General features: G+C 41.1%; 3 protein-coding genes and 2 non-coding genes across 13 annotated transcripts; 1 reads left to right on the top strand and 4 right to left on the bottom strand.

Annotated features, from left to right (window-relative positions):
• Positions 1-29,133: 29,133 nt before the first annotated feature.
• Positions 29,134-39,615, bottom strand: TM2D3 (TM2 domain containing 3). 4 transcript variants are annotated; one of them, XM_050796228.1, is made up of 6 exons: positions 39,490-39,602; positions 38,936-39,013; positions 37,243-37,400; positions 33,640-33,814; positions 31,974-32,049; positions 29,134-29,879 (listed from the first exon to the last, which is right to left on the bottom strand). In XM_050796228.1, exons 1-6 carry the CDS (start codon positions 39,578-39,580, stop codon positions 29,714-29,716), a joined length of 744 nt encoding a protein of 247 aa, XP_050652185.1. In that variant the 5' UTR covers positions 39,581-39,602; the 3' UTR covers positions 29,134-29,713. The 4 variants fall into 4 exon arrangements, with proteins under 4 accessions (XP_050652185.1, XP_050652187.1, XP_050652188.1 ...); XM_050796231.1 differs by lacking the exon at positions 29,134-29,879 and adding an exon at positions 29,910-29,994 and having other exon boundaries at positions 39,490-39,595; XM_050796229.1 differs by lacking the exon at positions 29,134-29,879 and adding an exon at positions 30,014-31,872 and having other exon boundaries at positions 39,490-39,595.
• On the bottom strand, positions 35,118-35,224 carry LOC126960211 (U6 spliceosomal RNA). The gene has a single exon (XR_007727790.1). It is a non-coding gene; the product is annotated as a U6 spliceosomal RNA (small nuclear RNA).
• A 1,532-nt stretch (positions 39,616-41,147) lies between the features above and the next one.
• On the bottom strand, positions 41,148-119,419 carry TARS3 (threonyl-tRNA synthetase 3). 4 transcript variants are annotated; one of them, XM_050800060.1, is made up of 19 exons: positions 118,999-119,419; positions 117,990-118,064; positions 115,803-115,996; positions 109,830-109,953; positions 106,865-106,986; positions 103,770-103,887; positions 100,373-100,437; positions 98,547-98,625; positions 96,945-97,091; positions 95,793-95,891; positions 82,810-82,976; positions 80,981-81,143; positions 67,733-67,870; positions 63,780-63,857; positions 63,596-63,696; positions 47,877-47,981; positions 44,125-44,197; positions 43,261-43,375; positions 41,148-41,957 (listed from the first exon to the last, which is right to left on the bottom strand). In XM_050800060.1, the coding sequence occupies exons 1-19, from the start codon at positions 119,293-119,295 to the stop codon at positions 41,809-41,811; spliced, it is 2,409 nt and encodes an 802-aa protein (XP_050656017.1). In that variant the 5' UTR covers positions 119,296-119,419; the 3' UTR covers positions 41,148-41,808. The 4 variants fall into 4 exon arrangements, with proteins under 4 accessions (XP_050656017.1, XP_050656016.1, XP_050656018.1 ...); XM_050800059.1 differs by having other exon boundaries at positions 82,810-83,006; positions 117,993-118,064; XM_050800061.1 differs by having other exon boundaries at positions 117,993-118,064.
• Positions 80,405-80,504, top strand: LOC126960474 (small nucleolar RNA U13). The gene has a single exon (XR_007728017.1). It is a non-coding gene; the product is annotated as a small nucleolar RNA U13 (small nucleolar RNA).
• A 126-nt stretch (positions 119,420-119,545) lies between the features above and the next one.
• Positions 119,546-141,449, bottom strand: LOC126960101 (uncharacterized). 3 transcript variants are annotated; one of them, XR_007727720.1, is made up of 5 exons: positions 140,954-141,449; positions 139,854-140,007; positions 134,152-134,268; positions 132,451-132,551; positions 119,546-119,803 (listed from the first exon to the last, which is right to left on the bottom strand). XR_007727720.1 is itself a non-coding variant. In XM_050800070.1 (4 exons), the coding sequence occupies exons 1-3, from the start codon at positions 141,299-141,301 to the stop codon at positions 134,168-134,170; spliced, it is 603 nt and encodes a 200-aa protein (XP_050656027.1). In that variant the 5' UTR covers positions 141,302-141,449; the 3' UTR covers positions 125,250-132,551; positions 134,152-134,167. The 3 variants fall into 3 exon arrangements, 1 of the variants encoding a protein (XP_050656027.1); XR_007727721.1 differs by lacking the exon at positions 119,546-119,803 and adding an exon at positions 124,671-125,238; XM_050800070.1 differs by lacking the exon at positions 119,546-119,803 and having other exon boundaries at positions 125,250-132,551.
• Between the last annotated feature and the right edge of the window lie 2,730 nt (positions 141,450-144,179).

The following is a 144,179-nucleotide window of genomic DNA, read 5'->3' as shown; positions in this document are numbered from 1 at the left end:
CCCCCCATGCAACTTCAGCACCCAGAAGGCCTTCTGCCCTGGGGGCACTTGGATTCCCACTGCAGTCCATGCCTTTGGTTACTAATCACCTCCTCCCTGCCTGCCCTCCAGAGGGCAGCCTATTGTGTGTCCGCCAACTCCAAACCAGCTGCAGCTGTGCTCTGGCTAAACTTCATTGTTATCCAGTGGCTGAACCACACCCTCTCCAGCTAAGTCTGAACCCCTAACAACTTCATTTTTACTTTGGTAGCTCCCTCAGCCCTAGGATACTGCATAGAGCTTCTTTTTATCTTACTCTTCTCTTTTTTTTTTTTTTTTTTTTGAGATGGAGTCTTGTTCTGTTGCCCAAGCTGGAGTGTGGGAGTGTGATCTTGGCTCACTGCAACCTCTACCTCCTGGGTTCAAATGATTCTCCTGCCTCACCCTCCCAAGTAGCTGGGATTACAGGCACCTGCCACCACGCCTGGCTAATTTTTGTATTTTTGGTCGGGATAGGGTTTCACCATGTTGGTCAGCCTGGTCTCGAACTCCTGACCTCATGATTCTCCCACCTTGGCCTCCCAAAGTGCTGGATTACAGGCGTGAGCCACTGCACCCGGCCTATCTTACTCTTTTATAACAGTTAATAATTTTAACTTAAATTTCCCCTGTTTAACCTACTGTGTGATTTCTGTCTCCCGATTAGACCCAGACTGCTACCAATGGCCCCAGACACAACCCACTTGTAAGGTGAATCTGTATTATTAACAATTTTTTATTACTTTCTTAAGTCTAGAAAATCAACAAAACAATAACACCAGCTCTGATTTGCAGTGTTTGCCAATTTCCATGGTGTAAATACTCCTATCATGGCCAATCCCAAGCTTTGAATGTGACATAACAGATTGTGGGCTTGGGAAGAGATGCCCAGTAGCCACCATTTTATACTCTTCCCACTGTATTGATATAATAGATGCAAGTAACCCTCAAAGCACAGAAAATAGCAAAAGTAGTACAACTCATTAGGAATAGATGTTTGTTAACACATTTGATTATAAGTTCATGTGATTAATTGTGAATAATGCCTTTATTTACAACTGGCTCACAAAATCGGAGAATATTTAACACTTGGTTCTATTGAATGTTACAAGCCAGCTCCAGCACAGCACTGGGATTAAGGGCCCCCAGCAACAAACCAGGGGGAGCTCCGCATTCTTTGGGCAATTGCTGGCTCCCTCTGGCATCAAGACAGGTCTTCGGTTCGGCCTGCGGCATTGGGACAGGATGGTGGAGGAGGGACAGAGGAGAGGGTGCAGACAAGAGTTTCTCTGTTGCAGGCTTCACTCAGCACCTCCCATTGCTCCTGTTTTCTGCCCTGCCATTGATGCCCTTTCATTTCCTGGCCTGAGCATGGAGGCAGCAGCCTTCCCCTGGACCCTTTCCAGGATGGTCAGACCTGCCATTTGCCATGCATCTGAGAGTCCTTGTGGTCATGGCTGCTGCTCTTTTGCCCCCAGTTGAGGTCACTGAAGGAGACAGTGAGGGAGTGGCTGTAGGTATGGTGGTTAGGAGTCTAGTCCCGACATTACTCCTGGCTGGTGGAAACACTGTGGGCCAGTCGGTCACATTCCCAGACCTGAGGCCCCACCTGTGCGGTGAGGGTGGGCCTGATGCGACCCTGAGGACTGATGACCCTGAGGCTTCTTCCAGCTCCAGGATGAAGTCTTGCCTCAGGTCCACCTTGATGGCAGGCACAGCGATGCCACCTCCCAGGATCTGGCAGCTGCAGGGGCATCAGCAGGTGCCGCGGTCCTGCTGGGGAAGCCTATCCCTGGGAACTGGCCCCAAACCCTGATCTCAGGACCTGCCATCAGATAGCTCAGCCTTCGCCAAGAGAAAACAAAACGCAGGCAGGTCATCTGATCTTCCTCTTCCACTTTCCCAGGGACCAACCAGCCTCTATAATAAAACCCAGAGGAGACAGTCCCTTCCAGAGATAAACCCTTCCCAAGCCCTCCCCGCTACTAGGGAAACGCTGGGCGCTGGGCGGCTGGCAGGGAGCCCCAAGAGCTCTCCGCCAAGGGGACTGGGCTGGTGGGGCCAAGGTCCCAGCAGCTGCCTGCCCAGAGCCTGTGCTAATTAGGGAAGAGAGCTACACTCTGCTTTGGCGCACATCACGACAGAGGGGACACCTTGGGGTCGGGGGTCAGCATGAGGGATGTCTTCAAGGTTCAGTGTGCAGACAGGACCAACATCTCCCACAAGCAAAATGCTAAGGGAAGACCCCAGAAACAGCAAGTCCAGGACATGTGAGTATGGGGGTGATGCAGAGAGCCTCAAAGTACCCAAGGACAGGGTCGGAAAGACCTGAGGTGAGCGGACCCCCCTGGCCTGGGATGCAGCCTGTAGATTGTGGGACCAGTGGCAGTCCCCTCCTCACAGGTGCAGTCCTTCCCTTCCTGTGTCACCCTCTGCACACCCCTCTCCATTCCTGCTGTCATGCTGGGGCCAATGTCCCGGGTCTAACTAGTGAAGCCTTTGCAAGCTCCACGCTACGTTCTTAGAGAGATCCTGCTCAAAAGCAGTGCTCAGAGCGGACTTTCTTAGAAGAGACTCTCTTTTCTCTGACGCCCTTCAACAGTGCCCTGCCCCCACCCCACCCCCTACTTGCTCATTTTATCACCTGCCCCTCCTCCCCACTGTTCCTCTAGGCCTCAACCAAAGGCCCTCCTTCGGTTCATCCTTTCTTCCTTGAAACAGCGTCTGATGTCTGACCTAGTTCAAGAAAGCAGTTGCTCAGTGACGGAGGAGTCTAGTCTGTGGTCTGCCCTGGCCACCCCTAGCTGCGTCTCCCTGTGCTTAAAGAAAGTGTCACTAAGTCATGAATTCAAGGGCCTGTTAGTGGCTTGGCTTCCATATTCCCCCTTTCATGGTCTCACTAGGGAAAGGTAGATGAAAGAGCCGGGCACGGTGGCTCATGCCTGTAATCCCAGCGCTTTGGGAGGCCGAGGTGGGTGGATCACGAGGTCAGGAGATCAAGACCATCCTGGCCAACATGGTGAAACCCCGTCTCTACTAATATACAAAAAATTAGCTGGGCGTGGTGGTGCGCACCTGTACTCGGGAAGCTGAGGAAGGGGAATCGCTTGAACCTGGGAGGCGGAGGTTGCAGTGAGCAGAGATTGCACCACTGCACTCCAGCCTGGCGACAGAGCAAGACTCCCTCTCAAAAAAAAAAAAAAAAATGAAAGAAGAATAAAGCATAAAGCTAAAATCTAACTCGCTAGGTTATTCAGGAGGGAGAGAGGACAGAAATTACAAATAAATATTGATATGTATACATATACCCGTACTGTACATAGGCATGTGTGTATACACGTGCATATGACTGTATATTATGCATATACATGTGTGTGTACATGTGTGTGCACATGTGTGCAAATGTGTGTATATGTATATATGTATTTATACACACACATATCAACTCCTGTAAATGCACAAGGCTCAACCTGACCTGTCATTAACCAAACACCAGGCAGTGCCTTCCCAGAACATTCTACCCTCCAGGCAGAGTGCCTCCGTGACAGGCAAGGCAGGTGGCCAGCTGCAGGCGCCAGGCCAATAGGATGAATGTCTCAGGTTTTCACGACCCTGGTGGCAGGGCAGGCCACTGTGGGCCCTGCTCTCTTCTCACCTTGCTGTCACTTTAGTCACCATAGGTGCTGAGGACTCTCAGTTTGCACTTCCAGCCCAATGGCTCCTGGGCTCTAGACCCAGAGACTCAGAACTGCTCGACATCTGCTCCGGGCCCAAAAGTCCCCTCTACCGTCCTCCTCCCACTGTGCATCCAGAAGCCTGGGTGCTCCCGGACACTCCTACTCCCCACTTGCCCATCTCCCACCATCTGCTTGTTTTTCACTCCTAAACAGTCCTTGCATCCAGCCACTTGTCGGCATCACCACTACGCTGGGTCATACCCACTCTCACTCTCCAATTAGTGCAGCCAGGCTGCTCTTTGCAGAACTTAACTCTCATCCCACCGGCTGTGGCTGCCCAGCTCCTAAGGTGGCACTAGGGCCCTGGATGGGCCCTGCAAAGGCTGTGAACCCCAGAGAGCTCCCCCTCTTCTATCCCCAAGCTCAGGGCTGGTCCCTCCTCTGTCCTCCAATGCCCCAGCCTCCTCTCTGGGTGACTGCTATATTACCACCCGACCCCTGTTCCCCAGGGTAGGGACTTTCTTAGAAGAGACTCTCCAGACAGCCAAGCACAATTGGAAACATCGCCTCCTCAGATCTTCCAAACTGAGGCTTGGTGAGCACTTCATTGACAAATGTTTGAAATTCCAAAGATGACCTCTATGGGTGCTAGGGAGGGGACCTGGGGCTTGACTGAGGCCCTGGCCCTGGTGAGTGAGGCCTTCTAGCCGGACACCTCCGGATATTGGCTGGGAGAAGACCCAAGGCCGGTTGAGGCCCCAGCTTGCTTTCTGACCTCTCCTGTGTGTCCAGATCCCATAAAAACCATGGGTGACCCCTGTGCAGGGGCTGGGGCTGCTGGGACTGTGCATGGTCCCCCCAAGCCCGATGAAGTGCATTTCCCAGGCATGGCGGCACCTTCCTGGGGCTGTCCCTTGTGCATGCACTCGTACTCCAGCAGTCTCTGGTTCCTCTACCTTTCTCTAGTGGCCCTCGGGCTGAGAAACCATGAGAGTGTGTCCAAAGCAGGCAGCAGCCTTAAAGAAATGCCAGCCCACCTCCTCCCCACCAGGTGTCCAAAAGAGCTGCATGTTGGATGCAGGGGTCTGTGCAGCCCTCCCCTCTCTCCTGGCACATCCCAGATGGGGAGCAGATTTGCCTGGGCAGGTCTGCATGGGGGGTGTGCTCCCTGGACCAACAGTCACTGGTGCAGACACCCAGGCCTGGCATCCCCTGTTCCTAATTCACATGAAGGTGCCTTTAGTGTAATGATGGCTCCACCTACTTGCATAAGGACTGAGGCATCGGCCAGGAAAAGAGGAAAAGACGTCAGGCTTGGCCAGCTCCATCTAGCAAGACATTCCAGGTCACTGGGGAAAGGGCTTTTCACTAAAGCCTCCAGGGAGCCTTTGAAACATGAGCAGCACAGCTTGGAGACAAGCCAACAGAGCATGTGACAGTGAGGAGGCAGCCATGCACATTGTCACCCAAGCCCCAGGCCACAGTGTCTCACGGGAGAGAGACTTTCCTGCAGCACTGGGTGTTGGGGGTAGGGAAGAGAACAAACTTAATCCTGGGCTCTTATAGGAAGCCCTGACAAGCCCCAGAAGTAGCGCACTGGGGACTGCAGGAAGGGTCCCAGTGGCACTGGGGAACCCGAATTTCCACAAATGCTTGCTTCCCACCACCCGGCCTCCGGGTCCCACACGCCTCGCCTGTTGTTCCAGTCTCTGCGCCTGCTCGCATCTCTGGGGAGTCACCTGGTGGGGCTCCCCAGTCCCCGCAGCAGCATTTCCCTCTGACTCCCAGGGCCCTGCTCTCCCTTCTGTGGTCAGCAGTTGTTTCGGATTGGGAGTCAGGAGGCCATTCCCACACTTGAAACAAGGCTGCAAGAGGAGCCTGAGCAGAAACAGCACATCCCCAGGGCAAGGTGACATGTTCATTGCCCTTGCGCCCTTCCTCCTTCCCCAGGAGCAGGTCTCCTGGCCACTCTGACTGCAGGGGGACTGCTGCCATTTATCAGTCTTCAAATTTGTGCCTGAATCACCTGCTTCCAACTCCTCAAATACAGACTGGCTTAGCTCAACCCGACTAAGACCAAATTAGGAAGGGTCACTATATTCCACGGGACTCCACCAGAGCCCAGGGAGCCAGGCAGAGGGCAGGAGGATCAGGTCACCAAAGGTCACCTACACACAAGCCCGTACTGGTGACATCATCATGGATGGAGGAGATGGGCTGGCAGTTTTTAAGGCTGGCCCCCTGCTTGGGACACATTCTGCTGGTTTCTAAGCCTATGGGCCACTGGGGAGATCTGGAAGGAGCCAGGGACAGCCACAGGGAGGTGCCACCACACCTGGGAAACACCTTGTGGGTCTGGGCTGCAAGTGATCACCCACAGTCCCAGCCCCTACACAGGGGTTGCTCCTGTTCCTTATGCGGTCCCGACACCCAGGCACCAGGACACGCTCTTCCACGGATGCAGGTAAGATAAGAAACCACCCTCAGGACTCTCTTACATGTCTCTTCACACCTGTGCACAAAGAAATAGGCAAAAGATCTCCTCCCAACCTGCAGTGACCTCAAAATTCCATACCCAAGACCAGGGTTACTTAAATAATTTGAGCTCTGCAATAGAAACCTCCAAAGCCACCAAAAGAAGCAGAGCATGCTGGTGAGCAGCTGTGAGTAGTAGCTGAGATTCATGACAGTTCCATAGTAGGACTCGGGAAAATGCTTGTGTGTGTGTAGCAGGCTGTGATGGGGCCTGTGGTCCCAGCTGAGGCCCCCACACTGAGAGCAATAAGAGCTGAGTGTCTCACATCTTAAGGATGCCGGTCCATGCACGAGAGCAGATGGTCTATGAGACCTTAACAGGGGCTATCCCATCCAGGCAGACTTGCCAAGAGGTCCCTAAGCCACTTTGAGCCCTTCTAGAAGGGTGAGTTTGATCAGGGAGCTGGTGAGGGAGGAGTCCTTGTAGAGGAAATTCGGGGACAGTTTGACAGGAGCTTTGGGGATGTCAACCTTGCTCCTACTATGGGGAGTGCAGAAGGGGGCTTCCCGCCCACCTCTCCTCACATCTGCCCCACCTCAGCCCAGAGCAGAGGCAGGGAGGAGAGCCTTGAGGAGCCTGGCCCTGGAGCTGGGTGCACTGACTGGCTCTTGCCCTGAGTGGAAGAGGGAGGCTGGCCTAGAGGGGCCGCAGGGGAACAGCAGAGTTGCTCAGCAGGACAAAGGAGACACTGCGGAAGGGGTCTGAGTTCAGGTCATCTTGACTGGCGTCCTCAGCATGGCCCATCATGAGGCAAAACTCTAAACACTGCATCAAAGTCTGGGAAGGGAATGGGTTGTTTGGTCCTTGGCTAGAGTCCTGCCAGCTGTCCTGTGCCCTCTAAGTATTGCATACACTGTGGACGTAGTGTCCCCTCTGCCTGGTCCTCCTATGTGAAATCCCCTTCCCAGCCAGCCAGCCCCCCAATCTGCCCTCCTGGCCCCACCCTTGAGACCCTATCTGGGGTGGCTTAGCTCTTCTGCAAGACCTGTGTCTGGGCTTCCCTCCACCCCAGCTCAGATCCTCCCAGGGGCCCATGCCCATGTCAGTAGAATGCATGAAGGACGCCCAAGCCCATTCGGTCCCAGGTGCCTCCTTCGAGACAGAGCCATGCAAGCAGGCAAAGCCACTCCCTGAGCCCTGGAAGCCTCCAAAAGGGATGTGGTCACAGCCTTCCGCGCCTTCAGGGGCAGGAACCAGAGGAAGAGCAGGCCACATGCAGACTCCGCAGGAATGAATGGACAGAGTTGGGAGGAGAGGGGAGTTTCTTGGAAGTAAACTCTCCCTGACATTGAGATAACTGGTTGAGTGTCCCATCCACAGAGTACGTGCCTGTTAGCAGGGCAGGAGGCCAGAGGGTGCGGACTCGGAAACCTGCCCAAGCTCACGAGGGACTCCACTGCTCACAGAGCAAGCAGCCTGACTTGTTCAGCTTGGAATCTTGGCTGGGACCACTGGGGTCAGCAAAGTAGATCTAGGAGAAGTCCCATATAATATCAGACTATCAGGATCCAATAGAATATATGTGATATTGAGCTCATTGCATAAAAGCTACAAGTAAACATTGGGTTTAGGCCACTCAGGGAAAAACGACAGAGCCTCATTTCCATAAGGAACTGGCCTCATTTGAAGGCTTTCCACCCTGCCTCTCTCCTCACCTCCCCCGCGCTCCTTTCCTGCTTCATAAACTTTCACCACTGCCATCGACCAAAAAACAAACAGAGACTTGGAAACCCCATGTACAACATGTACACTGCAATCTGATTGATTGCAGTTGGGTAAACTAAAATGTAGCTTACCAGCCAGGGGAGGCGTGATGTGTGAGTGTGCGTATGCACGTGTGAGTGTGACTGCGAGTGAGTGTGTGTGTGTGATGGTGATGACAGAGGATAAGGCATAGTCCCTTATCCTGTATCTGAGAAGATTCATGGTTTGAATCTGACAAATCTGTTAATTGCAGGATGAATGGCTCTGGCTGCTGTGAGCCCATTACCCTCAGATCATACATCATAAAGGAGACCTTGTGGAAAGAGTGAGTTTACTGACTGACATCTCATTAATTCAGCTCTGGCAGGAAACAATGAAATCTAACTTTTCTAGATATCATGAGATACCCCTGTAATCACTCAAGCTTACAAATGCGTGTTTTGTTGGAAACATTTTTATCCTTAACTAAAGTATTCAAAGCACAATTTAATTTTCCTTCAGACTCTGGGTCCTTGCTGTGGAAGATGCGTCATTCCTTGGGGCTGCAATCAGGATGACTCCGACAGGGTGCCCACTTGGCCCCTACAGAAAAATGACTCTAGGTCAACCGCTTCTTGCAGCCTCGCATCTTACTCGTAATGGTCAGTTGTAACCGTGTGGATGAAGCGATTCACAGTGGCACACGGGGATCAATTACAGCAAAATGGCCAAGGTGAACATCATACTAATCAATTGAACTGCTCTGGCTCAGCTGACACATAATCGATTGTGTCGTAATCCATCTAGTTAAAAGTTTGCAGAAGCAAGGAGAGGGGGCTGGAGCCAGATCCAGGGAAGCAGGAGTTTGCACCCGTCTCTTAACCCTGGGCAGCCACAGGTCTATGTTGTGGGGCCAATGTTATTATATCTGCAAGCTCTGACCGAATTTACACACCACAGCCCTCTTGGAGTTACTGGTTGGCTCTGACCCCACCATATTCCGTGCGAGATTTGATGTGGCAGCCACTTGTTGCCGTGTGCCTGGAGTCCTTACCCGCCAGGCAGCCCTCTGAGCTCCACTGGCTGCACTGGGAAACCAGATATTAAACAGATGGCTGCATGTCAGGGGTATTTGCAGCTGGCGGGCCATGCTTATCTGCGGAAATGCTGGCATTTGCACTGTTCTGTTTCTGCGGTTGCCTCCAGGACCTGGAGGACCAGTACTCCCCGGCTGCTGATGCTCGTTTAGGGATCCAGACTGAACCAAGAGCCAGGAGCTGCAAAGCTGAGGCCCAAACCCTGGCTCTTGGTGACTGTCACCCTGGAGGGCCTGGTAAGCTGTGGAAATAAAGATAGGTCATTGCTGCTAATAACAGTAAAAGCACAAAAGGTGGCAAACGTTTTGTGTTTGTAAATTAGAGTGGATTATAAATATCATATGAAGAGATCTCAAATTGTGTTTTTACATAGATTGTGTCATTTGCAATCCCATGAGGTAGCTACTGATAATCCCTCCATTTTACAGATGAAGAAACTGAGGCCTTGGTTAGCTACAGACCACACTGATTTATCTGAGAGCTCTGGGGCCTTGGCTTCCCACCAATTTGCCAGTCGCCTCCTTGTGAGCCGCCTCTCCCCACCTCCTTCCACCTCCCACCCCGAGTCTGTTACTTGCTCGCTTGCCTCCTGGTGCAGGAGAGAGAGGGCTGGAGTTACACTGCCCCGCCAGCCAGGACCGTACCCTGCAACTTCTCTCATCAGGGTTACCGACCAGAAAAGATTTTTAGTGTCTGATTTGATTATCTACTTACAAATGCTTTCATGATGATTACATCAAAAATTAGCTGACTTATCTTTTCTCTAAGAATTTCCTTTCCTACATGACCAACATTAGCCGTCCCCATATCCACGACACACTGTGGCTGACCCAAAAGGGCCAGGCCAGTTAGGAGTGGCGTTTGGCTGCCGGTGGCCAACTGTGGCTTAAACAAGAAAGAATTTTTCTCTCTGGTGGGAAAGAAGGCAGAGCTGGGGTAGAAGCTCCCTGTATCCTTGGGGACAGTATATCTTTCTTGTCTGCCTTTCTGTGACAAACACATCCCTACTTCAGCCCAAAGGAAGGAGAGAAGAAATGGACAGAAAGGACACACTGCTTCCAAAGGAGTGGTGTGTGTCCGGTCCCGTACAGAAAAACAAAACAAAATAAAACAAAACCAGAAGCCACACAAGGCCTCTTTTGGTGATGGATGTTCCGGTGGCCTTGGGTTGGTGGGCTTCAAGAAGTGGGAGTCCAGCCCGATTCAGCCAAGATCTCCAGTCCCAGGCATAGCAAGTAAAAGGAGGTGAAGATGAGTAGTTGGGAGGCTGAGAGGAAAAGGAGCAAATGTGGCTGCTGTGGTGACCCTGATATTGGTGACTGCAGGAGGCAGCTGTGACCCTTGGAGCCGAGGGAGCTCGGAGGAGGGGCTGGTGCTACACCTCTGAACCCAGTATGCTGAGGCCGGCAGGCAGAGGCCTTGCCGTGGCCAGGGCCCTGGCGGTGGCCATGGCCATCCTCTGCTGCCAGAGCAGTGGGGCTCTCCAGGGCACCTGTTTGTGTACCCACAGCCAACAGCTCTGAGCAGTTAGTGGGAAATTACAGCAACCAGTAAAGTCAGAAGCACGGAGGCTTTAGACACATACAAGGGCAGTATCTCCCCAGCTGCTAGCTAAAGACACTGACCTTTTTTGGTGATGGATATTCTGGTGGTCTTGGGTTGGTGGGCTTCAACAAGTGGGGGTTTTAGCATGATTCAGCCAAGATCTCCAATCCTGCAGCCTGGGACCCTGACTTGGTAAACACGAACACATCTGACACCCCTTGAGTCACCATCTATAGGAGGTAAGTGTGAGTCTGAGTTCCAAATATTTTATCAAGCCCATCAGTGAAGCAAGCGCTATCTGTCTGCAGGAAGATGTCTGTGGGGAAAGGGCAGACCTAAATCCAGAGTCTCTCCTGGAGCCAGCCTCCAGGTCCACCCTCCCCCAGCAGATGTCCTCTTGCAAATGAAAAACACTCAAGACTTGGAAAGCAGACAGATGATGAGTCTGGTCCTTAGCCTGGACTGATGACAGCTGGCTCTGGGCCAGGTTCTGGACACAGGATTGTGGGCACACGGTTCTGACCCACCCCTGCGGTTCTTGTGGGATGGTCTTGGTCCAAACGCGAGCCCCTCTCAGGCCAAAGACCTGTCTACTCCATATTTTCATGTAATAATTTTAATTCATGTAAATGATGTTATTTCATCAAGGACAATCGAAGTTACGGTTGGCCACTTTGGGTAATTTTTAATTAATTAATTTATTTTTTTGAAATGGAGACTCACTCTGTCCCCCAGGCTGGAGTGCAATGGTGTGATCTCGGGATCTCGGCTCACTGCAACCTCCGCCTCCCAGGTTCAAGCAATTCTCCTGCCTCAGCCTCCCGAGTAGCTGCTATTACAGGTACCCATCACCACGCCTGGCTAATTTTTGTATTTTTAGTAGAGACGGGGTTTCACCATGTTGGCCAGGCTGGTCTCAAACTCCTGACCTCAGGTAATCTGCCTGCTTCAGCCTCCCAAAGTGTTGAGATTACAGGTGTGAGCCACCATGTCCAGTCACTGGGTAACTTTTAACATAGACAAAGTAGTTATTTTGAGAGGCATCCTAAAACAAATAGGAAAAAAAAAAAAAAATCCTGACTATCCAATGGCCTATATTCTTTAGTTGACATAAGGAGACTTCTAAACTCAATTCAGATTCTAAAATTATCTACCTAAGTTATTCTACTCAGGTCAGAAAAAAATTTCAGTGATAAACTGAGACTTGTGCAGGGCATTTATATTCTAGGCTTTTCTGACTTCCTCTGACCGATCCATTTCCCGGGAGATACAAAGCCTTGCTGGATAAAAGCTAAGTGGCGTGACCCTGAAAAGGACACAGGGTTAACACATCCTCGAAAACACAAACACACAAACAACAAAATAGAAACTCTTTTGACAGGAACACTTGGCAATATTGCGAACAAAAGAATAACTGGAAAGTAATATCCCATCCTAATTATAGAAAAAAAGAACTCGTGAGTTCTGAGGGGCTCTGAAGGGGGCTCCAAGGAAGACTGCAGCTAGCCCCCTCTCACCTTCTTTTCCCCTTCTCTTCCTCTAGCTCTGGAAAGACTCTGGAGGTTAATTATAGCAACTGGTATTTTCTAAAAATGGCCTCTGTGTGGTTTCTAGTTTCATTGCTTTTCCGGAATCTCCCTGCCCTCCTGCCCCCCAATCAGAGCAGGAGTTCACATCTACTCCCCTTGGCTTCGGGTGGATCTTTGTAGCTCACTCAATTAATGGACTGTGGTAGAAGTGCTGCAGCATGGCTTCTGGAGCTGGGTTAGAACAGGCAACACAGCTTCCACGTGGCCAGCCAGCATGCTGGAGGGGACCCCAAACCAGACCGGTGCGGAGAGACCACATGGAGAAGCCCGTATGGAGAGGATCCCCAGGCAGATGACTAATGAGCCTTTGGTTGATTCCAGCTCCCATCCTCTGAGTCTCCCAGCTGCGGCCCTAGGCATCACAGAACAGAGACAAACCATTCTGCTGTGCCTGTCCAAATGTCTGATGCACAATATCTGTGAAAATATGTGACTGTTTTACACCACTAAGCTTTGAGGTAATCTGCTACACCGCCATAAAACTCAGAACATTAAGTAATGACACAAATGTTCCATCATGATGTGCATACTCTAGAACTAACTAGCACAGATAAACAGATCTCCCACAAAAGAAAAATAATACGTATTACAAGGTCTATTAAAATCCATGGGAGATGCTGTCCTAATTGGTTACAGAGAGCTTATATAAAATTAAAATAAGATAATGCAAGAGTTTCCAGAGGATAGAGAAAAATATTAACCTTCTCATTACGTGTTGATTCATTTTTTTTTTTCAAAGAAAAAAGTTTAACTATGACTTTCATTAATGACTTTGGTTACTAGGTTACAAAAGAAGCAGACTATTCACAGCTTTTAAACCTGGCTGGAAATGCTTTAAAATCATTCTATAAATATAGAAGAATATATTTAAAAGTTCATATAATGTTCTTGATAGATGGCTTTGTAGACAAACTAGAGTGAGATGGTGATTTTGAAACATCTCATTTTAAAACATCTCATTTCTGCTTCCATGTGGGATGTAGAAAGCTGCAAAGAATAATAAAAAAATCTGGCTAGTGTACCAAAGTTATAATTTTTCTTGAGTCTATCAAAGATCTAAGATTGCAAGGCAACCAAATAAGCAGAATTCCAAAGAGGGAGTAGGCACTCCAGGGAGACATGAGACACATGACATTTCTCACCTTTGGCTCACACAGGAAAAACATGTGGCCCCCATTAGGTACGAAGCTATCAGATAAAATGTTAGTAAATCAGTAAAGTCCAAATGTGGCCTAAGATGTAAGTCTGGAATAACTGGGAAACCCAGGGAGTCACACTCACTCACAAAATCACTGAGGGCCCTCAAGAGACATATTAGGAGTGGGCAGGAAACGGGGGCTGCTCCTTCAGAGGCACAGGTATGTGGGTGTGCAGGACAAGATCAGCTGCTGTTGGAGGACAGGAACAAAGCCCCACCCACTTCCCCTGGATCTTTCCTTTCTATGCAGTAAATGCCTTAAGACATTGAGGGAAGGGGACCACATCCTCCCACACACAGGGCACAGGCAAAAATCCATTGCTCTTATAGAAAGAGTAGAAGCAAAACCTGTATGTCTCTGGAAGAAGGGAGGAAAACTAACCCCAAGGACACAGTAGAAAATCCTTTGCTACTGTGGGAAGGGTAGATGCAAAAACTTCCTAGTTCTGGGATAAAATTAAGAAGCTATTCCAGGCCCAGGATCCTATACCAATACCAACCAGAAGTCTGCTACTACTGAGGGAGGGGAGAGCAGGACACTCCTGTCCAAGACCATCACAGTTACAAGGCAGAATTTAATTGCCATAGGAAGGAAGAGCAAAATTGCTGAGACAGCCCCACCCTAAGGTTTATATCTGTCTAAGAATGAGGTTGCAGCAAGACGACAAAGAAACCCCTATCTCACCATAAGCCTAGCACAGAGTAACAAAGAGAGTCTATCCCTGAAGAGGTGAGAGTATAGATAGAGTCCCTCTGTGGCAAAGGCATGCAGGAACAGCTAAAAGGTAAAGGGAGTATCAGGAACACAGAAGAAAACCACCCAACACCCCAGTCCCCAATCTAAGTACAGGATATTATAGAAACATTTCATATTTACAGAAACTTGAAGTCTTAGCAGCACTGAAGATAGCAATAGCAACAAAGTAAACCCAAACCCAGCTCCGCTCCTAACTAGATCAACTTAACCTTGTTCACTAAAAGTCAGACATAATAGGCATAATAATTTGGAGATGTAAATATTATTTACCTCAGTCTGTACTGTTAACACACAATGTCTGGCATTCAATCAAAAATTACAATTTTCTTAAAAAAGCAAGGTAAAACAATCTAGAGATAAAACAATCTAGAGATAAAGCAATCAACAGAAATAGATTTAATGACCCAGATAGTTGGAACCATTAGAGATTTTAAAATTACTATAATAAATATGTTAATGCATCTAATGTAAAAGGGACAACAAACACAAACAGGGAATTTCACCAGCAAGAGGAACACTACAAGAAAAAGTAAAATAGAAATGCTAGAAATTAAATATATGACATCACAGATAAAGAATTCTTTTGACAGGCACATGAGTAGAATGAATACAACTTTGGAAAAATCAACAAATTTGAAAATAGGTCAATAAAAATTATCCAAAGAGAAACACAAAGGAAAAATAATGGCAAAAGCAAAGCAGAGTCCTCAAGAGCTGTAGAACATCATCAGATGGGCTAACGTATATGTTATTAGAGTCACAGGAGAAGAGGGAATGAAGAGGAAGAAATATTAGAAGAGAAAATAGTCAAGGATTTTCCAAAAGTAGTATCAGACATTAAACCACAGACCCAAGACTCTCAGAGAACCCTATGCAGAAGAAATACCAAAAATAAAAGAAAGGAAAAAGAAAACACCAACACTACCACTAGCAAAAAATCCCACTTAACTGTACACATCAAAAAAGTGGAAGATGAAGAGAAAAGCTTGAATATAGCAGAGAAAAAAGGGAACATTACAAGCAGAAGAGTAAAGATCAGAATTACAGGACACTTCTGATCAGAAACTACGCAAGCCAAAAGATAATGGAGTGACATTTTTAAAATGCTGAAAGAAAGGGAAAAAAATCTCTCAACCCAGAATTCTATATTAAGTAAAAATATTTTTAAAATTAAGGTAAAATAAAGACATTCTCAAACAAACAAAGGCTGAGACAATTCATTCTTGACTCATTTAAAGAAATTTCTTCAGATAGAAGGAGTGTTTTATGATCACCTTGAGGAGGATGGGATGGGCCCCCCCTCAATGGAATAGTTTAAATGTCAAGAATGATAAGGCCATATGCACCAAGAAGATATGGAAATGTTTCTTGCTCATGCCACGGGACTTTCTGAAGAGAAAGGGTCAGGTGCAAGTCAGTACAAATGGTGGGAGTGAAGCAGAGTTAATGGATTTGACTTGTATTGTGAATGGGTGGTGGGACTGAGGAAAAGGTTCAAGCACAAAGGGTGGGGCTTGTGTGGTTCGAACTTCCTGCTGACACCAAGAGAAGAAATGTGCAGGTCCCTGTAATTGGAGAAGGAATGAGGTTTGAAAGCTATCAAAGGTCAAACATAGAAAATGGAGTCTTACTCTTTATTGCATGCAATATGAGAGCAGACAGAAATTCGGATCTACACCAGGGGTGTCCAATCTTTTGGCTTCCCTGGGCCACACTGGAGATAGAATTGTCTTAGGCCACACATAAAATATGCTAACCCTAAGGATAGCTAATGAACTTTAAAAAAAATCACAAAAAAATCTCGTAATGTTTTAGGAAAGTTTATGAATTTGTGTTGGGCCACATTCAAAGCCATCCTGGCCCTCATGTGGCCCATGGGACATGGTTGGACAAGCTTGTTTTACACAAAGAAATGAAGAGCATCAGAAATGGTAAAAAAAGGAAGTAAGTATAAAAGATTCCTCTCATTTTTATTGGAGTAACCACATTCCATCTTATATGTCCCACTATTTACAACCAAACTGTGGATGAAATTTGTAAGGCAACCATCAGAAGACTGAGAGGCAGAGAACAGAAGGTGAATTGGCCAGGGATTTTGTGACATGAGGAACAGCCAGGTGGTGAGTTCCTTGTTATTATTTCCCTCCCATATATCTTCATTTGAGCACCAGAGAGGCCCACACTCAGAAATACCAACAGGCACAGAAAACAAAGGCTCCAAGGAAAGCTTACTTTCTCTAGGCAAAAGTATTGATAAAGGGCAACCCTGAGAGATAGAACAGATTCAACTCCAGATGAACAGATGGTATCAAAAAAAGCAATACCATCCTCCATCCCCACGCAACACTGCAGCTTCAGGGACTGAGGACAGAGCCCTATCAACCATCCCGGCCCCTCCCCTAATGATCAGGCACCCTTTTTTCTCCCCACTTGGAGTATACAGTCAGGGAGAGTGTATTAGCTCTGTTCTCATGGGAATTAGTCATTCCCATGCTGCTAATAAAGACATACCTGAGCCTGGGTAGTTTATAAAGGAAAGAGGTATAACCGACTCACAGCTTAGCATGGCTGAGGAGGCCTCAGGAAATTTACAGTCATGGAAAAAGGGGAAGCACACATGTCCTTCTTCACATGGTGGCATCCAGGAGAAGTGCCAAGCAAAAGGGGGAAAACCCCTTATAAAACCATCAGATCTCATGAGAACTCACTCACTATCAGGAAAACAGCAGCATGGGGTAACCGCCCTTATGATTCAATTATCTCCCACTGGGTCCCTCCCATGATATGTGGGGATTATGGGAGCTACAATTCAAGGTGAGATTTGGGTAGGGACACAGCCAAACCATATCAGAGACTGTAGGTGGAGATCTGTTTGGCCATTTCTGTCTTGCTTTAAGGAGAAAGAACTCTTCCTCCTCTATACCAGGACTTTGAGCAAACTTCAGGGTGAAGCCCTTTCAACTGTTCTAATCCTACACTATCATGGGTAGAAGTGGCACCCCTCCCTCCGTGTCTATCACTGTGGAGACTGTAGAGTGAATCCTTTCTACTATCCCTCTGCTGCACTAAGCAAGTGTCAGCAAAGAGGTGATGCTCCTCTCCCCCTCCACTGGTGCATAGTCTGTGACCATCCCCACCATGCACGAAGCAAACAGCAGCAAAGAGGCAGCACCTCCTCCCCTCCTAATTAGAGCAGGGGTGGGTAGGATTACAGAGAGGAGATAATCTGTGTATTAATTCCTGGGAAGACCCCCAAACAGCCTATGCATGCCTAATAAGAATCAACACATTAAAAGATTGGAGAACTGAGCTGCAGTGTCAAATACTGCTATCATTTCACATTGGCCTCTGGGCAACACATAAGCTGGGAAGACCAGGGTAGCAAACTAAATTGACATTTCAATCACAGCCTACAAAAGTGTACCAGAACATGCATTCTGAACCTAAACAGGTTGACTGCCTGCTGAAAGAAGATTTAAATAGAAACCAGAACTTCATCACACAACACTCAGAATGTCCTAGTTACAATCCACAATTACTCATCATACTATGACCAAGGACATCTCAATTTGAATGCAAAAAGGCAACCAACAGACAGTAACACCAAAATAATACAGATACTATAATTGTCTGACAAGGGTTTTAAGGAACCAGCAGAAAAATGCTCCAAAAAGTAAATAGTAACACTGTGGGAGAAAAAAAAAAAAAAAAAAAAAAAGAAAAAATAGAAACTTTAAACAAAGGAAAAGAAAACTTACCACAAAATTCAGAAATGAAAAATAAAATATGTGAAGAAAAAGAAACTGTCACTGAATGGGTTGAATAGCAGATTGAGATGACATTAGAATCAATGAATCTGAAGCTAGATCAATACAAATTATCCAGTCTAAATAAGGAGAAAATAAGACTTTAAAATGAATAGAATCTCACAAACACGTGGGACAATAACAACAACAAAAAAATCTAAAATTAATGTGATCAGAGACTCAATGGGAAAAGAGAGTGTGGTGCCCAAAAATATTTGAAGAAAAAATGATTGAAAATTTCCCAAATTGGGCAAAAGACATAAGTTGACAAATTCAAGAGATTAAGCAAACTCCAAGCAGGATAAATCCAAAGAAATCCATGCCCAAATACATAATAATCAAATATCTGAAAACTAAAGATAAATTTAAAACTTTTGGAAACAGCCAGAAAGCAATGATTATTACCTACAGCATTAAAACTATTCAAATGACAGCATATTTCTCAGCAGAAATCATGAAGGCCAGAAGGATGTGTCATAACACTTTTCAAGTGCTGATAGAAAAAGAAAACTGTCACCCAGAATTCTATGTTCGGCAAAACTAACTTTCAAGTATGAGGATGAAAGAAAGGTATTCTCAGATGAAGAAAATCTAAGAAAATATGTTACCAGCAGAACTGCCTTAAAAATTTTTTTGCAAAAGGAAGTTCTTCAGACAGAAAAGAAATGATAACAGAAGGAAATGTGGAATGTTTGGAATGAAGATGAGCCACAGAAAGGATATATTACTTTCCTATTGCTTTATAACAAATTACCAGAAACATGGAAGCTTGAAACAACACAGTGGATGAGTATTTTGGGCATGGCTTAGCTGGGTTCTCTGTTTCAGGGTCTCACCAGGTTACAACACAGGTGTTGGTGGGACTGTGTTCCTTTCTGGATCTTGGAGTGTTCTTCCAACTTCATCTTGTTGTTAGAAGAATTCAATTCCTTGCAGTTGTAGGAGTGAGGCCCTCAGATCCCACAGGACACCCACAGATTTTGCAATGTGTTCCTAGATAAGCAGTTCCTATCAGATCATCTTTCTTCTTCAAGGACTGCTGTGGTTAGGTGACACCCATCTGCAACAACACAGTGTAATTCAGCACTCCACTTTTTTCAGGGTGATGTCAAGGAAGTCCAACAGTGAGCTGAACATGAACCCCCACCTGGACCTGCAGACTATACCCAAAAAGAAGAAGAACTTAAAAGAAAAACAATTAGTTCTTACAAAATAATATCCAAAATGTCCAGGATACAATAAAAAATCCATATACCAAGAACCAGGACATTCACAACTTGATTGAGAAAAGATGATCAAAAGGTGCCAACATTGAGATGAGTCAGATGTTGGGATTATCTGACAAGATTTTTAAAGCAGCTATCATGAAAATGTTTCACCGAGCAATTACTAACAATGTAATACAAACAGAAAGTAGAAAATAAATGGAAGATATGAAAAGGTACCAAGGGAAATTATGTAACAAAAATATAATAATTGAAATTAAAAACTCACTGGATGGGCTGCCTCAGTAGTGGACAGGAGATGATAGAGGAAAGAAAATCGATGAACTCAAAAACATATCCGTAGAAATGTCCAGTCTGCCAGGCATGGTAGCTCATGCCTGTAATCCCAGCACTTTTGGAGGCCAAGGTGGGTGGATCTCCTGAGGTCAGGAGTTCAAGACCAACCTGGTCAACATGATGAAACCCCATCTCTACTGAAAATACAAAAATTGGCCAGGCATCGTGGCACTAGCCTTTTGCCTCAGCTGGGAGGCTGAGGCATGAGAATTGCTTGAACCTGGGAAGCAGAGGTTGCAGTATGCTGAGACTGCACCACAGCACTCCAGCCTGAATGACAGAGCGAGACCCAGTTTCAAAAAAAGAAATTTCTAGTCTAAACAATAAACAGAAAATTGACAAAAACAAATGAACTAAATAAACAGTGCTTCGAGAACCTGTGGGACAATAACAACAACAACAAAAAATCTAATGTTTGTATCATCGGAGTCTCAGAAGAAGAGGAAAAGGTGTAGAGTTGAAAAACATATTCAAAAATTGGCTGGAAATCATTTTTTAAAATTTCAATTAGTCCAAAAATAGGCCAAGAAAAGAGAAAAATGAGGACAAGAAACAGATGAAACAAATAAAAAACAATCAACAAAATGGTAGATTTAAATTCAATCATATTACTAGTGACATTAAACATAAATGGCCTAAAATCTTCAATTAAAAGTCAGAGATATCAGGGTGTGGTGGCTCACACCTGTAATCTCAGTACTTTGGGAGGCCAAGGCAGGCAGATTGCTTGAGCCCAGGAGTTCGAGACCAGCCTGGGTGACATGAAAAAAACCCCATTTCTACAAAAAATAGAAAAATTCGCCAGGCATGGTAGTGCATGACTATGATTCCAGCTACTCAGGAGGCTGAGGTGGGAGAATCACTTAAGCCCAGGAAGTCGAGGCTGCAGTGAGCCATGATCATGCCACTGCCCTCCAACCTGGACTACAGAGTGAGACCCTGTCAAAAAAAAAAAAAAAAAAGCCAGAGATTGTCAGATTAGTTGAAAAACCAAGACCCAATACATATGATCTAAAATTAATTTTGTTTAAATATAAAGACATAGATAGATTACAAAAGTAAAAGAATGGAAAAAGATATATCAAGCAAAAACTAATAAAAGTGCAAGTGGTTATGCTAATATCAGAAAAAAATAGATTTCAAAACATAGAATAATAGTAGGGATAAAGAGGGACATTACCTGATAATAAAGGGATAAATTAATCAAGAAGACATCACAGGTTCTTCAAAAAATTAAACATAATTACCATATAAGCCAGCAATTCTACTTCTGGGTATATTCCCAAAATAATCGAAAACTTGAAAGCAGGGACTCAAGCAGATATTTGTATATCAGCATTCATAGGAACATTATTCACAATAGTCAAAAAGTAGAAGCAACTCAAGTATCCATCAATAGATGAAGAGAAAAGCAAAATGTGGTATATATGTACGAAAGAATATTATTCAGCCTTAAAAAGGAGCGAAATTCTGACATATGCTACAATGTAGATGAACCTTGAAGACATTATGCTAAGTGACACAAAAGGACAAATATTGTATGATTCCACTTATATGAGGTACCTAGAGGAGTCGCATTCATAGAGAAAGAAAATAGGGCATCGGTTGCTAAGGGTAGGAGGTGAGTATTGGGAGTTATTATTTAATGGGGACAGAGTTTCATGCTGGGAAAATGAAAAAGTTCCGGAGATGAATTATGGTGAGAGTTGAACAATAATGCAAATGTGCTTACTGCCACTGAAATGTATACCAAAAAAATGGCTAAAACAGTACACTTTATGTTATGTAAATTTTGTCACAATTAAAAAGGAAGACATCACAATCCTAATTGTGTATGTCTAAAATAGTTTCAAAATACATAAGCAAAAATTAATAGAACTGAAAAGAGAGGTCAGGCACAGTGGCTCATACCTGTAATCCCAGCACTTTGGGAGGCTGAAGCAGGTGGATTACTTGAGGCCAGGAGTTCAAGACCAGTCTGGCTAACATGGCACAATCCTGTTTCTATTAAAAATACAAAAATTAGCCAGGTGTGGTGGTGCATGCCTGTAATCCCAGCAACTTGGAAGGCTGAGGCAGGAGAATTGCTTAAGCCTGGGAGGTAGAGGTTGCAGTGAGCTGGGATCGCAGCACTGCACTCCAGCCTGGGCGACAGAGCAAGACTCCATCTCAAACAAACAAACAAACAAACAACTGAAAAGAGAAATACAGAAAGCCACCATTAGAGTTGGAGACCGCAACATTTCTCTGTCAGTAATTGACAGAATAAGAACACAGAATATTGGCAAGGATGTAGAAATCCTGAAAAATACTATCAAGCAAATTGATCTAATAGTCACTCATAAAACACATGACCTGGACGAGTAGAATACACATTATTTTGAAGCACACATGTAACATTCAACATGATAGACCGTATCTGAGGCATAAAGCAAATCAACAAATTCAAAATAACTAAAATAATACAAATTTTATTCTCTTACACAGTGAAAACCAACTACAAACTAAGTACAAAAATATATATTGAAAATGTATTTGAGGACATTTTAAAAACAAATAACTCATTTAAACAATTATCTTTAAATGATTTATTTAAAAATTATCTTTTGGGCCAGGTGCAGTGGCTCATGCCTGTAATCCCAGCACTTTGGGAGGCCAGGGCAGGAGGATCAGTTGAGCCCAAGAGTTCAAGACCAGCCTGGGCAACATTGTGGGACCCTACCTCTACAAAAAAATTTAAAAATTAGCCCACCATTGTGGTGCACACCTGTGGTCCCAGCTACTCGGGAGGCTGAGGTGGGAGAATCTCTTGAGCCTGGGAGGTGGAGATTGTAGTGAACTGAGATCGTGCCACTGCACTCCAGCCTGGGGAACAGACCAAGACCCTGTCTCAGTAATAATAATAATAGTAATAATAATAATATAAATCTTTTGACTAAAAGGAACTCAAAAGTGAAATTATAAAATACTCTAAATTGTACACAATAGAATTTGTGAAATGTACATCAAAGTTCAGAGGGAAATTTACAGCATTACTTACAATACTTATATTAGAAAGGGAGAAATGTCTCAAATTAATGACCCAAGCATCTACCTTAAGAAACTAGTGGGAAAAAAGGAATACTGTTTGCAATCTGTGATCATTTTTTATATTTAATGATTAAAATCACAGCCTGGCTACTACCAGGGCCATTTTCCACTTTCTCAGCATGAACTCACTCTATCACATTTCTTTTGCTGTGAAGTAAATTCTTTGATCAGAAGCAATCTTGTGCGAAACATTGAATAAAGCTAGAGAAGACAAATCCATGTTCAAAGTAAGTGTCTGTTCCAGTGTGGACAAATCAATGTTCTCTGCTTGATGGGAAGGATTCAGTGGAATCATGTCTTTGTGCTTATATTTTTGTGCACAAGAATATGACATGCTTCATGAAAGGAAGAACTCACTTAGTGCTCAATCCCCAGGGCTTAGGAGAGTGCATGCCATATAGGGGCTCAGTACTTTTGCTGAATAAAGAATACACTTAAGTGTTCTACAGCACAAAGGTTTTGCAGGGGCTTTTCTTCTGTTTCTTGGATTACATTTTCCTCAAAATGAACTCTTCATCTTTCTTTTGCAGACTGTTTCTTCCTGCCTTTCCAGTTGCCTGGGTTTTTCTCTCATTCCCCTTCTATCATATGTATGTGCGGTTGCTGAGCCGTTTCTTTTTTTAAAGACCACTTTATTGAGAAGTAATTTATATGCTGTAAAGGTTATCAGCTTGAAGTATAACTGGCTTTCTTCCCTTAGCACCATGTTTTTGAGGTTTATTCATGTTATGGTGTGTATCAGTTCTTCATTCCTTTACATGATGAAATAGTATTCCATTATATGAATGGACTACATTTTGTTTATGCATTATTCATCAGTGGGACATTTGCGTTGTTTCCGCTTTTTTACTATGAATAATGGTGCTGTAAACAAGTTTTTTAGTGTATGTTCTAAAACCTAAAATCACAATAGACAGGCTCTCCAAAGAAGGAGTTTATCCGGGATTAGTAGGGGATTGTAATCCAAGATACCCATGCCACGATGAACCAAGAAACACCTGAAGACCCTGGGGTCAAGGCAAACTTTTCCAAAGACAAAAAGGAGAAAGTCACGTAAGCTGCTTTGAAACAACAAGTATTGACTGTTGAAGCTCATAGCTCCTCATTGGCCACACTGGCTGTTGCTGGGGAGATGTCTTCTCAGAAGCAGCTTAACATGGAATTTTTATGGTTTCCAGAGAGTCCTTGTAATAGTTCTTATCATAGGCACATGTGTATGAGTACTCCTCCTTCAGGGCCTCCTGGATCCATTTTGCTAGGGTTTGACCTAAGTGACCCCATTTTGGTGCTGACAACTTTCACAACATATCTCCACTTCTCTTGGGTGTATACCTAGAAGAAGTTTTGCCAAGTCACATGGTAACTCTATGTTTAACACTTTTACGAACTGCCAGACTGTTTCCTGGGCGGCTGCATCACTTTACATCCCCACCAGCAACATATGAAGGTTCCAGTTTCTTCACATTCTCATCAATACTTGTTACTGTGTTTTTTCTTTTATTTTTTTCTTTTATTTTTTAGAGACAGCGTCTCGCTCTGTGGCTCAGGCTGGAGTGCAGTGGCGCGGTCACAGTGTCGATGAAGAGTCCAACTCTAAAATATTTGAAGAGATTTATTCCGAACCAAATATGAGTGAGGCACAGTATCAAGAGGTCCCAAGAACATGTGCCCACGGTGGTCCGGCTACAGCTTGAATTTATACATTTTAGGGAGACATAAGACACAAATCAATACATGTAGGATGTAGACTGGTTCCATCTGGAAAGGCAGGACAGCTCGAAGCAGGGGCTTCCAGATCATAGGTAACTTCAAGGATTTTCTAACTGGCAATTGGTTGAAAGCATTATTGTCTATAAAGACCTCTAATCAACAGAAGGGTGTATCTGGGTTATGCTAAGGGTTTGTGGAGACCAAGGTTCTTATCATGCAGATGAAGCCTCCAGGTTGTGAGCTTCAGAGAGAGTAGATTGGAAATGTTTCTTAGACTGAAAAAGGTGCCAGATTTGTGACTGATTCTCTGCTGTGTCAGGGAAAAGACCTGGAAAGGGAAGGGGACTCTTTGCAGAACATAGATTTTCCCAAGAGACAGCTATGCAGGGCCATTTCAAGATATGGCAAAGAAACATATTTGGGGTTAAAATATTTTGATTTCTTTATCTGTCATGTGACGTTATGCCAGAGTCAGGGTGGAAAGTAAGCCACATCATATAGGGTTAAATAAATTTGCGTTGAGATTTTATGATTTATAGGGTGCAACTCCCCAGTCCCTTAGATAGGAATTTGGGCAAGAGGGAAAAGGTCAGAGTTTAGTCCTCAGTAGCTAACTGGAACTCCACCTCCTGGGCTCAAAGATCGCTCCCACCTCAGCCTCCCAAGCAGCTGGGACTACAGGCACACACCTGGAATTTTTTTTTTTTTTTTTTTTTTTTTTTAAGAGACAGGTCTCACTATGTTGTGCAGGCTGGCAGGCTGATTAAGAATTCCTTTTATTATAGTCATTCTAGTGGGTAGTGAGTCATTTCATTTTGTTCTTGTGTAAAAGGACAACTTCATAATATGTGAACAAATTCCCTTGGTTTTCTCTTCGAGCATTTTGCAAGTTGTATTTTGTGTTCTATTCTACATTCTGTGACCTGATAGCTAGGGGTGAGGCAGGGAAAAGCTCAGCTGAGACTGTATCTTTGCTAGAATATCTGGTCTCTGGTTTCTTGACTAGGATTTTCTAAATGTCCTGAATGAAAGTTTCCTTCCCAGGGAGTGATGCAGTGACCCGTGGGGGTCACCCTAGGCTTTAGATCCTTTGTCTGGTTCAGCAGGGAACCCGTGAACCCATCAGAGTCCCTCCTGTTTGTTCACGAGCCGTCTCTCACTGGTCTCTTTCCAGCAGCCCTTTTCACTTTTCACTTCCCCCAGCAGTAACAGGAGAAAGATATAGATACCTCTCTTCTCCCAATTAACCTATTTTTCTCACCAGTGAGACCTTTTTTTTTTTTTTTTTTTGGAGACAGAGTTTCACTCTTGTTGCCCAGGCTGGAGTGCAATGGTATGATCTCGGCTCACAGCAGCCTCTGCCTCCCAGGTTCAAGCAATTCTCCTGCCTCAGCCTCCAGAGTAGCTGGGATTACAGGCACCTGCCACCATGCCTGGCTAATTTTTTTGTATTTTTAGTAAAGATGGGGTTTTGTCATGTTGGCCAGGCTGCTCTCGAACTCCTGGCCTCAGGCGATCTGCCTGCCTCAGACACTCAAAGTGCTGGGACTGCTGACATGAGCCACCGCGCCTGGCCACCAGTGAGACTTTCTGAGTTTTGCTCCGCCACCAGGACCATTTGCAGGAGTAATCTTACACACCTGGGCAATAATTTTTTCCCCCGTATCACCATTTTTGTGTGTGTGACATTTTTGGCATTTGGCTGTATCCTTTTGCTTGTTTGCTGTGGAGTTTCCTTTGTTTGCTGGTTTTGGGCAGGAAGGAGGTGCTGGCTTTTACTGTAGTGTGTTCATCATCTAAGTATTTGAGAAGGGAGATGCTGTAATCCAGCTGCACTCTACTGCTTTAAAAATTCTCAGCAATACTTTTAGGTGTTTAGTTTACTCCCAGCAATTCCTCCTTACTCATTCATCAAACTCCTACTCACTGTGCACCTGCTGTATGGCAGGCAGGGCTCTCTAAGCTCAGCTACAGCAGAGAACCACAGCCCCGCCTTCATGGAGCCTTAGTAAATTATGTCCACATGTCTCCATCAAAGCTTATTTTGCATAAAAATGACGTTGTGTTTATGGAAGATAATTTCAATACTTTACATTTAAGAATTTAGATCAAACTTGCCTAGGTTACAAAATTAACCAGTAGGTCTAATGTATAGCATGAGGACCATAGTTACTGCATTATAAATTTGCTGAGTAGATTTTAAGTGCTCTTACCATGAAAAAAAACTTATACGATGTATATACAAGAAAAGTTAAAAAATGTATATACCCTCTAACATTCATGTGACACTTCATACTCTACCAAAAGTGCAGAATAGAGGGGAGGCTTTAGAGCAGGAGTGGAGGAATCTGCCTTCATTTTTCCTGGGTGTTTTTTTTTTTTTTTTTTTCCTTTTAATGCATATTCTGCTTATGTAGTGCCTTCATTTTTAGGCTTTTTCAATGTTGTATTTGAGAAGCTGCATCAGGTACAGCTCATTTTCCACTCATTGCTTACAGGATGAATTAAAATTATTTGCATATTCCTTAGCTGATGATATGCCCAAAATAAATGCAAGTCTGGCATAAGGTAATAAAAAAAAAAAAAAAAAAAAGTAGAGAGAAATGAAGTTGTGTGGCATAGAGAAGATATTTTTACATTTTAAAATCTTGAAGCATAAGATCTTTGAAAAAATCTTTTTATAAGCACTATAAACCAGAGTTGTTCCTCAGCAATTTGCAGAAATCAGATCAACATGGTGTTACAGACAAATATTTACTTGAAGCCAATTTCTGTATATTATCTCCCTGCAGGCACCTCAACTGCCAATTCCTGGAATTGTACACAGTCCCTTCCAAACCTTCAAGACACCCGTGGCATGAACTCAGCAAATAAATGAGAGCCTCTGTGTGCAAGGCATTGTTCTAGGGACAATGGAGGTGATAGAAACAAATAACCCAGCACCTTCCCATGAGGCATTACTGGGGTAAATGAAAGAGTGTTGACAGAGCAAGGTAGAGATTCTTAAGGGGAAATCAGGACAGATGGCAGGCTGTAGTGATAAATTCTGAATATCTAGAGAACCATCAATAGAGGATGGTTGACTGATACGGTTCCCAACCTGTGTGAACAGGATGGCTATCTAATCATATCCCTTGGTCAGAGCCCATAGCTCACACAGGATGGACTGAGTATTTGTGTCCTTTCTACCCCAGATTCACATGCGGAAATCCTCACCACCATGATGATGGTATCAGGAGGTGGGACCTTTGGGAGGTGATTAGGTCATGAGGGTGAGCTCTCAGGATTGGGATTAGTGCCCTTATAGAAGAGGCCCCAGAGAGATCTTCCCTGCCTCCACCACGTGAAGATGTGAGATGTTATGAGGAAGAAGGCCCTCACCAGATACCAAATTTACCAGCACCTTCATCTTGGACTTTCTAGCCTCCAGAACTCTAAGAAATAAGTTTCTGTTGTTAGGCCACCCCGTTTATGGTATTGTTATAGCAGTCCCGAAAATCTAAGACAACAGAGGAATAGAATCTGAAGCACAGACTTCAACAAAGGCCCATGGGATTTGCTACAAGTGATTGTACCCACATTCCCTGGTGCCCTCTGAAAGTATAGTTTTATTTTGCAGTTTCTTTTTGGGGCTGTGTAGGAGTTCATCGTTCATAAATTTGTTTGTACTGTATTTGAAAATCTGTTCATATTTCCTGCTAGTTCTGTCTCAGGCCATCCGCTCTATCAAGTCCTTGATCAGAAGCATTCCTGAGTGGCTTACATCCTTTAGGTTCCGAAGGCTATGCCCTTGTGCAAACTTTTTAGGATTTGGGAACAAGTTCATTCATGTCTCCTTTCATGGATTCTGAATCTTTGAGCTTTCCCCTCTCAAACACTGCAGTTTCATTATCTAACTCAGGCCCCAGAGCCACAAAAACGGTTAATCAAGGTGTTACCTATTTCCACCAATGGCAATGCATACTTCCTACTAACTTCCCACTGACTCCCTGGCTCCACCTTGCATGGTTGCTCAACAGGGAAGTATTAGATTCTCTTCTACACAGAGCTATGTAAGGAGACTCAGGGGACATTTTTATTACAGTTAGGAAAGGGGCTGCTTCTTGAAGAAGAGACCCTCATCTAAAGAAACACCTGCTCAATCAACAGTTTCACGGATACAAAAAAGTGTGTATTTGCTCTCAGAAAGAAAGGTCTACATAAACCAGCTTACTTCCATCCTGAAGCACTGCTCATGCTCTGTGACAAGTTTCTCGTAAAACAAAAAAAAACCAACCAAACAAACAAAAAAACAATTTAAGAGTGGCCGTTTCTGGAAATAGAGTTCAGGAAGCAAATGTAATGGAGATGCGCCACCTAGTGATCAGAGATGGAACTGTCACTCAACTAAGCAAAGGGCTGTGCTTCATAAGAACAGCAAGTGATCACTCAAGTGATTTAATTCACCTTTCAGGTAAACTGAAATCAAAAAAATCATCTGGTGAATGAAATATGCAGATATTTTATAGCTTCTAGATATGATATGTGGTTAACAGTCTTCTGGCTAATACATACAAGTGTTTAAAAAGCAGTAACTCAGATATCCATATTTGAAAGAAAAAATGTTAAAAGTTTTTAAATGTTTCAAAAGCAAACTTGAATAAAAATCTTTTTGAATAACTGGGTTTTTCCCCCAATAAAGGGTATATAACAGATCTATACTCAAAAACATTTACATATTTCCACTGTGTCAATAAACCAGCCAACTATGACTCTGTTAGAATGGAGTAATGCCCTGAAAAATAAAAATGTTATTCTTAACAATAAAAGTAAGTTGTAATGATTATTCCAGATTATACTTAATATAGAAAATCAGGCCCACAATATTTCTTAACTTGCAATTTTATTAATTTTTCAGTACTCTTACCTTTTACATACTCCTAAGAAAATTTAAACCATAACTAAACATTCTGCAGTTTAATTCAAATTTTCATATATACAGACCAGACTGCATACTTACACTGCAAATCTTACACAAGACTGAAGTTGAGCCAAACAACTTCAATTAGCTAACAATAAAAACACTTTCCACTTCCTGCAATCATAGCTTAAAGGCTTTGCAAGGCAGATTACATTTGAGCTGGAGATACAAGTGATGTAGTTTGACTTGAGCAATACAAAACAAAAGTCATAGGAATTAAATGGATTTTCAATCACTGTAGAAGTCATTCTCTTGGCTTAAGTACGTTTTAATTTTTTCACAGAAAAAAATATATTTCAGGCAAATAAAAACAAATTCCAGATTAGCACAGTTCAGTGTTTCACTTCTTTATTTTACCTTTATGAAGGCAAACAAAGTACAGATGCTGTACATTAAAAACATAGAATATCACTCACACCACATCAATTCCTATGGACAAAAGGGCTTTTTCTAAGCACTGCTCCTTTCTGAAGCACATACCACAACTAAATGTACAAAGAGCCATCTGCTGGTCCAACGTAGCCAACTCCAATTAGCAGGACGTCTATCAGCGTCCATATTCCCAGACCACCGAAGCTGAAGAGCTTGCCGAGGCCTTCTCGCCACTGGCCCAGGTAGAAACGGTCTGCTCCAAACCCACCGAGGGTGATGCTGCGATGGCAAACAGACAGGATTCCATGAGACCCGTCCACCCCAACTGCGGCCAGTTATGGTTTAATCGCTGCGTTACGTCAGATTTGAGAAAGGACTTCCAATGATCACAGCCCTTAATTGGAACACAAGTGACTATTTCACAAATTCACACCACCAAACAATTATGGGCAGGAAGACTGTTTAAATGTCAAAAGTAAACATATAATTTTTAGATGTACTAAAAAACTAATGTTTTCTCTCTCTCTAAGTGATCAATCTCATTGCTTTTTAGTCAAAACAAAGCAAAGACCCAGTCTAACACGAAGTGCACCAACATGGGGTCAGGGCTAGAGTCGGGAGGAGCCCACCACCACCTGGATGACCTGGATCAAGTTGTCCATGTTTTCAGTCTATTTTTTCATTCATCTCTAAAATCTTAACGTTAGGAAGAGGTGACTTCTAAGGATCTTTTAAATTCTAAAATCTAATAATACTGAAACAATATTTATTATGGAAAATTTCTAAACATATATAACAATAAAAAGTAAAGAGAACAGTACTCATGACTCAGCTCCAATAATCAACACTTGGCCAGCCGTGTTTCATCAAAACTCTCCCCTTTCCCCTTCAGAGTACCCTGAAGCAAACCTTGGGCATCATCTCATTACAGTGAAGATTTTAAAAGAAACCATGTTGAGTGCTGAGAAGTTTTAATTGTTGAAAATTTGTTATAATATAGTACTGTAAGAGGTTAACAATGTAGGGAAACCAGATTAGGGATATATAAGAACTCTACTATCTTTGCAACTTTCCTGTAAATTAAAATTATTCCAAGTTTCAAACATTTATTTATTTTTTAAAAAGCCAGTTGTTAATTTGAACCATTGTCAGCAATGGTTACTAATCTTTTTTTTTGAGACAGAATCTCGCTCTGAGGTTGGAGTGCAGTGGTGCAATGCCAGCTCACTGTAGCCTCCCTGCTCAAGTGATCTTCCCATTTCAGCCTACCACGCAGCTGGAACCACAGACATGCACCACGATGGCGGCTTTTGTATTTTTGGTAGAGACGGGCTTTCGCCACGTTGGCCAGGCTGGTCTCGAACTCCTGACCTCAAGCAATCTGCCCGCCTCGGCCTCCCAAAGTGCTGGGATTACAGGTGTGAGTCATTGCACCCGGCCTATCTTATTTTTGTGAATCTCATTTTCTACCCTGGTGTCCTCTTTTACTTTTCAGTTATGCGTTTCCTGCCAGGCAAGATTCTTCTTTCCTCAGCCCAAATTCTAATGCAGTGGTTCTCAGCAAGGGGCAATTTTGTCCCCTAGGGGACACGTGGCAACATCTGGAGACACACTGTCACAACTGCAGGGGATGGGGGGTTTGCTACTGACAAGTAGTAGGTAGAGGCCAGTGATGCTGCTAAACATCCTACTATGCACAGGACAGCCCCAAGACAAAAAATCATTCAGCCCAAAATGTCAGCAGTGATGAGGCTGAGAAATCCTGCTCTATGGCTGTGATGCTGCAGGCCTCAGGGTCTCAGGCACGAACTCAAAACTTCAACTGTAGGCAGCATAACCTTTTCACTAATCAGTTAACCAGGGTCTCACCTGCTCTTCCCTTTGGTGGGAAGAATTGCTACAATTTCTTAAAGTACTGTTAAGAAGTTTAACAAACAACACATTTCTATGTAAGCAATATAAGCCTATAATTATCTCAGATGGTGGTAATTTTTAATGTTTTTGTCATTTTCATTTTTCCAGTTTTCAGTGTTCAGCATGTATTACTTTCTATAATAAGTTATTTGAAATTAAAGATACACATCATAAAACTGCCTATTTTAGATAGTCCCCAGCATTTTACTGATTCATGGTACATTAAGAATGGGAAACTCAATGTGCAGGTACCTTGGGAGAAAAGCTAACATGCCTGCCAGTCAGCTCCACGGGGCTACTGGTCTGATCACCTAAACTCTTCCAGCAGTTTCCTAGAATCCAACACATGTGGTAGGATCTGAGAGAAGAATTAAGTGGACTGAGCTCAATGTCTGGAAGATTCCACCAAACCCAAAGAAATCTAAATGGCCTTTTAAACTTACTAGTAACAAAGCTTACCTTAGAGCCAGAGCAGTAGACCACTTATAGCCTCCAGTCCAATTGCAATATAGCATTTTGGGAAAAGTACGGTTACCTTAAAAAAAAAAAAAAAAAAAAAAAAAAAAAGAAAGAAAGAAAGAAAGAAAGAAAAATACAGGGTATAAAAATACTCTCAGAAAGACTTAATTATAACAAATGGCCTCAAAATTTAAAATGTGAAAAGTCAACTCTCTTTACAGTAATACATGTTGAAGTGAAGAGTACAAAGCCCTTACCATCTATCTGTACATATGTAATATTTAAATTAGCTAAGTTAGGATTACAACGTGAAGAACATGAAATGCTCAACCACATATCAAGACTTACGGGGAAGTTACGAGGATATAAGACAGTGTGGTCCTGAGGCATAAAAATCACCCAATAAGAAAAGAAGAGAAAGTCTAGAACCAGAAACATACAGACACTTCATGTATGACAGAGGTAACACAGGGATGAACAGGGAAGAGTTGAGACAAGTGGCCATCCATGTGGGGGGACAATTAAAGTTGAATCTACCTCACACCATCTACCAGGACCAATTCCAGGGGGACTCTAAACCTAAATGTGAAATGTTAAACTTATAACTTTCAAAAGAAAATGTAGCAAATTGTCTTTATAAACCTGGGGTAGAAAAAGATTTCTTAAAACCACAACAAAAAAAGACTAACTCTAATAACTTAAAGTAATTATATTTTTAAAGTTTTGTTTATGAAAATATACAATAATGTAAAAAAAAAAATCAAAATCTGGGAGAGGGTTTCAGGGACAGCACAGGTAATATCCAAAATATAAAAGAAGTCTAGACAACTTTAAGACCAAATTTAATAACAATTCTTGGAGAGAATAGGGATCATTAGGAATAGTTACATAGCACGGGTGGGAATGTAAGTTAATACAGCCATTTAAAGAGTAACGCACACTGGAAAGTACATGCTAAAGAAGCTCTTGCACATGTGCCATCAGGAGACAGGCAAAGAAATTTTAAGAGTCACAACAGCAAAAAACAGCACACAACCAAATATATTGGAGAATAAACTGTGATACAATCTTAAAATAGATTATTACACAGACGTAAAATAAAGAAAGAAGTCATATGGATGAATCATAGAGCCATAATGTTGACAGGAAATAATCAAGTCCCAGAACGGCACAGAGCCTGAAATCATTTTATACAGTTCTAAAACATGCATTATTGAATATTATATGGTACTATTATTTTATTACATATATACAATAAAACTATAGAAAAAATTTAAAAGGAAGTGAAATAAGAAAAAATTCAAAAGGATGGTTACTTTGGAAGAAGCAGTAGAGCAACCAGGTGAAGGCAAGCACTCAGGTAGCTGCGATGGTATTGGTGCCATTTTCACTGTTATTTTGGGTAAAAGTCAATTATTGTGTATTATGCTTTATACTTCACATATTTTTCTTATTTTATCAAATATTACATTTAAAAAGAGAACTGCAGTTTTCTGGATGCTTTACTTTAGTATGTTGAGTTTATTGATGATGCTTGGCACATCTAAAAAGCTGCGGATAAATGTTTCTAATTAAGTAATTTAACTCTCAAATTTCTGGTTAAAGTCCCTTCAATCAACTTCGAGAAAAATACTTTGTTGACAAATGCCCTTGAACTCTGACTTACCCAAGCAGTGGACGTGGTCCCGCACCGTGCAGTTGGCAGGGTAGCGCTGCCGAGGACAGGACACCGTCATGCAGCTGGTGGAATTGGTACACTCGTAATCTGTTTCAGGAAGCTGCCAGCAAAATCTGCAAGTCATGTTAATGATGAAGTTCTTTTGGGATTTGAAGTCTTGATCCTATGTAGCAAATGACACAAAACTCATCAATCACAATGGTGTAGTCTGTTAAGATGTCAGTAAGACTACAGTCACATGGCACAAAATTCCTAAAACGCCTGCATTTAGGACCTAAAGTACCAGAAAAAGTTACCAAAACAATATGTATGCAAAACAAATGTATATGATGTGACCCCATAATCATAAAAATACACACCCAAATATATGTACCTAAGGGGGAAAAAACTAGATAAATTCACATCAAAATAGCAAAGGTTATTTCAGGGTGATAAATTTCGTAACTTTTGCTTAGCTAAATTTTTCATAGTAAACATGTGTACTTTTATAATGCAGACAAAGGGAAAATTTATTTTAGAAAGTTGCAATCATGGATGGCTGGAAGGAACTGATGAATGCATTTGCTGAAGGTCACTGAGCTTCAAGTGAGGAGTGGAATCCAGGTTCCTCAACTCCAGCCTGATGCTTCTGTAATGGTTAACACACCGCCTTGCTTCCGAGTTGCCAACCTTCCCTAACATCTCCTACTTTGCACAGCCTGGCAACTCAGGGTTATTACAGCTGCTCGTACCACCAGGGCATGTGGCATGTTTAATCCAGAGGCAGCCCAACTCAGAAGCACCACATGATGTGTGAAGGGTGAGTGAGTGTTCACTGGTGGCCAGAGATTTTTTTCATTCCAATTTCAAAAGCCATTATTTTGTATTCTGCTTATAAAAGTACCATGTTCTTTGTATGTTACATATTTGAAGATTATAGACAAAAACCTATAGGTGTTCAGAGCTAACCACTTTTACTCTTCTTTACGTTTCTTCTATGTGTATATTTATAAATTTACTAAAATGGAATTATACTGAAAGCACTTTGTAGTCTTTTTACTCTACCTGACAGTACATTGCAATGCATATTTTTCAAAATCATTTTTATGTGGTCAATCATCTCTGGAAGCATCATATATATATATGCATGCATATATATACACATACACACACACATTATTATTTTTTTCTTTTTTTGAGATGGAGTCTCGCTCTGGTGCCCAGGCTGGAGTGCAGTGGTGCAATCCCAGCTCACTGCCAGCTCCGCCTCCCAGGTTCAAGTGAGTCTCCTGCCTCAGCCTCCTGAGTAGCTGGGATTAGAGACGCACATCACCACGCCCAGCTAATTTTTGTATTTTTAGTAGAGATGGGGTTTCACCATGTTGGCCAGGCTGGTCTCAACCTCCTGACCTCAGGTGATTCACCTGCCGCGGACTGCCAAAGTGCTGGGATTATAGGCGTTAGCCACCATGCCCGGCCCATATTTGTTATTTTTTTAACATTTCACAAATTTGCATGTCGTTTTTGCACAAGAGCCATCCTAATTTTATCTGTATGGTTCCAACTTTGGCATATGCACTGATGAAGCAAGTACTATTAATTTTCTTGGCCGGGCGCGGTGGCTCAAGCCTATAATCCCAGCACTTTGGGAGGCCGAGACGGGCGGATCACGAGGTCAGGAGATCGAGAGACGATCCCGGCTAACACGGTGAAACCCCGTCTCTACTAAAAAATACAAAAAAATCGCCGGGCGAGGTGGCGGGCGCCTGTAGTCCCAGCTACTCGGGAGGCTGAGGCAGGAGAATGGCGTAAACCCGGGAGGCGGAGCTTGCAGTGAGCTGAGATCCGGCCACTGCACTCCAGCCTGGGTGACAGAGCAAGACTCCATCTCAAAAAAAAAAAAAAAAAAAAAAAAAAAAAAAAAAAATTTTCTTATCAATGCAAAAACCACTTTTTATGGAAAACATTCAAATATGGGTAAGGCATCACTTGATTTAGGCAAACAGTTGGATCTGTAAAAATATGTTTACATCTGCCTATTTTCAGTGATGTGCTTAAAACACGTTTTTTAAAATGGTTTTTAAAAAAGTAGGTGACACATGTACATGGTACACATTTCAAGACACAACAGGACAGTGAGAAGTGAGCCGGCCTTGTGTGGCCTGGCCTCTGGGAGCCACTGCCCTCCCCAGGCCAAGTGCCCTCTGTACTTCCAGAGAGAGCTTATTCTACACACAGACACATTCATGTCATCAACATTTAACGTTCCCCAATACTTTCACTTGATTTTGTATGTAAATCAGTACATTATCTCTAGAGCTGTCTAGTTCTTTTTAATGGCTACAATGTGTTTTATTCTATTGCATGTGTACCATAAATTAAGCAGTTCTTAGACATTTCACTTCTTTTGAATCTTTTGCTTTAATGAGCAATACAGCTAAAAAATAAGCATACTTATTTGCATCCATATATAATATCTATAACATAAATTCCTAGATGTAGAACTGCGAGGTCAATGATTATGTGTGTGTATAAGTTTAACAGATACGGCAAATCACCTGCAAGAGGCTGATCAATTTGATTACCTATTAATAAGATATGAGTATCTGACCCTTATACTCTCATAAACTCAGAGTTAATCAAATTAAAAAGAAATTGCCAATCTGAGGGTTAAAAATGTATTATTTGTATTTACTTATAAGAAAACTTACACGTTTTTCATGTTATAAATCTATTTGTATTTTCTTTCCTATGAACCATCTGCTCATGTCCTAACACTGTTTTTCTACAAGACTGTCATCTTTTCCATGTAGGTTTTTAGGAAGTGTTTATATATTACTGATATTAGTGTATTATTTGTCACATATGCTACAAACACTTTTTCCTAGTTTGCCACGTCTTTTGCCTTCATGCTTTTTTCTTTAGGTCATGCAGAAATCTCCAATTTTTAGTAGTCAAATGTATCAATTCTTTCTTTTATGGCTTCTAAACTTTATTTCATACTTAGAAAAATATTCTCCATTTGGGGATTATAACAACAACTATCTCGTGTTTTCTGTGGTACTTCACGGTTTCATTTTTCACATTACATCTTTGGACTATCTGGAATTTATTCTGGATAAGACAGGTGTTCCACTTAATTTTGTTCAAGAGAGCTACCAGGCATTCTGGCATTTACTGAATCCATCTTCTCACCACAGACGAACAGTGGCCCTTCAAAAGCTCATCTATGGCAGAAAGACATTGCCACCTCCTCTGTACACTAGCTGTCACTACTGAGAACACAGAATCCATCGGAACGAATTAGACTTGCTTCAGATATGCTAGTAGACTGAGATCTTCTCCAGTCCTACAAAGCAACATTTCTGTCAAGCGCATTTCCAGCAGACATCAACTGGCTTGACAGTTATCATTATAACTACAACAGTAGTGAGCTGATATGGAAGGGTCTATTGGGTTTTTAAATTTATTTCTACTTACATACTCAACAGGGCAATCATAAAAGAATGTAACAATTATTCAGAATTTCTTCCCAATGGTCAAGTCTGAATTGTTCTTCTAACTTGAAGTTTACAGTGATTTTATTTAGAATAAGTAAGCTGCAGTACTTACAACACAGGTAACAGATGGTTTCACTGCACAGTCAAAAGTGACAGGCTTCCCATAGATACAGGAGAAATTTGTTGTGCAGTCTATACAGTCTGCAGGAAGTCTGCTACACAAACCATTGCTTGGACACTTCATCACATAAGGTGGGATTTCAGTACTTTCTGTGAGAGGCAAGAGAGAAGCTTATTCTTCTATAACACTGATTCGAATAACAGAGAACCATCTTCTAAGGTTAAGAGACATGATCATTAGCAAGTAGACACTGCGCTGGAATGAGAGAAGCATGGCACTGGAGTCACAGACACCTGCAATTAAAGCAGAATTCTGCCAACAGACAGCTGTGTGACCTGGTGAGCACCACACTTGCAAAACATCATTCCTGCCTCTCAAGTGGCCGTGAAAACTAAAGGTGCTCATATACAAATAATGCATAGAAAATTCTGGGTATACATTAAGGGCTTAAAAAAAGACTATCATTTTGTAAGTTGAAAAACTAAAACAGTAGGGTTTGTGCAAAATCTTAGAGGAAGTCTGTGGCAAAACTGGAACTAGAACCCAAATCTCTTCATTTCCAATCCAATGTTCTTTTCATCTGAATTCACTAATTTAGAAATGAAGCCACTGACATCCTCAGGGCATCAACTTGAAAATGTCATTATTTCACAAGGGTACTTCGATAAGCCACATTTGCTAATATAATATTTACAGTTTTATGCTACCAAAGTTCAAAATAGTTCTCTATTTTAATGACATCTTCAGTGAGCTGCAACTTATTTCCAACCAACCTCATCAGTGTGCAATATATTTTTACCAACTGAGAGGATCAAAATTTCAAGTATTCCTGAAAAGAAGGGCTTTCAAAAGCCTGCAAGAGTTAAGAACTCTTGTGCTTTCTCTAAAAAGTAATTTGAGTTTAAAATTTAAGTGCACTGCTGTTTTTTACACCCAAATAAGAATCCGTAAAATACCTCTGCCAGTTTCAATTCACTGAAGTAATGTGACTCTAAAGTGATGAAATTAGACTCAAAGCCTCCACCTAGCAAAACAACTAATGCTTGTTTAAAACTGGTCCTACTTTACTCACTGTATTAAGTGAACAATTCTACAAAATACTTTTTTCTTTGATCCCATGACTATGTGGCTGGAAGGTGGACACTTAGAATCACAAAGCAGAAATGACTTTAGGCCGTTAGACCAACCCCATCGCTTTAACGGTGAGGACCAAGGTCCAAAGGGGATAAATAATTTGTTCAAGATCCCAGTAGCAAAACCAGATCTAGATTTCAAGACTCCATCAGTCCCTCTGTAATCCTTCCATTTCACACAGTCCTGGGGGATCCTTTAATATCCAACATCAGGAACAGGGTTCTAGAAGTAGAGGAAACCTGCTGAAGGGAAAGAAGCACTGACTGAAGGTTATTTTGATGGATGAAGTGGAAAAATAACAGAAATAAGGAAACAAATGAGCGCGGGATTGGAAAAAGAGATGAGGCAGAAACGTCAAAAGGTATCCAAATACCAAGACTATCCACTGAAAATGGCTGTGTATCTGCCCTTAATTCACACCATCTAAAATACAATAAAATATTCAAAAATGGAAAGTGACTTCGTATACTAAAGGAAATTTTTATCAAAAACAAAGAGAAACTACTAGATATAAATACACATATTTACCAGAATAGAAAATGTCTAGTACCTGCTGCCCTGGGAACTACTGTGAATGTGCGTGTTGGGCCCGGATCCTTTATTGACTGAGCCAGCGCCTGCGATTGCTCTAAATTTAAGGATCGTACAATTAGAGAAACATGTTATCCCGGGACAAGAAAACCTTGTTTTGTGTGGTTAACACGGCGGGTCTACACCAGGTCAATAAGCTGCTCATGAAAACCTCACGGCTTGGCAGCCAGAAAACACAAAGCTCAGGGACGAAACGTCAACGGGGTGGACACCAGAGACCGAAGGATGGCATCGCGCTCCAGTTCCACCTTCCCGGCCGAGCCCCCAAGCGCTCCATCTCCGTTCTAGGGCCCCCGCAGCCGCGATGGGCGGCTCGGTGTCGCCGGAGCGGAGGGACGGCCTCGGGCCGAGCGGCCAGGGCGCCGGAGTCCAGATGCAGCGACATGCCGCCCGGAGCCCGGCACTCGGCCTCCTCCCCGCGTCAGCCTCTGCCCTTGGGTCCGGCCTCCTCGCAGCTCCCAGGGCCCTGCTGCCACTCAGCCCCACCGGCGCTGAACCCAGCTTTTGACTCACCACCGCCCGATAGAATGCAGAACTGCGAGAGGAAGAGCAGCACGCGACACAGGGCGCGGAGGCCCCGCAGCGGGCGCACCCCACCGGCCATCTTGCCAGCGCGTGCGCACTTCCGGGCCTAGGGGCGGGCCCTGCTAGGCTGCGCGCGGGCTGATGCGTGGAAGCAGGCGGGCGGGGCGGGGCGGGGCGGGGCGGGGCGGGCGCCCCTGGGAGCTGGAGCGTGAACTGGACGCAGGCGCGATGCAGCTCCGTACGGCTGGCGTCTGCGCTTTCGCTGACCCCGCGCTGATCGCGGGTTTTCTTCGGGTTGCGCCCTCCGGGAGGTCCCCGAGGAGTATGGGAGCCTGGGAGGTTGCTCCGTTTCCACGCGCCCCTCACGCCCTTGGAAGAGGCCTTCACCCCTCCTTCCACTGCAGGAGACCGGTTAACAAATGTGGGAGGCAGGCCGCTCCAGCGTATGGTCAGATGTCGAGTGCTGGATCTTGTGCGAAGGTTCTGAAGACAGTATCGCTTGGCGTTTCATTCTAAAGACTTATTTACAGTCGGGGAAGCGGCCCCGGGACGACGGGGGCCTGAGGGACCCCTCCCTTCCAGCGCTCAGGCCTGCCGCGGCTTTCACTTCTGGCCGGCCCTTTGAAGATACGCAGCACTTCCAGAAAGTTCATCTCAGACCTGGAGAAGCAGGATGGCCCGAGGCGCTGGGAATTGAGGGGAGGGTCCAGAGCACAGCCCTGCCTGGGGAAGGTTGGCCGTCTGGGTAGCCGCACTCAGGCCCCAGCTCATGGAGACCCTTGCCAGTTTCTATCACAGCACACCTGGAAGGAACGTGCTGGTGACATGTGCTCTCCTCCCACCCACGTGCTGCAGGATCATTTATTCCGGGGTCTTCTGACTACCACCCCCTCACGTGCATGTTTGCTGAATGATTTTTAAAAAAATACATGGAAAAGTGCCTGCACATAAGCCCTGAATGTTAGTTTTAAAAATCGTATCACGGCTGGGCGCGGCGGCTCACGCCTGTAATCCCAGCACTTTGGAAGGCCCAGGCAGGCGGATCACGAGGTCAGGAGATCAAAACCATCCTGGTTAACAGGGTGAAAGTCTGGTGGCACGTGCCTGTGGTCCCAGCTGTTTGGGAGACTGAGGCAGGAGAATCGCCTGAACCCGGGAGGCTGAGATTGCGCCACTGCACTCAAGCTGGGCGACAGAGCGAGACCTTGTCTCAAAAAAAAAGAAAAAAAAATTGTAAAAAAACCATTTATCACACAATCTGCACCTAAAACAATCGTATCACAATCTGCACGTTATACTACACAAGTCTGATATATATTGTTTTGTTTGCCAACTGTTTCACTGTTCACATCCCTCAGGAAGTTAACTAGATGATCAGTATATTGAAAAGAGATAATTTCTTACATTTCTTTTGAATTTCACAGCATATTGCAAACTAAACAATACTTCTTGTTTGGTAGCTGAATTCTCTGTTGACATAATGCCATTTTAATTCAGTTCTGAGCAAGTAAAGCATACCTCTGTAAAATCTGAAATCCATTTCAGTATATAAATCCATGGAATGTCATCCCATCAAAAGTAATTTAACTCTAGGTGAGCAGCTTAATTGTAGTAGAAGCCCACAGCTGAAATACTGGAAACACTGATGCAATTCATTCGGGAATTTATTTTTTTCTAAAGCTGAACAAAACCTAATTATGAATTAGAAACATTTAAATGGCAACTCTTAACCTATAGTGCAAACACCAGATTCCACAAAACTGAATTCCTTTGTCAGTAATCCAATATTTAGTAGTAGCTGCTGCTTTTGTGGTTGTTGGTTAGTTAAAATTAAGTAATGATTCCAATTTGAAGATAAAGTTTCAGTGTGAATTTTAGTAAAACAGTCATAAAAATACCTGAGACATACTAGAAAGTAAGATTTTCCCTCATGTTAAAAAAAAAACTCTGCAGACTTTTATTTGAAGCCCACCTTTTGAAAATCACAAATCTTAGCCCTAACATTTCATAATCATTTCCTAGTGTTTTGTTTCACTTTTTCAATGAATAATATTTCCCCATTTAAATTTCTCAAGGCATTGATTGCTGGAAAATTTCCCACACGTGCCCTCTGATTGTCCCTTATGGACATCAGTGAATTAAACTTGGTACACGTCAGCTACACATTCATTGTCTCCTTTCTCAGCTGAGCTTGTGAATGAACCCCCATCAAAGGCTCCAAAGTCTTAGAAGTACTAATATGTTAAGAAAAATACATTTTTAAGGGTCAAAACAAAGTTACACAGAAGCAAATATCAGGGAAGGACTTCAAAAGTCCTCCTCAGCAATGAGTGTCCGTGACTTCTTGAGATTCTTCAGTTTAACAATGGCAGAAGTTACTAAAATCTCTCCATGAATTTTGTTGTCTCTTGTTCGCACGTTTACAGCATTATTTATCTTTTCCTTTTCTCCAACCACTGCAGAAAAGAAAGGTAAAGAAATGTATTTTAAATCAGCAATTTGCCAAACGTTAAGTCAGCAGTCCCATGACAAGTTTTTATCAAGTTTTTATTCGTTATTAATAAATATCATCTAATGAGCATTAGGTTCATCCTCTGATAGTTAAGTTTCTTGAGGGAAGGAATGACTTCTGATCCCATCTCTCTATTGTCCACTTGAGAGAACAGCTATTGTGGTCCTAGGGTGCAAATGAGAGCAGGGAGCTCTTACAGAGTCACTGACTCCACCTGGCATACCTGATGAGCCAAGAGGTGGACACCAGACCCATGCGAGTCAGCCAGAATTTTCTGGAATGTGGGTAAAAAGTTTGTTCTCTCTAGTGACCCATATTGTGAGATGAAGCAGGAATCTACAGCCATGCTTCTTGCCATACAGAAGGAGGAAACCGGTCTGCAGATAAGCAGAACAAAGTAGATATTCAAGAGAAGCATAAAGAACCAGAGCGAGACAGGAACCAGAAATGGGAAGAAATAGTCCTGGTGAGGGTTGGGCTCCTGATTGCTCTTCTAGTGGTTTGGCTATTTAATTCTACCTTTCATGTCATGGGATACTCCAAGACCCTTCCAATAAATGCTGTCTTTGTCTAAACCAACTTGAGATTTCTGCCACCATAAGAAGCCTGATTTAAACACCACAATACCTACTATGATGTCAAACATTATCAATGAAACGCTGTCAATAGAACAACACTATGCATATTTATTTTGCCTTCTACAGACTCTCAACTTACAGGAAATAGCAATACTATGCCTGCAGTTATATCAGTGTTAGTTTCTCTTAATTTTGGAATCATTTTTAAAGCCTAAATTTTAGATTCTGCATCGAATTAGTCATGTGCTAAAAGGACATTTTACTTTTCATCTAAATCTTTTCCTTTGGATCATTTTAAATTTGGGATCTTTTCTTTCCATTAGTTTAAACTTTCCTAATAAGCCAGAAAAGTGAGGGAAAATATTACAGGCCTGTGAGGCTGAAATATAAAGTATATAATTCTACTGATGGGATCATTTTCACAGTTGTTTTCATTGTTGGCTTGCAATACTAACTATTGCTAGTAAAACTATCCCAGAGGATTCAGGTGAAACTTTATAACTCTTCTTCCAGCAAACAATAAAGAATACCTAGGAACAGCTAAGCCAGGAACACTATGGACTCTTCTTTTTGTATAAGTATTAAGTAGTTGAACCATATTTATTTGGTCTTTTGGAATTGAAGTGAAAAAAAAAAGCATTTGGAAAAATATATACAAACTTAAATTACCCAAAATAAAATTATACTGAGCCAGCTGTGCATTTCGTATTTTCTTATTTAGTGTACAATTATGATCTAAGTCAACGTCAGCCATAAATCCTTCTTCAAAAAATTCACTGGATACCTAGAAGAAAATGAAACACCTTTATTGTTACATTATGGTCCCTAGCCTCCAAAAAGACCCCTGTTGTTCCCCACTCTTGGTATTCACACCCTTGTATAGTTCCCTGCTCACTATACCAGAGAGGGTCTCTGTGACCATAAATAAGTGCGGAAGTGTTGGCACATCATTTCTGAGACTAGTTTATAAAAACCTGCAGCTCCCATCTCTCTGAGATCACTCGCTCTGGAGGAAACCAGCCACCATGCTGTGAGGACATTCAGGCCACTTGTGAAGAAGCCCCGCTGGTGAGGAGCTGTATCCACCAACTGTGAGTGAGCTCTGAGGCCTGCAGCCCTGGCCAACAGCCTGACTGCAGCCACAGGAGATGCTCTGTGCCAGAATCCACCAGCTGAGCTGTTCCCAGACCCTGACTCATAGGAACTGTGAGATAATAAATGTTTATTGTTTAAAGCTGCTAAGTTTTGGGGTCACTTGTGATACAGCAACAGATAACATTCTTCCCTAATAGAGCCATGTAGACATGAATACATATGTTTTAAAATACTAATTTCTCAAAAACATTAAGAAATGAAATAGTTCTGATACAGCTGCAGAGACATGATTCATGTGTTACCACCAACTGCTGAAAACATGGTTTAAGTTAATGTGTCAGTTCTGCAATATTTTAAAGCATGAAGGACATTCCAAATTGATGACCTACACAGAATACATGCAAGATTATTATGTACTTTAAACATCTCTGATTTTACCTGAAGTGCATATTTTTCACAAGTTGGCCCCACAGGGATGACCATTACCTGACGAGGAGATAGCCAGAAAGGCCTGAAAAATACATAACATATGTATTTTCAAAGTATAATAATGGTTACTTATTACATGATTTTCAAATAACCAAAGATTCTTTTAAAGACTTCACAAGAGGGCAGTTTCAGTAGAGCAGCATGGAAGAAAACCAAATTATATTAAAGTTTGAAGGCAGCAAAGTAAACAGAAGGATAATTTTGGAATTTTGATAGCACAAGTGTAGGTAGAATGAGCTGGCAGACAGCCCAAAGGGCTGATCATGCACTTACTGTATGCCCCAGCAACTGCACTCCTGGGCGCTTGTCCCAGAGAAATGAAAGCATATGTTCACACACGATACTGCACACTAATGTCCACAGCAGCTTTAATCAGCAAAAAAAAAAAAAAAGGAACCAACTAATTTATCTCAAAACAACATGGATTGCTTTCAAGGGAATTCCACTGAGTGAAAAGAAGCCTACTTCAAAAGTTTGTGTACTGTATAAATTCATTTATGTAATATTCTTTATATGACAAAATGATGGAGCTAGAGAACACGTTCATGTGTTGTCAGATAAGAGGACAGGGGTGGGATGGTTTGAGTGTGGGGAAAAAAGGGGAGCAGGAGGGAGCCTTACAAGTGATGGAACTGTCCTGTGCCTTGACTGGTGGTATTACACCATCTGTCCATGTGACACAGCTAAATACACATTCACACAAATGAGTGCATGTGAGGCTGGTGAAATCTGAACAAGGTTGGTGGATAGTCTCAATGTCTACTTCTTGGTTGTGATACTGTATCTAGTTTTGCAAGATGTTACCATTGGGGAAAACTGGGTAAAGAGTGTGCTGAACCTCTCTGTATAACTTTTTTTTTTTTTTTGAGATGGAGTCTTGCTCACCCAGGCTAGAGTGCAGTGGTGCGATCTCGGCTCACTGCAACCTTCGCCTCCTGAGTTCAAGTGATTCTCCTGGCTTAGCCTCCTAAGTAAATGGGATTACAGCCATTGCCACCACACCCAGCTAATTTTTGTATTTTCAGTAGAGATGGGGTTTCACCATGTTGGCCAGGCTGGTCTCGAACTCCTAACCTCAGGTGATCCACCCACCTCAGCCTCCCAAAGTGTTGGGATTACAGGTGTGAGCCACCACGTCTGGCCTCTGTATAACTTCTTACAATGATGTGTGAACCCACGATTATTTTTTCTAAAAAAAAAAGATGGCAGGGTAAGTATAAGCAATGTCTGCTGTGGGGCATGTTTGCCTTTTCCCTGTCATAGTGAGTATTTAGTCTGAAGGTGAAAGGATATGCAAAGAGGACTATTTCAGATAGCACTTTATGAATGTGCATATTTATATATTTATTCTCAAATTATAAACACAAAATAATACATGATAAATGGCAAAACACAGAAATACAGGTTATATAATAGAAAGTACATGATTTCTTTTGAGCTCTGTCCTTACCCCATCCTCAGCCCTACTTCCCTAAAGGACCCACATTTTAGCCATCTTTACTTTTGGCTCCTGGAGAGATTTCCCCACAAGCCTGACTGCTGTCTGAAGTCTGGATGTATGAAGTGCAGGGATTATACCTCAGTCTCTGCGACAAAGGAAGGCATGCTCAGTGCACTGGCCCCAACCACCTCCTGTCTCCCTCTCCATCTCCTATTTCACTAGTTCTCTCTTTTTTTTTTTTTAAACCACTTTCACTGCACCATTCTAATGCAAGACACCATCATCTCTCACCTATGGTAAACTGTTTAAAACCAACTGGAAAGAAATATAAACATGTTAACTCATACTCAGGTGGCACACAGATTCATGTCCATACTTTTGGGTTAACTGTAACTTCAATAGATTAGAAACTCTATGATACCTAAGTGTATTTCTCTTTGATCACAAAATATCAGGAATATACACAGACTCTCCAGCTACCCAGGACTTTTGAAAGACACTTTGTTTGGGACACTTCCCACCTTATGTTTCCTGCTCAAAAATTTGCTTCCCCAGCCTCGCTGGGCATGAATGCTAGTATGCATGGGTGTGATCTAGGTTCTGCTAATGTATAAACATGGCACTCTGACTTAAGACAGAGTGGAGAAGGAGGCACCACATGGAATCCATTCTGGCAAGGAAGGGTGATGCAGAGACATGGAGCTTTTGGAGGAACTGGTTGCAGTGACCCTAGCAGTATCATCCAGTGCCCAGTGTCCACAATGGGAGCTGCAGGGACTGAGCCCAGCAATAGTAGCAGTGGGGGCAGTAGTTTCTGAAAAGAGAACTAAATTGCATGAGCAGATGCTCAGCCAATTTCTAAAAATGGAATGGGAGGTAGAAATTTCACAGGTGGTTACCGGTTTGCAGCATTTCCACATACTAGGATGCATCATCACAAGATGTTGTCTGCCAGCTGGTGCCATAACTGCTAGTAAAGCTACTTGCTTCTGAGTGCATGGTGACAGTAGTGAATCCCATAATGTCAGTGCAATGCTTTACTTATTTGCTATAAAATCTCTTTCATAGTCAGAAGCACTGTTGTGTTGCTGGCAGCACATAAGTACATATTTGGTGCCACTGGCAGAAGCATGGCAGCAAAGAAGAGCAAAGCAAAATCCACAGAGGGTCTCTCTTCAGTGAGAACGAGGCATTGGTCCTTACATGACGAAAGGGATTCAATGTAATCAACCTGCTACAAGACCACTGGCTGTTCCCCCAGGTTATGGTATCATCCTGGGGGATCACAACTGTGATCACTACTGATGGCAACCAGAATCCTCAGAAGAGATGTAGCCAGATGGAACTTAGTGAGGCAAAGTCCATATTGTTGAGCCCTTGCATATCCACCAGTGGCCACTTTGCCCATGAGCCACTAAGCAACAACTAGGGAAAAAAAATAAGCTGATTTTAACCGAATGGGTCCTCTTGTATTAGAATATTGAAAAATTCCTCAACAGTGGGGGCCTTTTGATGGCAATACCACCTCTGTTGGCCCATTCTGAGTGATCATCCACATTTCTGCTTCCCAAATCTATGTAATTTATTTTTCAGTCTAATTACTTCTAGATCTTTGACCTTGTGGCCAAAGCAGTAACTAAAGCCCATGCATCCATGTAGCTCCATACCTCCGGCCATTCTTCCTTCCAGGCAAAAAGGACAACAAGATGCACTACTCAAAATTTTGCACTTTAGGACACTTCCTTTCCCCACTGTCATCCTAATTGGGCTGTGCTGCTAAGTCATCCTCTTTGAGTTTGTGCCATTTATGAATCAGGTTTACATGTTTTTCTTCTCAGTGGCTGTAGGGAACCCCAAAGGCAAACAATATGGGTTGAAGGAAGGATGGCTGGAGGGCAAGAGGTGGTACCTAGGAGTGTGGGTCACATGTTTTCAAGACAGCAACTAGATCTCTGAAGGGCTTGAAATAGGTAAAAAGATAACTTTAATTCTACCGAGTCCCGCAAAAGGTAAATGGTACATTTTTATGCCACTCTCCCTTAGTTTTTGTTTTCTGATCTGGCAAATGGAATAAGAATTCTTTATTTGCTGTTTGGATACTTGCTAATTGTAAGGAAGGAAATGCCCTTTCTTTTGTTACTACTTTTATCTTTTACACATGATGTTTTAAGAATAGAAATATTTTTAAAAAGGAAAAATAAGTAAATTAATAAAAATTAAAAAGAATAGACATATAGCTTTTTTTTTCCATATCACTTACCATTTTCCCCCATAGTTTTCTGAAAGAATGGCTATCATTCTTTCCACTGATCCCAAAATGGCTCGATGAATGATCACAGGTCTCTTCTTATCATCCCCATCCTTACTAAAAAATGAAAATTATACATTTAAGTCTTTTCCTAAGAGTCAATAACTATCTTCTAGCCTTATATTTTGAGAATAGATTTAGATTAGTGATATCAGTTATCTCTCCATTAACCTTATTTGTTCTGTGACTGTCTTGTTTTCTCATTGCTTTGTTTCCTAATCTTTTTTCTTTTATTTTAAAAACTTTAATTAGAGAACACTGAAACATATACAAAAGTAGAGAGAACAGTATAATGAACTTCCACATACCCTCTCTCAGCTTCACAAAATGTCAACTCCCAGTCAATCTCATCTGATCTAAATGCAACCCCATTCTTGCCACTATCTCCCACATTATAATCTTCATTTTTAAAATGTTCCTGATATGTGTTCTTGAAGTCCACTGGTCAAATTCCCTGAAACCCTCGTGAGGTATACCTTACATTTAATTATTCCCTCTCCCCCTTAGGAAAAAAAAAATGAAAAAAGCAAATGATGACTTAGTTGTAATGAAGTTAGCCACTTCAAGATTTCTGCACAAGTTTCTCAGAAAGATAAATTTCACATTATTGCAACAAATGTAACATGTGACACTTACAAAGTTCTTGTGACAAATTTTTATCTAAAACTTATACCAGATAGCTACTACTAAAATAAATAAAACAAATTTAACAAATAAATAATAAAGTAAAACAAACAAATAAAAACAGAGAAACCCATTCATTAAACCTACTTCAAATGAGTTATAACTGGATATCATCACTGCCAGCCATTTCTGCTAAGAGCCATTGTAAAATAACTGCAGGCAAAACCCTGTCTAGACCCTACAGGAAGCTTTGGGGTAGGGGTGGGCGGCTTGAGTCCATTTCTATGCAGGTATATGAAGAAATTAATCCCACAAATTGAAACCAGTATGAAATATTCCTGAATATTACATCATGTTGATTTTGTGTGGGGAAGAAAGAGAAGCAAGCTGATCCTTTCACAGAGCCTGGGTATCCAAAATTTCTGTCCCATCATCTCTTTTAATCATGTCTAGACTTAAGAAGAGCAAATAGTGACATAAACTACGATTACACATCTATGCTATCAGATAAACGTTGCAATGAATGCCAAATTCCCCCAAAATAACCCCAGTGGATTTGCTTACAATTATATTAGATTAATAGATAAATTTGAAGAGAATAACTTCGCAAATGTTGATTCTTCTCATTCCAAAGTGTGGTATGAATCTTCATTTAAATAACTTTTTTATGGTATTTGAGAAAATTTTATAGTGTATGCTTATAAATAACATCTATAGTCATGTGTTGCCTAATGACATTTTGGTCAACAATGGACTGCATATATGATGGTGGTCCTATGAGACCACAAAGAAGCTGAAAAATTCTTATCATCTAGTGATTTGTGTTACAAGCACCTACAGCATTCAGTACAGTAACATTCTGTAAAGGTTTGTAGCTAGGAGCAATAGGCTATCCCATATAGCTTAAGTGTGTAGTGCCCTATTATCATCTACGTTTGTGTAAGTACACTCTGTGATGTTCACACAACGACACATTTCTCAAAACATATCCCTGTCATGACTATATTTATGGGGATGCATGACTATATTTATATTTATTGTTAAGTTTATTCATATTTTCTATTTTGTTGTTGCTGTTGCTTCTGAAATGTTTTTTCCCATTGCATTTCCTAGCAGATTATTGCTAATATTATAAAGCCAAATTGATTTTTGCATTTCTACCTTCCTTTATTATTAGTCCCCATTTTCTCCATTTGATTCTGTTGGATTTCTCTATATTTTAACATCTACAAATAATTTTATCTCTTTTTTATCTCTTTTTATCTCTTTCATGTATTTGTAATCCCAGAATAATTTTGAGTAACAATACAAATAGTAGTCATATTCATCTTCTTTCCAACTGTGCTGAGATGTTATTGCTGTTTTCTGATAAAGGCTCTTTATCATGATAAGGAAATTTTTGTTCATTTCACAGGAATGAATGTTAACTTTTATCTGACGCCTTTCTGCATGCTGAATGTAATGAATGACAACAGCACACTCTCATCCATCCCTGCTTTTTCAGGGAAAAACCCTTACTCAATTATGGTGATGACCTTGATGCTTCTCTCTCCTCTTATACATAAGCCTGAGCAAATCACATCAGTTCTTCCTCCAAAATACACTCCCAGTACCCCTACTTTGTTCATCTCTATGCCACCTGGCTCCAACTGTCATCGTTTCTTACCTGATCTGCAATCCACTGCTTTCACTTTTGCTTGCCTACTCACCATTTGCCACACAACACCTATGATGGCTGGCTGGGCTGATTTGTTTCTCCTCCACATCCTCCTTAAATGAGGAGTTTCACTTGCATTCTGATGGCCCTAAAGAATTTTGTTGTAGGACTGATCCTGAAGGTTTGACTTCTTACTAATAGTTGTGACCCTTGTTCCTCCAAAAGGGAGAGATTAGACTTTTCAGAGTCCTACTAACTCCACTGTACCAATCAGCAGAAAGTTAGGGGTCAAATCCCAGAAGCTTTTCCATTTTGGCACATGGTGTGACCTATGGGACTTGGCCACTGGGTGGCGAACACATGGAACAGATCTGAATATCACTATAAAGGCTTCGATAACTGAACTGACACCGAACCACAGCCCACAAAAGTGGGTTGGAAATTTCCACCTGAACCTAACCAGGCAGATTCACTGCCAAAACAAGACAACCTCCTTAGGATTTAAAGAAGACACAGCATCTCATAATATTCAAAATGTTCAGGATATAATCCTAAATTACTTAGCATATGAATCATTGGAAAATTCTCAATTTGTGAGAAGAAAAGACAAACAACAGTCCAGCACAAGAAAACACAAATGATGGAATTACCAAAGGCTAGAAACAGCCATTATAACTGTATAACCTAAACACACCTGGAGTGACTGAAAAGACTTAAAGTCTCAGCAAGAAATATAAAATATGAGCAACAGACATTGTAGAATTGAAAACTACAATGACAGAAAGTTTTAAAGAGTCATTAGATGGATTCAGTAGCAACAGAGATGATAAAGAGTTGGTGAATTTGAAGATAAGTAAATAGAATGTATCCAATCTGAAAGATATACAATGAAAGACCGAAGGAAGCATAAACAGCCTCAGAAAACTGGAAAAATACCAAAAGGTCTAATATTCAGGTCACCTGAGTCCCAGAAGAAGAGACATAGCAGAAAAGAAATATGGAAAAACAATGGCTGAAAACTATCCAACTTTCACAAACCAATAACTTACAGATCCAAGAAGTTCAAACCTCCACAACATAAACTTGAGTAAGTCCACAGTCAGACACATCACAATCATGTGACACATAAAGGAAAAGTGACTCAAATTACTGCATATTTCTCATCAGAAACCATAAAAGCCAGAAGGATGTGTAACAATATTTTTTGTGTTTTTACTTTGCAAGAAAATATACAACTTAAAAAATAAAATCTCCAAACTAAGCAGTTCATCAAAAATATTTTGGCCTACAGCCTACAGAAACTGCTACCATTTAGAACTGTACAGCGTTATCATTTCAGTGTGTAGTGGCACACATGTAAATAGAATAGACCATACGAGGACACATTACAACTTAGGAACTCACATTTGTTCAACACTGTAAACAACATATAGTGTAGATGACAGGAAAGCTCTCATGTAATGTTTATTTCACAAACATGACCTTGGAAGAATAAGATAGAATCTCAGTTATTTACATAAAAATAGAAAAATCAGCTTGAGTTTAAGGTGGCAAATCTTTCTGTAAAACTAGCCAATCTTTCACCCAGATTGAAGTTTTAAAATTTGCTCTTTGAACAGGGATAATGACATCTTACTGCAAATAATGTAAAATATTTTTTAACTACTCCGGTCATATTTTGTATTAAATTTAATAAAAAGTAAAAGTAAGAAAGCTAAGTTTTTACTTTGGGAAATGTTAACATTTATGCACAAGATGAGAACAAGACTTAAAAAAACAACTTGATAGAACTCAGGAACCCCTCCAATAAATGTAAACATTGGAAGACTTCAGAATTTATTTCAAGATCCTCACTAAATCATTGGAGCAGTAATGTTCTAATATTTATCTCATTGTAGGCATCAAAATTGTTCTATATTTTCACTACATAAATTTTATTTCATGTCTACTCTGGAAATGAGATGCAACAAAGGTTAACACAAAAATGGATGTCTCTGTTTTTAAATTAGAAGATGAGTGTTCTGGGCCAGGAGCAGTGGCTCACGCCTGTAATCCCAGCACTTTGGGAGGCTGAGGTGGGTGGAGTTAAGGAGTTCGAGACCAGCCTAGCCAACATGGTGAAACCCTGACTCCACTAAAAATACAAAGTTTAGCCAGGCATGGTGGTGCATGCTTGAAGTCCCAGTTACTCAGGAGGGTGAGGCAGAAGAATTGCTTGAACCCAGGAGTCGGAGGTTTCAGTGAGCCAAGATTGTGCCACTGCACTCCAGCCTGGGCAATAGAGCAAGACTCCATCTCAAAAAAAAAAAGAACATGAGTGTTCAAAGTTTGCATTAACCTCAGAAGTGTCCTCTTGCCATACTACTAATTTAATATATATATTTAAACAATATTTTTAAAATATTAAAAGTAAGTAACTATCAACCCAGAATTGTACAATCAAAGAAGAAGGTTATTTTCTTTGAAAGTACAACAAAATAAAGACATTCTCACATGAAATAAAATAAGGCAATTCATCTCCAACTGATCTGCTTTAAATAAACTTTTTTTTCTGTTATATCTTCAGATATATGAGAAATGATACTAGAGGGAACCCTGGAACATCAGGAATGAAACAAGATCAACAGATATGGTAAATATTTGATAAATATAATGTTCTCCTAAGCTCTTTAAAACGTACTATGATTGAAAACAAAAATTATAATATTGCTTATGAGGTTGTTAATGTGTATGACATGTAGTATGTAGTATGCCTTCCAAAATTAATTTTTTTAAATAACAAGACTTGAAAGTCAAAATTGTGCCTTGATCCGTGGGCTGCAGAATGAATGCTGTGTTAGCAGGCATGAAAAAACATTAATCTCCTTGTACATCTCCATCAGAGCTCTTGGATGACCAGGTGCATTGTCAATGAACAGTAATCTTTTGAAATAAATCTTTTTTTTTTTTTTCCTGAGCAGTAGGTCTCAACAGTGGGTTTAAAACATTCAGTAAACCATGCTGTAAACAGATGTGCTGCCATCTAGGTTTTGTTGTTCCATTTCTAGAACACAGGCAGAGTAGATTTAGCATCATTTGTTAAGGGTTCTAAAATTTTCTGAATGGTAAATGAGCATTGGCTTCAATTAAAGTCATGAGCTGCATTAGCTCCTAATAAGAGGGTGAGCCTATCCTTTGAAGTTTTGAAGACAGTCATTGACTTTTCCTCTTTAGCTATGAAAGTCCTAGAGGGTATCTTCTAATAGAAGGCTGTTTCATATATATTGAAAATCTGTTGTTTAGTGTTGTCATCTTCATCATTGGTCTTAGCTAGATCTTCTGGATAACTTGTTGCAGTGTGTACATCAGCACTTGTTGCTTCACTTTGCACTTGTATATTATGGAGATGGATTTTTTTTTTTTTTTTTTTTTTTTTTTTTGAGATGGGAGTTTCACTCTTGTTGCCCAGGCTGGAGGGCAATGGCGTGATCTTGGCTCACTGTAACTTCTGCCTCCTGGATTCACGTGATTCCCCTGCCTCAGCCTCCCAAGTAGTTGGGATTATAGGCACCCACCACCACACCCAGTTTTTTTTTTTTTTTTTTTTTTTTTTTTTGTATTTTTGTATTTTTAGTAGAGATTGGGTTTCACCAACCATACGGGGTTGGCCAGGCTGGCCTCGATCTCCTGACTTCAGGTGATCCACCTGCCTTGGCCTCCCGAAGTGCTGAGATTACAGGCATGAGCCAGTGCACCTGACCCTGGAGATGGCTCTTTTAATTTCATGAACCAACTCTGCTAGTTTCAAACTGTGCTTCTGCAGCTTCTTCACCTCTCTGTCTTCACAGAATTGAAAAATTAGGGCTTTGCTCTGGATTAGTCTTTGGCTTCAGGGAAACTTACTCCACATCAGCAAGAAGGCTGTTTCACTTCCTTATCATTTGTGTTCACTGGAGTAGCACCTTTAATGTCCTTCAAGAGCTTTTCCTTTGCATTCACAACTTGGGTAACTGGTGCAAGATACCGAGCTTTTGGCCTGTCTGGGCTTTCAACAGTCCTTCCTCACTAAGCTTAATCATTTCTAGCTTTTGATTTAAGGTGAGAGGCTTATGACTCTTCTTTACACCTGAATATTTACGGGCTGTTGTAGGTTATTAATTAGCCTAATTTCAATATTACTGTGCCTCAGGGAATAGGGAAGGCTGAGGAGAGGGAGAGAGATTAGGGAGTGGCCAGTGGAGCAGTCAGAACAGACAATATTTATTGATAAAGTTCACCATTTTAAATTGGCATAGTTCATGGTGCCCCCCCATTACAATAGTAATATCAAATATCACTAATCACCATAACAGATACAATAATAATGAAAAAGTTGAAACACTGCAAGGATTACCTAAATGTGACACAAAGACATGAACAGTAAGCCCATGCTGTTGGAAAAATGGCACTGATAGACTTGCTCGACACAGGGTTGCCACAAACCTTCAGTTTATAAAAAATGCAACATCTGTGAAGTGCTATACAGTGAAGCACGATAAAACAAGGTGTGCCTGTATATATATACAGTCGTGCACTGCCTAACAGTGTTCTGGCCAACAACAGAGCACATATATGACAGTGGTCCAGTAAGATTATAATGGAGCTAAAAATCTCCCCATTATTCAGATGTTTGTGGTGATAAACCTACTGCGCTGCCAGCTGTATAAAAGGACAGCACCTACAATTATGTACTGTACATAATACTTGATAATGATAATGAACAACTATGTTACTGGTTTATGTATTTACTACACTGTACTTTTAATTGTTATCTAAGGTAAGTATTCTTTCACTTACTTTTTAAAAAAAAAGTTAGCTGTAAAACAGCCTGAGGCTGGTCTTTCAGGAGGTATTCCAGAAGAAGGCACTATTATCACGGGTGATGACAGCCCCAAGTGTGTTACTGCCCCTGGAACCTTCCACTGGGACAAGAAATGGAGGTGGAAGACAGTGATATTGATAACCTTGGCCTTGTGTAGGCATAGGCTACTAGGCTGATGTATGAACTAGGCTGATGTATGTGTTTGTGTCTTAGTTTTTAACAAAAAAAAAGTAAAAGTAAAAAATTTTTAAACTTTTTAATAGAAAAATGTTTATAGAATAAAGATATAAAAAATATTTTTGTACAACTGTAATGTATTTGTGTAAGGTAAGTGCTATAATAAAAGATTCAAAGGTTTTAAAATGTCAAAAATACATAAAGTAAAAAAGTTACAATAAGCTAAGGTTAATTTACTATTGAAGAAAAAAGTTATTTAAATTTAGTGTAGCCTAAATGTACAGTGTTTATAAAGTCTACAGTAGCATACACTAATGTCCTCGGCCTTCACATATACTTACAACTTACTCACTGACTCACCTGGAGCAACCTCCAGTTATGCAAGCTCCATTCATGGTAAGTGTCCTAAACAAGTGTACCATTTTTTATCTTTTATACCTATTTTTACTGTACCTTTACTATGTTGAGATATGTTTTGATACATAATTACCTTACCACTGTGTTACAGTTGCCTACAGTATTCAGTACAGTAACATGCTTTACAGGTCTGTAGCCTAGAAACAATAGTCTAGACCATATTAGCCTAGGTATGTAGTAGGCTCTACCACCTGGGTTTGTGTAAGCATGCTGTGTGATGTTCACGCAGTGACAAAAATCACCTAATAATGCATTTCTCTGAACATATCCCTGTTGTTAAGCAACACATGAGTGTATACATAGTAATTCCAGAGCAACCACTAAAAACTATACAGAGATATAGCCAAAAACTTTCAATAGCTAAATTAAGATGAAATACTCAAATATATTCAAATAATACAAAAGAAAGTAGGAAAAGGGAAATAGATGAATGCAAAAGCACAAGAACAAACAGAACAAATAACAAAATGGTAGGCCTAAATCCAAATATCAATAATTACATTTAAAGGAAATGGTCCCACCTAGCACCCAGAGTTTGATTTTTTTTATTTTTTCATTTTTTTCTTTTTAAATTTTTTTAATTATACTTTATGTTCTAGGGTACATGTGCACAACATGCAGGTTTGTTACATATATATACATGTGCCATGTTGGTGTGCTGCACCCATTAACTCATCATTTACATTAGGTATATCTCCTAATGCTATCCCTCCCCACTCCCCTGTCCCCACAACGGGCCCCGGTGTGTGATGTTCCCCTTCCTGTGTGATATTGGTCTAAAATTCTCTTTTTTTGTTGTGTCTCTGCCAGGCTTTGGTATCACGATGATGTTGGACTCATAAAAGGAGTTAGGGAGGATTCCCTCTTTTTCTATTGATTGGAATAATTTCAGAAGGAATGGTACCAGCTCCTCCTTGTACCTCTGGTAGAATTCAGCTGTGACTATATCTGGTCCTGGACTTTTTTTGGTTGGTAGGTTATTAATTATTGCCTCAATTTCAGAGCTTGTTGTTGGTCTATTTAGAGATTCAACTTCTTCCTGGTTTAGTCTTGAGACAGTGTATGTGTCCAGGAATTTATCCATTTCTTCTAGGTTTTCCAGCTTATTTGTGTAAATGTGTTTATAGTATTCTCTGATGGTAGCTTGTATTTCTGTGGGGTCAGTGGTGATATCCCCTTCATCATTTTTTATTGCATCTATTTGATTCTTCTCTCTTTTCTTCGTTAGTCTTGCTAGCGTCTATCAATTTTGCTGATCTTTTTTAAAAAAAGGATTCATTGATTTTTTGAAGGGTTTTTTGTGTCTCTATCTCCTTCAGTTCTGCTCTGATCTTAGTTATTTCTTGCCTTCTGCTCGCTTTTGAATGTGTTTGCTCTTGCTTCTCTAGTTCTTTTAATTGTGATGTTAGGGTGTCAATTTTAGATCTTTCCCGCTTTCTCTTGTGGGCATTTAGTGCTATACATTTCCCTCTACATACTGCTTTAAATGTGTCCCAGAGATTCTGGTATGTTGTATCTTTGTTCTCATTGGTTTCAAAGACTATCTTTATTTCTGCCTTCATTTTGTTATGTACCCAGTAGTCATTCAGGAGCAGGTTGTTCAGTTTCCATGTAGTTGAGTGGTTTTGAGTGAGTTTCTTACTCCCGAGTTCTAGTTTGATTGCACTGTGGTCTGAGAGACAGTGGGCGTGGGACCCTCTGAGCCAGGCACGGGATATAATCTCCTCATGTGCCATTTGCTAAGACCCTTGGTAAAGCACAGTATTAGGGTGGGAATGACCCGATTTTCCAGGTGTTGTGTGTCATGGTTTCCCTTGGCTAGGAAAGGGAATTCCCTTCCCCCTTGCGCTTCCCGGGTGTGGCAATGCCTCGCCCTGCTTCGGCTCTTGCTCATTGGGCTGCACCCACTGTCCAGCACCCACTGTCTGACATGCCCCAGTGAGATGAACCCAGTACCTCAGCTGGAAATGCAGGAATCACCTGTCTTCTGTGTCACTCATGCTGGGAGCTGGAGGCTGAAGCTGTTCCTATTCAGCCATCTTAAGATTGTTTATCCCAGATTTTGATTTCTAAATATCATTGTATTGTATTTCTTGGTTCTATAATTTCCATTCCTCGTTGGAAAAATGACTGAATCAAAAGCTGGGTCAGGGAATGTACAAGATGAGCACTGAACACCTTACAGTGCCAGTGAGTAAAGCAAGTGCTTAAAAAAAAGGAAAAAGGATGACATGTTAAAGGGCCACAGGAGCCAATATAAATTACCTCCCAATGGCAAAGGCTGGCATAATTTGAGCAATAAAGATTTTTAATGTAGTATTTTATTATAACCCAAACTATAAAATATTTGCAAGCCTATACTTATATAAATTAATAACTGGACAAATAAACAAATGGAGAAGGGATAAATCTTCTTTATAGAAGAATTACACAAAATATGTGCAGATATTCCCCTCTCCAGAAGGTGAAGCATAAGCGTAAGCTTAAATGTGGATTGGACTCAATAAACAGTATAGAAAGGGAAAAACAGTAACTTTACAGGGGGAAGCCTGGCAAACATTATTTTAACTAAGTGATCAAGGTTAACATCACTAGTTATAAATCATATCATACATGCACACCTTTATGGGATATGATGAGAAGGAACTTAATCTCTGTGGTATTCTTTCCAGAAACCCATAACGCTAGTCTAATCATGAGAAATATATTAGGCAAACTCCAATTGAGAGACAGTCTACAAAACACCTGACCAGTGCTCTTCAAAATTGTCAAGGTGATGAACAAGGAAGGACTGAGAAACTGTCACGTATCAAAGGAGACTTGGGGATAGGTTGACTAAATGCAAAGTGGTATCCCTGAGTTGGATCCTGGAACAGCAAAATGACGTTAATGAAAAACATGAAATCCAAATAAAGTCTGCAGTTCAGTTTATAATAATGTACCAATGTTAGTTTCTTAGTTTAGAAAATGTAGCATGATTGTGTAACATGCTAACTTTAGTAAAAACTGAATGGAAGATATATGAGAACTCTTGTACTATCTGTGTAATTTTTCTGTCAATCTAAAATTATTCAAAAATTAAAAGCTAAGTTCAAAAAAGTAAGTTTTTCAATGCACCAATTACAAGAAAGATTGTCATAATAGATTTTTTAAAAGCCAAGACACAACAATATGCTGTCTAGAAGAAATCCACTTTGCAGATTAAAAGCAAAAGGATGGGAAAAGACATAGATATACCATGTGTGCAAACACGAATCGAAATAAAGCTGGCTGTATTAGCGTCAGACAAAGTAGACTTTACAGCAGAAATATCAGGGATAAAGAGGGACACTGCATGTTATGATAATGGAGATAAAAGAGTAAATTCACCAAGAAGACCTAAAAATCCTAAATATGATGCACCTAACAACAGAGCTTCAAAGTACATGAAGGAAAAACTGAAAGGCGAAAACTACAAGTCCACAATTACCACTGGAGACTTCCACACTCCTTTTTCAGTCATCAATAGGAAAAAGATAAAATCAGTAAGGATGCAGAAGAACTGAACACCACCAACAATCAACAAATCTGACTGAACTTTTGCAAAACATTACACCCACCAACAGCAGAAAACACATTCTTTTCAAGTACACCTGAAATATTCAAACCTGAACACATTTAAGAGCACTGAGACCATACAAAATGTTTTCTGACCTAGTGGGATTGAACTAGAAATAAATAATGAAAGATAACTGCTAAATCATCAAACACATAAATATTAAAAAACACATTTCAAAACAATCCATCAGTCAAAGAGGAAGTTTCAAGGGAATTAAGAAAGTATTCTGAACTGAATAAAAATGAAAACACAAGATACCAAAAGTTATAAGATATGTCTAAAGCAGTACTTAGAAGAAAATTTATAATATAAAATAAGGGTCAGCAAATTATGGCTTATGAGCCAATTCCAGCCCATATCCTGTTTTTGTAAATAATTTTTTTTGGAATACAGCCACATTCATTAGTTTATGTATTGTCTATAGCTGCTTTCCCACTACAGCTGCTTTCCCACTACAGATGCTTTCCCACTACAATGACAGAGCTGAGTATTTGCAACAAAGATTGTATGGCCTACAAAGCCTAAAATGTTAACAACCTGGCCTTTTATAGACTGTAAGCCTCTGTATTAAATTATATTATAAAAAGAGATAGGCCTCAAGTCAACAATCTAAGTGTCTACCTTAAGAAATCAAAAAAAATAAAAGCAAATAAACCCAAAGCAAGCAAAAGGAAGAAAGTAATAAAGAACAGAAATCAATAAAATTGAAAACAAAAATAGAGAAAAATCAGTGAAATTAGAAGTCAGTTATTTTAAAAGATAAATATAATCGATAAATCTCTAGCCAAGCTGACAAAATATATATATATAAAAAACTATATTGTAATATTACTAATATTATGAATGAAAGGGGAGATATTACTATAGGCTCCACGGAAATTAAAAGTATAGTATGGTAACATTATAAACAACTCTATGCATATAATTTTGACAACTTAGATGAAATGGATTAATTCCTTGAAAAGAACAATCTAAATTTTACCAAGAATAAATAGGTAACATGAATGTTCTCTATCTGTTCAAGAAAATAAACTCAGGCTGAGCATGATGGCTCACGCCTGTAATCCCAGCACTTTGGGAGACCGAGGCAGGAGGTTGAGGCCAGGAGTTTGAGATAAACCTGGGTAACATAATGAGACCCCATTTCTATAAAAAATTAAAATTAGCCGGGCATTGTGGTACATGCCTGTAGTCCCAGGTACTAGGGGGGCTGAGGTGGGAGGATCGCTTGAGCCCAGGAGTGTGAGGCTATGGTTAGCTATCATCACACCACTGCGCTCCAGCCTGCATACCAAAGCAAGACCCTGTCTCAAAAATATAAAATAAATATAAAAATAAAATAAATACAATAAAATTAAAAAAAATAAAATAATAAACTCCAAGTTTAAAATCTTCCCAAAAGGAAACCTTCAGTACTAGATCGTTTCAATGACAAATTCTACCAAAATTTGAAAAATAAATACCATCAATTCTGCATAATCTCTTCCAGAAAACAGAACAGTATAGAATACTTCCCAGCTCGTTTTATGCGGCCAGCATACTCAGATACTAAAACCAGTTAAAGACAGTACAAGAAAAATACAGACCAATATCCCACATTAACATATGTGCAAATGTTCTCAACAAACTATCAGGAGATTGAATCCAGCAACATATAAAAACAATGACACAGCATGACCAAGTAGATTTTATCTCAGCAAAGTAAGGCTGGTTCAATATTTAAAGTAAATGCAATCTATCATATTAATAGGCTAAAGAAAAAAAATCACATGATCATATACATTGACGCAGAAAAAGAATTTAACAAAATTCAACATACATTCATAATAAAAACATAGAAAACTAAGATACAGGGAAACTTTTAAATTTGATAGATAATACCTACAAAGGACCTGCAGCTAACATTACACAGTAATCAATGATGAAACATCATCTGCTTGTCTAAGAATGGGAACAAGGCAAGCATGTCTACTCTCATCCCTCTCATTTACCATAACACTGGAAGCTCTCACCAGTGCGATAAGGCAAGAGAAGGTCATAAAAGTCATATATCAGAATGAGGATCACTGAGGAAAAAAAGTCATATAAATCAGAAATGATGAGTTAAACTGTCCCTATTTGCAGATGGCATGATTGTCTACATAGAAAATCCCAAGAATTCTTAAAAAAAAAACCAGAAAACCTTCCTAGAACTAGAAAGTAAGTTCAGCAAAGTCTCAGGATACAGGATCAGCATAAAAAATCTACTGTATTTCCTTATACTGGCAATGAACATGTGGATGTGAAGATTGAGAATATAAAACCACTTACAATCACTCAAATCACCCCGAAGTGAAATACTTGGACATTTCTACACCTACATCTACTTCTGCATCTAACAAGATAGGCATAGGGCTTCAATGCTGAAAGAAGGTCATGGATTAAAATAATTAATGTAGTTAAGATGTCAATTGGAAAACTATCCAAACTGATCTCTAGATTTAATGCAATTCCAACAAAAATTCCCACCAGAATTTTTTGTAGACTGTATTAACAGCCAAACAATTAGAATAACCAGTGAAAGCAATTCTGAAATAGAAGAATAAAGTATTCACATTACCTAATTTTAAGACTTCCTATAAAGTTACAGTATTTAAGACAGCACAGTATTGACAAAGGGATAATCAGTGGTTCCACAGAACAGAATTTGTAATCTAGAAACAGACCCACATATATATGTCCAACTAATTTCTGACAAAGATACAAAGGCAAGTCAATGATGAAATAATGGCCTGTTCTCACATCATCTGATGTGTGGACAATTAAGACATTTAGATGCAAACAATGAATCTTGACCTAAATGTCACATCGCACCCAATGAACTCAAATCAGATCTTAGAATTACAAAACTTTTGATATAAAACATTGAAGAAAATCTTCATGACCTGTACTTAGGCAGAGCTTATAGATGTGATGCTAAAGCATGATCCATAAAAGAAAAAAATTGAGAAATTAAACTTTATTGAATTTAATAACTCAGGATGAATGGGAAAGTAAAGATATTACAAAAAATGAAAAAGCAAGCTACAGACCAGGGTAAAATATTTGCGAATCATACATTCCTCCAAGGGCTTGTATCTAGAATATATAAAGAATTCTCAAAACTCAACAGTAAGAAAACAAATCACTCAATTAAAAATTAGCAAAAAGACTTTGGCAGACATTTAACCAAAGAGGATAAATGAATAGCAAACAAGCACATGAAAACATGTTAACATCATTAGCCACTAAAAACATGTAAAAAACATAATGAAATACTACTACACACCTATTAGAACTGCTTAACAAAGAAAACCTGACAATACCAAGTACTGGCAAGGATGTGGAACATCTAGAACTCTTTACACATTGCAGGTGAGAATGCAAAATGGTGCAGCAACTCTGGAAAAACAGTTTGGCAGTTTCTACAAAGTTAAATATCCAATTATCATATGACCCATTCCCAGGTATTTAACCTAAAGAAACGAAAAGTTCTATTCACACAAAAACCTACACACTAATACCTACAGCAGCTCTATTCATAATCACCAAGAACTGGAAGCAACCCAAACACCCTTAAATGAGAGACTGGATCCACAATGGCTTACTAGTCAGTGATAAAAAGGAACAAGCTAGCAATACATGCAAAACCATGGATGAATCTCCACAGCACTGTGCTACGTGAAAGAAGCCAGTCTCAGAAGGCTCTATACTGCATGACTCCATTTACATGATATTCTGGAAATGGCAAAACTATCTTGATGGGGAACGCATTAATGGTAGTCCGGGGTTAGGAGTAGGAGGAATGTGTGACCACAAAGAAGCAGCACAAGAGAATAACAGAATCATAATCATTAAGCTGTACACACACACACACACACACACACACACACACACACACACACACACACGCAGACAGAGTTAATTCTACTCTATGTTCTTTTTTTTTTTTTAAAGAGGTTGTTGGCTTACAGTGATAAAATTGCCTTTTTTTCCCTCTGCTTTTTCAAGAAAACATCTCATCCTTAAGACACAGACCCAATGCCAGCATTTTGTGAAGTCTTCCCCTCTGTAACTCAGGGAGAGTCAGCAGCCTGGATCGTGTTTTCATGGCACTTTGTTCATATCTCTACGCTCATGTTTAGTTATCTTCCTCCCCCTACTAGACCAGAAAATTCAAGTTGATTCCCAACTGGATTATGATCAGGTAAACAAATATATATTGAGTGTATAGTACATATACTAGACATTCACTAATGTTTATTTCTGTATTGCTAATACTCAAATGACAAACAATTAGAATATTAGTACTATAATATTTATCACATTCAATCACTCACCTAACATATGTGAGATTAAATCTAATAGGCAGTTGGAAGTCCAGCTGAATTGTAGCACATTGATGGTATCTGCCAATAGCATCCTTGATTTTTATGTCAATCTACAAATTAAATAATGTTTTCTTAGAGAGGGTATTTATTTTTCTTTTAAATTTTACTTAAAAGAAGCATATGGTCTACTTACTTTAGGGCCATAAAATGCTCCATCACCTGGGTTCATTTTCCATGGTTCTCCAAATTCCATCAAGCTATTCTGCAGTTGCTTTTTCAAAAGAGGAAAAAAGATAAAATTATACATTGTATTTTTTTTTACATACAGCTCACAAAAGTTACTGTAACTCTTCATTACAGTCTATGTTAGTTCAACATATATTTATTCAGCATCTTTTACATTCAATAAACTATTGAGCAGGGACTACACAGAGATGATTAAGGTGCCACCTGCTCTCAAGAAACATAAACATTTCAACTGGGGAGAAAAGATCATTTATAAATTGTTCCAGTGAATTCCAGGTAAGCATTAGGGAGGGGACGCTTGGTCTTCCTCTTAACACAGGTCCCCTGTGCCCTAAACAACAACCAGCTTCTGCCTCCTGGTGACGGTTCCAAGACCCATTCCCCTTGTAGGTGGGGCCTCCACACATGAAAAAGCAGGAAAGCCTTGATCTCACTCCCTCTTCCACTCTGAGTCTGGGTGGGTAAGAAGGCCAAGAGGGCAGGCCTCGCTACTTCTTTTTTGCCTTTCCTTCACCTCTGCACATGTCTGGGAGGGTCACTTATAATTTATAGGGGTATGGGAGCATGAGGCTCTACTTTTGTCTTCAGCCTAAGCCACTACATGCCTTCAACTTAGCTTGTAGTGAAGATGTTCCACATTGAAGGTGAGGGTGCAAGTGTGTATTAATGAAAAATTTCCCAGAGTCTTCCAGTATTCCCATGAATCCAGCTTCCCTGGGAAGCACGTGGGCATTCCTAAGTCCTTGGCCAAAGTACTGCCAAAACACGAGCCAAACTCCCATCATCGCCTCCATCATACTGGTGCTCATGAGGGGGCAGAGTTTTGGGAGTGACATGCCTCATGGGGAAATCAAAGCAGTGGCAGTCTTAAGGCCAAAGCTGCCATCATCAAGAAAGCTGACTCCTGGAGTCCTGGAAGCCTTTCCCAGGACCTCAGTCAGGATGTGATCTTGAGAGAGATGGAGATTTTATTCCTGGGATCCTGAGAGTGTCCCACATAGGCCTGATCTTACAGAAGCAGCTTCTTTTCTACTTAGGACCAGAGGAAGCCACCCCCATGGAGACATTTCCTGGGCCTGGAGGCCATGCTCCCCTGTTCCACTCTGTTTCTAAAAGGAGAAGGAACACAGGTTTCCTTCTCATGTTTCCAGGACAAATGAGGCCCTCCTACAGCAGATACCAAGTGATGGAAAGAATTCTGGGGACTGCAAGAGGCTAAAAAGCCAAGGAAAGGCCAAGTTTTGGAGAAGAGGATAAAGCAGGGGTCACTGCTGCTCCTTGGGCCTTGGAGGACACAGAACAGAAGGGCACAGTAGGAGCTGCCAGAGCCAAAAGAGCATTGGATTCATTCAAGATGTGTCTCTTTCAAACTGTTTCAGACACTTCTGAAGATAAAATATTTAAATGCTCATTTCAGTGATTTCCAGGCCAGGGTTAGATATTTGAGAGAAATATCCCAAAAGCAGAAGCAGGTCCATCCAGTCACACCCCTGGGTGACCTCAGGCTTGGTTGCTAAACTATTTACTCCCATCAGTTAAGAAAAGAGCAAAAATGCTGGGACTTCCAGCCTGTCCTCTCCATGCCAGGTCTATACCTGGTCCATTCCTTTTTCAGCTCCCCACACCCCGCCAAACTTCAAATGAATAGAGTAATGACAATGATACCAACACCTAACATCTACTGGGCACTTACATGTGCCTGGCATTATGCCTAATACTCCTGTAAATTACTTCATTTAAGTTCACCACACCCTCAGGAAGTAGGTGTTATCGCTACATCACCACCACCATCACCACCACTGTCTCATCATCACCATTTCATGCTTGATCCTGATGCTTAGAGATCTTTTATAATTTACTCATGGAGATAAAGTACTTTCAGACTTTAAAGTCTGGAGTAAAATGGCTCCAGATCTGAGCTCTGTGTCCTCATTTCCTCTTCCTGCTTCCACATGGCTGTTAGGTAAACTGAGTCTGCATCCTTCCCAGGGTAGATAGTCTATCTCATTTGGCCCTCTTCGTCCATGCAGTGGATGTGGAAGAAGAGCTTAGGGTGGGCACGGGTCAGTGCGGAGGAGAAGGCCCTATTTAGAGCTCAAGGCTAAACTGCTTTTGTGCAGCCTCTGCTTGGCTTCTGTACCTATTAATCATGTAAAAATAATTGTTACACTATTAATCCAGTGCTTCTCTGATTCGTATTTCTTGTATTTGTGTGTTAAGCTCCCATGAGTACAGTAGTCCCCCTTATCTGTGGTTTCATTTTTCTCAGTTTCAGTTACCCGCAGTCGACTGAGGTCTGAAAATATTAAATGGAAAATTCCAGAAATAAACAACTCATAAGTTTTACATTGTGCACTGCTCTGAGCAGCAGGATAAAGCACTATCCTACTCTGTCCTACCTGGGATGTGACTCATCCTTTTGTCCAGAGTCTCCATGCTGGGTGCACTGCCCACCTGTTAGTCACTTACGAGCTGTCATGTTTCAAATCACCTGTGCAGTATCACAGTGATTACGTTCACATCACCCTTATTTTCCTTAACCATGGCCTCAAAGCACAAGAGTTGTGTTACTAGCAATCTGGATATGCCAGAGTGAAGCCACAAAATGCTTCCTTTAAGTGAAAAGGTGAAAGTTATCAATTTAATAAGGAAAAAAAATCCTATGCTAAAGTTTCTAAGAGCTATGGTTAAAAAAAAAAATCTTCTATCCATTGGGTAAGTTGTGAATTAGTGAAGAAGGAAAAAAAAATTCATGCTAGTTTTGCTGTTGCACCTCACATTGCAAAAGTTCCAGCCACAGTGTATGAAAAGTGCTTAGTTAAGAAAGGGCATTAAATCCCAGCACTTTGGGAGGCCGAGGTGGGAGGATCAGGAGGTCAGGAGATCGAGACCATCCTGGCTAACATGGTGAAGCCCCGTATCTATTAAAAATACAAAAAATTAGCCGGGGTGTGGTGGCGTGCGCCTGTAGTCCCAGCTACTCGGGAGGCTGAGGCAGGAGAATGGCATGAACCTGGGAGGTGGAGCTTGCAGTGAGCTGAGATTGCGCCACTGCACTCCAGCCTGAGCAAAAGAGCAAGACCCCGTCTCAAAAAAAAAAGAAAAAAAAAGAAAAAAAAAAAAGGCATTAAATTTGTGGGTGAAGGCATGAACAGATAGGTGTCCTAACCTGATTGCCGTCAATTTGGTACCATCCAGGGTTTCAGGCATCCACTTGGGGTCTTATTCCCCATGGATAAGTGGGGACTATTATATTCCAAGGAGAGGAGAACTAACAGGCAGAGCAGGGTATCTGGCCATGACACCATCCTCATTTTTAATAAAAGCGAACACAGGAAACACACTATATCCTTTGTTTATTAAGGAAAAAAAAGCAATGTGATGAGTTCCTTATCTTGGTTTTGCAAAGCTTAGATGTAACGTCTTTGAGCATGGGTGTCTTCAGACAGACACAGGGCAGGGCATGACAGGACGTGACTATGAAGGGGACTCCAGCATCAAGTATGCACATCTACATCTAGACCATGCAGCCCTGGGACTCTACAGTTGAACTAAGATGACTCAACAGGCAATGGTTTAAAATAAACCTCACAAACCAAGAGTTATAGCAATCAGAAGATTTCTTTAAAAACCTGAGCCAATTCTTAGTGACCAGCACTGAAAGACTGTAAGTAAAAGCCAGACATGAACTTTAAGTGTGAAGCAAATGTAAGGTATTATTATTATCACCATCACAAAGAAAACGGGATAACCACATTCTACAACCTATACATTTATCCCACAATTTCCAGTTTCAAAATTTCTATTACAAATTATTGCATCCTCCTGCAAAGAATCGCAGCCTCTCAGGTGTTTTCCATATGACTAAAATGAAGAGGAAGTACGAGGTGTGTCTTTTACCTTCTCAGCCTCATTCCACATCTCAATCTCTCCTAGGAAGTTTTCCGGCCTTGTTGACAGGTTTAATTGAAAGGAGAAGCCAAATGTTGAGTAAACAGATTGCAAAAACTGCAAACACCCCTTTATTTCTTCTTCAATCTGAAATCAAAGCAAATGAAACATTCAAAAAGAACATCAAATTAAATTCATTTATGTTTTAAAAAATAAATTTCTTCATGCCAGACAGAAATAAAGTATGTTTTTAATGGAGTACAGTTGGTGACCCTGTTTTGGTTGTTCATCCAATCCTGAGTTGAATCTTCATCGGGCTGGCAGATTCTCCAGGCCAGAGCAGGGAACGGAGGAGTAGGTGAGGGAACTGTACTGTGAAAAGGCAGCGCCACGCACAGGAGAACGGCAAGGAGGGGCTGCCCAGAGGAAGTGACACTGAGCTGCAGCAGGGGACAAGCAAACGCTCTGCATGGAATGGTAGCTCAGGAGCTCTGTGAGCAGAGGACACCTTGAGTTGAAGGCTCAGTGGACACAGGAGCAGACTAAGTCAGGGGCTGCATATGATGGGATGAAGGGCAGAGGGGCAGCGTGGTAGGTGAGCAGGCTAGAGGCAGGCAGGGGCCAGAGAAAATTAAGTGCTTTCAAAGCCAGGTGAATGTATGGATTTTTTAGCCTGAGAACAATGGGGAGGCAATGAAGGGTTTTTGTTTTGTTTTGTTTAAGCAGTGGACTAACATGACCCAATTTGTTCTTTCTTTCACAGTATGTGGAATGAATTGGCAAGATTAGAAGACAGCCCCGTCAGGAAGCTGGTGGAGTCAATTAGGAGCAAGATGATGGTGGCTTAAACCAGAGAGAAGCACCTGAAATGCAGGGAATTTTATGGATTTGAGATATCAAGTCTTTCTTTCATTAACTGCGATGGCTAGTTCCTTGTTTTGTTTTGTTTTTTGAGACAGTCTTGCTCTGTCACCCAGGCTGGAATGGAGTGGTGTGATCCCAGCTCACTGCAACCTGCCTCTTGGGTTCAAGTGATTCTTATGCCTCAGTCTCCCGAGTAGCTGGAACTACAGGTGCTCACCACCATACTTGGTTAATTTTTGTATTTTTTTTTTTTTTTTTTTTTAGTAGAGAAGGGGTTTCGCCATGTTGGCCAGGCTGGTCTTGAACTCCTGGCCTCAAGTGACTCACCTGCCTCAGCCTCCCAAAGTGCTGGGATTATAGGCGTGAGCCACTATACCTAGTCTTTTTGTTTTTTGTTTTTTTTTTTTAAGTTCCTGGGTACATATGCAGGATGTGTAGTTTATTACATAAGTATATGTGTGCCATGGTGGTTTGCTCCACCTATCAACCCATCACCTAGGTATTTAAGCCCAGAATGCATTAGCTATTTATCCTGATGCTCTTCCTCCCCCAGCTTCCCTCCGACAGGCCCCAGTGTGTGTTGTTCCCCTCCCTGTGTCCATCTGTTCTCATTGTTCAGTTTCCACTTATAAGTGAGAACATAGGGCGTTTAGTTTTCTGTTCCTGTGTTAGTTTGCTGAGGATAATGGCTTGTGATGGCTGTTTTTAAGTGTCAACTCGACTGAGCTAGGAGATGACAGACAGCTGGCCACCTTTACATTTATTTCTGGGAATGCCTGTGAGGGTGTTTCTTGAAGAGATGAGCATCTGAATCAGTGGAATAGGTAAACAACTTCCACCCTCACAGTGTGGGTGGGCCTCATCCAATCTGTTGAGGGCAAGAATAGAACTCAAAGGTAGAGGAAGGGCAAATTCTGTCTCTTTTTGAGTTGGGACATTTATTTTCTCCTCTTTTCAGACACTGGAGCTCCTGGTTCTCAGGCCCACCGACTCTGGAACTTACACCAGCTCCCTCCTCTGCTCATACCACTGAGGCTTTTGGCCTCAAACTGGGAGTTATACCATCAGCTTTCCTAGTTCTCCAGCCTTTTTTTTTTTTTTTTTTTGAGATGCAGTTTCGCTCTTGTTGCCTAGGCTGGAGTGCAATGGCGCGATCTCGGCTCACTGCAACCTCTGCCTCCTGGGTTCAAGCGATTCTCCTGTCTCAGCCTCCCGAGTAGCTGGGATTACAGGCATGCGCCACCATGCCCGGCTAATTTTGTATTTTTAGTAGAGACAGGGTTTCTCCATGTTGGTCAGTCTGGTCTTGAACTCCCAACCTCAGGTGATCTGCCCGCTTCGGCCTCCCAAAGTGCTGGGATTACAGGCGTGAGCTACCATGCCTGGCCTTTCTCCAGTTTTTAATTGGCATATCATGGGACTTCTCAGCCTCCAAAATCAAGTGAGCCAATTCCCGTAATAAATCTCCTCATATATCTATATATTCTACTGTCTCTGTTTCTTTGGTGAACACTGACTAATACAAACATAACATAAACAATAACTTCCCACATGCTAAGCACTCTGCAGGATGAAGGGAATTCAGGAAAGAATGAAATTACCAGGAAGTAATAATATGTTTAGATACAGTGATCAATAGGGCTTATAGATTTCCTGTTATCAGCCGGGTATGTTGGCTCATTCCTGTAATCCCAGAACTTTGGGAGGCCAAGGCGGGTGGATCACCCGAGGTCAGGAGTTTGAGACTAGCCTGGCCAACATGGTGAAACTGCGCCTCTACTAAAAATACACACACACACACACACAAATTAGCCAGGCATGGTGGAGCACACCTGTAATTCCAGCTTCTCAGGGGGCTGAGGCAGAAGCTGGGAGGTGGAGATTGCAGTAAGCAAGATTGCACCATTGTACTCCAGCTTGGGTGACAACAGCAAAACTCCATCTCAAAAAAAAAAAAAAAAAAAAAAGAAAAAAGATTTCCTGTTACCATCCTGCTATTGATTTCTACTTTAATTCCATGGCTTTGGAAAAAACACTTTGTATAATTTCAATTCTTTTAAACTTGTTGAGGTTTGTTTGATGGCCCAGGATATGATCCACCATAGTTTAAATGTTTTGTGGGCACTTGAACAGAATATGTGTTCTGCTGTTGTTGGGTGCTCTACACAAGTCAGTTAGGTTGATTGTATAGCGGAGCTCTTCTGTATCATTGCTGATTTTCTGCCTAGTTGTTCTGTTCTTTTTTGAGAGAGGGGTGTTGAAGTTTCCAAATATAACTGTGAATTTGTCTATTTCTCCTTTCAATTTATCAGTTTTTGCTTTATATATTTTGCAGCTCTGTTGTGTGATGCCCACACATTTAGGATTGCTATGTCTCTGCGGTGGATTGACCCTTTTATCATTATATAATCTCTGTCTTGAAGACTATTTTATCTGATATTAATATAGCCATCCTAGATTGCTTTTGATTATTTGTATAATATTTTACCATCCTTTTACTTTCAATCTGACTTTAGTGTTATTAGTTGGAGTGTATTTCTTGTAGGAAGCATATTGTTGGGTCTTTTTTTTTTTTTTTTTTGAGATGGAATATCACTGTCGCCCAGGCTAGAGTTCAATGGCATGCTCTCGGCTCACTGCAACCTCTGCCTCCCAAGTTCAAGTGATTCTCTTGCCTTAGCATCCTCAATAGCTGGGATTACAGGTGTGCACCACCACACCCAGCTAATTTATGTATTTTTAGTAGAGATGGGGTTTCACCATGTTGGTTAGGCTGGTCTTGAACTCCTGACCTCGTGATCTGCCTGCCTTGGCCTCCCAAAGTGCTGGGATTACAGGCATGAGCCACCTCGCCCAGCCTGGGTCATATTTTTTAATCCACTATGTCAATCTCTTTTAATTGGTTTATTTAGATCATTTACACTTAATGTAATATGTTAAGGCTTTACACTGCCTTTTTGTTTCCTTCTTGTTCTCTCTTGTTATTCATTTCTGTTTTCTTTTTCCTGTCTTCCTATGGATTACTTTTAATAATTTTTTGGAATTCAATTCCAATTTATCTATAGGTTCTCTTAGTGTATCTCTGTCTATAGTTTTGTTTTTCAGTGGGTTTTCTAGGTATTATATAACTTATCAGTCTAGATATTGTCACTTTACCAGCTCAGGTGAAGTACAGAAACTTTTATTCCCTTTGCCCTCCTCCATTTATAGTATAATTTTCTTAAACATTTCTTCTACATATATTTAGAACGTCAGAAAGAGCATGTGATTTTTACTTCAACGATCAAACATAATTTAGAAAACGCAAAAGAAGGAAAATATATTGTATTTACTCATTTTTATTTTCACAATCTTTTTCTTCCTAAAGTTCCCTGACTCCTCTTTTCATCATTTCCTTTCTGTTTAGAAAACTTCCTATAGCCATTCTTTTGGTGGGTCCAATGTCTTGATTTCCCCTCAATTCCCGAAGGGTATTTTCTATAGACATAGATTTCTGGGTTGAAAATTCCTTTTTCTTTTTTCAGCACTTGAAAAGTATTGTGCCACTTCCTCCTGGCCTCCAGGATTTTTTTTGTTTTTGTTTTTTAATGAGAAATTGCTATCAAATTGTTTTTCTCTTTAAAGGTAATGCATCATTTCTCTCTCATTGCTTGCAAGCTTTTTCTTTGTCTTTAGTTTTCAGTTTACTATGATGTATCTTGGTGTAGGTTTCTTTGAATCTATTCTGAATAGTTTCTTGAATCTGTAGATGCTTTTGCCAAATTTGGCAAGTTGTCAGCTATTATTTCTTTGAGTACTTTTTCACTCCCACCTTCAGTCTCCTCTCCTTTCAACATTATGATGATATGAATGTCAGATATCTTGTTATATCCCACTGTTCTCAGGCTCTGTCCTTTTCTCTTTCAGTCTGTTTTCTCTCTGTTTTTCAGATTGGGTAATTTCTGTTCTTGTCTTCAAGTCTGTCTTTACCATTCTGCTTATGAATCTATTCACTGAATATTATATTTCTCAGTTCAAAATTACCATTTGGTTCTTCTTTATATCTTCTATTTCTTTCCTGAGATTTTCTGTTTATTTGCTGACTTTGTAATTTTTGTTTGTTTCAAGTGTGTTAGTAATTGCTCATTAGTTAGTAATTGCATTTTTATGGTGGTTGCTTTAAAATATCTGTCAGACAATTGTAACATCTTTGTTATCTCAGTGTTACTGTTCATAGATTGCCTTTTTAAATTCAAGTTGAGATTTTTCTTGTTCTTAGCATGATGAGTGATTTTCAATTTCTTAAACCTGGACATTTTGGGTTTTATAATAAGCCTCTGGATCTTAAATGTTGTTTTAGCTGACTTCCACTGATGCTCTTCCAGCAGGGGGAAGACAGTACTGGCCAGTTACTGTCAGGTGGGAAAAGTAGTCCAAGCTTTTGGAAAGGAAGTAAGGGGAGAGGAGTTCCTCATTACTTCTGGGTTGCATGGGTGTTCTAGCTCCCCCTCCATGGCCATTACTGCACATAGAATGCATGGCCTCATGACCAATGGGCAGTGAAAAAGTCTTATCTTTCCACTAGATGTCTTCTGATACTACTCAAGCAGGAGTGGAAGAGGCACCTCATTACTTCCAGGGGACGGTGAAAGTCCAAGCTCCCCCACATAGTCTTCACTGACACTGCTGGGTTGGGGGAGGGGAATGGGATATCCTGTTAACAAAGGAGTAAAAGTCCCAGCTTCCTAATAAGCCTCCTCTTACCCATTCCAACAGGTGTTGGGGTACTTATTTAGAGCCTGGTGAGAGTTAAAATATAAGCTCCTCAATCAGCCTTTGCTGGCATATAAAGGGCCACAGTTTTTTTCTGTGGTGTCTGGCTAAAAAAAAGTTTTAGATATTGTCTAAAACTTTTCTGTCTTTCTAGGTTGCCCCTTTCCCAGTCCTTTGGCTACAGCAAGCAGACTTCTGTTGGCCTATTTTATCTATGCCTGTTGGCATTTGTTGGTTGCCAAGTCTGGAATATATGTGGCAAAAAACAAAACAAAACAAAACAAAAAAACACCTAAGAAACTCACTATCATGTTGTTTCTTAGGTCCTGATGTCCATAGCCAGTGTGCCTTTGTTCTCACCACATTTCAGAGTCTCGTGTTTGTTTTATATATACTATCCAAGGTTTTTACTTGTACTTAGAGGGAAGGATAGGGAAAGCACCTACTTCATCTGCCCCAAAGCAGGTCTTTGTTGCTCATTGTTTAACTGGGTTGTCTGTTTTCTTATTGAGGTTTGAATATTCATTAAGTATTCTGGATTTAAGTCCTTTATTTGATATATGCCTCACAAATATTTTCTCCCAGTCTGTGACCTGTCTTTCCTGTGTCTGATCAGTATCTTTTGAAGAGCAGAAGTTTTAAATTTTGGGGAATCCAATTTATCAACTTTTTTCTTTTATGGATTGCCCTTTGGTGTCATATCTGAGAAATCATCACCTATCACCTAATCGCAAAGATTTTCCCCAATTTTTATTCTAGAAGTTTTGTTTTGTATTTTTAGGTTTTACATTTAGGCCTGTGATTCATCTTAATTTTTTCATATGGTATGAGGTATGAATCCTCATACCTCATGTTTTGCATATGGATACACAATCATTCCAGCATCATTTGTTGAAATATTATCTTGCCTCCATCTTATTGCCTTTGAATCTTAATTAAAAATCAGTTGTCCATATATTTGTGTCTATTTCTAGACTCTGTTTTGCTGATTTGTCTATCTAGACCAGCATGATTACTGTAGTTTCTAATAATTCTTGAAATCAAGCATAGTGAGCCTTCCAAATTTGTTTTTATTTTTCAAAGTTCTTTTGGCTATTCTAGGTTCTTGTGATTTCTATATGAATTTTAGAATCAGCATGTCAACTCTTACAGAGAAAAAAAAGTCTGCTTGGGTTTTGACTGAGATTGTACTGACTTTATAGATTAATTTGGGGATAATTGATATTTTAATAATATTTAGTCTTCCAACCCATGAACAAGGTATATTTCATTTATTTAGGCCTTCATTTTTTTTTTATTATACTTTAATTTCTAGGGTACATGTGCACAACGTGCAGGTTTGTTACATATGTATACATGTGCCATGTTGGTGTGCTGCACCCATTAACTTGTTATTTACATTAGGTATATTTCCTAAAGCTGTCCCTCCCACGTCCTCCCACCCCACAACAGGCCCCGGTGTGTGATGTTCCCTTTCCTGTGTCCAAGTGTTCTCATTGTTCAATTCCCACCTATGAGTGAGAACATACGGTGTTTGGTTATTTGTCCTTGCAACAGTTTGCTGAGAATGATGGTTTCCAGCTGCATCCATGTCCCTGCAAAAGACATGAACTCATCCTTTTTTATGGCTGCGTAGTATTCCATGGTATATATGTCCCACATTTTCTTAATCCAGTCTGTCACTGATGGACATTTGGGTTGGTTTCAAGTCTTTGCTATCGTGAATAGTGCCGCAATAAACAAACGTGTGTATGTGTCTTTATAGCAGCATGATTTATAATCCTTTGGTATACACCCAGTAATGGGATGGCTGGGTCAAATGGTATTTCTAGTTCTAGATCCTTGAGGAATCACCACCCTGTCTTCCACAATGGTTGAACTAGTTTACAGTCCCACCCACAGTGTAAAAGTGTTCCTATTTCTCCATATCCTCTCTAGCACCTGTTGTTTCCTGACTTTTTAATGTTCGCCATTCTAACTGGTGTGAGATGGTATCTCATTGTGTTTTTGATTTTCATTTCTGATGGCCAGTGATGATGAGCATTTTTTCATGTGTCTGTTGGCTGCATAAATGTCTTCTTTCAAGAAGTGTCTGTTCATATCCTTCACCCACTTTTTGAGGGGGTTGTTTTTTTCTTGTAAATTTGTTTGAGTTCTTTGTAGATTCTGAATATTAGCCCTTTGTCAGATGAGAAGACTGCAAAAATTTTTTCCCATTCTGTAGGTTGCCTGTTCACTCTGATGGTAGTTTCTTTTGCTGTGCAGAAGCTTTTCAGTTTAATTAGAACCTATTTGTCAATTTTGGCTTTTGTTGCCATTGCTTTTGGTGTTTTAGACATGAAGTCATTGCCCATGACTATGTCCTGAATGGTATTGCCTAGGTTTTCTTCTAGGGTTTTTATGGTTTTAGGTCTATCATTTAAGTCTTTAATCCATCTTGAATTAATTTTTGTATAAGGTGTAAGGAAGGGATCCAGTTTCAGCTTACTACATACGGCTAGCCAGTTTTCCCAGCACCATTTATTAAATAGGGAATCCTTTCCCCATTTCTTGTTTTTGTCAGGTTTGTCAAAGATCAGAAGGTTGTAGATGTGTGGTATTATTTCTGAGGGCTCTGTTCTGTTCCATTGGTCTAGATCTCTATTTTGGTACCAGTACCATGCTGTTTTGGTTACTGTAGCCTTGTATTATAGTTTGAAGTCAGGTAGTGTGATGCCTCCAGCTTTGTTCTTTTGGCTTATGATTACTTGGCAATGTGGGCTCTTTTTTGGTTCCATAAGAACTTTAAAGTAGTTTTTTCCAATTCTGTGAAGAAAGTCATTGGTATCTTGATGGGGATGGCATCGAATCTATAAATTACCTTGGGCAGTATGGCCATTTTCACGATATTGATTCTTCCTACCCATGAGCATGGAATGCTCTTCCATTTGTTTGTGTCCTCTTTTATTTTGTTTGGCAGTGGTTTGTAGTCCTCCTTGAAAAGGCCCTTCACATCCCTTGTAAGTTGGATTCCTAGGCATTTTATTCTCTTTGAAGCAACTGTGAATGGGAGTTCACTCATGATTTGGCTCTCTGTCTGTTGCTGGTGTATAAGAATGCTTGTGATTTTTGCACACTGATTTTGTATCCTGAGACTTTGCTGAAGTTCCTTATCAGCTTAAGGAGATTTTGGGCTGAGATGATGGGGTTTTCTAGATATACAATCATGCCACCTGCAAACAGGGACAATTTGACTTCCTCTTTTCTTAATTGAATACTCTTTATTTCTTTCTCTTGCCTGATTGCCCTAGCCAGAACTTCCAACACTATGTTGAATAGGAGTAGTGAGAGAGGGCATCCCTGTCTTGGGCCAGTTTTCAAAGGGAATGCTTCCAGTTTTTGCCCATTCAGTATGATAATGGCTGTGAGTTTGTCATAAATAGCTCTTATTATTTTGAGATATGTCCTATCAATACCGAATTTATTGAGAGGTTTTAGCATGAAGGGCTGTTGAATTTTGTCAAAGGTTTTTTTCTGCATCTATTGAGATAATCATGTGGTTTTTGTCTTTGGTTCTGTTTATATGCTGGATTACATTTATTGATTTGCAGATGTTGAACCAGCCTTGCATCCCAGGGATGAAGCCCACTTGATCATGGTGGATAAGCTTTTTGATGTGCTGCTGGATTCAGTTTGCCAGTATTTTATTGAGAATTTTTGCATCGATGTTCATCAGGGATATTGGTCTAAAATTATCTTCTTTTGTTGTGTCTCTCCCAGGCTTTGAAGGCCATTACATAATGGTAAAGCGATCAATTCAACAAGAAGAGCTAACTATCCTAAATATATATGCACCCAACACAGGAGCACCCAGATTCACAAAGCAAGTCTTTAGAGACCTACAAAGAGACTTAGACTTCCACACAATAATAATGGGAGACTTTAATACCCCACTGTCAACATTAGACAGATCAATAAGACAGAAACTTAAAAAGGATATCCAGGAATTGAAGTCAGCTCTGCACCAAGCGGATCTACTAGACATCTACAAAACTCTCCACCCCAAATCAACAGAATATACATTCTTCTCAGCACCACATTGCACTTATTCCAAAATTGACCATATAGTTGGAAGTAAAGCACTCCTCAGCAAATGTAAAAGAACAGAAATTACAACAAACTGTCTCTCAGACCACAGGGCAATCAAACTAGAACTCAGGAGTAAGAAACTCACTCAAAATCGCTCAACTACATGGAAACTGAACAACCTGCTCCTGAATGACTACTGGGTACATAACAAAATGAAGGCAGAAATAAAGATAGTCTTTGAAACCAATGAGAACAAAGATACAACATACCAGAATCTCTGGGACACATTTAAAGCAGTGTGTAGAGGGAAATATATAGCACTAAATGCCCATAAGAGAAAGCGGGAAAGATCTAAAATTGACACCCTGACATCACAATTAAAAGAACTAGAGAAGCAAGAGCAAACACATTCAAAAGCTAGCAGAAGGCAAGAAATAACTAAGATCAGAGCAGAACCGAAGGAGATAGAGACACAAAAAACCCTTCACAAAATCAATGAATACAGGAGCTGGTTTTCTGAAAAGATCAACAAAATTGATAGACCTCTAGCAAGACTAATAAAGAAGAAAAGAGAAGAATCAAATAGATGCAATAAAAAATGATAGAAGGGATATCACCACTGACCCCACAGAAATACAAACTACCATCAGAGAATACTATAAACATCTCTTCACAAATAAACTACAAAATCTAGAAGAAATAGATAAATTCATGGACACATACACCCTCCCAAGACTAAACCAGGAAAAAATTGAATCTCTGAATAGACCAATAACAGGCTCTGAAATTGAAGCAATAATTAATATCCTACCAACCAAAAAAATCCAGGACCAGACGGATTCACAGCTGAATTCTACCAGAGGTAAAAGGAGGAGCTGGTATCATTCCTTCTGAAACTACTCCAATCAATAGAAAAAGAGGGAATCCTCCCTAATTCATTTTATGAGGCCAGTATTTAGGCCTTCTTTAAATTTATCTCAGCAATGTCTTAAAGTTTTCACTGTATAGGTTGTGTACCTATGTATTACCAGCTTGGGCTGCCAGAATGAAAAACCATAGGCTGTGTGGCTTAAATAAGAAGAATTCATTCTTTACAGTTCTGCAGGCTGGGAGATCCAAGATCAATGTGCCAGCTGATTCAATTCCTTGGTGAGGGCTTTCTTCCCAGTTTGCTGATGGCTGACTTCTCACTGTGTCCTCACATGGCAGAGACAAAAAGGAAGCCTCTGGTATCTCCTTAAAAGGGCACTAATCCTATCATGAGGGCTTCATCCTCATGATCTCATCTATACCTAATTAATTCCCAAAAGCCCCATTTCCAAACACCATCACATTGGGGGTTAGGACTTCAGCATATAAATTGTGGGAGTCACAACTCAGTCCACAGCAACATATTTGTCAGTTTTATCCCAAAGTATTATCATGTTTTGTGATGCTATTATAAATTGTTTCTTATTTGTAATTTCTAAGGGTTTATTGTTGTGAAATGCATATACAATTGATTTTTATATATTGATATTCCATACAATTTTTCTAAATTCACCTTACTTCTAATAGCTTTTTGTAGATTCCATCTAATCTCTACATAGATTATATCATTTACAAGAGTTTTAATTCTTTCCAATCTAGGTGTTTTTTATTTCTCTTTCTTAACTTACTGCATCAGAAAGTACCTGCAGTACAATGATCAGAGAAGTAATGAGAGAATCCTTACCTAATTCCTGATTTTAAGAGTAAAGCATTCAGACTTTCACTACTAAGTATGAGAACTGTAGGTTTTTCATAGAGGCCTTTTATCAGGTTAAGAAAGATCCCTTCCATTTCTAGTTTTGAGAGTTTTATCAGATATGGATGTACAATTTGGCCAAATACTTTTTCCTGCATCTACTGAGAAGATCATATGTTTTTTGTCTTTTTGTTTTCTTTGTTTTAGTTTGTGAATGTGGGGAATTACAATGATTCATTTTCTAATGTTAAACTAACTTTTCATTCCTGGGATTCAGTCCATTTGATTAACAGGTCCTTCTCAAAAAATTACTAGATTTGACGACTAAAATGTTGTTTAAGTTCTTTGAGATATTCAGTAGTTTTTTTAAAATTTGTCTTATTTTTCTATCAGTGCAAGATTAGATTCATTAGCTTCATGAGGTGGTGAAGATCTCCTCCTCTTCAATTTTCTGGAAGAATATCTCCAGATTGGTATTATTCCTTCTTTAATGTTTGGTAGAATTCACCAGTAAAACCATCTTGGCCTGGAATTTTCTGTGTAGGAAGGTTTTTAACTATTAATCAAATTTCTGTAGTACACACAGGGCTATTCAGATGATCTACTTCTTCTTGAGTAAAGCTGAATAGTTTGTGTCCTTCAAGGATTTATCCATTTCATCTAAGCTGTCAAATGTATTAGCATAAAGTTATTCATAAAACTGCCTTATCTTTTTAATAGCTACAGAATCTGTAGTGATGACATCTGTCTTATTCCTGACATTTTTATTTGTGCCTTCTCTTTTTCCCCTCATCAGTCTGACTTCTCAGAGAACCAGCTTTTGTTTTATTTATATTCTTCATTTTCTTTTTCTATTTCAGTGATTTCTGCTCTGCTCCTTCTTATTTTCTTTCTTTTGCTTCCATTACATTGGGTGTAATTTGTTCTTCTTTTTCTATCTTAAGTAAAAGCTAAGTCATTGATTTTTCTTTTCTAATGCAGGTATTCACTGCTGTAAACATCCCTCTAAATACCACTTAAATGGCATCCCACAAATTTTGATGTGTTTTATTTCATTTGTTACATAAAATTATCTAATTTTCCTTTGGGATTTTGTGTTATCTATTTTTAATTCTATTGTGATCAGTCAGGATTAGGGTTAAACATTTGGGTTAATTAAACATTTTGTTTTAATTGAATCCCTTTCAACTTATTGAGACTTGTTTTATGGTCCAGAATATGGTCTATCTTAGTAAATATTCTATGTACAATTTCAAAAAACAAACACTCTGATCCTTTTGTAGTTCCTAAGCGTGATGATTGGGTGTACACACTTGTAAGATGTGCCTCCCTCACACCTTGGTACAACATTAGCATATTACCCATCCAACATGAAGCACATTGGATACAACACTGGCACATTAACCATCCAACATGAAAACCAAAGAATGTATATTCTCCTGCTGTTATATAAACATCAATTAGGTCAAATTGTTTGATAGTGACCCTTTGCATGGTAATTTTAACTTGAATTAACACAAAAACTTGAAAAAGTAAATTTTAAGTTCTAGGCAATATTGAAAAATAAAACATCCAGAATTCCACCAAATCCCTTAAAATACTCCACTTAATGGAATTCAGGTTAATAAAATCACTGAAGGAAGCCAAAGAAAAAGTAACACATTTCATGTCAAGAGATGATTAACCTGTTGACCTAATTTAGAGAATCACAGCAGGTTAGAGCTGAATGAGATCTCAGAGACTAGACCAAACATCTATGTTTCAGTAACTCTGAAAGAATACAAGATGTGTTCAGGGCATCACACTGAATTTGTGACCACCATGCTTCACTCTGTGTTAGTGTTTACCTGCTCCACTGTGCAAAAGATGTGAGCATCATCCTGCTGGAAGCGCCTGACTCTGGTCAAGCCGCTGAGAGTCCCCGACAGTTCATTTCTATGCAGAACTCCAAAATCAGCAAATCTCATAGGCATTTCCCTCCAAGATCGTGGACGATGGGCAAACATTAGACTAGAAAAGATGCAGAAACACACAGCTTTTACACAGCACAGAAAGATTAAATAATTATCTAACTATAAAGAAATTAGAATTAAGCCTCAAAATTCATAAACTCCTTATTCCAGTTCTTAGATCACCAAGTTAAAGAAAACATTTCTTCCAGAAATTAGTGAACCTTGCATTTACATCACTGCAGCACTCTAAGAAAGAAGCTTGTCTATTATCTCTTCCCAGAAATGCTGTTCCCTTCCCTCATCCATACAGTGAATCACCATTTACTGTTTAATTCATTTCAAAGGCTACTTCTTAAATGAAGCCCTCCTAGACATTTCCCTAGACAGGATTAGGCAGTTTCTCCTCAGGCTCCTGGAACACCTCAAACATGCCATCATTATGGCACTGGTTTTTTTATAACAGATTGTCTACATGCATGGCCCTGCCCACTCTGCTTATGAGCTCCATGAGGGAATGGTTTGTGTCTTAATCACCTCTGCACTTCTAGCTCTAAGCACAAAAACCACTCAGCTATGTTCTCTGTTGAATGAAAGACTTCTCTCCTGCAGAAAGCACTCCTGGCTTCCATATCCCACTGCCTCTAAGCCATCGTGGTCTTGCTTCCTTATTCTGAGGTGTAAAAAGACAAACTTAAATTCTCTACTTTCATTATAGCTAAAGTGTGAGGCTATAATTTTAAAGGATGCCTTTGAGAAAATGAGTTAAGAAGTTGTTAACGCAAGTGTTTTACAATGCAAAACACTAGCGTAGCTTCTACCTTCTGCTTAGAAAGAGAACGTACAGAATATTTACATGCCAGTATTCCTAAAATTAAAGTTATATGTATTTTTTACATGACATCATCATAAAGTTAAATTTCTACTTGTCTTCACTTAAAAGGGCAAAGAGCTTTCTTCAGTGTTCAGTTATCGGTTTTAATAATTATCTTCTATGTAAATTTACTTGAAACTATATATGTTGATAATACAAAAACTATGATTGTTGGGATTCTTTTTGTGGACAATTATGCCTATTCAATTTCAGTTGTAAAATATGTTTGCCTTACAAGGTTGAATTTGCATACCAACTTTATGATAATTAGTCTTTCATAGAATCAAAGACAGCATTGATTGTAAAATATATCTTTATTTTATGTGCTACAAAGAAAGAAAATAACCTATTAATTAAATTATCACACAAGGCTAAGATGCCACCAACTATAAGATGCATTTCAACTTCAGAAATGTTGAAATGCGGAAAAAAATGGTATCTTGGAATCAGTGAAATCCAAAAACCCATTGATTATGACCTCATTGATCTTGTTATAATCCACCCAAACAGCATGAAAGAACTAAATATTCTGCAAATATGAACATTTGAAGTGCATTACTATAAGACAAATATTACAAAACTTATAAAATTGACACATAACATTACCCTTTAATTGGCACAAAAAATGCAATGGTTACCAGCTAACATTCCATACCTGCCAAAGATCAAATATATTTTCAAAAGTAAATCCATTCTCTAGAATGAAACAACTTAGTAAAAATTAGTTATCACCACTCTTCAGATTAAAGGGATTCTTTCATTCCACAAAGCAAAATAATAATATTAAAAGCTAACTGTGACGAAGTGTGCTATGTGCTCTCATGAAAAGGTCTGCTTTACTTTTAATACTCACCAGTGACCTGGACAATTCATGGGTTTGAGGGCAAAAGTGTCCTTTTCAATCTCAAAGGTAAACATATTCTCGCTGTAATGCTGCCAGTGGCCCGAGGCTTCCCAGAGTTTACTGTTGTACATGTTGGGAGACAGCACCTCCGTGAAGTCACGTTTGTGATATTCCTCCTTCAAGATACATGCATTCAACATTAAAATCTGCTAGGATAGATCACAATTCCATGCAAAGTAACACTATGAGCAAATATTTTCAAATTGGGCTCATGTTCTATATTAATTCATGATTAATGTACCCTCAGTTTTAGGTGTGGTGGTTTCTGGATCTTGAAAGAAAGATTTACATATGCTCAGTATAATTTCTATTGAGTATATTTATTTTATAGCATATAACAGTATATGGTATATAATGTTTTAGTTCTTTGAAAAGTAGTAATTGAAATACAGTATATATAGAAACTCACTGGAACTATAAATTCCAAAGTCCTTCTAGATAAACAGGTTTTTTCCTTTTAAGAAGCAGAAAAAATTCATAATTTAATAAGCCTGAATGCCATGTTGCATGTTATAATTTTATTTAGTTTTAAACAAAAATAAGAATTTTAGTGTAGAACGATTTAAGCAGCTGATATCTATTAAGTTGTGAGCTGGCCTCTCTCCCTCCCTACCTATTAACAGCTTCCCTAATTGAATCACTGGAGACAGGAGAAGAGAGTTTTTTCCCAAGCAAAGATTTAATTTTATTTAAACTTTCTTTAAAAACAAAACAATGAGGTCATCTTTGTTGGGTAAATATTTTATGTACACTTTCCAAAAATGCATATTCTGCTGTTGTTTTATAAATGTCAGTTAGGTCAAATTGTTTTGACAGTATTTGATAGGGACCCTTTGCATGACAATTTTAATTTGGATGAACACAAAAACCTGAATAAGTAAGAATTCTGAGAATACTTAGATTCTCAACATTTGTAAATCACTTAATGGACATCTGGCACAAATCTAGAATGCCATATATACTTTGAGCACATTTTAAAAACTTTTCACAGCTAAAAAAACATAAAACATAACATTTTAAGATTACTAACAATGGTTTTATATAACTGAAAGGAATGTTATCTGTCATTCTTCAGCAGGGCATCTTGGCAGTCCATGGTAGACAGCTTGGGTCTCAGCCATTCAGTGAGCTGCTTTACCTACTCTTTGTTTTTACTAAATTAGAAAACATTAACAGGTAGGGTGTGGTGGCTCATGCCTGTAATCCCAACACTTTGGGACGATGAGGTGAGCGATCACCTGAGGTCAGGAATTTGAGACCAGTACTTCAGCATGTGTCCTTATTTGGAAGTAGGGTCTTTATAGAGGTAATTAAATTAAAATGAGATCATTAGGGTAGATTCTAATACAATATGGCTGGTCTCTGTATAAAAAGGAGAAGTCTGGACACAGAGACAGATGCACACAAGGGGAAGACAATGTGAAGACACACAGGGAGAACATCACGTGAAGACAGAGGATGGGAATGATGCTTCAACAAGTCAAGGAACACTAAAGATGACTTGCAACCACCAATAGCTAGAAGGCAAGGAAGGATTCCCCCACGGGTTTTAGAGGGAACATAGCCTCGTCAACACCTTGATTTCACACTTCTGGCCTCCAAAACTGGGAGACAATAAATTTCCGTTGTTTTAAGTCACTTAGTTTATGGTATTTTGTTATAATACCCTAGGAAACTAATGCACCCACCAAATAAAACACTGCCCATCTCGGGTGCCGCCAGGATAAGGCAAACATGGAATGAGTGATGGAAAAAGAAGGCTCTGATGTATCAGTTTGGCCCTAGTGTCCATCTACAGAGGCTGGGGCTGAAACAGTTACATTTAGTTACGTCTTTTCCTTGCTTTCTTACATGAAGGGCACTCATGGTGGCCAATGTCACAATTCAGATTTAGGTGAAATTGAAATGACATCACATGATGATGATACATTGGCTGATGGGAGTTTGTGGGAGGAAACCAATGTCCTCAATGTCCTCCAAGCAAAAGGTAAGAATGTGCTGAGAGGCACAGGGGATGAGTCGGGCTGGTTATTCTCCATTTGCCACTGCCTGTCTCGCCTCATCTTGGCCCATTTTCCTTCCTTCTCTGCCCTGCACTGTGTCCCCCAAAGCTGACTCCTATTGGCTCCACAAAAGGCTTATTTTCTGTGATTATTATTTTATTATTTTACAAAAGATACACTTTTATTTTAAACACAATAGTATAATACGATATGCTTAAGTTATGCTTCATGTGAAAAAAAAAATAAGGTGTACAAAGAAAACCTTAACATTTTTCTCTCATTCCACCCTTTACTGCCCTGAGATAATGCTAATGGCTTGGTGTTACCGTATTTCAACCCTCTTCTACATGACTGTGCAAACACAAAAACACACACACACAGGATTTTGTTGTTTTTTGCTTTTATCTATAAAAAAAAAAAGGATACACTATACATTTACTCTGTAACTTCCAGTTTTCAACGGTAAGGTATACTGAACCCCCCTTCAAATTAGTATGCATAGATATATTTTTGTAGTAACTGCATAGTGCTTTATTGTGCGGACATATAAAGTATTTAACCCTTCTACGATTGAGAAACATTAGACTTTTCAGTTTTGAATACTACAAACTATTCTTCAGTAAAGTTTTCTACGTGATTTTAATTGTATATTTTAGATTCCTCTCTAAGAATATTGCTAGGAGTGTGCATTTTTTTCCACATTAATATTTATTACCAGATTGCTTTAGTAGCAATTTAAACTTTCTCCATAAGTATATGATAAGTGTTTCCTCACGTTTCCTTCAGCAATGAAAATTATTTAATGGGTACCAATCTTTTTTTTTTTTTTTTTTGAGATGGAGTCTCGCTCTGTCACCCAGGCTGGAGTGCAGTGGCGCGATCTCAGCTCACTGCAAGCTCCACCTCCTGGGTTCACACCATTCTCCTGCCTCAGCCTCCTGATTAGCTGGGACAACAGGCACCCGCCACCATGCCCAGCTAATTTTTTTGTATTTTTAGTAGAGACGGGGTTTCACCGTGTTAGCCAGATGGTCTTGATCTCCTGACCTCGTGATCCGCCTGCCTCGTCTTCCCAAAGTGCTGGGATTACAGGCATGAGCCACTGCGCCTGGCTGATGGGTACCAATCTTATAAGTAGAAATATTACCTCAGCATTTATCTTTTTTTTTGAAACTAAGTGTTGCTCTGTCTCTCAGGCTGGAGTGCAGAGGTGCAATCTTGGCTCACTGCAATCTCTCCCTCCTGGGTTCAAGCAATTCTCCTGCCTCAGCCTCCCGAGTAGCTGAGATCAAAATGTGCACCACCTCGCCTGGCTAATTTTAGTATTTTTAGTAGAGACAGCATTTCACCATGTTGGCCAGGCTGGTCTCGAACTCCTGGCTTCAGGCGATCCACCCCCATCAGCCTCCCACAGTGCTGGGATTATAAGCTTGACCCACTATGCCCAGCCTTTTAAATTTTCAATAAATTTTGTTACATATATTTGAGATTCACAACATGATATTATAGGACACAAATAGTAAAAGGGTTACCTTTTTTGTGTGTGTGACAAGAGCAGTTAAAATCTAACAAAACTCCCTGATAAAATATAATTTTGTTAACTTTAGTCCTCATGTTCTACATGAGATCTCAAACAGTGTTGATCCTAGATATCTGCTATTTTGTATCCTTTGATCTATGTCTCCCCACATCTTCTCCCAGCCCCTGACCATGGTAAGCACTGTTTAATCCTCTGTGTACGTACCTGAGCTCTCTCCTTTTTTTAGATTCATCAGCTCCCCCGGTTCTTAGGCCTCTGCACTCAGGCTAGAATTACATCTCCAACTGGCCAGGCGCGGTGGCTCAAGCCTGTAATCCCAGCACTTTGGGAGGCCGAGGCGGGTGGATCACGAGGTCAGGAGATCGAGACCATCCTGGCTAACATGGTGAAACCCCGTCTCTACTAAAAATACAAAAAACTAGCCGGGCGTGGTGGCGGGCGCCTGTAGTCCCAGCTACTCGGAGGCTGAGGCAGGAGAATGGCGTGAACCTGGGAGGCGGAGCTTGCAGTGAGCCGAGATCGCACCACTGCACTCCAGCCTGGGTGACACAGCGAGACTCCGTCTCAAAAAAAAAAAAAAAAAAAAAAAAAAAAAGAATTACATCTCCAACTTTCTTGGACCCCTAGATCATGGGATTTCTTGGCCTCCATAATCACACAAGCCAATTCCTCATAATAAATTTCTTCTTATATCTCCTGTTGGTTCTGTTTTTCTGGAGAATCCTGACATGCTAATATACTTTCTGTATGGTTTCTGATTGGGTTTGACCAATAGTAAGTTCAAAAGGATTCAGAGGGCAGTGGAAGAGAGAGGTCTGGATATTTCTTTCCCCTCCGTGGTTCTTCCCTGCTGTGGGTTTATTCAGGCTCTGGCTGCATTCTACAGTTACAGCTTCTGTTGAGTGGCCTCTCCTCCATGGCTTCAAGCTCTCTGTGGGTTCTGGTATTACTACTCCATTTCCACACTTCTGCAGGCCTAGTGATGGAGGGGAAGGGATTCTTGCTGTTGGTAATCCCTGGGTGATCTATCATTGCTTGTTAGTTACCTTAGCCAGGCCCTTACCTCCATAAATATTTCCTTCACTAGACTCTCTTCAGTTAAACCCTTGAAGTGCATCTTTCAGGACTTTCCCTGCAGAAGAGCTGAATGTTTTCAGGCCTGCCATGTTCACAAAGACAAGCTTGGTAAAGAAATCCACTGAATCTAAGGTTGTGTGAAGAGGAAGCAAAAATTCCCCAAGTGGGTTATTAATATAATAACAAGAGAAAAAACTCCCCTCCCTACTCCACGGTTTCAAGACATGCAACAAGTCAGGCAGATTCCAGGAAATGCAAAAGGTGTGACTGAGACGAGCTTTACAAAAGCAACCCTCACATATAGCTGGTGGGAATGCAAAACAGTAGTCATTTTGGAAAATAGTTTGGCATTTTCTTATAAACTTAAATTTACTATATCTATTCTCATACTGCTAATAAAGACATACCCACGACTTGGTAATTTATGAAGGAAAGAGGTTTAATGGACTCACAGTTCAGCATGGCTGGGGAGGCCTCACAATCATGGTGGAAGGCAAAGGAGAAGCAAAGGCACATCTTAAATGGCAGCAGGCAAAAGACTTTGTGCAGGGGAACTCCCTTTTATAAAATCATCAGATCTCAAGAGACTTATTCACTACCACGAGAACAGTATGGGGGAAACCACCCCCATGATTCAATTATCTCTACCTGGCCCCACCCCTGATACTTGGGGATTATTACAATTCAAGGTGAGATTTGGGTGGGGACACAGCCAAACCCTATCACCATATGACCCTGAAATCACACTTTCAGGTATTTACTCTAGTAAAATGAAAACCTATGTTCATACAAAAAACAGTACATGAATGATAACGGAAGTTTTCATAATTGCCAAAAACTGAAAACAACTCAAATGCCCCTCAACTGCGGGATGGATACGAAGCAGGGGTATGTTCATATGATGGAATACTGTCCAGGGATAAAAGCAGAGGCCCGTGGGGACACTCAACTTGGATGCATCTCAAGGATGTTGTGCTGGGTGAAAGCAGTGTTTAAAGCTTTATAAAATTATGATTCCATTTATATGACAATATTTTAGGGGTGGAGAAAAAAAAATCAGCAGTTCCCTGAGATCAGGGTGGGGGAGGGTTTGATTTTAAAAGGGTGGCATGAGGGAGTTTTGAGGGGTGATAGAACTGTTCTGTATCTTGATTGTTGAGGTGATAACACAGTTCTGCATGTTATCAAAAAGGCCTGAATTTTACTGCATGAGAATTTTTTAAAAAAGATTTTAATTTTAAAAAAAGGTAAGACAGGTACAGAAAGAATCAGCTGACAGATATTTTCCAGAATGCAAGAAAAAAAAATTCAAGGAGAGTCACAAAAAGATCTATTCATTCACTATCAGTTGTCCACACAGTCAGTAACCAATATACAAACAAAAGTTCACTTCCCTTTACTTAAACCTAAGTGGAAGTCATTTTACCTAAGTCAAAAACTCAGAAATCGTGGAATTTCCCTCAGTGGGAACGGTGTGCACATCCAGCCTATCCTGGCCTCCTACATCCCTTACACAGAAAAGCAGCAGTTCCAGTTCTGAGGAAAAGGATGCTTCCTGGTGGAATACAGCCATATATTCCACTGTGCTCAGCACACCATGTTTCCCCAGCACTCTGGCTACTACTGACTAGACTAGGACTCGGCACCAAGCCAAAGGCTACTGATATTGGACCAGACCACAGCCCCTGAGACAGCCCAGCTGTGACTGAGAGTCTGTCCCACAAGCACACCCTCTACTGGCTGGTGACTAACAGAACCAACTGGAACCTCAGGGAGGACCTTGAGGCACATGGAGGAGGGCAGAGAGGAAAAAACACACAGGCAGATAGACTGAAAAAAATTAAGACCCAACAGTATTCTTTTCTCCAGCAACATACTTTAAATATAGAAACAGAGGCAGAAAATAAAAGGATAGGAAAAGATATATCATGCAAACACTAATGTTAAGAAAGCTGGCTTGCCTATGTCAATACCAAAGTAGACTTAAAAAAAATAGTTTTATTACAAAAGATCAAATAGCCCATGAATCCATTTATATGTGACACCTATAAATAGTCAATTTCATAGCGACAAAAACTAGAATGGTGGTTACCAGAGGCTGGGGGAGGCAGGCATGGAAGTTAGTGTTTAGTGGGTACAGAGATTAAGTGTAGGATGATGACAAAGTCCTGGAGAGTTTCAGATTTGCAAGATGAAAAGAGTTCTGGAGATGGACCATGATGGTTGCATAATAACATGAATGCACTTAGTGAGAATGAATTGCACCCTTAAAAATAGTTAAAATGGTAAATTTTTATGTGTATTTTACCACAAAATGGCTTTATTGAGGTATAATTTATATGCCATAAAATTCGCCAATTTTAAGTGTACAATTCAGTGACTTTTGACAAATGTATACAGTCATGCAACTTCTGCCACAATGAAGATATGGAACATTTCTACACTCCAAGAAGTTCCCTCCTGACCCTTTGGAGTCAATCCCCTCTCCCCACCCACTGGACTCCTGATCGTCTTTCTGTCACTACAGTTTTGGCATTTCTGAAATGTCATATAATGGGATGGTGCCTTGTGTATTCTCTGACTGTCTTCTTTGGCTTAGTACAATGCTTTTGAGGTTCCTCCTTCATGTGTATATCAGTATCTCACTGCTTTTAAATGCTGAGTAGTATTTCACAGTACGGACTTAAGACATTGTGTTTATCCTTTCACAAGTTGAATTTGGGGTTGTTTCAGGTTTTGTGCTATTATAAATAACACTTCTATGAACATCCAAATACAAGTCTCTGTGTAGATGTGGGTGTATGTTTTTATTTCTCTTGGGATAATTAGAAGTGGGGGCCAGGTGTGGTGGCTCACGTCTGTAATCCCAACACTTTGGGAGGCTGAGGCAGGTGGATCACCTGAGGTTGGGAGTTTGAGACCAGCCCGACCAACATGGAGAAACCCCATCTCTACTAAAAATACAAAAATAGTAGCTGGGCGTGGTGGTGCATGCCTATATTCCCAGCTACTTGGGAGGCTGAGGCAGGAGAATCGCTTGAACCTGGGAGGCGGAGGCTGCCGTGAGTTGAGATCATGCCATGGCACTCCAGCCTGGGCGACAAGGGCAAAACTCCATCTCAGAAAAGAGAAAAAGAAAAAAGGCCGGGCGCAGTTGCTCATGCCTGTAATCCTAGCACTTTGGGAGGCCGAGGCGGGCGGATCACGAGGTCAGGAGATCAAGACCATCCTGGCTAACTTGGTGAAACCCCATCTCTACTAAAAATACAAAAAATTAGTCAGGCATAGTGGTGGGCACCTGTAGTTCCAGCTACTCAGGAGGCTGAGGCAGGAGAATGCATGAACCCAGGAGGCGGAGCTTGCAGTGAGCTGAGATCATGTCACTGCACTCCAGCCTGGGCGACAGAGCAAGACTCTGTCTCAAAAAAAAAAAAAAAAAAAAAGCGGGATTGATGGCTCACATGTTACGTGCATGTTTATCTTTATAAGAAATGCCAAACTGCTACGAAGTAGATCTACCATTTTACATTCCTACCAGCCATAAGGGTTATACTTGCTCCACATTCTTGCCAATGCCTGATGTTTTTAGTCTTTCTATGATAGGAAGGGAACATTCTTCAATCAATAACCCTGGCATGAGACTCTACCTGAATACAGTCATGTAAGGGACCCAATCCAAGAACCACCCAGAGGAGCCTAAAATCTGGAACTAGGAGAGACAGTAATGATGAAATGGCAGTTTTAAACTATTAAGTTCTGGGATACTTTGCTATGTTGCAACAGCCATCCAGAACAGAATTTGCACTGGATGTAGGTACTGCTATAACTGAGAAATAAAACTAAAATCTTAAGCGCCCCAACTGACTGAACAGACACCCTCTTGGCCAAGGACCCCAGAGAAACCTTAAAAACTGAGTTACTGGCAGTGACAGGAGGTTGGACCTGCCTAATTATACCCACTCTGTCACTAACAACCATTAGGCTTTCTTTCTTAAAAGTTAAGCCCTTTCGAAAGACTTGCTCCACCACTGATTTACACAACTGACCAGCATTCCTTCCTGATAAAAGACCACTAACCGTGTACTGGTTCTGGTTGGTTTATAAAGGCTGCACATGGGATGCCTCTGTGTCCTCCATTTGACCTTTTGGTTATACAGACTATTTTAATGCATTAAGTCTTCACCCCAAAGTGAACAAGGGATGCATGTAGCTTGCATGTTTGCTTACTACGTATGTACATGTCCCCCACTTTGTGAATATTCATAGCTCTTCTTATAACCTGTTAAATATTTATACTTGGCCAATCTCATCAGCATAAATTCCTGTCTTACTTTTCCCTCCCTTGAAATGCCTGCTTCTGGTTTCTGGCAGAAGCTACACTTCCCAGCCTGCAGGATTTCAGGCTGCAACCCTTCAGAAGAAATGAAGCTCTCCTTTACAATTTTACGAACCTCATGATTCTTCAGTTGACATAACAATAACTGGAAACATGTAGCTTTGGGGCCAGGTGGGTAGAAGCTAGAAGGGATTCTTATCACGAGGTGCCAGAAACAGATGGTGGGTAACACTGTCACCAGAAGTAACACGGAAAACAGAAAGGGTACCCAAAGAACTCATGGATTTAGCTGGGGAGATGTCCAGGCAGAATGTAGAAAGTGACAACTGATTTCTGGTTCCCTATGGTAAAACACAAGACAAGAGGTATAAACCAAAGGTGAAACTAATTAACTTTTAAAGCCAAGTTTAGAGGAAATATAAAGCCACCAGGACCTGCTGGGTTCAAAAATGAAACCTTCTTATCCTTAGACTGTCCCAAAAAAGACTCAGGAGGCTTCAGGACATGGATCAAATTCAGATTATAATCATCAAAGCATAACCTTAGGGTAAAGACCTTAAGGTTGGGGCTGTAAGACACTCTGTGAAAACCTCAGAATGATCTACTGTAAGTGCACCTAGTAAGCCTTCTGAAAGTCTTAGGCTTTGTAGACCCTTTCAGTTAAACACGAAGGCTTTGAAGACTCTGCTGTGTACTGTTGTCTCACAGTAGCCTCCTAGGTAAAGAAGGATCTGTGTCAGAAAGATGTGGATGTGGCTTTTATCTAACCATGTTGATGATAAATTTATATAAAAGGACTCACAAAGTTTTTAAAGGAATTGTACTAGCTTAGATTGAAAGACGGCACAAAATGAAATGAGGGCTTTGGACCCCCTCAGCCTTCTACAGGAGGGTATCAGGTTGAGAACAAAGCTACCCCAGGCCGGGCGCAGTGGCTCACGCCTGTAATCCCAGCACTTTGGGAGGCCGAGGCAGGCGGATCACGAGGTCAGGAGATTGAGACCATACTGGCTAACATGGTGAAACCCCGTCTCCACTAAAAATACAAAGAATTAACCTGGCGTAGTGGTGGGCACCTGTGATCCCAGCTGCTTGGCAGGCTGAGGTAGGAGAATGGCGTGAATCTGGGAGGCAGGAGGTTACAGTGAGCCAAGATGGCGCCAATGCACTCCAATCTGGGTGACAGAGCGAGACTCTGTCTCAAAAACAAACAAACAAACAAATAAATAAATAAATAAATAAAATTTAAAAAAAAAAAAAGAAGAAGAAGAAGAAAGCTACCCCAAGGCACACATGGGTCATTTCTTATGGAAGAAAAAGGAAGACTCAGAGGGCAGAATCACAGCCAGGCAGAGCAAAACTGGATCTTCATCAAAATGTATCTTTCAACCCTGGGGCAGTGATGACTGGTAGACACCAGAATTTCTACAGACGGTGACTACTATGTGCCTCCTACTCTCCCCCACTCCTTTTTGAATAAGACTATCCACTGCATTATTTTCCTCAAGCACCATTTTATAACGTGAGGGAAATGGGAGGATGAGGTGGCTGATACATAACTTGTGCTTTTAGTTCACAGGTCTTAAAATGTAGAGGAAATGTACTTGATAATCTGTTCCCAAGAAATTGCACCCGAGGAGCCTCATCTGCATCTAGGCCTGATTCAGACGACATCTTGGATTTTTGAGCCAATGGAGTAATTAGATGAGCCTTGGAATTATTTGTTAAGAATAGAACACTTTGGAAGAGTAGAATGGGCTTCCCTACAGTCCTTCGGGGCTGAAAAGACATATACCCACCAGCCAGTCAATTGGAAACCCAAGGGGGTCATGGCCTAGAAACAGGAATGAAAAGTAGGTTGAATCTTAATAAAATGGAAGCCAGCCCTAACCCAGTGCAATCTCTGACTGAATTGAATGATCAGTCTTTAATACTGGCAGAGGGTGAATGTTCCAGTGGGAGATAACATCACCTAGAGCCTCTACACTTAAATATAATATTTGGCATATAATATTAATAGATATGGGAAGAGACACGACTGTAATAACAAAAAACCAACAGAAAAACCAGCTGAGTTCCCTAAAAGGTTTTTTTCATGGTAAGGCCAATTCCTTCAGACAAAGGTATCTAGAAATTCAAAGTTCTCAGTGTCGTCTGTGTCTGTCAAATATTCCCATTCCAAGCCTCAGGGACCCATGCCTTCCCAACCACCGCCCTTACCTTAGAATAAGAGATCATTGGATTTGTGTATTTAAATGGCTTTACAATTTGGTGACCCACACAATCAGGCCCTGCTCCTGTTCATCAGCCACATCTGTCTTGCATCTATAAAAAATAAGAGATCCCCTTAATGCCACCGTAAAGGCTTTCTGTTCATTCTCCATCTGTTGTACTCCCAACTTGAGAGTACAAGGTGCCAGGGGCCATGTTGATTTTTCAGAAAATATAGCACATCCAAATCAGCAGCTGTGATGGTCATCACCACCTGTCTAAATCTAAATCTCTGATAATCTTCAGTGATTCTTCAAGTCTCTCCCCCTGCCCTCTGATCTCCTACCGCCTCACACTGGCCAGCCCCTACTGGAAGATAGGTACCCCAGGTGATAGAATCCATAGAGGTCAGCCTCCAGGAGCACAGCACAAGAAGAAAAGGAAGGAGAACAAGACTGGAGAAGCAAACAGAGAATAACCAGCACAGGCCACATGCCATGTATTCTTTTCTCAGAAAGTTACTGAAGACAGTGATCCCCAAATGAGAATTAAAGATAAGCAATGAAGGGATAGACAGAGACCAGGAAAAGGGACTCAGCATAGGAAGAGACATGAGGGGAGTGGCCAAGATGACGACGAAAAGAAGTCCTAAGACATCAGTTTGCAAGAATCTTAGTAGCAAGTTAACTCTGGAGTAGGACCAAATTTGAAAAAAAATTTACTGAGCAATTACCTGAATCATTGCAGAACATGTTGCAAGCAGATTTGTAGTTTTTGAGAGAAATCTGAGCATGAATTAGTGGTAGGCACATAAAAAACTAAGTAAATGAAAAATTTAGGTAATGATTATAGGAAAGACAGAACAGTGCAAGAATGGAAATGTAATCCTAGTAGTCCACCTGGATCACCTCTGAACACTATCTACACAGTCCTTATCATGTAAATACTAAAGACCTTCCCATCTACGAACTTGTATTACAAGCAGGTATTTTGCTCTATTGGTTTTTTCCTCTTTCCTCTGCAGCTGCCAAATCATCTGGGAGTCATGCTATAGGCAAAGGGAAGCACCAGCGGCCCATGGAGCACATTTGGAGAAGCAATGCTTCATGGTTTAACACTCTGTGCCAGAGACGACACTTTCTCCTTTCTTTTTTCACAGGGAGTGCCACACTTAGTCTAATGCTTACCTTTATATTCTACATGCTTTAGAAACTAATATGGACAAAAAGTGAATTTTATGAAATCCAGGAATGTATTCAGGGAAAACAGAAATTATCTCCATGTTATTATTAGAAGGCACAATCTAGTATCTCACTTTTTTTCTTTTTCTTTTTTTTTTTTTGAGACGGAGTCTTGCTCTGTCACCAGGCTGGAGTGCAGTGGCACAATCCCGGTTCACTGCAACCTCTGCCTCCCGCGTTGAAGCAATTCTCCTGCCAGCCTCCTGAGTAGCTGGGATTGCAGGCATGTACCACCATACTCGGCTAATTTTTGTATTTTTAGTAGAGACAGGGTTTCACCATGTTGGTCAAGCTGGTCTCGAACTCCTGACCTCAGGTGATCTGCCCACCTCGGCGCCACAACGTGCTGGGATTATAGGAGTGAGCCACCGCGCCTGGCCAGTATCTCACTTTTAACCTCAAAATTCTTATTAATGTTACCAAAGTAAAATTAATGGAAATGCTTGACCATTTTATTATAAGAGAAAATAGTAAAAATGTAAACTGGAATTGAATAAGAATAAAACATTTTAAAGTTAACTTACTCGTATGAAATCCATAAGTGTATTATAAATGAAGGCTCCTCTGGGAAGGAAAAAACAGCTTCCAGGACTCAAATCATGGAAAAAGAAAAGTTCTTGTTCCTAGATTGAAAAAATAATTGCATTTCAAATGTCATCTGCTATTGCTTAGTATTTACTACACACACGATATGCTGGGAATAAAACATATAATACTCAGTTATTTCTATCTTCTCTAGTAATAGACATTCCAAGGCCATTCAACACATATATTTATGGCTAATTAGCTTTGAACTTAGCTTTTATGTCACCTTCAGCTATTTTCTGCTAATTTTCTTACTTGGCACACTTGGAGTATGGCACTCATGGGGAGACAACATGGTAAAAAGACCAAAAAAGTTCACTGCAGGAGGTAGGCTTTAAGTGATGATGATCATCATCATGGCTGTCACTTACTGAGAGCCTGCCCTGTACCAGGCACCATCATCCAGTTTCTGTCTTCACAGCCACCCTGCAAGGCTACCCAGCAAGGAAGACAAGGACACAGAGCTTGCCCATCATCTAACACAGCTAGTGAGTACAAGGACTGGGCCTAAAGCTCAGGCCTAGCTGCTTTCCAATCTGATTTTTTCCTTCTACATGCTGCTCTGTCTCCCAGATACAAAGGATGCTGTAAAGTGCACAGAATGTAAAAAACAACTTTTTTTTTTTTTTTTTTTTTTTTTTGAGACTGAGTCTCACTCTGTCGCCCAGGCTGGAGTGCAGTGGCGCAATCTTGGCTCACTGCAACCTCCGCCTCCCAGGCCCAAGTGATTCTCCTGCCTCAGCCTCCCGAGTAGCTGGGACTACAGGCACGTGCTGCCACGCCCGGCTAATTTTTTTTGTATTTTTAGTAGAGGTGGGGTTTCACCAAAAACAACTTCATTTTTATATCATGACAAAAATAAGAGAAGGGTACAATTTTCAAAAATTAATAAAAGATATAGGAAGGAAAGAGGCTAGAAGACATCGGGGGTATCAAAATGGAAGAACTCAGCAGCAGACTATGAGTGCCAGCAAAATAGGAGAGAAGAAGAAGAAATCTTATTATTAAAGCAACTTAGTTTTGTGAGACAGAAACATTCCTATGTTGGTTTATGATTACATCTCTCTAGTGATATAAAATGTGGGGCATACCTTCCCAATCTTCCTGTGATCTCGGTTCTTTGCTTCCTCTTGGAACTTTTCCCAGTTCCTCATCATCTTGTTATCAGGAAAGGATATTCCATAGATCCTCTGCAATGTTTCCATTTCGGGATTGCCCTCCCAGTATGTTGAGGAATTCTAAATATCAAACAGGATTTTGGTAAATATATCAAACATTTGGTTGTAAGTAAAACTGCTCTTAAATATGAACGCAATTTTCCACTATAACACCAACAAAGCAGCCCTGAGCCATGGCTCATGCCTATAATCGCAGCAGTTTTGGGAGGCCAAGGTGGTCAGATCATTTGAGCTCAGAAGTTTGAGACTAGCCTGGACAACATGGCTAAACCCCATCTGTACAGAAAATACAAAAATTTGCCAGGCATGATGGCACATGCCTGTAATCCCAGCTACTTGGGGGATTGAGGCAGGAGGACTGCTTGAGCCCAGGAGGCTGAGGCTGCAGTGAGCAGTGTTTGTGCCACTGCACTCCAGCCTGGGTGACAAAGCAAGACCTTGTCTCAAAATCAATCAAACAAACAAACAAACAAAATCAACAAAGCTTAAAGAAGACTTTTTGTAGTGCTGGGAACAATCTTAAAATGGATTCTAACTAAACCTTCCCAGCCTAAATTATCCCATTAACCAGCAAATTATGTAGAGTCTGCTATGGATTCTAGGAATGACAGTGACAGTGCACGGAAAGGAGGGAACGCTAAGCAGGAATCATAATCACCAAGGACGGGGCAGAATAGACAGTAGGTACAGGGAAGTAAAGGTCAGTCTTGCTGACCTACAGTCAATGATTAAGAACAGTGCCATTAGCCAGCCCCATTTTACCTGTAAGAAAATCAAAGCCAAGAAAGGCTGGGACTGCCAAGTCAGTCCCATGCCTCCTAATTCCCAGAGCGATGTTTTCTCCATTACACCATCATATTCCCTTCTGCTGTTTTCTTTATCCTGCAGTACATTACTTTCACATGCAGACAAATATTCATCAGGGCTATTCGAGAAAACCATAGTATACAGAACAGCATTTTAATATAGCTAGGAAAAAAGCCAGGTGCAGTGGCTCATGCGTATAATCCCAGTACTTTGAGAGGTCGAGACAGGTGGATCACCTGAGGTCAGGAGTTCGAGACCAGCCTGACCAATGTGGTAAAACTCCATCTTGACTAAAAATACAAAAATTAGCCAGGTGTGGTGGTGCACGCCTGTAATCCCAGCTACTCAGGAGGCTGGGGCAGGTGAATCGCTTGAACCCAGGAGGCGGAGATTGCAGTGAGCCAAGATTACACCACTGCACTCCAGCCTGGGCAACAGAGCAAGACTCTGTCTCAGAAAAATAATAAAAAAAAATCATATGGAAAAGAAATGTTATAACACTTACAATAAGGTAAAATGATAAAAAATACCTATAGTGCTCTAATTATCAAAGTTCTAAATGATTTTATTAGTTTTAGTCAAATAAGAATGAAATATTTTAAAATATCATGATGTTCAGACTACAAAGGATATGAGTGAAATCCCTTAATAGCTAGTGCACCTTAAGCTTACTATATTAAAAAAAAAAAAAAAAAAATCAATCCTTACCTTAAAAATTTTGATGGTTTTAATTTTTCCAGTGTGTCTTACATGTGGACCTTTGCAAAGGTCAATTAATGGACCGCACCTATAATGAAATATTTAGGACATGCTCAGGCACAGTTATAGTTTTTTGGACTATTCATTATAAGCCATAATATCCTATGTTTTAGGTAGAGCTTCACTTATTTATATGTGGCAAGGCCACATATAATTAAAAATCAAATTTTTGATTTAGGGTGAAGGAGAGAGGCGATTCATCTAGCCTCAGAGTCCACTCTGCCCACTAGATTCCAAAACCACAGAACATCTTCTGAAAGAAACTATGCAATTCTCTGATTAAAAACTTAAATTACAATGAATACAAAAAGGGACTGGCTTACAGACTGACAAACACAAAAATGTCATCTCTTTCAATGGCCAGTCTTTGTGTATTGTTCTCTAGGGAGAGAGCTGGTAAGCAACATTCAGATGAAAGGAAGGAATGCCAAATTAGCATGAAAGGCTTCAGTACTCTAACTTTTAAATAGAAAGCCACAGGGCCAGTGCGGTGGCTCACACTTGTAATCCCAGTACTTTGGGAGGCTAAGGCGGGTGGATCACGAGGTTAGGTGTTCGAGACCAGCCTTGCCAACAGAGTGAAACCCTGTCTCTACTAAAAAATATAAAAAGTTAGCTGGGTGTGGTGGCGGGTGCCTGTAATCCCAGCTACTTGGGAGCCTGAGGCAGGACAGTTGCTTGAACCTGAGAGGCGAAGGTTGTGGTGAACTGAGGTCGTACCATTGCACTCCAGTCTGGGCGACAGTACAAGATTCCATCTCAAAAAATTAAAAAAAAAAAAAAAGAAATCCACTAAAGAATTACTTTTTTCCCCAAAAATTAAATACAAGCCATTCAAATTGAAAAACTACAAAAAGTGTCAACGTTGACCTAAGTAAGGTTCTAAAACCCAAGAGCTCAAGTTTTAGAAGCCAGAAATTTAAAACTGAGCCTGTTTTCTACATTTTCATTTATTTTTAAATTTTAAGAAATGCACTGTGCATAGCTTTGCACAAAGGGGATATGATTTTTACTTACAGTACAATTAAACCAGAGAACCATAAGTCCTTGACTGTGAAAAATAAGTACCACAAGGGAGAATATCTGTGGTTGTAATTAAATAAATACCAGGTCTTCTAAGCTGGTACTGTGATGGTCCTAGCAGCACCCAGATGGATGGAACACACAATAGCAATTATGTATAAGGTGTATAAACATGGATAAATAAAAAGGTGCTCAGGAACCTGAGGTTAAACGAACAGAACTAAGTGATTCTGGTATTAATTTCACTTCCCTCCTCTTACATTTGATCCTGTCTTTGTTTCCCAGTATTTTCTTTTTGTCTCATCATGAGTATCCTGCTAACGCATAAAGATTGTACACTTGGACTCTGGACAACGGGGCAGACTCTTCTACACTTGCACTCTGGACAGTAAGTATGAGTCAGAGAATCACTGCCGAGGAGATGGCCTGTAATGGCCCCCACTGCCACATTAATAAGAACATGGAAGGACAGAATAGAAACTCCTTTCCCAACAGTATCACTCACATGGAGAAAAATCCTGTTATAGCTGACACCCAGAAAACAAAATATGGGTCTCAGTAGTGTCCTGATTATTAAAAAGGGGAAAATAATCATTTCTCTTTAGTGAAAACATTTTGAAGATTGTAACTAAAGTAGAGTATCAACTACACAACTTGAAAAATAGATCTCCAACCAGAAAACAAACTCTGCCTCTACTGCTAACACCTTCAAGTTTACCACTGAGCAGCGTTTAACATGTGTGGACACAAACCTGTACACTGTGGTAGTTGCAGTGTCAACCTTCTCATTCAGAATGCGGCATTTAAATTTATTGTACTACAAAGAAAAATATATTTACACATTATTACACACAATGTTTAAATGAAGAAAACAACTCTACTTTTTCTCAAGAAACATTGAAAGAGCAGCTACCGATGTTCTAGGTGCTGAGACACGAGGGATACAAACAGCTCACAGCCTTGAGCTACACCATGCAGCATGGAGGCCACAAGCCACGTGGCTACTGGGCATGTCAAATGCCCCTAATTTTTTTTTTTTTTTTTTTTTTGAGACAGAAGTCTCACTCTCTCACCAAGGCTAGAGTACAGTGGTGCCACCTTGGCTCACTGCAATGTCTGTCTCCCTGGTTCAAGTGATTCTGCCTCAGTCTCCTAAGTAGCTGGAATTACAGGCACGTACCATACCACCATGCCTGGCTAATTTTTGCATTTTTAGTAGAGACTGGGTTTCACTATGTTGGCAAGGCTGGTCTCAAACTCCTGACCTCAAGTGATCCGCCTGCTTGGTCTCCCAAAGTACTGGGATTACAGGTGTGAGCCACCGCACCTGGCCTCAAATGCCACTAATTTGAAAGAAGGTATGCAGTGAGTATAAAACACACTGGACTTAGGAAGTATAATGTTGCAAAAAGAAGAATAAAATCATTCACTAATCATTCTTTATACTGGCTACCATTGAAATGATACTTTTTATATATTGGGTTAAAACATTTCTTAAAATTAATTGCAACTTTTACTTTTAAAATGTAGCTGCCATAAAATTTAAGGTTACACATGTAGCTCAGACTTGTGGATTCCATTATGTTTCTATTGGACAGTACTGTTCTAGAAGATCTAATTTTAACTACATTAATCAATAAAATTCTGACAAGGACACAGCTATATTATTTGTATAAAAACAAAAGCAAAGTTTATAGTAATGATGATATATTTATAAAACTAAGGTTTTTTTTTTTTTTTTTTCCTTTTCCTTTCTTTTCTGCCTGCATCACTATTATCAGGGTATACAAGGCACTTTATATTATATAACTACTTAAAGGAGGTAGTTGTTGGGAGAAAAATCTGTATCTGTATGATTTAACTGTTTCATATCTATATATTCACATCAAATCATTTTCCTTAACAAAGACAGTGCTCAGTTCTTAAAAGTAGCTGCAAAAAAAGGCAACCTACAGAATTAAATATTTGCAAATCACATACCTGTTAAGAAATGGATATTCAGAATACATCCAAGAACTCTTATAACTCAAATACAAAAAGCTAATTGAAAATGGGCAAAAGTGCTGAACAGACATTTCTCCAAAGACATTTCTTCAAGAAAAAACACAAATGGCCAATAAGCACATTAAGATGCTCAACATTACTACGTCATTAGAGAAATGCAAATCAAAACCAAAACCCCCATGAGATACCACTTCACAACCATTAGGATGTCTATAAAACAAAAATGAAACAAAATAAGTGTTGGCAAGGATGTGGGAAAACTGAACCCCTTGTGCATCACTGGTGGACTGTGAAATGGTGCAGCCACTGCACCAAACGGTATGGCGAGTTCTCAAAAACTTAAAACCAGTATTGCCATAGGATCCAGCAATTCCACTTCTAAGTATATTCCCAAAATAAGTAAAGCAGAGACTCAAACAGAACTTTACACACCCATGTTCACAGCAGCATTGTTCACAATAGTAGCCAAAAGGTAGAAGCAACCCAAGTGTCTATAGATGGATGAATGGGTAAACAAAATGTAGTCTATCCGTACAATGGAATATTATTCAACCTTATAAAGGAAGGAGATTCTGACACATGCTAAAACATGGATGAGGCCGGACGCAATGGCTCACGCCTGTAATCCCAGCAGTTTGGGAGGCCGAGGTGGGTGGATCACCTGAGGTTGGGAGTTCAAGACCAGCCTGAGCAACATGGAGAAACCCCATCTCTACTAAAAATACAAAAATTAGCCAGGCATGGTGGTGCATGCCTGTAATCCCAGCTACTCGAGAGGCTGAGGCAGGAGAATCGCTTGAACCCGGAAGGAGGAGGTTGCGGTGAGCTGAGATCGCGCCATTGCACTCCAGCCTGGGCAAAAAGAGCAAAACTCCACCTCCAAAAGACAAATAAATAAAAAATAAAATAAACATAAAACATGGATGAATCTTGAGGACATTTTGCTGAGTGAAACAAGTTAGTCACAAAAGGACAAATATTGTCATGATTCCACTGATATGAAGTGCCTAGAGGAACCAAATTCAGAGATGGAGAGTAGAATGGTGGTGGCCAGGGGCTGGGGCCGTGGTGGAGGGGCGGAATGGGGAGCTAATGTTTAATGGGTACACAGTTTCTGCCTGGTAAGATAAAAAGCTTTGGAGATGGATGGTGGTGATGATTGACAACATTGTAAATGTACTTCATGCCACAGAACTGTATACTTAAAAATGATTAAATGGTAAATTTTATATGTTATATATTTTACTGCACACAAAAGAATACTGCAACCTTTTACCAAAACCAACTCTATTTTTTATTAAAGCCCACAAAACTAATAATATTGTGTTTTCAAAATATATGTTTTTGGTTGGGTGTGGTGGCTCATGCCTGTAATCCCAGCACTTTGGGAGGCTGAGGTGGGTAGATCACTTGAGGTCAGGAATTCAAGACCAGCCTGCTCAACATGGCAAAACTTCGTCTCTACAAAAAGGATACAGAAATTAGCCAGGCATGGTGGCACATGCCTGTGGTCCCAGCTGAGGGACTGAGACAGGAGAATCACTTGAACCTAGGAGGCGGAGGTTGCAGTGAGCCGAGACAGTGCCACTGTACTCCAGCCTGGGAGGCAGAGAGAGACTCCATCTCAAAAAACAAACAAACAAACAAACAAACAAAAAATGTATGTTTTCTCCAATACATATGTTTTAAAACATAAAATCAGGAATATATTTAAGTACATTGGTCAAAACAATATAGAGAAAGTTACCGTTTTATACAGATTACTCTAGGTTAAAATCTGAAAAAAAAAAGTTAATAGAAAACTCCCAAAGAAAAAAGAAAAAGGCAGCCTTTTATATGGGATTATAAATATTGTTGAATTTAGGGGACAGATATTCACAATACTCAGAATTAATCAGATTTATAAACACACATAAAAAAATTATTCACCTGGCCCTTTACCTACCTATGTCTGCCCTAAAATGTTCAGGAAATAGATGAGGAGGGAAATGCCACAGCAAGTAACTGGTAACAACCTCACAGTAGCTTAACAGAATTAGAACAATTTGGTGAGCAATGGCTAACTATTTGGGGGAAGGTGGAGAAGCTAGTCTACATGGATTTTTAATATTCCTAGTAAGATGTTTAGGAGTTTCCCCAAGTTACCTTAAACATTTCCAGGAGGATTTCCTTGCTGACTTCTAGTCTTTCAAAAGGTTGCTTTTCTTTTATGATGGCTTTACATATATTCTCCAGGGCTGACAATTCTGTGCTGGACACTGCTCTAAAAAGAAGAGCAGAGAACTGACATTGATCTTCCAGACATTATGCATTCCCTCTTTCCTTTGTCCTGAAGGCTCAGCAGTGACACATTTTCTAACTTGAATCTGGTAAGTCTTATTGTTCTAGGACTTCAGAAAGTCAAACATTCATACGGTCACTACTCTTGCGTCTCAAAGAGGGAGACTAGGGCATCAACGGGTGCCACGACCTGCCTCATTTCTCCTCTGCTGCAAGGTGAGCAGGAAGCCCTGCTAGGAGACATCCAGGTGGACTGTGAGCTCCTTTGAGGCTGGTTCTTCTGTGCGGTCTTCCTTATCCTTCACATACTTTAGTTTTGCTCAAGAGCCAGATGGAGTGCTCATCATGTCCCTGCCATCACTGGCTATGGAACCAAGGCTGGGAGAGATCTGTGTGGACTGCAGAGTCCCGGTGCTCCTAGCAGCACTGAGCCTCCACTATGCATGGACTGACTTCCTTTGAATCACCCCCTGGTCAGTGCTCACTCCCTCCTGCCACACTGGCTTCCTTGCCACTCCTCAAATAAGCCACACATATCCCCACATCAGGACAGTCCCACAGAGGCCTGGAACCTTCTCCCTGCAGATGTCATAAGTATCCCTGTCCTCAGGGCTTGCTCCCTCCCTCTACTCTGGTCTGCTTCAATGCCATCTGCCCCTTCCTGCCCACCTGCCTGTTATGGCACACACCTCCCACACCTGGCTGATGTTCCTATATTCATCACCACCAGGCAGCAGATGGCTGCTTGTGCATTTGCTGTCTTCCCCCAACCAGACTGTTAGCTCCATGAGGACAGACTGGTTCCTTCACTGCCGAATCACCAGCACCCACCACAGAGCATACAGCAGGGAGCAAAAACATCTTGTTGAATGAATACTGGAGCCATGTTAACAAGAGATGAACTGGATGTGATACTGTGATATAATAACAAACATATATTTGGTCTTCATCCAGATTTCTGGCATAGGGTTTTTAAGATCCTGAAATCTCTGGAGTGATACGAGTGTCTTTTGTGTGCTGATGAGATGACTGGTGGCTAGGTCCCCTAGGTAGCTTCAGAATGGGAACTGGTCACCAGAAAGACCAATGCATGATTAAAGGGTTGGGAATTTCAGCACCCCTACCTGCCTCCTTCGGGGAGAGGAGAGGGACTAGAGATTGGGTTATCACCAATGGTCAATGATTGAATCAACTGTGCCTCTACAATGAAACCTCCATAAAAAGCCCTAAACGAGATTCACAGAGATTCCAGGTTGTTGAACACATCCAGGTGCTTGGGGCATGGTGCCCAGAGACACACGGAATCTCTGCACCCCCTCCCACATACCTCACCATAAGCACCTCTTCCATCAGGCTGTTCATCTCTATCCTTTGTACCATCCATTATAATAAACTGGTAAGGTAAGTAAAGTGCCTTCTTGAGTTCTGGGAGCTAGCCTAACAAATTATTGAACCCAAGGATGGGGTCATGGAAACTCCCGATTTGTAACCTGTAGGTCAAAAGTATGGAAGACCCAGACTTCCAGCTGGCATCTGAATTGGGGGCAGTTTGTGGGACTGAGCCCTTGACCTGGGGGATCTGCACTAACTCAGGGTAGACAGTGTCAGAATTGAGTTCAATCATTAGACACCTAGTGGGTGTCCAGAGAGTTGGAGCACTGGCTGTTGATGTGGAAAAAAACCCCACACCTTTGAGATCAGAAGTGGTATAGGTAAACACAGTTCATGGTTGTTGAGGAATAGTGATTCAGACTGGACAAGTCTCTAAGTAGCAGCTACAGAGCGTTGGGTGCTTGGTTGGGGAGGTCATTAAGCGGTGTGCAGGAGAAGGTAAAGATAAAATGCACCACAGTCATCCAGGCCAGAGACGCCATGGGGCCAAGTTAAGGCAGAAGTGAGAGAAGGAGAGGGGCGTGGGAGAACTATTTAGGAGATAACACTGGCAGAACTGGATGGTGGGGTGGAGGTGAAGAGCAGGGAGGAAGTAGAAGGATCAGAGGTTTTGGTTGTGCCAACTGGAGGTACCCTTAAAAGCTGAGGAATTCAGGGCAGGAGTTGGACGGGGCTGGCTGTTTGCTAATGATTCAAGCATAGGTCTATGGAATGTGAAGCCTCTGTGAAACATCCCTGTCTGGCACTCAACTATGTGAGATGCTTGGCTGAGGTTAATGATGCCCTTGATTATCATGGAGCAAATTAAACTAAGCTCTCCCTAGGAATTAAGCTTTCAATTCTGGTCTTAATTAATACCATGCTCTAGCAAGTCCAAGATTAGATAAACAGCATATCATATTCTTCTGGGGACAAAAAAAACAAAACAAAACAAAACAAAAAACAATTTTAGAAGTACCTCTTGAATCTAGATTTGACTAAAAATAATTTTTAGTTAAATGGCTTAGACCATCTAAACAAAAAATAATTTTCAAAATTGGTCAACCAATCTATGCCATATTATGCAAAACAGTTGACCCTTGAACAACGAAGGTTAGAACTACATGGGTCCACTTATATGTGGATTTTCTTCTGCCTCTGCTACCCCGAGGCAGCAGGATCAACCCCTCCACTTCCTCATCAGCCTACTCAATGTGAAGATGAAGAGCTTTATAACGATCCACTTCCACTAAATGAATGGTAAATATATTTTCCCTTCCTTATGATTTTCTTAACATCTCTTTTCTCTAGCTTATTTTAAGAATACAGTATATAATACACATAAGATACAAAGTATGTGGTACTCAACTGTTTATGTTTTCATTAAGGTTTCTAGCTAACAACGGGCTATTAGTTAAGTTTAGGTGGAATCACAAGTTTTACTCAGATTTTCAACTGCATGGGCATCAGTGCCCCAATCCCACATTATGTAAGGGTCAACAGTATAAAGTTACTAAGCTAGTATGTAACCATTAAAACACAATAAAATTGAAACACATGCATTCACAAGCCAGTATTCAGTGTGTTACCTGTCTTCAATGAACATGTCATAATAAAATCCATTTTCAATGGGCGGACCGTAGCACAGGTGGCCTCCATAATAAAGTTCCATGGCCTCCCCAAGAATGTGAGCACTGGAGTGCCAGTACACCTGCATGGCATGGACAGAGGGGCCATTAGCTGCCAAAAGTATGTCATGGAAAATTAGTAGTAAAATGATGTAAACAAGTAGAACATTTCAAGGAGATAAATGGCAAGACCAAGGGCAGCAACATCAACTTGAAAGGAAAATCTTCAATGCCCACTTAGAAGAGAATGCTTTCTGAGCCCTCCCTGACATTCCACCAGAGCTACTTGCTCAGTGCCAGTGTGAAGCCACTCTGCTGAGAGTGGCAGCTGGAGCTCAGCTACAACCCCATTTCCTCTGTGCATATCAGTCACAAGGGATGAACACCTCTCGGAACATCCAGCAGAGCAGCTGTGTGCAAATCTGGTTGAAGCCCAGAGTGGGAGGAAGGCCGAGGAGTGCCAGGTGCTAGCTCTCTTCCTTTTTCTCCAGGGGCACCCTCTCTGAGAGGGACACAGAGCACTGAAGTGTTCCTGACACCACTAGAGTTAATGAGATTCTGCATCTCCACAGCAGTCTTCATGTGCTGAATAGCATGTGACTGTGGAAGTTTGAAAGATGGCTCAGGAAGAAAAAAGTGTTGCCAGGGAATGTCTGCTGGCTGCCTGGGACCCCTGAGAAGTGTATACATGAGTTCATTAACCACAGTTCAGAGCCCGACTGTCAGTCCTCCAAGTTCAAAATGTTGATAAGGTTTTCAGTTCCCAAGGAATTCATTTTAGTTTATGGATAAAATGAAACTAACCAAAGTCACCAAATAGATATAGGTACCAAAAGAGTAAGATAATCAAGTCATCTGTCAGCACTTTCTTTCCTTTTATTAAATAGAAAGCAAGTTACAATTAAAGAGTTGTTTGATAAAATGAATCAGAGCAGAAGGAGTTAGACGATGGACCACTATGTGCAATCCTAGCCCATAGCAATAGGCTGGGATATGATTTGCAGAAAGACCCAGAGGGTCAGTCCTTAGGGCACAGCACTTCTCCTTTGGATGCTGCTAGGATGGCAGGCTGACTGCTAGCGTCAGCCCAAATCTCTTACGTGGTGCACTGTCCACACCTAGATATTTGTTGAGCCAAATACTGTGTTATGTGTTGGGTTACAATAGTGAAAGAAACAGACATACTCACAGCCCCCACACAGGTGCAGCCTATTGGGAAAGACACAGGCAATAAACAAAACTGGAAGTGCATAATTATATTTAAAAGGAGATGAACAGGGCTTTGTAATAAAGAAAAACAGTGAGTGTCCTACATTCATGGGGACTCGGGAAGGCCTGTGTGACTAACACGTAAGGGATGGGACAAAGCATAGCTTGAGAAAGGTTAGAGAGGTAAGGAAGGGCCAGAGACCATGCAGGCCTTGGGGAGGAGCTTGCATTTTACTCCAAATGCAATTGGATGCATTAAAGGGTTTTAAGCACAATGATTACATTTACATTTACACACATCATTTGATAGCTCAATGGGAATGAATTTCAGGGGACAAAACAGCAAGTAGGTAGTTTCTTGAGTGGGTCTATAACAAGGTGAGTGCAGATTCTCAGGCAGTGGCAATGGAGAGGGAGAGAAGTGGACAGATTCTAGATATGCTAGGAAGTAAAATCTACTGGGCTTACCCCTCACTGGAGATGGAGTTGAGGGACGGGGAGGAATCACACAAAACCTCCAAGGTTCTGGGTTGAGCAATTGGGTATGTGGTGGAATAATGCATTGACTTAGGCAAATAGGAAAGAAATAAATTTTGGGGTTAAAATAGAAAATTTCATGGTGAATGTACTGAAGATTCTTGTAAAATATCTACGTGCAGATATCACATAGGCAGTAGTGCATCAAAACTGAGGCATGGCTACCTATGGCTGGAGAGTTGTGAATTCAGTTTACAGTACTGAACTTTCTGAAAATCACCTTTAAACATGGTTTTATTAATAGCATACCATTTAGATATTTAATTGTTATACTTTGCATATTTTAAACAGAAATTAAAATATGGTTCTTATAGTTTAAAGAAATTTAGTATAAGCCTTGCAATTACTGTAACCTAAGCTAATCATAAGTTAGGTTTTATGAAGATAATGGACAGCTTGAAGGGCGACTGCAACGTTCAGGCGACAATGTATATCAGAAATCATATATTACATGCATATGTGAAAAATGTGGTATTTATTTTATAGAAAATTATATTAAGTATTTAAAGTATATTTGAGTCTTATAATTTCTTCAAATTCTTCGATACAAATTAAATTATAAAGTAGACCCATTTTTAACAGTCTATTAACAATTCATTTCAAACACACATTGATTTAATAACCAAAGCATTCTAACTTAAGGAAATGATTATTGTAAGAAATGATAAGGCTGGGCACAGTGGCTCACACCTGTAATCCTAGCACTATGGGAGGCTGAGGGAGGCATACTGCTTGAGCTCAGGAGTTTGAGAACAGCCTGGGCAACATGGCAAAATCTGTCTCTACAAAAAATATGAAAAATTAGCTGGGTGTGTAGGTGCGTGCCTGTAGTCACAGGTAGCCGGGAGGCTGAGGTGGGAGGATCACTTGAGCCAGGGAGGTTGAGGCTGCAGTGAGCCATGATTGCACCACTGTACTCCAGCCTGGGTGACAGAGTAAGATCCCATCTCAAAAAAAAAAAAAAAAAAAAGAAAGAAAGAAATTATGGGCTACTTTAAAAATCGACATGTATTTGTATACATTCATGCCACAGATATTTATTAAACATCAATATTCAAATTTTAAATCTTAGAAACTCCCAAAAAACTCAACATTCGTGACTTCAATATGTGGCTTCTTATATAATATAGTTTACAACATAACTACCCAAAGTTTGGCTGTCTGGATTTTAAATACTCACAGCTTGAGCTTCCTCATTATCAAATGTAAGCAGCTCTAGAGAAGAGTCCCCTTCCAACGGGCGGTCCAGGTCCCACAATTCACCATTTACTTTGGCTATTACTGTGCTTTCAGCCAGTTCCTGACTAGGAAGAGAAAAGCCACTTGGGAGTTAACCTTATCATTGTTACAATGATTCCTTAAAAGATTAAAAGAATTTCTAGGGTTGTTTTTTTTTTTTTTTTTTGAAGTGTATAGAAAATACAAACGTAAACGAATAAGACAGATACTTATTGTTTTGTAATATTTATTTTATGTAGAAAAGTAATACACATTCACTGTTTTAAAAAAACTTGGAAAACTGAGAAAGCACATAGGATAAAAAAAATCACACATAAATATCATAAATCACTACTTATAACATTTTGGTACATTTCCATCCAGTGGTTTTTCTACCTCCATCCACCCACCCACACATATGTGCTGTCTTTAAAAGCAGTTGCCAACATAATTGTATAGCTTGCGTTTTCTCTATCATGCCTCAGATAACCTTCCAAATACTTCCCAGTCTGGAAGTATTTATTTATTAATGAAGCCTCCACTGCTGCACACTGAGGTCGCCTAAGGTTTGCTCTCACAGAGTATACCACACAGACATCTGTACACAGGCATCTTGCGACTTCTGTGACTGTTTTCTGGGAATACGTCACAGAATTGGAATTACTAGATCAAAGGTGATGTACCCTTGAAAGATTTCTGATGTCATTTGAACGCATCACTTCCATGTACCCCAATTTTTAAAAATCTTTGTCTACGTGACATTGAAAATTGTTGTTTTGATTTAATTATTAATTTTGGTTCATGCTTACAAGCTATTTTTACTTTTATGAACTATCCGATTCCTTCGCTTCTTTTCTTTTTTTTTTTTTTTTTTTTTGAGATGGAGTCTCACTTTGTCGCCAGGCTGGAGTGCAGTGGTGCGATCTCAGCTCACTGCAACCCCTGCCTCCTGGGTTCAAGCAATTCTCCTGCCTCAGCCTCCTGGTAGCTGGGACTATAGGCACACGCCACCACGCTCAGCTAACTTTTGTATTTTTAGTAGAGATGAGGTTTCACCACATTGGCCAGGATGGTCTTCTAGTGAGGTGTTGATCTCTTTCTTTCTCTTTTTTTGTGTATCTTTTAAATAAATTTATTGTTTGAAAATTGTTGACAAAATCACAAGTTAAGAAAGGAAACCTGGAAAGCACAGAAAAACACACACACACAAAGTCACCTATAATTCCACCACCAAGAAATTACCATTGATGTTTTGTTTATATCTTTCCACATTATTTAATATATAGGAATAAAAAATATTTAATAGTATCATAATTATGTTATTTTATAACCTACTTCTTAAACTTAACAATAAATCACAGCATTTTCCCTAACAGGAGACAGACTTCTAAAATATGATATTTAATAGTCACAGAGGAACCAACATTTGCTAGGCATTTTAATTATTTTTATGGGTATTTTGGGGGATGAGTAGTAATGAAAAATAATGCTGCAATGAACATTCTTGAATATATATCTTACTCAATTATTTTCTCAGGAAAAATTCTGGAGGTTAAACTGCTAGTCAAGGGAAATGCATTTTCCGTGACTTCTGTCAGAATATATTGCAAAATTTTCCTACTAGCAGAGTTACAAGAGTATCTTGTCTCTGAGTTCTCATAATGTTAGGTACTATTAAATTATATCAACTCTACAGCTTTTTTTTTTTTTTGAGACAGGGTCTCACTCTGTTGTCCAGGCTGGAGAGCAATGGCGCAATGTCAGGTCACTACAACCTCTGCCTTCCAGGTTCAAGTGATTCTCCTGACTCAACCTCCCGAGTAGCTGGGATTCCAGGCACATGCCACCATGTCTGGCTACTTTTTGTATTTGTAGTAGAGACAGGGTTTCACCCTGTTGGCCAGGTTGGTCTCAAATTCCTGACCCAAGTGATCCGCCCATTTTCACCCCTCAAAGTGGTGGGGTTACAGGTGTGAGCCACCGTGCCCAGACTACAATGTAATCTTTTAATTTACATTTCTGTGATTAACTTGAGCAGCAGTACAGCATTGTGGTTAGGAGCACACAAGTGAAAGGCCAAACTGGGTTTAAATATTGGACAATTTACTCAGCTTTTTAGGCCTCAGTGTTCTTATCTACAAAATGGGGATTACAGGACATTCCTCATTCACTTATACTCAGGATTACGTAATGTGTACATATGATAACAGTAACTTAGTAAATGTTAGATATTATTAATCAAGTAGAACTTTCTTTTCATTTCTACTGACTGTCACAGATGGCTACATGTTCCGCAAAGCCATTCTGCCCTTCTTCTACAGACGGAGTTTTCGAGCCTTCCTTGCAGCTAGATGTGGCCAGATTTGGAGTCAATGGACAGAAGGAGAAGTCATGTGTAACACTTTTGTGTCTCATCATTAAAACAGTGGAGGGCACTTCTCTATCCTCTCTCCACCTTCTGTAGATGGGAACCCATGTGCTGTTCTTTCTGAACCATGTAGACAAGGGCAACGTTGTACCAGACAGATCAGCAAGATGGGAGAAATTTGGGTCCCCAAATGACTGTATGGAGATATGTCACCCAGTCAACCTGGCCACCCACGTCTAGACTGCTATATGAAAAACAGACTTTGACCATATTCAAGTGACTGAGTTTCTTGTGATGTCTTTGCTGTAGCAGCTTAGTATATATCTTAAGTAATAAAGAAATAATGACCTGGAAGTAAAAATCCAAAACATGTGGCACTGGCTTAGCAGACTGGCAGTGAGTAACAAGGAACCAGACTCTAACATATGGAGAGCCAGTAACCTTTGTGATAGTATAACAAAATATTTGATAAAACTTGCAGGCAAACCATGTGTCACAGTGCTTGTAGCACACAAGAAAGCAGATATAAAAGGGGAGAGTAAGGCCAGGTGTGGTGGCTCACACCTGTAACCCCAGCACTTTGGGAGGCCGAGGTGGGCACATCACCTGAGGTTGGGAGTTCGAGACCAGCCTGACCAACATGGAGAAACCCCATCTCCACTAAAAATACAAAATTAGCTGGGTGTGGTGGCACATGCCTGTAATCTCAGCTACTTGGGAGGCTGAGGCAGGAGAATCCCTTGAAACCAGAGAGCAGAGGTTGTGGTGAGCCGAGAAGGAAAAAGGGGCGGGGCATGGGGGCGAGGGGACAGTGTTGGTATACCCTGGGTAACTCTTGTTGCTTTCAGCAAGAAGCTACAAGAATGCGTTATCTCAGATGAAAATAATCTAGTTTGCTAGCAGAGATGGAAGGGATAGGGAGGCTCCCCCTGCCTGTGTCCTGTAATTCAACTGACTAAAAGTTCAGAAACGTGGAGCTATGCAAGATTGGAAAGACAATCTTCCTTCCCAAACAGCAGGAGGGACAGGCACTGATAGCCCTTCTCAAAGGCCACACATAAATCCAGAAAATAGAGGCCAGTGGAACTGCAAGGATTAGAGAGAAGACTGTCTCCCTCCCACAAGTCTTTTGCTTCATATGCTCTCAGTCCATTAAACGAGGAAACAGGAGTGAGCCAAATTAAAAAGCCATGAAACAACAGGGTGAGAAGTCTATCTAGAAGATTCTTCAAGTGAAATTACTTTCATGTGGAACGGATTAGCTACAGACAGACCAGAAGCCTACTATAGCTAACTGATGATGGAAATGATATTGTCAAACAAATTATAAGCCCAGCTCACAAATATCTGTAACTATGTGATCCTTAAAGGAACCCTCAGGCCCCAAGTGTGCACCACAGAACTGAGCTGTGCAAACTGCACAGACCCCAAGAGGACAAACTGTCGTGCACTTCAGATGTGACAAATGAGGGTAATGGACAACTCTGAACTTACCAAAGTGCAAAATCAGGGCCCATGGGGGATCATGGACAAGACAGCTGCTTCCAGAGAACAAAGGATGAATAGGTGGGCTGACACAAGCACTAACTGCTGCCAGGCTGTGGGGCCTCACAATGGCTTCCAGCAGAATCTGATGACTTCTCTATACCACTCCCTGCTATATTTCTCCTCTTTCTTTTTTCCAAGCACACACTTTGTGATTGTCTTCTGTGTACTGCATACACGTGTGGTGTGAGCAGACTTGTCTGTTAGTTTATTTGTCACTAGAATGCAAGTGGTCAGCCTGATGGGGGGGTGTTCTGTACATCACTCAGAAATCCCAGGCTTTGAGCTATGGAACAAAAGAGTTGTCTCACCTGGGGAGTGAGTGTGTCAGATGTTGAAAGAAGGGTACCTAGAGATATCTGGATATCAGAGGGGCAGACTGTGGCAGACTCCCTGTTGTTCCATAAACCATTCCTCTCTTCCATGGTATGAATGCTTTAGCTGCACATGTGTCTGGGTGGCCAGTGGAGCTATATTCCCATTCTCTCTTACAGCTAGGCATGGCCATGTGACTAAATGAGAGCTAACAGGATGTGAGTGAAAACTGAAGCCAGCCCCTGTGGGGTCTTGGCCTCAAAGCATCATTGTTCTGCAGCTTCTCTTCCTCCTGACTGCAGGCAGGCCCGTGCAAGGACCCAACTTCCACCGCTAGACACAAACAAATCCTACCTAGGGGACAGCAGATCAACAAGATTGAAGGAAGCTGGGTTCATAAATAACTGCATGGGCCAGAAATGTTCACTAGGCTGGACTGGTCACTTCTAGCCGGTTAGTTTGCATCAGAAGCCCCTGGAGGGCTCATACAAACACAGATAGCTGATCAATTCAGGGTGTTTGAGGTGGGACCCCCAAATTTGCTTGTCTAACAAGTTTCCAGGTGATGCTTTGCTGCTGGTCTGGGGACTACACTTTGAGAAATACTGACCCAACACATTTAACATGCAATCTGACTCTCCATGAGAAAACAAACTTATTCTTGCTTCACAACCTGTTTTCTCCTAGCACATCATTCCTCTTGGAAAACATGAAAACAGGTTGAGAGAGCATTTAACAATACAACAGGATGAATCAGAAACATAATCTTAGCCATAGTTTTCAAAGAAAATCTGAGAATTTCAATTGTTGAAACAGTTTGTTTTTTAAATGATAAACATTTATTTACATGGCATTAAATACAATTGTATAGAAGCTATATAATTGTATTTATATAATAGCTTCTAATGCTAGGAATTAGCATTAGTCAAAACAATATAACTTCACTAATGTATCTAATTCCTAGAAAGGTCAATGCACTTTTCCAAGACTAATAATAGCTCTAACACATATATCTTCGATCTATAATTAAAAGACCTGTAAAAACTCACGGAAATTACTTGATTGATGAATAAAGTCAGTGTAAAATGGCCTGTCAAGACAGATTTTTTCTCTCCTATATATTTTTATGAGAACAGGAAATGATTGTGTTCCGATATTCAACTACTTATTTACGTGGCCCTTGGAGAAGCCAGAGGAAAAAAATTAAATACATTTAATTTATGCAACTGAATAAGAAAAAAAAAATTAGCTGATATGGTTTGGCTGTGTGCCCATCCAAACCTCATCTTGAACTGTAGTTTCCATAATCCCCACGTTTTGTGGAAGGGACCCTGTGGGAGGTAATCGAATCATAGGGGCTGTTACCTCCATGCTGTTCTTTGGTGGTGACTGCGTTCTCATGAGATCTGATGGTTTTATAAGGGGTTTTCCCCCCACTTTGCTCTGCACTTCTCCTTGCTGCCGCCATGTGACGAAGAACATGCTTGCTTCCCCTTCTGCCATGATTGTAAGTTTCCTGAAGCCTCCCCAGCCCTGTGGATCTGTGAGTCAATTAAACCTTCTTCCTTTATAAATAACCCAGTCTTGGATGTGTCCTTTTAGCACCGTGAGAATAGAGTAATATATTAGCAGTCCCTAAGAAAACATTTTCACCAGGCTCCAGTATAATTACTTAATATTGAATATCTTTTCCACACTATGGTTTACCTAATTTCAGCAGCCACTTGGTAAGGTGTTGTTTTCCAGACTTCTCCTTGCACTGTTTGCCCATCAGTCACTCTCACTGTGATGATATTGCTTGTATCCCCTTTTTTCCCATAAATGGAAAGTAGGAGCTGATGGTCTTTCTTCAGTATTTCAAAAAGCTTCAATCTTTCTTTTATGAAAATTGGTTGTTTCACCTGAAATTATAATGAGATTAATATATACAGCCTACTGTTTTCCAGCTGCTCAGCTCTGAATCAGCTTCACCCCCTCACTGCCTTCTCAGCTCTACAGATGCTCCCAATGTACCACAGTTTGAATTACAATTTTGTTGTTGTTGTTGTTGTTGCTTTTTGGTTTGTTGTTGTTGTTGTTTTGAGACAGTCTTGCTTTGTCATCCAGGCTGGAATGCAGGGGCGCGAACTCAGCTCACTGCAGCCTCTGCCTCCCAGGTTCAAGAGATTTTCCTGCCTCAGCCTCCCGAGTAGCTGGGATTACAGGCACCTGCCACCTTGCCAGACTAATTTTTGTATTTGTAGTAGAGATGGAGTTTCGCCATGTTGGCCAGGCTGGTCTCGAACTCCTGATCTCAAATGATTTTTGGCCTCCCAAAGTGCTGGGATTACAGGCATGAGTCACCATACCCAGCCACAATTTTTCAAGTTTAATGATGTTGTGAAAGTGATATGCATTCAGTAGAAACTGTACTTTGAGTATTCCATACAACCATTCTGTTTTTCACTCACTACAGTATTCAGTAAATTACACGAGATATTCAACACTTTATAATAAAATAGGCTTTGTGTTAGAGAATTTTGCCCAACTGTAAGCTAATGTAAGTGTTCTGAGCACTTTTAATGTAGGCTAGGCTAAGCTATGAATGATCACTAGCTTAGGTGTATTAAATACATTTTAAACTCACATTGGTTTTATTGGGACATAACCCCACTGTAAGGCTAAGAGCATGTGTACTTCCCAACACCAAAAAGCTCCTCTCTGCCTATCTAATTTCTCCTTAGCTCTAAAGGTCAGCCTCAAAGCCCGCGTCCTCCACCTGTTTTACCCACTGGCACCTCCCCCCCCCCCCCCCTTTTTTTTTTTGAGACAGAGTCTCGCTCTGTCACCAGGCTGGAGTGCAGTCGCACAATCTCAGCTCACTGCAACCTCCTCCTCCCGGGTTCAAACGATTCTCCTGCCTCAGCCTCCTGAGAGTAGCTGGGACTACAGGTGCCCGCCACACGCCCAGCTAATTTTTTGTATTTTTAGTAGAGACGGGGTTTCACCATGTTGACCGGGATGGTCTTGATCTCTTGACTTTGTGATCTGCCGGCCTCGGCCTCCCAAAGTGCTGGGATTATGGGCATGAGCCACTATGCCCAGCCCCACGGCACCTCCCTTTTCTACTGTTTACAGAATGGGTACACAGTCACACATTACAGCACTTACTTGTACACCACTGAACTCTGTTCTCTAGTTGTTTGTCCTGAGTCTGCCTGAATTCCTCAACCAGACTAATTTATTTGGGCCCAGATATTCCTCCTTCACTCCTACCAAATGTTGATGCTAGATAAATACTTACTGGTTGTTTTAATGCTTTATATACAAAAGCAAAGTAGCTAATTTCCTGAATACAAAAAAATAAAAAGGCCGGGCGCCGTGGCTCTCGCCTGTAATCCCAGCACTTTGGGAGGCCGAGGCAGGCAGATTACAAGGTCGGGAGATGGAGATCCTCCTGGCTAACACAGTGAAACCCCATCTCTACTAAAAAAATAAAATAAATAAACAAAATTAGCTGGGCTTGGTGGCATGCACCTGTAGTCCCAGCTACTTAGGAGGCTGAGGCAGAAGAATCACTTGAACCCAGGAGGCGGAGGTTGCAGTGACCAAGATCATGCCATTGCACCCTAGCCTGGGCAACAAAAGCAAACTTCTGTCTAAAAAAAAACCCAAAAACTAACAAACAAACAAACTGCTAGCACAACTTAAATAGATTAAATACATATGTTTATTAAATATGGGCAGCTCATTTCTCAAGACATCTCATATTTAGTTTGAAAAATTTTAAATACACTAATGTGACCCAAATAATAATTTAATCAGTAATTTTAAAATTAGAAATCCTAGATGATTAACTATATACACATATTTAAAATTACAGGTAGTATTTTATATTGTTTCCATAGCAACAACTACCTCACTGTCAGGCTCGCTTTCCTTCATTTTCTTGTTTTTCATGTCCTCGTCTTGGCTTTGACTAGAAGGACGCTGAAAGATAAATTATAAATGACTCACATCAATGGCAAAAAAAAAAGCAACATATCTTAAGAGAGTCATGCCAGCAGGCTGTAAGTGGCCTGTGTTTAGAGGCTCACAGCTGTGCTCTCCTGGCCACCACCTACAACTCTCAGTGGGCAAGTCATTCTCCAGGGTTCAGTCCTTCCTGTCACACTGTTGCTAAGCACATTTAATATATTTTGCCCTTGAAAACTTTTTGTCTTGAACTTTAAACAAATAATGTGGCTGGAAAACGTGTGGTTGCTGCCTGCCACATCAAATGCACTATTTCATGAAGATGTTGCTAGTTCACCACAGCTGTCCTTCCAAAAGGACTGCAGAACATCTCACAGCCTGAGAAGCTTCAGGACTCAGGAAGTTTATGATGTTAAAAGAAGATAATTTATCCTTTCTAAAATCATAAAATACTGCATTAAATAAAAATGCTAAATATACAGTTATCCTCTCGAGATAAACCACCAAAACAAGGGCACAAAAAGCTAAAACTTCTCGCCCAAAAAAACCCAACAATAACAAAAAAGAACCAGAGAGAATGAAAGAGTTTACATACGCAGCTCTTAGTCTTTCTGCCCAAGGAAAGAATAACGAGTTTTAAACACTTCAGCATTTTTTCAAACAAATGAAAACACTATTTCTGCCCCTGAAAAAGATGTGAGGCAGGCTCTTTAATGGACGAATTGAGAAATCAACAGCATTTGGCAAGTCTGGCGACGCTGGAAATCCAGCGGCTCCCCAGGCCACCCCACAGGAGCACACAGCAGGACAGGGCGGGCCACCTGCAGGGCACTGGGCTGTCTCTCCCCCGGGGCGCCCCCGCACCTGTCCCTGGAGTTGAAAACCGCTCGGCGCGCACCATCTCGGCCCGCCCCGCCCGCGTCCTCCCGAGTCCCCACCGCCAGCTTACCTGTGCGCCGGCCTCCTGCGTCCCCGCTAGCTCCGCGCTCTCCAGCGTGGCCTGGCGGCTCAGCTCCTCGGCGAGGCACAGCCGCAGGCGGCACAGGCGGTGGCGCAGGTCGCGGTTCTCGGCCCGGAGCTGCGCCACCTCCCGCGTGAGGCACGGCCCCTCCGCCTGGCAGCTGTAGGGCGCGTTCAGCTGCTCGTCCCTCAGGCGCTGGACCTCCGCCCACAGCCAGCGGATGTCCTCCTCCTGCCGCTCCAGGCGCGACGCCACGGCCTCCGCCGCCAGGGTCTCGGCCGACATTGCGGCCTCCTTCAGGCACCGACGCCGAGCGGGGTGCCCACGACTGCCGCGAGGGCGATGCGGACACTCAGCGAAGGGCAGAAGACAGGGAGCCCGGGAAGGGGCGGGGCGATAGGGCGGGGCCGGAGCCGAGGCCTACACGTTGCAGGGGCGGGGAGGGGGGCGGGGAGCTGGGCGGGGCGCTGGGCTGGGAGGGGCAGGGCCTAGGTCAGATACCCTGCAGGGGCGGGGCGGGGCGGGGCGGGGCGGGGCGGGGCGGGGCGGGGCGGGGCGGGGCCTGAGGCCAGGCCCACCGTAGGGTTAGGGGCAGTGGGGAAACGGGGTCTGAAGGGCCTCCCCTGCCTTTTCAGGCCTGTCTAGAGGCTACTGGCAGTAGCTTTTAGTCCGTTGAAACGAAAATCTTCCAAAACCTTGCAAAAAGGCCATCATCTGCGTTCTCCAAAAAGGCTTCACCCTTTCCTCCTCTTGAATTCTGGCAGCGACCATTCTTTCGCCTTGCAAACAGGTTCTAAAAAGTGGCAATTATAAATGGACTTTCTGGCCTTTCATGCCAAAGTTACCCAAGTACAGAGGCCGCTGGACCAGGGCGCACAGAAAATCGCTATGAAATCTAAATCTGACCAGCACGAAATTGCTAGCTCCTTGAGTCTAAGGCAAATGCCACATATATCTTTGTATCCCTCTTAACCATGAGCGTGAAACTTCCTGGAGCAGGAACACAAATTGATTTTTATCCCTATTCTTAGGGCTTAGGATGTGACAAACACTGTACTAAACTCTGTAATAGTAGTAACTCCTTTAATCCTCATAACAAGAGATACTGTTATATCCGCTTATAGCTGGAGAAACTGAAGCCCAGAGAGACTGTGTTACTTGACTAAAGTCACACAGCCACTACATGACAAAGGTAGAATCAAACTCAGATAGTCTGACGCCAGTTTCTACGTACTTAACACTATGGTACTTTTCAACTTTGGCAGAATTTAATCGAGCATGTCATATAATGTGATACAGGTAATAATGCCCTAAGAGTCCTAAAATGGGAGAGCTTAGCTTGGACTGGTGTGGTTTGAGAAAGGGAGAAATCGCTCTGGAAAATAAAGGTTGGGAGATGTTAGCAAGGAGGAAAGGCAGGTAAATTCCACTCTAGGAGCAGAATCAGTGCAGGAGAAGGAGCGGAGGGGGACAAGCTCATTGGATTAAGCTAAGTGGAATCCCGAACAGCACCTGGGAGGAGATTCCATGAAGTATGTTGCTAACCAGTATCACTGTATCTTTCTTAGTCCTTCTGTAGCAGGACGAACCGCAGACGAAACTCCTCAGACACGGGATTAAAGAAGGAAGAGGTTTTTTATTCTGCCGGGAGCATCGGCAGACTTGCGTCTAAAGAGCGGAGCTCCCTGAGAAAGAAATACTTGGCCTTTTTAAAGGCTCACAACTTTAAGGGGTCCATGTGAAAGGGTCGTGATAAATTGAGCAAGCGTGGGAAACGTGACTGGGGGCTACATGCATCAGCTAACAGAACAGAAAGTTTTACAATGCTTTTTTCATACAGTGTCTGGAATTTACGATAGCACAAGCAGTTTAGGCCAGGGGTTGATGTTATTATTATTACTTTGTTTAACTCCTAGGGCTGGGTGGTGGTGCCAAGGTTGTCTGGCTATTTATCTTTTGTTTCTTTCTGTTTACTCCTGTCTTGTGAACTAGGCAAGGCGGGGGGAGGAGGGCAGCAGGAGTAGTAGTGGTCTCCTTCCTTACTTCCTCAGGAAGCCTCTGGATACAGTTACACTGGCTCCTCATTATTCATCATTTCTCAACCCACTGCCATTGAGTTTCTGCTTCTGCCATTCTGCCATGACCAACACATCATCGAATGTCATGGACCCACTTAAGCCACCCCAGAATTTCCTTGGGACCCTTTGGAATTTGTCTCTCTTGGGCCTCCACTCCCAATCCCTAGGCGACCACCAGTCTGCTTCCTGTCACTATAGGTTAGTTTGCATTTTCTAGATTTTCTACAAATGGAACCACACAGTATGTCCTCCTTTTGTTTAGCTACTTTCACTCGGTACAATAATTTTGATATTTACCTATGTTTGTGTGTATATATTGTTATTTTTTTCTGAGTAGTATTCCATTGTATGGATATACCATAATTTGATTATTCATTTGTTGATGGAAAAATTGGGGTTATTTCCAGGTTTTAGCTAGGATCATGCAATACCCAGTGAGCCCATTGGGTTTCCAAACTCACATCGTGGTTATTTCCTCAGTTCCAGAATGCAGAGTTTGAATAGACAAACTCCAAACTGGCAGAATCCCTATAATGTTTCCCTGACACTGGGACATAAGACTATTCTGGTAGGAAAGGCCAAGCAGAAACCACTAGAACTTTGTCAACATACAAAAATAGTACATCAAAAGCAATACTGCATTCCTGAAGGAATTGTACAGATTACTGCTGCCCTCAAGAACTTGAAAGATGCAGGGGAGGAGATTCTCATCACATCCCATTTACCTTACCTCACCATCCCATTTACATTTAGCCTGTGTAGAAGACAAATGGATGTTAGAGAATTATAGTAGATTAATATAAATTCAATTAGATGGTGATTCCAGTTGCAGCTGCTCGTCCAGATATGATTTCATTGGTGGAGTAAATCAGCATAACCCCTAGCACCTGATATGCACCTATTGAGCTAGCTAATACTTCTTTCTTTATACCTATTAGTTAAGGGCTATCAAGCACCATTTTATTTCAGCTGACAAGGCTGGCAATACACCTTCACAGGGTATCACCTCTAGACAATATAAACTCTTTAATTTTATGTGATAATCTAGTCCACAAGGACTTTGATTGCTGCTGTATTCCATAGGATATCATGCAGGTGTCCTATCATTGATGACAGCATGCTGATTTTCCCTGATGAGCAGGAAATAGCAAATACTATAGTCACCTTGATAAGGCACGTGGAGGTCATAGAGAAGGAAACACATCCCCAAATGTAAAAATTCAGAGGGCTGTCACCTCAGTGAAATTTCCAGGCATTAAGTAGTTCAGAACATTTAGAGATGTCATTTCTCTTTTTACTAAAAGGCATAATGCCTAATTGGGCCTCTTTGGAGGCAAGATATACCTCATTTGGACATGTTTTTCTAAACCAATTACTATGTAACTCAAGACTGCCAGTGTTAAATAAGACTGAGAACCTGAGAAGATTCTGAAACAGGTAATAGTGCTATGCAAGCTACTTTTCTATGTGGGCCACATGAACAACAGATCTGATGGTGCTTGAAATGTCTGTGGAAGATAAGAGTTAGCCAACCTAGAGTACAGTGGTGAGATCTTGGCTCATTGCAACCTTGACCTGCTGGGCTCAAGCAACCCTCCTACCTCAGCCTCCTGAGTAGCTGGGACTACAGGTGCATACCACCAGGCCCAGCTAATTAAAACAATTTTTGTAGTGATGGGGTCTTGCTATGTTGCCCAGGCTTGTCTTGAATTCCAGGCCTCAAGTGATCTTCCCACCTTGGCCTCCCAAAGTGTTGGGATTATAGGCATGAGCCACCAAGCCTGGCCTATATAGAACTTTTACTGGGTCCTTATGGGTGAATCACAGCATAATCCTTTGGACTGGGGAGAAAAGTATGTCGTTCTCTGCAGATAACTATTCTGCTTTTGAGAAGCAGCTTCTGGTTTGCTACTGGGCCATAGCAGAGATTGAATGCTTCATCAGGGACCAGGAAATTACCATGCTACCCGAGTTTCCCTCCATGAATTGAATGTTATTTGTCCCATCAAGCCATAAGGTTGGGTATATACAGCAGCATCCTATCATTAAATAAAAGAGGCATATGCCAGATCCGTCTCAAACAGATTATGTACAAGTTTTTGGCTTAAACAAGTCACCCAGATGACCACAACTCCTGTGGCCTCATGAAAAGTTTTATATGCCCAGTTGACTGAGGAAGGTAAAATGTGGCCATGATTTACAGATGGTTCTGCGCTCTTGTGGAGCAGAAGCTTCTTTAAGTTGACTTCTGAGACATTTAATTGCTTCCTTGATTTTCAGTTTGATAAAATGTTCCAGGCTCATCTTATATTCAAGGAATCTATCATTTCTCCAAGGTGGCCCAGTAAGTTTTAATAGGAATTGTAATTTAAATCACACAGTGTGGGTCCTGGCAGCAGTCCTTGTTTCTAGGACTTTTCTGTATTTAGGATTGCCAGATAAAATACACAGTGCCTATTTACATTTGAACTTCAGATAAACAAAAAATAATGTTTATATAAATATGTCCCATGCAATATTTGAGACATATACTAAAAAGTTATTCAAGCAAAAAAGCATTAAATGAGACAAAGAAGGACATTTTGTAACATTAAGTGCCACATTCCACAATGAAAATATAGCAATTATGAATATCTATGCACCTGTAATTTGAAAAAAACCACAGGAAGCTAAAGGAGAAAGAGAAACACACGAATAAAAGGGAAATAACAAGGCTGGGCACATTGGCTCATGCCTGTGATCCCAGCACTTTGGGAGGCCGAGGTGGGCAGATCACCTGAGGTCAGGAGTTCGAGACCAGCCTGACCAACATGGAGAAATCCTGTCTCTAATAAAAATACAAAAAATTAGCTGGGCATGGTGGCACATGCCTGTAATCCCAGCTACTCGGGAGGCTGAGGTAGGAGAATTGCTTGAACCTAGGAGGTGGAGGTTGTGGTGAGCTGAGATCGTGCCATTGCACTCCAGTTCCGGCAACAAGAGCGAAACTCCATCTCAAAAAAAAAAAAAAAAAAAAAGGGGAAAATAACAAACCATTCTGAGTACATTCAAGTGCACACACAAAAAAGTAAGGATGTAAAAGACCCAAACAATATAATTAAAAAGTAGATATTTTGAATATATTCACATTATCAGTATGTATATATAAATATCTAACTATCTATATAAACTATACCCTGAAAATGGAAGATGCACCTTCCTCTTAAATAAATGTATGGATTCTTCATATAAATTAATCATATAGTAGGGCTCAAGAAAGACCTCAGTAGGTTTCATAAAGTAGAAATATTAGGTAAAACACTCTCAGCCCCAATGCAATAAAATTAGAAATTAAAAATAAAACAACAACAAAAAGCCTTTTCACATGGAAATTTTAAAACTCTTAAGCATCTCTTTATTGAAAGGGGAAATGAAAAAGGAAAGTACAGACTTTCTTTAAAATAATGGTAATGAAAATACTACAAATCTATGCAATACATAGAACAGTAATCAGAAAAAATTCATAACTCTAACTCCTATATTGTTAAAAACAAAAGAATGGAAATAAATTCTCAATTGAAAAATCGAGAAAAATGACAGCAAAATAAAGCAATGACAATGTTCTAATAACACTAAATATATATTTCTTTTTCAACCCAGCAATCCCACTTCTAGAAATTTATTCTGAAGATACAAGAATGCAAAAATGCATATGCACACAAATTCAATGTAAGAGTATTTGTAATTATAAAGTACCTCATAGGGGATTGGTTCAATAAGCTATAGTACACAAACAAAATGGAGCACTATGTAGTTGTTAGAAAAATAACTAAGAGGATCTTTGAACAGATATGGAATGATTTCCAGGAGATATTATGAAGCAAAAAAAGTAATGTTCAGGCCGGGCAGGGTGGCTCACGCAAGTAATCCCAGCACTTTGAGAGGCCAAGGCAGGCAGATCACAAGATCAAGAGATCAAGACCATCCTGGCCAACATGGTGAAACCCCGTCTCTACTAAAAATACAAAAACTAGCTGGGCGTGGTGGTGCACGCCTATAGTCCCAGCTACACAGGAGACTGAGGCAGGAGAATCGCTTGAACCCGGGAGGCAGAGGTTGGAGTGAGCCAAGATCACGCCACTGCACTCCAGCCTGTCAACAGAGTGAAACTCTGTTAAAAAAAAAAGAAATAATAAATAAATAAATTTTTTTTAAAGTGTACACACGTAGTATGTCACATGGTGTATAAGAAAAAAGAGAAAATAGAAAACATGCATATATCTGCTTACCATCACAAAAAGAAACAGAAAATAAACTAGAAAACAATGAATTTGGTTATTTACAAGGAGATAACCAAGAAATAAAGGTCCCGATTTCTAATACCTTTCCCCATTAAAGGGCTCCTGGCAGAAAGGCCTATTTCAGAGCTGGGACATTGTCGTAGTCCATTTATGTTGCTACAAAGAAATACCAGAGGCTGGATAATTTATAAAGAAAAGAGGTATATTTGGCTCACACCTCTGCAGGCTGTACAAGAAGCATGGTGCCAGCATCTGCATCTGGTGAGGGTTTCAGGAATCTTTCACTCATGGCAGAAGGCAAAGGGGAGCCCACGTGTACAAAGGTCACATGACAAGAGAGCAGAAGCAAGAGAGGGGGAACAGAGATGCCAGGCTCTTTTAAACAATTAGTTCTCACAGGTGCTAAGAGCGAGAACTCAATCATTACTGTGAGGACAGCACCAAGCCATTCATGAGGGATCTGTCCTCATGATCCACACACCTCCCACTAGGCCCCGCCTGCAACACTGGGGGTGAAATTTCAACATGAGATTTGGAGGGGACAACTGCCCAAATGATATCAGACATATAGGTTCAAGATAAGCCTAGAGCATCTTGTTTTGCTGGAAATTAAGGAAGCAGTCTCCACAAAAATGATGGGAACATGATACAAGGACATAGGAACCAGCTCAAAGGGATCCCACCAGCCAAACCAACTGAACTTCAAAAATAATTAAGTAATGAATTGTAAACCATTAAAAAATATGGGAACTCATGAGTCCAACCAATAACAGAAAAAATGGGAGAGAAGCCAGAGCTCAGTTTATAGTCTATGCCAAGGACTAAATGGCAAACACAGAGGCAAATGGGAAATTAGAAAACCATCACTTTGCCACCTTCATAGTAAAGACTGGATCAGACAAGAATAATCATGCTCAATCTAGGGAATAGTGCTGAAAAGCAGCAGGATACTGGCATGGACATAAAATGTTCCCCCACAGGCTGTTAACTAGTTGCAAGGGAGAAAACAAAAAGTAATTATACAATGGAGAAATCAGGCAATACCTTGATCAGGTGATCAAAATGAGAAACAGGTGGACTTTATGTACCTCCAGATGTGATATTCTAAAGAAGGTGTAACATCCCTGTATAGAATTTATACCAAGAATATATAACCCCAATCTAATCACAAGGGAACAGCACATAAACACAAAATGAGGAACATTTGTTTTTAATCGTGGAGGGGAGAAACTGTATTCTTCAAAAATGTTTATATAATGAAAGACAAAATCTGGAATGCTCCAGATTAAATGATACTAAAGTCATGATGATTAAATGCAATACCTCACCCCAGATTGGATCCTGGAAGGGGTAAAATTGCTATAAAGAACACTATTAGACAAACTAAAAAAATTGGAATACAGATGGTATATCAGATAAAAGTATTGTGTTCATGTAAATTTATGAAGTTGATAATTGTTCTAAAGTTATATGAGATTTCCATTCTTAGTAAAAATAAGCCAAAGTATTTAGTTACGATGTATGTAACTTACGTTCAAATTGTTCAGAAAAAAAAATTATAGAAGGAGAGAGAACGAATGTTAAAGCAAAGATAAAACGTTTGCCTCAAACATAAGCTTCTTAAAACATCCTTAAGATTATGTTTACTCCCCTGGGTAAAACCATTACGAGCTTTCTACTGCAAATAAAGTAAAATCCAAATTCTTTATCAGGACCTACCAGGCCAGCAAGATCGAGCCTCTGATGGCCTCTCTTAGATTATACCGTGACCCCCACACCCTGCAACCCCCCGTGCTGGTTCATGGAGCTCTCAGATCCTCAGAAACATCCCTCTCTCTCCTGCCTCTGGGATTTTACACATTCAGTGTCTTGGCTTGATAATATCCTCTGTCCACTCTTTATGTCTGACTTCTTTTCATCCTGGCAGTTTTAGCTTAGTGCCACCTCCCCATTCTATTTAAGGTAGGTCTGCCCCCATTCTCTCAGTATCCTTTTCTACCATATCATAACTGTTACCAAACATCCAGGTGCTTAGGAAGGTTATATAATCTGCAGAGTTCACGTATCAACCACTTCAACTGCTGACGAAGCTACAAAACACATTTCAGTAAATAAGCATGTTAAAGAGCCCTTAGAAGACATCAATAATGTTGACTACTGTAATCAATCCAGTAGGAAATAAAAATGTTTGTTATTGCCCAACTGCAGCTTACAGTTTAAAAAAAATACTCTTCAAAATATTTTCAGGAGCCTCTAGTTTAAGAAAGTTACTATGGCTTGGGGTACAATCACTACAACTGATACCTAGCAGAATGACAACAGTAAAGGCTGAGGAAGAAGTTCCAGACGTTGTCCAATTTCTGATTGCTACCTTGTTTTCTTAGAAACTTACAACTTCAGACAAGAGAACATTAATACATTAATGAGGCTACCAAAAAAAAAAAGAAAAAGAAAAAGCCACATAGGCAGTGTTGTCACACATGGATTATAAAATTATATATTCCAGTCATAGTCAGTTAAAAGTACATAAGCAAATGTGATCTAGCAGACAGCCTGGGAATCTAGGGGACCTTGGATATCGTATCTAATTCCCTGAGTTTGAGTCTTGCCATCTGTAAAACAAAGAAATGAAAACTTTCCCAGAACAGTTAAGATTAAATGAAACCTGTGGAAACACTGGATACTTTGTAGGCTTTTAAGTGTCTGTCTAAAAAATAATAATTCACTAGGAAACTGCAAAGAATAACTGTAAATTTCCATGTTTAAGTCCAAATTGTGTTGTAAGCATATTTACTTTAAGCAAGCAAGCAAGGTAAACTATGTGCACAAGCGTGATTTTTGTTGTTTAAAATGATTTTCAATGTATAAGGTGACTCAAATGGGATCTAATAAGGCACCTCACTTCACTTGGTCAGGAACAATTTCCTGGGTGTCTGACCAAGAAAAGAGATGAAGAGAAAGAAGTAGGTTTACAAAGGACAAAAAAGGAAGACACAGGATTAGAATGGGTTAACAAAGCAAAAAATAAACCTTCCCAAAGTGAGCAATGAAGCAAGTGGAAATAAGGAAGGTTGAACAGTAGATTAGGATCCACCAAAAATCCTCATGCTTAAAAGAAGCCGAGCCCCATTTGTTATACACTCAATACGCTCTGTTTGTGCTAACTACATAAAGAAGATGAGGCGGGGCAATCTGGACACAGACCTGGACACTCTGACCTCTGGCACAGAAGGGGCTACAGGAGTGCTGGGGGAGAAAGGCAGCAGGGTAGTGGAGTCATACCAAGCAACAAGAAAGATAAGGTAGTACATTTTCCACAAATTTCAATTTTACTCCCTTCCCTCATGACACACACACAAAAAGGATGGGAGGAAGAAACTGAGATCACAGGGAAAATAGTAAGAGACATTCAAAAGGGCAGGTCTTAGAAACTTACTAGTTTGGGGAGGTCAGAGAACAGTAGCATATAAAAGAACGCTAAGACAGTTCCCAGGTTTAGGCATGGGAGACTAGTTTGATTATTTCATCTTGTCCCACTCACAATGACAAGGAGAATTATTGAGGGAACACATGATGGGGCTGATAGAGTGCTAGGAGGTGGATACATGAAAATGTAATTGTCATCATTTTGAACAGCCATGTCACTCCAAGTAAGATTCCCTAACATATATGATATACAGACAGATATATGAGTTTGAAACTCTGGAGATGAATGCGAATTTAGGAATCCCTGGAACACAGGTCATGACTTCAGTAATGGGAGTCAAAGATTACTCAGAGAAAGCACAGAATGAGAAGAGAAGAAAGAAGTAGGCCAAGGAAGAAGAGATCAGAGGAGACCAAGGCAGGGTGATAAGATCAAAACAGAAGAAAGGAATCTGATGGAGGTCCCATTAGATTATCATGTCCCTTCCCAGAGGACAGGGACATGCCTTTTTTTGTCTCTTATACCCAATTGTCACAGGGCCTGGCACAGAAGCCACTTAATGTTTTTTTTAATTGTGTTCTACTATTCACAGTTTGCTGTATCCACCAGGTGAGAAAAAAGTAAGTATAAATAAGCACAGATACGGATTTTTTAATACTGTATATTAAAGGGGCCAGATTATACACAATATTTTATGCCTTACTTTTTTACTTAATATATCTTAGAAGTTTGCACATGCTTATGGAAGGACTGGCTGCATTTCTTTTGATCTACAACAGAATATTCTATTATAAAACTGCACACTATAATTTTTATTTAACCAACTCTTTATTGGTGGACATTAAGAATGGAGGAATGTTTCAACAAGGGAACAATCAACAGTATCAAAATACTGCAGAGGGGTCAATTTGGGGACTAAGAGAGGAGCCACTAGATATGGCAACTAGGAGATAAATTTTAGTGCAATGATGAGGGCAAAATCCAGATTACAATGAATTCAGTGAAAAAAGGTGAAGACATGTAGCTTATTCTCTCAAGAAACTAGGCTATGATAAACTGGCAAAGGCTGTAAGAGTGGGAGGTGAGTCGTTTCCTCCTTCGTGTAAATATATTTACTTTTAAAAACACTAGGCCCAATTTTATATCCTACTTCATTTAACTTTATGAACATGTTTATGTAATGTTTTAGACAGTGAAAAATAACTCATTTCTGCTATTATAAAACTGTTATCTTTAGATGTTCACAAGCAACTTCCTAAAAGGAGGTAGCAGTAATGGAGCTATGTCTATTATTCTTTCCCATCAACCCCCTTTCTGGAGATGTAAACATGTGTCTATCTAGCTTTTAATTAATTTTTACCTCTTATCTTCATGGCTCTCCATATAAACCTTAACCCTTTTTTCGTATATGTATATGTATATGTATATCTAGAGAGAGAGAGAGAGAGAAGAGGGGGTCTTGCCATGTTGCCCAGGCTGATCTCAAACTCCTGGGCTCAAGCACTCCTTTCACCTTGGCCTCGCAAAGTACTGGGATTATAGGGGTGAACCACTGTGCCCAGCCTCAGCCTTAACTCTTAAAATATCTTCAAACCCATGTTCTTCAGTTCTTATTTTTAAGAAATTTGTGTTTAAACCAACTATAATTAATTTTGACAAAAATTGGAGTTAAGACTCAAACTTCCTCAAATGGTCAGCTCTCCTAAGACTATTTACAGAATAATCTTTTCCCTATTAAGTTAAAATACCATCTTTATCTTATACTAAATTATCATTAGCATGACTCTGGTTCTAAACTTCCATTGGCTTTATCTGTCTGGCTCAGGGCTATTCCACAATATTTTATTTAATATCTGGTTGAACAAATCTATTCTTTATTATTTTTTATTACTTACTCTTCTAAACAAACTTTAGCATCATTTTGTCAAGTTCCAAAAATAAATCTACAGGTTTTTTTTTTTTTTTTTTTTTTTTGAGACATGGTCTCATTCTGTCACCTACGCTGGAGTTCAGAGGCATGATCTTGGCTCACCGCAATCTCTGCCTCCCAGGCTCAAGTGATCCTCCCACCTCAGCCTCCTGAGTAGTTGGGACTACAAGTGTGTACCACTACACCTAGCTAATTGTCATCTACCTGCCTCAGCTTCCCAAACTTTTGGGATTACTAGTGTGAGACACTGTGCCCAGCAGAAATTACATTTATAAATTAATATGAAGACATGGTGATAACTAACATATTTATAATATGAAATCTACTCATCCAGGGACATAGAGTGCAAATCTTTCATTCCACTCAGCAAAATTTTGTCATGTTCTTGATAAAAGTCCTGCACATGTAAGTTTATTCCTAGCTATTTAATTTTTGCTGAAATACTTGAAAAAATACTTTACCACTATATCTCCTATGTGATTATAGCTAATATTGGGGAAGGCTATTGGTTTTTATATAACAGAGCTTTTAACTAGCAATCTTAAAAATTGGGTTTTTTTTTTCGGTTGGTTCCTTTGGATATTTTTAGGTAAACAATCATGTCAACTTAAAATAATGATTGTTAGTTTTCTATAAAGATTATGACATCATAGGAAAATACAGTAAATGCTTTTTATTTTTTTAATTTTTAATTTTTTTAGAGATGGAGTCTTGCTCTGTCGCCCAGGCTGGAGTGCAATGGCATGATCTCAGCTTACTGCAAGCTCTGTCTCCCAGGTTCACACCATTCTCCTGTCTCAGTCTCCTGAGTAGCTGGGACTACAGGTGTGCCTGCCACCATGCCTGGCTAATTTTTGTATTTTTAGTAGAGATGGGGTTTCATCGTGTTAGCCAGGATGGTCTCGATCTCCTGACCTCATGATCTGCTTGCCTCGGCCTCCCAAAGTGCTGGGATTACAGGCGTGAGCCACCACGCCTGGCCTAGTAAATGCTTTTTAAAAGAATATAAAACTATAGAGAATACGACCTCAATTATTTAAACATATGTATAAGGGTTTTGTATTTTACTAGCAAAGAAAAAATATATAAGGGTAGAAAATAGCCATCATGTCAACAGTGATTATATTAGGTAGAAAAATTATGAGAGACTTTATTTTTTTTCTTTTCTTTTCTATATTTTACAATAGATTGCTTATGAGTTTTATATGCTTATGGTTGCTTATGAGTTTTATAATAAAGGTTTTTAAAATTTTTGCAACATGGTAAGTTATACTTCTTTATATACTAAAAACAAAAACAAAACTTTCTATTTGAATACCTTTGACTTTTATTGCAGACTTACAGACCCTTGAAAGAAAAGGCAATTCCCTCATACTAGTTCTGGTGTGACTCTACCCATCTCTCCCTTCACTTCTACCTTGGTCTTTTTTCCACCTCCCACTTTGGCTAGTCGTCTCTACTCAAAATGCTTGCTTGGCTTAATGGTTAGAATTCAGGGAAAAAGAGACCTTGAATTCCTAATCTAAACTAAGGTTATACATGAGGGAAGTAATAAAGGGAAACTAGGTAGTAAATAAGATTTGAAGGACTTAAAATACCCAGACTTTAATTCCTCTAAGATTATAGTCATTAATCATGCTTTTATATCATATTATCTCTTAACATTTAATTTCTAAATATAATGTTCATGAGGAAAAGAGAAAATAGCTTGGCTTCCTTCCTTACGGAATATTGTTCTTGGTATCTTCTAGGTGTTCCAGAAATGATGTCAGATTTGGCTCATCAGAGTCCACAAACCATATTGGTGAAGAAGATGCATAGGATTCCTGTTTAGCACAGAGACACCTTTGTTAAACGTTTACATACAGACTAACCCAAATATGCAATTAAACCACATCACTAAATGGCAAGATGACCATGGATTTAAACAAAATGTATCAGGGGGAAAAGGCAACACATTAAAACCCATATGAGGCGCTGGACTTCTCAGACAGCCATTCTCCTTGCACAGCACTGTCTGCTGCTACAGCTCATAGAAGTCAACAATTTTCTTCAACACTGGTAGGCAGCCTCTAAATGGCCCCGATCACCCTCACCTCCTGCCATTCATACCCTTGTAAAATTCCTGCCCCTGGACCTAGTGACTCACTTCTAACAAAGAGAATGCAGCAAAAGTAATAACATCACTTCTGAGATGAGGCTACAAGGAGACGATTCCTGCCTTAGTCACCCTTCTCCTGCTCTCTCCATTGCTCCCTCTGATGGAAACCAGTTGCCATGTGATGAGCTGCCCTATGGAGAGGCCCACATGGCAAGGTATTGTAAAAGTCCTCTGACCAATAGCCATCTAGAAATGGAGGCCCAGTCCAACAGCCTGTGAGAAAAATCCTGCCAACGTGAGCTTGGAGATGGATTCTCTCCCTATCCTGCCTTGGGATGATCATAGCCACCACCAACACCTTCACTGCCTGGTGAGAGGCCAAGCCAGTAAACCCAAGGTAAACTGCACAGAATCCTGACCCACAGAAACTGTGAGATAATGTTTGTGGTTTTAAGCTGCTAAATTTGTTACAGAGCAATAGATAACTAATTCAAACACCATACAATTATAATATTCTATCACACAAACCAAGTAATACTAAGAAATGCCATTACTATACATATATTTTTGGAACACAATTACATGGGATTTTTTTTTTTTTTTTTTTTTTTTTTTTTTTTTTTTTTTTGAGACGGAGTCTGGCTCTGTCGCCCAGGCTGGAGTGCAGTGGCGCGATCTCGGCTCACTGCAAGCTCCGCCTCCCGGGTTCACGCCATTCTCCTGCCTCAGCCTCCCGAGTAGCTGGGACTACAGGCGCCCACAACCGCGCCCGGCTAATTTTTTGTATTTTTAGTAGAGACGGGGTTTCACCGTGGTCTCGATCTCCTGACCTTGTGATCCGCCCGCCTCGGCCTCCCAAAGTGCTGGGATTACAGGCGTGAGCCACCGCGCCCGGCCTACATGTGATTTTTTTAAAAAAGCTAATGAACTAAGCTTTTACCCACTAACAGACATTTACTCTGTTAATTTGTATTGTTTTCAATTATAAATTGGGGAGAAGCCATTATTATATATTAGCTTCAGAACAACTAGGTTCAAGTCATGGAAAACAATTTTGCACCAACAACTTTAGGAAACACTGCTTTGAAAACTATAATCTGAATTATAGCTGAAGCCACAGAAGCCAAATATTTACCAAAGGTTCTTTTAAGAAAAGCAAGTTGGCCAGGCATGGTGGCTTATGTCTATAATCCCAGCACTTTGGGAGGCCGAGGTGGGTGGATCACGAGGTCAGGTGATCGAGACCATACTGGCCAACATGGTGAAGTCCTGTCTCTACTAAAATTAAAAAAAAAAAAAAATTATCCGGGCATGGTGGTACACACTTGTCATCCCAGCTACTCAGAAGGCTGACACAGGGGAATCGCTTGAACCAGGGAGGCGGAGGTTGCAGTGACCTGAGATTGCACCAGTGCACTCCAGCCTGGTGACAGAGAAAGACCCTGTCCCCCCGCCGAAAAAGAGAAAAAAGAAAAACAAGTTGTGTTGAAGGAGGACATCATTAACAGTATATCTCTTCAATAATGGTTTAGTTTACTATTCTCATTCTTCTCATTCCTCTCTTACTGTGTCCCAAATCTCTTTACAGGCTAAAAGAAACTCTTCAGAATTAATCCTATTCATAAAGAACACCACTTACTGAGTATTGCACTTTCTTCTTCAAATTCTTCAGCATACATTGGGAATACATCCTATGGATCATTTTTATGTGTTTAGTTTTAGGTTATTTATTTATTTTTTGTTTTGGCTAAAGAAACTGTAACTCGATTTAGGACCTCATTCCATTAGGTTAGTATTTGTCTAGTTAAGTTCAGCATAAGCAAAATAAAATACGTGTTGTTGCTCTGGACTAAAACCCCTCAAAACCATATTTTAAAAATTACAAAAAAAATTAACTGAAATCATGTTTTTAAAAATCTTGCAGATGAAAAGATATGATATAAAGTAGGTTTAAGTACCTATTTCAATGGTTCCCAAAGTGCGGCCCTCAGACGCCCAGGTCCAAACTATTTTAATAGGAATACTAACATGGTGACATTTGCTGTAAGGGTGCAAATACAATAGCAGGTAAAAATGCTGGTACTTTAGCACAAACAAAGGCAGTAACACCAAACTACTAGTAGTCATGGTATTCTTCACTATGCACAGGAAAGGTTTAAAAAGGAAGGGCAGGCCAGGCATGGTGTCTCACGCCTATAATCCCAGCACTTTGGGAGGCTGAGGCAGGTGGATCACCTGAGGTCAGGAGTTTGAGACCAGCCTGGCCAACATAGTGAAACCCTATCTCTAGCTGGACATTGTGAATATATGCCTGTAGTCCCAGGTACTTGGAAAGCTGAGGCAGGAGGATTGCGCCCAGAAGGTTGAGGCTACAGTGAGCTGTGATCATGCTACTGCACTCCAGCCTGGGTGACAGAACAAGGCCCTGTCTCAAAAATAAAAAGAATGTCTATGATGAAGCAGTGAAAATTTTACTACATTTTTATTCTTGAATATGTCTTTTTAATATTTCAAGTGATGAAATTGGAAGTACACAGGAGCATTCCTACAGACTGCCTGAGAAAAAACCCTCGTGTCACTAAGTCGTGAAGTGAATTAAGCACTTTAATGGAATACCATTTTTACTTGAAAGGATGACTGACAAACAATATTATTTCAACGTGGGTTTTTGGGAGACATTTTCTCAAAAAACGAGATTCTGTCATTTCAAGAAAAACAACAGACAGGCCATAATAAAATTCAATAATAAAATTCAAGTTTTTGAACAAAAAATTAGAATTTTAGAAAACTTATATCCACCATAGCTTTCCAAAAGTATTCTGATGAGATTGATGGTGATATTGATGAATGTATTTTGATACTGTATAATCAAATGTATCAACATGTAGAAGATCTTGGTGAACCATTATTTTCTAAATGACCAATGCATGATGTTATAATGTCATGCAAGGGTAAAAGATCCAAAGTTCAAGAAAAACCAAGTTTTGATGGAGTATCAAAAAAGAAGTCTAGGCAACATGGCAAAACCCTGTCTCTACAAAAAGATACACAAAATTAGCCAGGTGTGGTGATACACACCTGTAGTCCCAACTACTCTGGAGGTTGAGGTGGGAGGATCACCTGAGTCCCCGGAGACTGAGGCTGCAGTGAGCTGTGATCACACCACTGCATTCCGACCTGGGAGATTGGACATTGTTCACATTTTTTCAAGCAAACATTACACAATAAATTGAATGCAGATAAAAATGACATACCAAACATCAAAGAAATTTGCAAAAAATGTAAGATTGTGCTACTTTGGGTTTAGAAATTTTTTCATAAAAGCATTTATAACAAATGTGGTGAGCTTTTAAAGAATAGTTTAAGTATTTCCGATTTAATTTCTAGTGATAAATAGCAATACATATAACCTACATAAACCAAAGCTCCTTGGGCCCTCATATATTTTTAAGAGTGTAAAGGAGTCCTGATTCCAAAACTTTGAGAGCTGCTGCCTTCTCCTCCACTTTCCTTCCTTTCCTAGAATTTCTTCCTTGGAAGAAACATCCCTTTGCCATTCTATATTAACTTATAGAGTTCCATTGATGTCAGTTTTGCTACATCCCTCCCATCCTTCCACCTTTTGTGTAGACACAAAACCTGACTACAGGACTCGACCAGCCCATCCATTTCCAGTGATCAGCTGTCAAGGTGGGTGAAGCCAAGAAAATCTGGGTTTTCCCTGAGACTAAACTTCTCTTTCTGGGAGATCTGGAATCACAGGGACAAGGTTGGCCACCTTGGGGTAGTCAGAATTTATCTTGCCTAAACGGGGAGAGGTTAGGCAAGTTTCTAGAGAGCCAAACTGCTTTCTAGAAAATTAAAGATAATTATACTTTCTGCCACGACTGTGAGAATGCCCATTTTATTACACACTTTCTAACATTTTTACCAAACTGATAAATACAAGTTGGTACCTGGAAGAAAAAATGCCAGGCATGGTGGCTCACACCTGTAATCCCAGCACTTTGGGAGGCCAAGGCAGGCAGATCACCTGAGGTCAGGAGTTAAGAGACCAGCCTGGCCAACATAGTGAAACCCCGTCTCTATTAAAAATACAAAAATTAGCTGGGTGTGGTGGCAGGCACCTGTAATCCCAGCTACTGGGGAGGTGGAGGCAGGAGAATCACTTGAACACGGGAGGTGGAGGTTGCAGTGAGCCAAGATCATGCCATTGCACTCCAGTCTGGGCGACAAGAGTGAGACTTCATCTCAGAAAAAAGTTTCCATATAATTTGTTTCGTCTCTAGAAACCAATTCAGCAGTGAGAACTGAAAGCCACCACTTGGAAGGTTTCAAGCATTTAGCTGTACCTATTGATGTCTAAAACATTAGTTAAGGTAGAAACACACACACACACACACACGCACACCATGTATTCAGTACCAGGAAACATTACTGACTAGATGGTATAGTTATCCAACAGAAAGCGCACAATAACTGAAGCCACTGTAGAGGAGTAAGTTATGACATAGATCTACAATATTGTTGAGTGAATAAGCAGATTACAAAAAAAAAGTCTGATTTTTCAAGGGAGAGGGAACATATACAAGCATAGGAGAAAAGATGAGCAGATGACTGGAAAAATACAAAATTCTGATAGTGGTACTTTCTGAGTGGTAGAATTATCAGTAATATTTTCTAGTTTTACCTAAAATTTTTCTAAATTTCTTAAGAAGGTTTTGTTGTCCATATTATAAAATATCCACCACCCCAGGAAACTTAACCTTCAGCACAAACTCTGCAATATGTTAAAAGTTTGTTTAGTTTTATATTTAAGAGACAATCTATTTTGAAAGACATCTAAAATGATGACCAATATTTAAACCTATGCATTAATATTTTTTAATCATATGCTTTAAATTTTGTAATTTTGATAAGGTTAAGCTTCATATCAATCTTGAAAAGGTAAGTTTTCCATTTGTCTTTAAAATATGACCTGCAATATGCCAGTTTTTAAACAGCAAATGGGACTCAAAAATCGCAATATAAATTCAGGCAGTGTTCCTTACATAGAATGTTTAAGTGCTTCTAACACTGCTCTTTTTCCCCAGTTATGAAAACACATTACAATTATCTAGCATCTAATTATTCAAGTCCTTTGTTTCTCCTCCATTCTATTAGTTTTATAGTAATTTTAAGGCCTTTGAGGATGAAGTTGTCTGTGACGGCTACCACAAAGGTTACTGTAAGTGGACAAATTTCAAACAAGTTTATCACCACTACCATCCCCACTATAAAACTGTCTTAATCAAGGGCAACACATTTCAAGGTTAACCAAGACAACCTCGTTACCGGTCACTGCTTAAGAAAAGGATTTTTTGGTCTTATTTAGAAATAACTTTTTGTATCTATTTTTCTCTATAAATCCACTGAGACCAATGTGTGGCTCTATCTCAAGCACGAGCAAGCTAAACTGCTTGCCAGAATGTTCAGTTTTTGTATCTTTCCAAAGGTAGGACACAGCTCTCTTTTGATATCATAATTTTTTGAAAATTGATGCACAAACAACTTCTTGGAAGTTCAGCCAGGCATGGTGGCTCGCACCTGTAATCCCAGCACTTTAGGAGATTGAGGCAGGTGTATCACGAGGTCAGGAGTTTAAAACCAGTCTGGCCAAGATGGTGAAACCCTGTCTCTACTAAAATTACAAAAATGAGCCAAGTGGTGGCAGATGCCTGTAGTCCCAGCTACTCAGGAGGCTGAGGCAGGAGAATCGCTTGAACCTGGGTGGCGGAGGTTGCAGTGAGATGAGATTGTGCCACTGCACTCCAGCCTGGGTGACAGAGGGAGAATCCGTCTCAAAAATAAATAAATAAATAAATAAATAAATAAATAAATAAATAAATAAATGTAAAAGAAAAGACAAGACAAGAAAGTTCAGACATACAGCAGCTGTAATTCTTCTGAAGGCTGGTTATGGGACGCATTACTTTCATACTTTGTTGTTCAATAAATGTGGGGTGGAGAATAAAGTAAACTGACAGAACTACCATATAAACTAAAATTCTAAGTGCTCTGACAACAAAAGAAACTTAAAAGACACACACACACACACACACACACACACACGGTTTTCCCTGCTAATCATTTTACAACTGAACAACCAAGTAGCTAACCCAGAGCCCACAAAAGCAGAGTAAAAATTCTAACACTTGGTGAAATAAAAATGCACATATTCCCCTCTGAGCTAAAAAAAAAAAATGCTTAAGTCTTCAAAGATAGCAGCAATTATAGCTACTGAGAACATCACTGTAAGCAAACTGAGGCAGAGAAAACAAAGGTGCTGACGAGGAATTGAACCACCTAAGCTGCAGAAACCCACTGGATGGTTTCCTAGGTTCCGAGTTGGCATTATCTTTCAGAATGATTTCTGAAAGAGACACATAATACTGTTACAAAGGATCTGGAGAAAGGGATGCTTGCTTTATCACTCTGGCTCTCCAATCATGCTTTACATTTTCACTTCTTACACTCTCTTTCATATGAAGTCAATTTACAGATTTCCATCAAGCCCTTAGAGATCTTTTTGTACACAAGTTCTTGATGTTATCTCTGCACTTTTGACAAATTCTTAGCAGCTAACTTACAAGGCAGTTAAGATTTTTGTTCAAGTACAATATAGTTAGAATAGGTTCATATACTCAATAAAACAAATATTTACTAAGCATTTATTGAGTGGAAGATAAAAAGCACAAAGCATAATTATAAAATATTTTCCCCTGCCACCATAAAAAAAAACGTAAAAAGGCTCACAGAATATAGCATAACATGACCAAAGCAAAAATAGCAAGGACTAAAGAGGGGAGGAAGGGAAAATATCAGCATGAACTGAATATGACCCAGAAGAGCCTTGATGGTCAGACATGTAAAGAAAAATTGGGTAGGGTTAAGGGGTGGAGGTCAGGGACACATTCTACAGGGGAAAAACAGCTGACACAGACGCCTGAAAGGAAAAGTGGGCAGAGCACCTGCACAGGACTCTTACCTGCCGCCTCCACGGTACAATGGGCCTTTCCAGAACACAGCAGCGCGGCCAGGCCCTGGGGAGAGGGATCACTCAAACAGCACCAGAGGCTGCATTCCAACTTTTCCTCCGTCAACGACTCCGTTTTCATTGTTAGTTTCTCCTTAAACACAAACTTAAAAACAACTGGCTGAATACGGGGGATCAAGGAAAACCTGACTGAAAAATGAGGCCTTAAAACTTAAGGGCCTTGGGTCCTAGTGCGGTGGCTCCTGCCTGGAATCCCAGCGCTTTGGGAGACAGAGGTGGGTCATTAAAGTCAGGAGTTCGAGACCAGCCTGGCCAACACGGTGAAACCCTGTCTCTATTAAAAACACAAAAGTTAGCCAGGTGTGGTGGTGGGCGCCTGTAATCCCAGCTACTCGGGAGGCTGACGCAGGAGAATCGCTTTAACTACTGAGATCGCGCCACCGCACTCCAGCCTGGGCGACAGAGACTGTCGCCCCCCCCCCCCAAAAAAAAAAATTCTACCTCTCAAGTAGCTGGGATTAAGGCGCCTGACACCATGCCGGGCTAATTTTTGTATTTTTCAGTAGAGATGGGGTTTCACCATCTTGGCCAGGCTGGTCTCCAACTCCTGACCTCAGATGATCCGCCCGCCGTGGCCTCCCAAAGTGCTGGGATTACGGGCGTGAGCCACCGCGCCCGGTCAAAAAACCTGAAAATCTTAAAGGCCTTTTGCCTTCTGCGCCTGGGCTCAAACGACGCCAGAGCCGCCCTGCCCCGCCCTATCACGGTCCCGGGAGCGGGCCGGCTGACTGAGAGAGACCTTGAGTCCCTAGAGGACTCCTGCCGCGCGGGCTCCCACCTGGGGGAGCGGCGACCGGGGCCAACTCGGGCCGGCAGCCCCCAAGCCAGCCCCGCGTAAGGAGCCGGAGAGACGCGCCCTCTGCCTCCCATCCAAGCCTCGCGCAGTCCCAGGGGCCAGGGCCGGGCTAGTCGCGGGAGAAAGAGGCAGGGAACCGGAGCCTCTCCCGGGCAGGCTCCCCTTTGTCCCGGGACTCCGGGCGCCCCCTCTCCGCCCTCGCCGTGCCCCGCGAGGCCGCTGCCAGGCGCCTCACCCTGATATTGCAGTGGAGCCCTGAGCGGCGGCTGGACTCCTGGTTCTTGTGGAAGATAGAACAGCCAGCAACTTCAGTTTGGCCTTGAACCCTGACACCGACATCTTCCTCTCCTGTCCAGCGGGAGGGGCGCGGAAGGGAGAGCCTGTCGGGGGCAGCTGTCATTGCCGCGACCACCCAGCGACCGAGCTCTGGAGGCTCCGCCTCTCCCAGCCGCCTCGACCTTTGTGGGAGCGCGGATGCAAAACGGCAAGGGGCACAGAGGCCTCCGCGGGAAGCTGTGTGGCGGCCTGGGGGGCTGCTCCCTTTGTAACCAATTCCACCAACAGGAGGGGCGGCTCCTGTCATGCCGCAGCTTAAAAGGGCAACAGCACCACCGTCCCCGCCATCGCCTCTGAAAGGGCTGCCCCCACCCTGCCACCGTCCCCGTCACCTCTCACCCCTCACCCCTAACCCCTCAACCCGGCGAGCCCCGCGCGCACGCCTTTCACGAATCCAGAGCGTGAGCAGGCTGCCTGCTGCCCCCTTCTCCCCTTGACCCAGCACCTTTCTGCCCGACCGGTCTGGTCCCTCCCTTCCTCACACTGAAAGCTCAGGGCGGCACGACCACCAACTCGTGTGTGTGTGTGTGTGTGTGTGTGTGTGTGTGTGTGTGTGTGTGTGTGTGTGTGTGTGTGTGTGTGTCTCCCAAGGGAACAGAGCACTGCTGAGTTCAGCATGATTTTTAGCTCGTGGACTGTCAGCAAAATACAGTCATAAGAAGGTATATGCTGTTTTGTCTTGCAGTGACATCATGTTGCTCATGTTTTATGTTTTTCAGAGTTCATTAGTTTCTATTTGTTCTCAGTTAATATACAGCTGAATAGATTAAGTAGAATACCCCCAAATTGAAAGTCACTTACATAAGGTATAGTGAAAAATATGTCATCCGCTTAAACTATAGTTGAAGATGTGTATACGTTAGTTTTGTGTAGCCAACACTGGATACTGGGTAAGGGCACAGGATCCCGGGGCTAGACTGCCTGGGTTCAAGTTCCAACTTAGCCACTTGCTGGTTGTGAAATACTTCACAGCTTTAAGCCTCAATTTCTTTTTTTTTCTTTAAACGTATTCCCAAATGTGATAGTTTCAGTTTCTTGATCTGAAAAACAGAAATTATTCAATCAGAGTCTACATGAAAACTAAAGTTTTTGAAGCCACTGCCTGGCCCAGGAAAGTCCTCAGCTTTAGCCGTTATTAGCTATGATTATTATTGTGTTGGCTACATGTGCATTAATGAGTCAGGAAAATGCTCAAGGATAACCAAGTATCCAAATTATCTCACCAGACTGAGAGAGATGCATGTGTGCATGCTCATATTTCAGCTCAGAGCCTTTTGACTAGAAGGTTCTTGAACTCAGAGGCCCAGGCACTATCAACTTGACTTGGCAGTGGAGCCATCACTTTTGTTGATCAATAAAATTGACATAATGCTCTTTTTTTTTTCTTTTTTTTTTGCACCAACCATGTGCCTAGAGCTAGCTGTGTCAAGAAGAGCATGCTTCAGTTGGCTGGAGTGAGCAATTCAACTTGTGAGGAATGAGAAATGTTAGAGTTGAGACAAGAAACAAAAAACCCCAGGGTAAGGTAGGAATCACTGAAAGTCAGGCAAAGGAACTGGCATCCAGTAATGAGTTAGGCTTTGCCGGCGTCTGGCCCTACAGATGGCTCTTTGGAGAAGAAAAAATTAAGCCAGGCCCGAAGGCACAGATCCTAAGGGAATGCTGGCAGCTCTAGGCTGTCTATGGAAGAGAAGCAGAGGGTGGCACCTGGTTGAAAGAGGGGTCTGGGGGACATAGCTTGATCCTGTGTTTATAGATGGAGTCTGCTGATTCCTGCAACTGGGGAAGGAGATCATGCCCGGATCAGGGGACCTCAAATCAGAACTCTTCCCACCCACACCCCTTCTTTTCAGGGCATCTTTCATTGCAAACAAAAGATAAACTAGTTGGAAAGCTCAGCGGATTCTCACGGTGGTGCCTAGCAGGCCAGGCCTAGCTGCCCTTTAACCTGTGACTGAGGATAATGCCACTGGCCTGTAACCACACATTGGAAAATCTTTAATCCATGGATACGCCATGCCCACAGAGATAGCAGTGCATGGTTCTTCAGGTTTGGGGTGCTGTCCTGGCAGTTGCCTTATAAATATGCAGGATTAAAATGGGAAGCCCTGGAACTTAGCTAACCTTTACCTCCCCCCCCGCCAAAATGAAGGGGCGCTAGTTTTGTTAACTTTATGAAAGATGGATCTGTCATTGTTTTTAGAACTTTTGGAGAAGATTTCTTGGGAGGAAGCTATCCTGAACCCCCAGAGATTTTCTCATTTACTGGCATAACAGCTTTAGAGTCCTAGGTCTTCATCCTGGCTCAGCTACCCTCCAGCTGTGTGGCCTTTGAGAAGTTGCTTGACTACACTGAGTCTTGTCATCTATGAGTGAAGGTTGCTACATTGCTACTGTGTGGAGCACCTACCCCCAGGCAGTCTTATAGGGTGATGGTGAAGATTAAATGCAACAGTAAGGCTGAAGGAGGAGGATCACTTGAAGCCGGGAGTTCGAGACTAGCCTAGGCAACAAAGCCAGACATATTTCTACGAAAATGTTTCTTAAAAAATTAGCTGGACTTCGTGGCTTATGCCTGTAGTCCCAGTTACTCGGGAGGCTGAGGTGAGACTACTTGAGCCCAGGAGTTTGAGGCTGCAGTGAGCTGTGATCGTACAACTGTCCAGGCAACAGAGAGAGAACCTATCTCAAATAAATGAATAAATAAATAAATAAAATAATAAAATAATGCATGCAATGAATACATTAGTACATGATCAGGCACATGATAAATGCTCAATAAATGGTAGCCCCAATAAGCTTTGTAATGTTTTGGGAGAGAGTGTCCTTTGGACTCAGCCCAGTGACAGAAGCATTTGAAGAGACTGATGTGTATGATGGCTATTTCCTACAGGTACAAGCCTGAACCTCCAGGGACCCAAGGCATTGGCTCAGTGGGGCACCTTGTTCTATTTACTCTTGGTTTGGTCAGCACTGATTGCCCTAAGGCTGAGCAGGACTGCCACCACAGATTGCCAGGAGTATCCCCCTCCCCAAGCTAGTCATAGGAAAGCCACTTGCATCATAAGACTACAGGAAATCAAAGGGAATAAAAAGCAAAATTTAGTCACCTACTCTCCAGTTGA

This window comes from Macaca thibetana, chromosome 7, assembly GCF_024542745.1.
Source record: "Macaca thibetana thibetana isolate TM-01 chromosome 7, ASM2454274v1, whole genome shotgun sequence".
Classification (NCBI taxonomy): Eukaryota; Metazoa; Chordata; class Mammalia; order Primates; family Cercopithecidae; genus Macaca; species Macaca thibetana.
Note: the sequence above shows the minus strand (reverse complement) of the source record. Positions and strands in the feature narration are given on the sequence as shown.

What these genes read in the sequence shown, in the direction of transcription:
- TM2D3 (XM_050796228.1), bottom strand. Translation starts at nt 39,580, where the DNA reads ATGGCCGGTGGGGTGCGCCCGCTGCGGGGCCTCCGCGCCCTGTGTCGC. An exon ending in CTGCATTCTATCGGGCGGTG is followed by an intron (nt 39,014 to 39,489) that starts GTGAGTCAAAAG and finishes CCTTAAATTTAG; the next exon opens with AGCAATCGCAGGCGCTGGCT. An exon ending in AGTAGTTCCCAGGGCAGCAG is followed by an intron (nt 37,401 to 38,935) that starts GTACTAGACATT and finishes TGCCTCTCACAG; the next exon opens with AAAGTACTGAAATCCCACCT.
- TARS3 (XM_050800059.1), bottom strand. Translation starts at nt 119,295, where the DNA reads ATGTCGGCCGAGACCCTGGCGGCGGAGGCCGTGGCGTCGCGCCTGGAG. An exon ending in CAAGTGGCTGCTGAAATTAG is followed by an intron (nt 109,954 to 115,802) that starts GTAAACCATAGT and finishes TTCTCTTCCTAG; the next exon opens with TCAGGAACTGGCTGAAAGCA. An exon ending in ATGAATTGTCCAGGTCACTG is followed by an intron (nt 81,144 to 82,809) that starts GTGAGTATTAAA and finishes CATCTTTTCTAG; the next exon opens with TCTAATGTTTGCCCATCGTC.
- LOC126960101 (XM_050800070.1), bottom strand. Translation starts at nt 141,301, where the DNA reads ATGACAGGAGCCGCCCCTCCTGTTGGTGGAATTGGTTACAAAGGGAGC. An exon ending in GGCTCCACTGCAATATCAGG is followed by an intron (nt 140,008 to 140,953) that starts GTGAGGCGCCTG and finishes GTTGTTTTTAAG; the next exon opens with TTTGTGTTTAAGGAGAAACT. An exon ending in TTGTACCGTGGAGGCGGCAG is followed by an intron (nt 134,269 to 139,853) that starts GTAAGAGTCCTG and finishes GCGGGGGGACAG; the next exon opens with GGTCTTTCTCTGTCACCAGG.